The sequence below is a fragment of the Muntiacus reevesi genome, chromosome 10 (genome assembly GCF_963930625.1).
Source record: "Muntiacus reevesi chromosome 10, mMunRee1.1, whole genome shotgun sequence".
In the NCBI taxonomy this organism is placed as follows: domain Eukaryota; kingdom Metazoa; phylum Chordata; class Mammalia; order Artiodactyla; family Cervidae; genus Muntiacus; species Muntiacus reevesi.
In genome coordinates, this window is record NC_089258.1 from 70,033,100 (window position 1) to 70,176,076 (window position 142,977).

Consider the following 142,977-nt stretch of genomic DNA (forward strand, 5'->3'; position numbering starts at 1 on the left):
ACTTGAAAATTCATCTCACAATGAGGGCACAAAAATCATAATTTCAATCTACTTTTGAGCCCAGAATTCATCCTAAAGACCAGCATGTAGTTGTTTGGGAGTCCTCTGGCCAGAGTCATTTGGAAAAGAGGGATTACAGAGGTTGGAGGCCAAGCTAGGCTGATACATCAGAATTCAGAGTGATAAAATTATGCACCTCAAACCTTTTTAAAATTTTTATTGGTTAAAAATTATATATAGAAACTGAATATTGAGGATACATCAATAATGTATCAAGGTTAACTTGGGTGGATGTGGCAGGGAAGACTGGAGGCTGAGAAAGGAAAGCATCCTTATTCAGGATGCTAAAATTAACAGCTTTCTCCGCCACATTGAACATTACTATAGGGCACAGCCAAGTAATTATATATCTTCAGTCGAGCTTACACTTGCCATACATATATAGCGATACTAAAAAAAATTTAAGTTAAGCCTCTGCTATGTGCACTCTCTCTAAAAAAATACTTTGCTGCAACTTAAATAGCTACAAATGGAGTAAGTTCAAAAAGTAAATTAAAATATGTCTCATGAACTCTGATAACAGTTTGAAAATACATTATCCTTTAGGTGATTATGGGTAAAAAAAAAGAATTTTTTTCAGCCAAGTCCCGGTTACAAATAAAGTCAACCAGCTACCTAGCAGAGGGAAGATTTAAGTCCATGGTCACTTAAAGGCATGCTTCCTTCTTTAAGTCACCATGGTTTCAAGCACTTCTACTACTTTCTGATTGCGTATCTATTTTTTAAATTTGTTTATTAGTTTTCTTTTTGGCCGTGCTGGGTCTTTGTTGCTGCGCACGGGCTTTCTTCAGTTGCAGCCAGCTGGGGCTACTCTCTAGTTGCGGCGCACAGGCTCTCATTGCACACCGCGTTTCATTTCAGTGCAGAGTGCTCACTGCAACGGCTTCTCAGAGGTTGTGGCGTGAGGGCTTAGTTGCCACTCACCATGTGGGATCTCCCCAGACCAGGGATCGAACATGTGTTCCTTGAATTGGCAGGTGCATTCTTTTTTTTTTTTTTTTTTTGGGCAGGTGCATTCTTAACCACTGTACCACCAGTTCAGCTCAGTTCAGTCGCTCAGTCGTGTCCGACTCTTTGTGACTCCATGGACTGCAGCGTGCCAGGCCTCCCCGTCCATCACCAACTCTCGGAGTTTACTCAAACTCATGTCCATGAAGTCGGTGATGCCATCCAACCATCTCATCCTCTGTCATCCCCTTCTCCTCTTGCCTTCAATCTTTCCCAGCATCAGGGAACGCCACACTTCTACTATTAAGGGAGGTGTTCAAGACTCAGTTCTCCTGCTTAATCACCAGTCCCCACTCTACATATGATTCATCCTTTTATTTTCAATGCCTTCTCTGTGCCTGAATGGATTAAAAATAGGAAAGGATAGGAGAGTTTTATTCCAAAACTATAACTCTGTGACCACGTGAGCATCACTACTTTGATGTGAGTCTGTTGACCCGGTTCATGACTTGACCTGAATTTTATCTCTGACAAATAGAACCATAGAATGTTTGAGTTTGGCGGCCCGTAGGAGATCCCTCATGTATTGCTGACATGTGGAGAAAAAAACTGCCATACTCAGCACTGTTTGGGTTCCCGTAGAAGACTGGTTGTGTGACTAATCATAAGCTACCTGTTATGGGTTAAATTGTATCTCCCTAAAGTAGATTGATATCTAACTCTCAGGACCTGTGAATGATAAAATTTGGACGAACATGCACCCAGGAAGAGCTCAGGGGAAGATGAAGGCAAACAATAGGGTGATGCTCTACAAGCCAAAGAACACCAAAGACTTCCAGCAAAGCTTGGGGAAGCAGGGAGAGACGCATGGGACAGATTCTCCTGTTCCAAGAAGAAATCAGTCCTGCAACATCTTGATCGGAAGCTTCTAGCCTCCAGACTGTGGGAAAATAAATTCCTGTTATTGAAGCTGCCCAGTCTGTGGTACTTTGTTACAGCAGTCCTAGCAAACTAATGCAATAGCCAAATGTTTTAAGAAAGAATTTTGTTAAAAAAAAAAAAAAAAAGACACAGGATAAAATCTGGAAGAACAACAACAAAATGTGAAGCAAGAAATAAAAAGCAAGAAAAACACTAGAAAAAACACAAAGAATAAAGATATGGAAAAGAATAAACAAATACATCAATAAAAGCAGCCTCTCTGGCCCCCTCACCCATGTCATTTCTTTCTTTGTTACAATAATCCCTCTCCAACAACAAATTCTTCTAATACGAGTTCTAGTGTGTGGGGATTTGCTTCTGCATATTTTTCAGAAACAGCAAAAATGTCAATGTCAGTTTGTCTGTTACTAAAGTGTATGCCATTCTTATTAGGGATAAATAGAAACACAGGGAAGGAGGAGAGCGAACTAAACAAGAGAGGAGAGGAAAAGGGAATCGCAGAAGAGTGATCACATTTACAGTTAAAACATGACAGAGTTAATAAGACAAGACCCCAGATCTGGATGCACACGCTGGAGATAATTCTGGGGATAGGGGGCTCTGAGCAGACTTTATTTTTTTGGGCTCCAAAATCATTGCAGATGGTGATGACAGCCATGAAACTAAAAGACAATTTCTCCTTGAAGAAAAGCTATGACAAACCTAGACAGCATATTAAATAGCAGAAACATGACTTTGCTGACAAAGGTCCATCTAGTCAAAGCTATGGTTTTTCCAGTAGTCATGTATGGATGTGACAGTTGGACCATAAAGAAAGCTGAACGCCGAAGAATTGATGCTTTTGAACTGTGGTGTTGGAGAAGACTCTTGAGAATCCCTTAAGAGAATCTCTGTAAGGAGATCCAACCAGTCCATCCATCCTAAAGTGCTTCATTGGAAGGACGATGCTGAAGCTGAAGCTTCAATACTTGGGCACCTGATGCAAAGAACTGACTCTTTGGAATAAGACCTAATGCTGGGCAAGATTGAAGGTGGGAGGAGAAGGGGATGACAGAGGATGAGATGGTTGGATGGCATCACCGACTTGATGAACATGAGTTTGAACAAGCTCCAGGGAATGCTGATGGACAGGGAAGCCTGGCAAGCTGCAGTCCATGGGGTCGCAAAGAGTCAGACAAGACTGAGTGACTGCACTGAGATGGTCTTAAAAGGAGATAGATGGAGGGCAATAAAGGAGATAGGAGTCCATCTCTCCAGACATAAATTCCTCAAGTATCTGGATAAAGCAGGACATACCTGCGTGCAATCTAACTACTGGAAAGGGACCTTCTAACAGTGCCCAGAGAACAAAGGATGAGAAATGCAAACTAACAGGGACAGTCTTAATATAATAAAGTAAGGGGTGTGAAATACAGTTCATTTTCTTCTTTAAATTCTTGGTAAATAGAATGCCAGTATTTCTCTAGCCCTCAAGGATGAGTACACTCTGTTATATTTCATGAAAGGCAGGTTTGTTTCATTTCTTATAGGTCAGTTTCATGCTTCAGCTGCTTCCCCACAATGCCCTGCTCCCTCCTGAGTCTCCAAGACTGAATGATCATTGACTTTTGTTGACCACAAGCCTCTGGTCACTGGCATGAATGCCTGGACTGCTAACCTCAGGTGCTTCAGCGGGTGATGAATGCAAGCCGGTGATATGTCTTACAGCCCTCTCCTTCTTCTCCCAGGATTACATGTCCCTAGCTCAAGGCTGTTGAGATTTTATGGAATTCAAGGTCACTGAAAAGGATTACTGTAAAAGAGGGAGAGGTTTTAACCTGTGTGCTTTACAGAAAAAGCTCCCCAAAGACAAGCATATGAGACGTGGTTCCTTTGAAGACACAGCTTAGCTCCTAGCCTTGCTTCCCCCTGCCCACGTATGTGCTCTGCTTTTAGCAAACATCTCTCATTTTAAAGCACAATCAAAGTCTCCTACAACAACCCACAGTCAAGACAGAATGCTGTTAAACAGAGCAGGTCTATAACCCTTTATTCTCCCGTGGCTCTCAGGCCGTGCAGAACTTAAGAAAAGCAAAAGAAACGATGCCTGTGTCAAATGTTTTAGCAGGCAACAGGTGGAAACTCAACCCAAACCCAATGCATTGTTTATTTTCATAACTCATTTTCTCATAATACAGAATGCCATGACAGTAGGTTTGATCGGTTCAGTTACTCAACTGTGTCATCAGAGATTCTTTCCCTCCCTCTACTCTGAAGAATAAAGCATCAGCTTTATGGTAGGGCTGGTTCCCTCAAATTCAGCATCTGTGACAGTGACAGATCCCTGCTCATATCCAATGGGAGAAGGATCCCACCTTTTCTTTGCAGAAATTTCAAACAAGTCTATTCTCTACCTTGCCCTATTTGCTACCATATCCTCAGCACCTTCAGCAGAGTTATGAAGACCTGTGTGTCAAGTGAAAGTTATTTGCATGTTCTCATTTTCTGGACAAACTTCCATTTTTCTCCATGATCTTTTAGACATCTTTTTAACACTGATCTTTAAAAGTAAAAAAAGAAGAAAAAAAGTCAATAATTCACAGAGGCCACAACCTTACACATAGGGGATTTTTAGCCACACTTTAGAGATATCTGGCTCTAAAGATATTACCTTCGGTTACCTTCAGTAATAGAAGCTGAATAGGTATTTGTTGTATGAATGAAGAGTAAATACATCACATCAGTCCAAATTGGCTTGAGCCAATTGCTGGCAAGGGAGAGGAAAAGCGATCAGCAGTTTCTCATCCAAGGAGAAGCAACCATAATTTAACTACAATCTCATTATAGAGAGATCTGCCCCCTGAGAGCTGTACCTCAGTTAGGCAAAGACCCAAGCAAAGACTTTGAAATGAAATTGGTTTTTGTTTTCACTCATGTTTTATTTTTCCTACAAAGTCAAAGTTTAGGAAGGTGAACTCTCCTGCAATTTTTGAATACAGGAAGGGGATTTAAAAAAAAAGGGTCTCCATTCCTACTATATACACCATCCCCAAAAGTCAGGGTGAGAGGCAAAGTTTGACCTTCCAGGAAAAAATTGATTCATCCAAGGCTCAGAAGACCAGTCGGGTGTTTTTGATGTGTTCTTGTAGTGAGTATAATTGTTTTTCTCCCCAAAAGATATATTCATGTCCTAACTGCCAGGACCTCTGAATATGACCTGATTTGGAAATAAGGTCTTTGTAGATATAATCAAATGAAGCATGAGGCATACTAGATTAGGGACAGCCCTGATACGATGTTCAGTGTTCTTATCAGAAGCGGGAAGTTTCTGTCCATCCCAAACTCCCATGTACACTCTGCTATATTTAAAATGGATAAACAGCAAGGACTTCCTGTGTAGCTCAGGGAACTCTGCTCAATGTGATGTGGCAGCCTAGATGGGAGGGGAGTTTGGGGGAGAATGGATACATGTATGTGTATGGCTGAGTCTCTTTGCTCTTCACCTGAAACAATCACATCGTTAATTGGCTATACCCCAATACAAAATTAAAAGTTAAAGCAAAAAAGAAGCGGGAAGTTTTAAGACAGACAGAAGACAGACAAGGAGAGCGCCATGTGCTCTCCTTGTGACAACAGAGGCAGAGACTGATCTGTCCACACGCCAAGGAACATCAAGGGTGGCCGGCAACCACTAGAAGCTAAGAAGAGAAAGGATTTCCCTAGATCAGGGGTCCCCAACCTCTGGGATCTAATGCCTGATGATCTGAGATGGAACTGACGTCATACTAATAGAAATAAAGTGCACGATAAAGGTAACGCACTTGAACCATCCCGAAACCTTCCCGACCTTGTCCATGGAAAAATTGTCTTCCACAAAACCAGTCCCTGGCACCAAATATGCCGGGGACCACTGCCCTAGAATATTGAGAAAGGGCATAAGCCTTCCCTACTGTCCACCTTCAGCAGTGACAGGGTGGTTCCACTAACAGTTCCATGGGTTTTTATATTCCAATGAAATTTTTCAAAAATCTCTCCTGGCACCAAAGACCACTCAGATTAAGAAAGCTCCTTTTCCACCCTGATGGCGAGCTCCTCCACAATGGAAAACCTTTATGTTTCATTGTAGACTTCATTTGGTCCAGTTTGTGGCAACCGCTCAGAGCCGTACCTTATATCAGACCTTCATATAGCAATTTCCATCCATTCCCTCCATCTCCTCGAAGTTTCATAAAATTACTGGTCTAGAGATGATCATCGAATTCAACCTCCACCTGATGAGACCTTCGTACTCTCCCATGGTCACAGAGGCATCTGTGCTTCTAGCATCCAGGCAGTGAGACATGTGTCCCTGTCTGCTCCACATCTCACCACTTCCGTGCTGATGTCTCTTCACTCATTCATTCACTCACCCCTTAAAACCGGCTATTAATTAATATCTACGGAGGACCTACTCTATGTCAGGTACACCGTGCAATGAAAGATCCCTCATGATACAACAAAGATTCGACGCAGCCAAATAAATTTAAAAAAATAAAAGCTCATATTGAAATAAAAGGCTACTTGATTGCACAAACTTTACATGTTGTTCTGAGTAGCAATAGGTTTTTCTTTTTTATTTTCTAGGAAAGTGTCATCCCCCCAGTGCCCAAGGTCAATTCCTTTTACTATTTGGGACAGCTTCTTTTCCAGCCTTTGGCCCCTCCCACCATAAACCTCCCTTCTGTTTGGGGTGAAAGATCGCAAGTATTCTGGGGGCCCGCTCTGGCTGTCCCCCCTCTGAATATGGTACCTGGAACTGGTACCCTCTTCTGGGTGAACACAGTAAAACAGGACCATCATCTCCGACAGTTTTTATTCTCTGTACTTTACGACTGACGGAGCAAACAAAACTGTGCTCACTTTTAAAAATAACCATATGGCACTGTAGACTCATACAGAACCGAGAATCAGTAAGACCGTGCTAAGAAATGTTTACATGTCCTAACTCTTCAGCCCCGGGGTCTTCCCACTCTGTGGCGTCTCCTCCCCCTCGATTTTATTGGCTTTGGGAAAAATTAAACCAGTTAGGGCATGAGAACACACAGCACGCGACGACCTCTAGGCATGACTCTCTGCTCCATCTAACGCTGCCCCCTTTATCCTACAGATTTGATTAACACCATCCCAATCCGCAGAGCCTTAAAGTGCTGAGTTATCATCTGCCTATTTTTTTCCCCTCTAATGTTTAAAAAGAAATCAATTGATGGCAGCTTATGTTTCTGTCCTTTGCTTGCCTTGCCAGAGGTGAATCCCACTGTGTCTGAGGGAGAAGGGGCTGGTGCCGGCCCTCCAGCTTCTCTGGCGAGGGTGGGATCGCACAGAAAATTCATGCTCCCTTGTCCCTGCCCTGTTCCCCCTTGTGAAAATGAAGCTGTGTGGTGTGGAGGCTAAACCTTTTCTACATCCAATCTTTTATTGGTTTTCCTGGTGTTCTCTTTTACTCTTTACCTTCCAGAATCAACAGAGACACATCATCAAAAGAGGCACTAAGATATTGTTAATTGTCGATGCCATGAGAGTTGAAATCCACCAATTACTGGCTGTGGAGTCTTGGATAAGTCACTCAACTGGTCTGTGACTCTTTTACCCCTCTGAAAAATGGAATTAATAATAGTAGCTGTGTCCAAGGCACATTGTGAGCATTAAATGAGGTCACGCGTGGAAAACACTTGGGCTCATGGTGACACCATGGAAGGGTTAGCTTCCATTTGGAGTTAAAATTAAATACATAAATTCATAGTTCACTGCCAATTATTTGGAGGCAGATTATCGGCTCTGTGTTTTCCCTGGGAGGGGAGAAAGAGTGTGATATAACAGGTCCTGGAGTCAGACAGACCAAAAATCATATCTGACTTCAATTGCATGACCTCGGGAACATTATTTATCTGAGGCAAGCCTCAATATTCTCACCTGCTAAGTGGTGACAATAACACCTCCTGCACAGAGCTGTTGGGATCCTGGTGATTCTAGTGGTCTCCGTGCTCCATACAACACCTATGGAATTTATAGCTTCAGATGCAATGCACAAAACGCGAAATGTGTCCTTGGTTGCAGAAGATTGTTCTTGGAAGAAAAGAATGTCATCATTTGAACCCCACAAAGAGACCTTAACTCCTGACTTGCCTTTTCTAACAAGGGACCTTTCTTTAGTCCTGGCCATCCATGTATCACCGTAACCAAGGCACAAATGCCTTAGAGCCCCATCTTTCCCTTCCAGCCCCACGAACCTCCCAAAGGCTTAATACTGTGGTATCACTGCTCACGTTGACTCTCTCTCCAATAGCTCCTCCATTATTCAGAACCTTCATCCACATCTGGCACCCATGAAGTAAACCCTTCCCAATGCTTGTGGGCTTATGGGTTAGCCTTCCTGGTTCATTCATAGCAAAGGCTTTCTATGGGCAAGACCAGGAGGAACAGCAAGAGGATGGACACACCAGGTCCTGAGACAGGGTTGGCAAGAGTGGGAAGCATGGTATTTCACAGGCAGCCCACTCAGTCATGAAAGCGGGTGGCCAAAGCCCATGTGACCAGGATGTGCAGAACTCTTTGGCCGCCTCAGAAAAAAATAGTGTTACACCGATACAATATCGTATTTCTGACTGCATCAAATTTTCTCTAGATGACTTGATAATAGACTGCAGCTATACTTGCAAAATGACAAGGTTGGGAATACCTTTGGGATCACTTCTTCCACAAGCCTCATTTTACACATGAATAAACTTAGAAGTGAAGTGACTTGTCCATGGTCATGCAGGTAAGAAATGATAGCATCTGATTTAGCACCCTGGTGCTAAATTTTGATTATGTTTTCCATTGCCTCATATAATTTCAAAATTCCTGCTGAACATTAAATATCTGAACAACAGTGATTCTGATATATTTCTCATTTCTTGACTTTACCCTTTATAATACCCTTAAAAAGAATGTTTGAGAACTCCTCTGAGTAAAACCAAGAGCAAAATGCTTCAGCGAGCAAACCCAGAAGCTAGTCTTGCCTAAGAAGACTGTCAGCCTCTCTACACTGTCAGCCTTGAATCCCTCAAAATGTACTGTGCCCTTGTTCATCTAATTTTCTGAGTAAATATCATCAGTCACATTGAAACAGGTCATTTCCTGCTGATAAATAGTCATTTACAAGGTTGTAAGCAGTCAGGTTTTTAACACCTGGCCATTAATCCCTAGAAATGCCCTCTACCCAAATTCTTAATTGCTTAAACAAAAGGTTTCCATGGGAGATTAACCATCAGAGCCAATCTGCAGCTCGTGCAAAGCAGTTCTTTGTGCCATGATTCCCACACTCCCCTCAACACCAGGGAAAGCTGGATAAGAAGTCAAGAGAACACTGACAATCAGGAAGGGGAGGCCTGGAGGGGAGGGCGACTTATGTTCTCACACCTTCCTCAGATGTCACCCGGAGAGCGGGTGGATCTATGAAACACGGGCACGTAAGAGAGAAAGGTCTGCTGGGGAAACACTTCTGCAGTATCAGTGAGGATTTAAGTGGCGTCTCAGCCGTGGTTTAACAAATGTCTGTTGGGAAGCTTAAAATAGAGGGATTCTACTGACACTATGTATACAGTAGATGACTAATGAGAAGCCAGTTACTGTATAGCACAGGGAACTCGACTCAGAGCTCTGTGGAGACAAAGAGGGGATGTGTGTATAGGTAAAGCGGATTCACTTTGCAGTACAGCGGAAACTCATGTGACATTGTAAAGTGACTGTGCTGTGCTTCGTCGCTCAGCGGTATCTGACTCTTTGCACCCCTATGGATTGTAGCCCGCCAGGCTCCTCTGCCCATGGGATTCTCCAGCTAACGGTGGTCACGTGGAGGCAAGCTACCAAGTATTCTTTATCACCTACCAAAAACCCAGAGTTCTCCTAGGAAAATAGCTCTTCTACCCTTCTGCCATGCCTCAACCCAAATGTCACCTCCTCCAGGCAGTCTTCCTTGATTTCCCAAGAATATGTTAGGGGCCCCTTCTGAATGTTTAATTGTAAGTGCACATATCATAGCAATTGCTACTACTCTTTACTATGATTACTGTGCCCAACTCTACAGCTCCTTGAGTAGCTGCTTCTGAGAATGCCTGTCTCACTCAACCACTGTATCCCCATTACCCAACATAGCACATTGCACATGGTGGACCCTCAATAAATGTTTGGCCAATCATGGAAGCCCAATGGAGTAATCCCTTGGCTTCATGAGTCAGGACTGAATCATTGGTTTTTGTCTCTCTCATCAATTGTTTTCCCCCCAGCTTTTCTTGAGCCATACAGGAGCATCTGTTTTCACGTTAATAATACTATCAAGACTTCTCCTGCACTAATTTTTTCTGCTGCAGCTCCTGTGGGCTGGAGTACTGATTATCATGCACAAGACGAAGTGGGGGTGGGGGTGTAAGCTGCTCTTGAAAATGAGTCTACCGTGATGCACCAGCCAGGAGCTTAATAGGGAGCATGATCTTCAATTTGCTGAGTGTAGCTCGGCAGGGAGCCCTGAGCTGGGCTTGTGACATGCCATTCCTCAGAGGGTTTCAGCTGCTGCTGTGCTGCAGGGAAGAATTGATGACTCTGAAGAGAGATTTGAACACAGTCCTCTTAATAAAACAGAAGGGCTGGGGTCGCTGGGCTAATTGGAATTGCAGGCATATGTATGTGCATGCCATGCAGAATCATGCCTGTATATTAGATGCATAAAATAACAGGGTGGAATATTTGAGGATAAAGCAAAAGCTAAAAGGACAAAGGCAACAGGCAATCTAATCCACTTAATGGGTCAAGGAGTTCGGAGCTGGGCCGCAAATGCATCATTTGATAACGGTAATGAAAAAGACGGCAATCTATATCTACAAATAGCATTACGGCAGATTTGGTTTAGAGGCCAAACTAGGTTGATGTGAAATTTACGAGACTGGCTGTCTCTCGGATATGCCTAAGAGGGAGGAGCACGTTCAATTTCTTTTCTTCCCTGTGGAGCTCAGTGTGAATTGGGTCTTGCTTCCAATGTAGCTTTTCCTGTTATGCGGGACTTTATTTTGTTTAAATGACAGGTAAGTGTTTTGCCACCCAAGTTCATCTTAACACTGAGGATGCCAATTGTACAAGTGGATGAGGTCTATTTAGGGTTCCCTTTGGGCATTTCATTTCTCTGTCCAGTCTCTGTAGGTCTCTTGCTCACACTTACACACACACACACACACACACACACACACACGAGGTTCACATTTGCAGGTGGCCTGAACTGCAGTGTGCAGGAGAGCATGTGCCTGAATCGTGACTTAGCAGCTGATCCTAGAAAATGTAGGAAATATGGGTTCTGGTGATTTGGACAGTATGTTCTGTGTCTGCAAAACCCATTACAACATTCCTGTGCAAAATGCTGTTAGAAAGGTGCTTCGTTTTCAACCAAAGTTCTCATACATCCTCCACAGTAATCACAATACATTGCATTGCAAAATGTGCAGGATGCATTAAGCTTTTTTTTCCTCCTTATGATGCCTCAGTCAATATCAGGTAGCACTTACCGAGGGTAATGAAGTCTGCTTTCAACACAGCAATGCTCCTACAGTTATATGCTGACTGACCTTCACTTTGTGCTGTGCCTGCAAAGAAAGGGGACCCTGACAGACTACAGAGTAGAGCGTGTGCAAGTCAGACGGTTGAAAGGAAGCAACGAGCTTGTTGCTGCAGCATTGTGTGGGACAAGTTTCACCCGAGACTTGCTCCTAGTTCAAGAGTGACAGCAGATGCAATCAAAAGCTGGGGAAGGGATTTGGGGAAGACAGTTTTTTAAAAAAAGAAAAGTCACCCCAGGATTTAGGTTTTCACCCATTTTGTGACAAATTTTAGAATAAAGGAAGTCACTGGATCGAATCTAACCAAATGCTCCCTTGTGAAAGAAATAACAATTCTGCATAAGAGGCAACTACAGAGATAAATTCTCATCCCTCCTTGCTTTTCTTAATGTCTTTTGCAGTTCTCTCTGCTCTGGTTAGGGTAGGTAACGCCTGTAGAGTAGACTCAGAATTACATGATTCAATCACAAGAGACACGTATTCCTTGCTCACTTTAGAGCCCAGTGCAATCTCAAGTCATCCTGGTTGGTGATGAGCGTGTGGAATGCTCTGCTCCACGCACTCACTTAGAGACCCAGGCTGATGGAGGATTTGTCAACTACATATGAGAGTCTCCCTGGAGGTCTCCAGCTCAGTCAGCTGGAAGAGAAAGGAACACAGAAAAGCCCACATGAAAGGCTGCATGGATTATGGCCACATCACTTTGGCTCACACACCCTCCTGGCTAGCAATCCACCACACGTAGCTGCAAGGGAGCCCGGGAGACATGCCCAGGAAGAAGAGACATGGATTACAGTGAGCAGCCAGCCATCCCTGCCATACTCCTCTCCTCCCCGTTCTTTCAGTGGTGGAGTTCCTGGTTTCCCAGGGCCTCTCTCAGTCTTATAGCAGGGCATGCTGCACCCAGACACTTTCAGGATGCAAAGATTACTACCAATGGAATACTCTCAAGTATCCGGCCAAAACTCCCCTCCCAAATTCAAGACTGAAATTTCCAAAAACCTACTGTACATCTGGGCTTCCCAGGTGGCGCTAGTGGTAAAGAACCCACCTGCCACTGCAGGAGATATAAGAGAGACAGGTTCGATCCCGGGGTTGGGAAGATCCTCGGGAGGAGGGCATGGCAACCCACTCCAGGATTCGTGCCTGAAGAATTCCATGGACAGAGGAGCCTGGCAGGCAAAGGCCAGGCTTTTGGCCTTTGGGGTTGCAAAGAGTCAGACACGACTGAAGAGACTTAGCAAGCTCACACATACTATACATCCATCTGTAAGATGGTGATACTTAATAGTATCTATTCTTAAAGCTGTTTTGAGGATGAAGTGAATTAATATGCATAAACCACTCAGAAAAGTGCTGATACCAAGTGGAGACTTTTTTTTTCAGATGTACCACACAGCACATGGGATCTTAGTTCCCTGACCAGGGACTGAACCCACGCTCCCTGCATTGGTGGAGACTTAACCACCCCCTAGACCACCAGGGAAGTCCTGGGGCTTAATAAATGTTGGTCATTATCATTCTTTTGTCTGTCTCCTCCTTCCCCCGCAAAATCTGTTTCCCTTCTCGTGCTTCATAGCACTTATCACCTACTTAGTAGACCAAGCTGGAAGCTGAACTGGACTCTTTCTGACTCAGCTCTTACCACCATCCAGTGACTTTCACTACCTCTCAGAGCCACAGTGATCCTCATCCTCATTGTCATGCTCTGACTCAGAGAGTCATTACTTCTCAACTGAATTGCTGCAAAATCCTGCCCAATGCCCACTCTTCTCTGCTCTCTTCTTCCTCCAACTCTCCCTCTGCCAGAGTAATACCTTTAAAATATTCTAAACTGTGTTCTCAATGGCTTTTCATGGTCAGTAAGTATAAAGACGGCAAACCTTAGAGCTGGAAAAGTGAGTTGAAGCAAGTCGTGCTAAGTCGCTTTAGCCATGTCCGACTCTGTGCAGCTCCATAGACTGTAGCCTGCCAGACTCCTCTGTCCATGGGATTCTCCAAGCAAGAAGACTGGAGTGGGTTGCCATGACCTCTTCTAGGGGATCTTCCCGACCCAGAGAGTGAACCCACATCTCTAGCATCTCCTGCATTAGCAGGCAGGTTCTTTACACCAGCGCCACCTGGGAAGCAAGTTGGGACAGCCTTAAATTCTAACCTCCCTCTCTCCCTTTCTCTGTTCTAATCAGAACCAATTACTCACTGCTTGCTCTCTGTGTCTTATTGATTCTGGTTCTTCTACTGAGAAAGCCCACCCTTTTTTCCTTCTTTCAAATTCCTCCTTTCCAGCTCAGATGTCACCTCTTCAGAGCAGCCGTTCACTTCCAATCAGAATCCATCCAGTCTGCCTCAGCATCCCGCCCCACCAGCATTTTATTTTGCCTCTATCACTTATCAGTTGTATTTGTCCTAAAGTTAATGGAGCCTGTCTGCTCTATTCGACTGAATCCTTGAGTGTTCCCAAGTAGAGTTAGTCTGCCATCATGACACTTTAACTTGGTGTTTAAATTTTCTCAGCTTAGTGGAGTATAAATATGGAACAGGCTGCATTTGGGCTACGTGGATTCCCTCTTCCCCACTGGGCAGTAGCTGCCTTAACAGCACGGAGCAGATTCAGTAGATTTCCAGTACCTTAGATACCAGAAGGCCTTGTTATCTGGCTTGGACACCTTTAGACACCTGCTCCTTCTTCTTTTTCTAGCTTTATGTCCCTCAAGTGCTGGGAAGAGAGAGGGGTGGTGGACCAGAGTCTCCTTGGTCCAAGGAGTTTGGGCCCCTTCCCAAACTCGCTCTCATTCAGTCTAGCTCTGTCCACTGCTGGTGGCTGCCAAGTAGGTGATGGGATTCTGAGAAAAAGATTAGCTTTAACCCAGTACCCTCCACAAACGACGACCTCACCCAGAAGGGTGCCATCATCTCTCTGCTCAGTTGGCAGGCTCACTGCTGCTTCTCAGGTAAACCTGATTACTCTTGATGGAGAGTGGTCGGGACTGCCGGAGTCCTCTCTTCTACACCCTGCAAGGCCAATGAAGACCTGGAATGAGGTGCGAGATGCCCAGTCCTTTCCCCAAACATCTTGTATTAAAACCCATCAAGCCTGCTAGCCTGGCCTCCTCCGACGGGCCTTTCATCCTCAGAAATCTCTAGCTCTGAACTCTGTTGGTCTAAGGACGTCCCCAAATCTGAGACTGAAAAGGACAATGTAAGCTCTGCCCTAGGATTTCAGTCTGCTCCTCCACTAACCCTGAAAACATTCGCTGGGCACAGACAGGAGAATTGGGGTGCCCCTGGAGGCTGACAGCTTGGCACATGCCCGGTCAGGGAGCGAGCTGCCAATCTCCATGTCTTAAAGCTCCCTCCAGTCTTTAAGACAAATTCTCCTAGAAGCCCTCCTGTTTGGCTTTAGGAATGGGTTAGGAATGGGAGGCAATGGTCTCTCACCTGGGATCCTGTGCTGTTCACTCAACGAAGACTCCCCCACCCTCCCCACCCACTCTCATGACAGTGGATGGGGCTGGGGCCCGTGTGGTTCTGGTACCTCCCAGTGAGCCCCAGGCAGGCAGCACTGGCCTCGTGTGCGCAAGACTGTCTTTGTGATGTCATACACACAGGAACTTTCTCCAGCTACAATTCTGGGGCAGAGAAAAACCCACTGGGACACACTGTTAGATGTCTTTTAAGTATATTCAGTTCTGTTGACCTTATCCCTGTTTTTAGAACACATTTTCTAAACGCACATCACCCCACAGACACTGGAAACTCTTTTTTAAAAGCACCTTCTATTTTGTTTTGGGTTATAGCCTATTGAGAATGTTATAGTTTCAGGTGGACAGCGAACAGGACTCAGCCATACATACACACGTGTCCATTCGCAACCAAACTCCCCTCCCATCCAGGCTGCCATATCACACTGAACAGAGTTCCCTGCGTTCTGCAGGAGGTCCTTGCTGGTTAGATACTGAAAACTCTCGAAAAAAACTTCATCGTCAACATTTTGTATCATCAAATGAGCACTTTACAGGTGGGCAATAAATGTCTTACATACTCTGTTCTAATCTCCAAAAAAGAGTTAAAGTACTAGGATCATGAGATGCCAACCTCCTTATTTTGCAGAAGGTGAAACTCAGGTCCTGAAAGATGAGGTCACTGAATCCAAAGACACACGGCTAGTTGGGATCACGTTTCATATACCAATTTCTACACTTAATGGCACAGCAGAAGCAGAAGCCAGCCAAGCAGATCTGATGACCGGCCCTCGGAGAAAAGAAAGTGGGTAATGGAAAACACCGTACAAATTCCAAGAGTTCGTTTTTGCAAATGAAGCAGATTTTTCATTCCCTGGTCTGGTAGGGTTTGCCAGTGTGTGCCGTGACTAATTCCTGTTGGCCCAGCTGAGGCCTCCTGTTTGCAGAGCGGCGTGACAGATTTGTTGGTATAATCTGGCTTTAATTCATTTCAGGCCGATCCTGGAAACCAGAGGCTCTGTCATGTCTTCATGGCAACATTAACTCCATTTTTCTTTCTTCACTCCTTCTATTAATAAGCAGAGGTCACTCAATAGGCCGATCTTAACTGCCCGCTGAAGGTGGCAGCGAGAGGTATAAATAATTCTTCTCATTGACCCTTTCCTTCTTTTCCAGGAAGAGTAGCGGTTTTGTTCTCTTATCTCTCAAGTTGACTCCAAAGTTGACAACTCATTCAATTCAGCTTAAAAGGCTTCTTCTGCACACTTAGTCACTCAGGCATGTCCAACTCTCTGCCATCCCATGGATTCAGCCTGCCAGACTCCTCTGTCCATGGGATTCTGCAAGCAAGAATACTGGAGCAGGTTGCCGTTTCTTCCTCCAGGGGACCTTCCTGACCGGGAGATCGAACATGAGTCTCCTGTGTCTCCTGCATTGCAGACAAATTCTTTACCCACTCAGCCATTGAGGAAAGGTTTCCTGGGAAAATAAAAATTCCAGGGCAGGCTTTGCAAGAAGGGGCCAGTCCTGCAGCACCACCTGACAAACTCTCTGGGACTCAGAGTAGCTATGAGAATTTCTCTAAGCCCCAGTGATGCCCACATTCAACTCCATCTAGAAAAGCGTGGCCTGGTTGGAACCTGAGATATTAGCCAAGGAGGTTTTAACATGGTCCACAAATATAAGAAAGTAGCTGACTTACTGGGAATAGGAGTCGAAAGGAAGAAAGGTAGAAAGCAGACGTCTGCAGCTGTGGCCAGAGTCCGCCACGTGTGGGTGGATCCATAGAGGCCCTTGGGATAGTCTGAGATGAAGGGTGGTCACTGGGCACGGACCCTTTGGCAGGGAGAATACAGGAGTCATCCGATCCTCGGCAGAGGTACCTGTCTGTCTTGCTCATCTTCATGCATTGGGAAAGGCCTCGTCTAAAATCTACCCAGGAAGGAGAGGGTGGGACGAATTGAGAGAGTGGCATTGACATGTATACATATATACACTACACGTGTAAAACAGACAGTAGTGGGAAGCGGCTACAGGACAGCAGGGAGCTCAACTCGGGGCTCTGGGATGACCCAGGCGGGTGTGATGCCGGGAGTGGAAAGGAGGCTGGAGAGGGGGAGGGTATGTGTATACTTAGAGATTCACGCTGTTGTATAGCAGAAACCCACATAACGCTGCAAAGCAATTATCCTCCAATTAGAAAAATAAAGCAGGGCTTCCCTGGTGGCTCAGCGGTAAAGAATCCACCTGCCAATGCAGGAGACACGGGTTCGATCCCTGATCTGGGCAGATCCCACATGCAGTGGAGCAACTCAGCCTGGGAGCCACAACCCCCGAGGCCACCGCCATAAGAATCCAAGCAAAGAAACTAGCGCAGCCCTACCTCGCCCCAGCTAGAGAAAAGCCCGTGTGGCAACAAAGACCCGGTACAGCCAACATAAATAAATAAAATTATAAAAAAAAAAAAAGAGAAAATAAAATCCACCCAAGTCCAGAGCCATCCTTGGCAGAGAAACGGAAGGTAAATACTTTGCTCATTGATGAATCCTGTGCCTCCCCGTGAACTAACCAGCACAGCCAGGGTGATGTGGAACACGTGTGCCCGCACCCAGCTCTGTGAAGGGGAAAGAGCACCCCATGAATGGCAGAGGGGCACCCACGAGATCTGGGGAGCTAGGGAGAGGGTACTCTCCTGAGGAAGAGGTGTGGGTAGACAACTGCACATCAGTGCAAACCCCATACAGTTTTCAATTTATAGTCTTAAACTCACTCACTCATTAACACATCACCTAAGATAACAGTCATACTTCCCTTAACATTTAGGAATTCTATGTAAGGCCTAGTGAATCTACTGGACACAAGAGTAAAATGTAATATTCTCTTCTGAAGACTGTTAGGCTGTGTATGCAACACCCAGAACTGCACACGATGGCCACCTTCTGTGCTTTTCCAGGAGTGCACTGCATGTTAAATTTCCCTGTCAAGTGTCCTACCATTCCCAATCAATTTCTTTCCTTTCCCATCTCTAAGAATCACATGGAACATTTTTAGCAATACGCAAGCATTTCAGAATGGGAAAGATGGAGAAAGATATATTGGTATAGATCTGCCATACTTATCTATGGGAAAATTTGAAATACAGGCCATCTAGAGGGTGTAAGGGTAGTAAGTGATTATTTTCAAGTGTGTTTTCAGAAAGCAAAGCAACAGGAGAGTTTTCTAAGACGAAACCTAATTCTCAAGACTCACAGACTTAGAGAGCAAACTATGGTCACTGGGGGAAGAGAGGTAGGATGGGGCAAATTGGGAGTTTTGGAAGAACAGGTACACACTGTTATATTTAAAACAGATAAGCAACAAGGACCTACTGCATATCACTGGGAACTCTGCTCAATACTCTGTAATAACCTAAATGAGGAAAGGATTTGAAAAAGAATAGATACATGTATATGTCTAACTGAATCCCTTTGCTGTCCGCCTGAAACTAACAGGACACTGTTATACAACCCTGTGTGTGTATGTTAGTAGCTCCGTCATGTCCAACTCTTTGCGACCCCGTGGATCACAGCCCACCAGGCTCCTCCATCCTTGGAATTCTCCAGGCAAGAACACTACTTCAATATAAAAGAACATTTCTAATAAATAAATGAATAGAAAATAAAACAACTTCCCATGGGCATTACTTCCCAGGAGACCCTTAATAAAAGCTTCATAACAATGGCAAAAAAATAATAAGACTAATTCATGCAAGGTGTATCAAAAGAGAGGCTGACGTCTCTACCCACTGTATAGCACAGAGACTTCCACTCAGTGCTCTGTGGGGACCTAAATGGGAAAGAAATCCAAAGAAGAGGGGATATATGCGTACACGTGGCTGATTCACTTTGCTGTTCAGTAGAAATTAACACAACTTTGTAAAGCGACTCTACTCCAATAAAAAGTTTTAAAAAATAATAAACACAACTGGGAGCTCTACAACTTGCTATTTTCGTTGACCCCTTCATCACCAGTATCTTTTTGAAGTCACTTCCTATAGATCTCCCTCATTTATTCAATATAAACAAGTAAAACACAGATTGATAATACTGCATTGTGTGGGAATACTAGAATTTACTTGCCCAGTTCCTCTTTTTCTGTTGCTGTTGTCTGTTTTTTTATTTTTCAACCCACACTACAGGGTATGTGGGATCTTAGTTCCCCTACCAGGGATCGAACGCAAGTCCCCGGCATTGGAAGCATGGAGTCTCAAATCACTGGACCACCAGGGAAATCCCTACTTTCCTAGTTCCTCTTAATGGCTGTTTTTATACTAAATAAAATGTTTTGTTTTTATACTATCTTCTGTTTTCCAAACGTTCTGTTTTTATACTAAATACTTCTGAATCAATATTCTTAATACATAAGCAATTTGAATTTTAAAATAAATAAAAGAGAAGCTGATACCTCTAGGTAGGTTCTAGAAACTTGGATGTTCCCTTTGCCTTGATACTACTCCTTATTCATATTCTGCTACTGGGCCCAGGACCATTACTTCTGTGACACAGCTTCTTGATCTTGCAAAGGTAAAGCTCGGCTGATTACCCCTTTCATCACATGAGTGGCCAGGAGTCCCCACTGCTGCATACAACGCCACAGAGGAGCAAGCGCCAGTTCTTGCCCTTTTCATTTCACTCTTAAGTAAATGTGAGCAGCCAAGAACTGTACTCATCTTGGGCTGTTCTCGTATGGGTTTACTATGTTTCTCATCTGCCATCAGCACAACACTAGGCTTTTGGTATTTCTTATAAACAAATCCTTCTTCTTCAAAGAACTTTTTAGTTGCTCTCTGTCCAAAGATTCACTTACGCAAAAGCATGACCTAAGGGAAAATAAAAGAATAACAATCCTTTTTACTTTCTAAATCTTCTCACCGGGAAATACTCAAGCTTATCTAAAAGGAAGGGATGAGAAGAAGATGCTGGGGTTAGCCATTAGAGGAAACTCTGATCCCTAGTAGAAGGGCATTGCTGTGAGCAAGGCAAGGATGGGAAAAGCGTGAAAGAATGATAACTCCTTACATGGTTGCTTCCTCCCAAGCACTCTCTTAGGTACGAGGTTGACAAAGATGAACAGAAAAAGGTTTCCATCTCTAAGAGAAATCAAAACTCCTAGGGAAGACAGACCGGCACAGTAAGTAGAAAAGTGTTTCATGCATAGACGGAGCCCATTCAACGCTTGTTGGCCTGATGATTTGCCTATGATAAAATTCAAATTCTCACACTGCACCACACCCGGGTCAAACTCTGGCTCCATCACCAACAATCTGAGTGGTGTCACACAGGTCACTCAACGTCCCTGTGTTACTGGGAACTACTGTGCTCAACGCCCAGCAAACAAATGTCCTTGTAGTTGGTATTAGTATCAGTACTGCGGCTGCCTGCCTCACCCTTCACCTCATGCTGCCTCTCCATCCCTGCCTGAAAACCTGCACCCCAGCCATACCAGGCCAGGGGCTGCTTCCTGGACACAGCATATTTCCCATTTCTGAGTTTGAGATTTTTGGTGTCTCTTCTCCATCGAGAGTGGGCTTCCCAAACTGGCTGTGAACCTTTGGGGGAAGGCATTATGCTTTTTCACATTTGTCATTCCAGTGCCTAGCACATTTCCTAGGTAGACACTTAATAAACATTTGTTGAATTAACTATGAAGTGAAAGTGAAAGTCGCTCATTCATTCTTGACTCTGTGACCCCATGGACTATACAGTCCATGGAATTCTCCAGGCTAGAATACTGGAGCGGGTAGCTGCTCCCTTTTTTAGGGGATCTTCCCAACCCAGGAATCGAACTGGGGTCTCCTGCATTGCAGGAGGATTCTTTACCAGCTGAGCCACCAGGGAAGCCCTGAATTAACTATGTGTTAAACAAAATCATGTGAATAAAACTATACATATCAAGGTAGGGAAAGAGTGAAGAATTTTTCATACGGAATAAAATCATGGAGGATTTCCCATAGGAGCAGACAGTTTAACTTGCAAGCTTTGAAGGATAAATGCACCAGGGGCTAAGGGAGCATTGTAGTGTTATAATCAGTATGTGTGTTTAGTCGCTCAGTCATGTCTGACTCTTTGGTGACCCAGGGACTGTAGCCTGCCAGGCTCCTCTGTCCATGGGATTTCCCAGGCAAGAATACTGGAGTGGGTTGCCATTTCCTTCTCCAATTTTAATCGGTATAAGAAAACGCAAGACATGGCACAGAGTGGATGCTCTCTAAGCGGGGAGCTGAATGAAGGAAAGAATGGAGACACACATTTGTTCTCAAAACAACAGCTTTGTTTTTAAGTGCTAAGGAAAAAACCCAACTTGGACGGCTTGGCTTCATTTTAGCCTCTCCCTTGCATCAATAATATTATTTTTGTAAACTCATGAGAAATGAGGAAGGAAAAAGTCCTAGACATTTCTCAGACTTTAATAGATAAACCAAATAATAATAAACAATCCTGACTATGATTCAGTCCCCTCATCGTCCAAGTCTCCTTTGCCCCAGTACATTCCTCCCCAAAGACAAAGGCAACCTCGTCTCCACTCTCTTCATCTGAGCTTGTGGAGCAGCGAACCTCGGGAACCAGACGTTCATGGAGAAAGGAAACTTTGCTCAGAGTCACATCTTTGTAAAGTGCGTACAACACGGATCAACTATTTCCTGTTGATCAGTGGACAGCAAGCAATCCAACAAAAGGCCAATGTGGTGCAAGACCTAAGCCAAGACACATCACCAAACCTCCCACGACGTCGGTCTGCCTCCAGATATTCTGCTAGGGTTCGGCGAAAAGACTTAAAGGTCTGAAGAAAACGAGGAATGGCCACATGGAAGATCAGTGAGGCCCGAGACCTGCGGTGAGAGGTACAGGGGAACCGCAGCGAGAACAAAGGAAGCGGGGAGGCAAGAGTGACAGGAGGTGGTGAAAGCGGGAAGATCAAGGACCAGACCACGCAGGGTGTTGACGGCCATGGCAGAGTCTTCAGACGAACAGAACTGACATACCCGCTTCCTCTACGGACAAATGGTCTACCCGAGAAAATACACATCTATGGAACAGTCATCACAAACATGATTAGCACCATGAAGTAAAAATGCAAGTATTAGAGGGTCATCAAATGGAGCACTTATGTGCATCTAAGGGATTTAGGAGAAAAGGCTTCCCAAGTTATTTAAAGAAAGTATCTGCTGGGAAATAGACGAGAAGGGGTAGCAGGTAGAGCATTCCAGGGAGAGGAAACAGAAGAGACTAAGGCTCGGGAGAGAGAGTAAGAGCGAGCATTTGAGGCCAAAGCACTGAGTCTACGGAGGATGGAGATTCTGAGGAAGAACACACAGCCAGAGAGGGTTGGATCTTGGGAGCCCTTATAAATCACAGCAGAAATTTTGATCTCTATCTGAAGAGCAAGAGGAAGCCACTGCAAGCAGTGGAGAAATAGATCAAATCAGAGTTTTAAGAAGGTCACAGTGGCAGGTAATTTAGTGTGGCTGAAATACAGAGTGCAGAATGGAGCTGGCAAGACATAACACTGGAGAAGTTGGCTGAGGCCAGGTTTCCAGGCCAGGAAATCCAGAAAAGTCTATCTGTCCAAAATTTTTTTAAAAGAAAGAAAACGTATAGGCAACCTAACATGCAAGAAGGAAAATATCAGATGGGAAATGGTGCTCTCCTTCCCACTAACTTTATTCTCTTGACTAATGAGGCTGAAAGTTATTTTCTCCTCTTGTTCTTAGCCTCACAGTAACTGTCAATGTATGAGTCACTTACATGAGTGCTTCTTACACTCACTTGAACATGCATAAAAATCCCCGGTGACATTAGCAAAATGCAGATTCTTGTTCACTAGGTCTAGGGCAGAGTCTGAGATGCTATATTTCAAACATGCTTCCAGGTAACACCTGAGATGCTGGTCAATGAATCATACTCTGAATAGAGCTAAAAGGAAGGTTTTGGGGCTTTCGGAACACACAGGTAATAGCAGGGTTAAAAATGCAAAACAAGCAAGCAAACAGAGCCAGGGGATTATGCCTCTGTTACTGTCCTGCCTTTTTTCAGAGAACCTGGGTGTGAGATATGCTTCTATAAAGAGACTTTAGGAGATGTTTGGTGTGTAACTTAACTGGAAGCAATTCAACTCCAACAATACTCAGGAAGCCCGAAAATGGAGTCCTTCTGACGGTGACCCTGCACCACAGTGACACCTGCTGGTAGACTGCTGGATTACATTGTAAGGCTTTGAGAATAGTTGAGTCAAGTGAAGCAAATTTTTTTTCACACATAACCTTGCTTGAAGTGCAACTTCTGGTGATGAAATCATCCTTTAAAATAAAATGTCAGAAATACCTTGCTTGATAAGAAAAAGGCAATACCTTTATAAGGGTTAAGGTCTTCACTGTATTATACTGATAAAAGCTCCAGGAAAAAATAAGTGAGTGGATACACACATATATAATAAATTTCATTCATACAAAGGACATGCCTCCCATGACTTACCAATAGCAGGTTATGTTGTCAATTCTCTATAGAAATTTATTCCCACAGAATTCTTTCACGTATTTTGCCAAACCCGTATCGGTTGCTAATCTATAATTGCAATTCAACAATGTTTTCACAAAAATAGCCTCTGGAAAAATGATTTGCTGTGTAGTTTAGCAAAACTCAATTCATGTCATTAATGGGATGAATGTAGTTCTGACATAAATATTGGTGGGTATTTTTGTTTATATTAATGAATAAATTACCGAGGCAACAAAAACATATGTTAGGACACCTCTCATTTGCCAGTGACATGACAGTAAACTTTTTGTGGAACTGGATGGTAACTTTGAATGCTGGAAGACTATTTCTTCAATGTGGGGGTTACTTATAATGTAACAGGTTAAGACATAACACAATTTTAAGTTTAATGTGCACTGGTAACATTCTGCCATCATTTTCTTGAATCCAGTTGATCAACAAAACAATACATCCAGCCTTGAATTTGTGAAATTTTTCAGCTTCCACAATAGAAAAGCTCCCACTATGACCAGTTTCAAGTTACATCACTTGAAGTTACATCAAGTGATATAACACAAGTTACATCACTAACTGTGAAGTTGGGAAGATGTGCCTTAGCCCACCTTTCTACGGTATTTCTACCATGCAGATAAGATAGGTGGAAATAACCTCAAGAGTATAGGTAACAGAACACTGCAAAGAAATAATCAGTAAAGTGATAAAAATTTTTGAGCGTTCTGAACATTTGTTTTTAAATGATTTAATTGTTAAGATTACTTAAATAATAAACTGTTAATTGTAAGATTAAATAATAAACTGTTTCCAAAAACCAGCTCACCAAGTTCCTAAAAGTTTGAGCACGGGTTCTCACGAGCCAGTAAGAGCCAGCTCTCACAGCATGGGGTCCTTGGGATGCAAGGTTTGAGGATAACATAGAAAAAGATGCAGGAAGTGTGAAGAATACTCTAGGACTTGAGACCTAAGATTTTTTGTGCCAGGCAAAAAAATAGCAGATGATGTCATGGAAATCACAGTGCAGTTCAGTTCAGTCGCTCAGTTGTGTCCAACTCTTTGAGACCTCATGAACCGCAGCACGCCAGGCCTCCCTGTCCATCATCAACTCCCGGAGTCCACCCAAACCTATGTCCATCGAGTCAGTGATGCCATCCAACCATCTCATCGTCTGTCGTCCCCTTCTCCTCCTGCCCTCAATCTTTCCCAGCATCAGGGGCTTTTCCAATGAGTCAGCTCTTCTCATCAGGTGGCCAAAGTATTGGAGTTTCAGCTTCAACATCAGTCCCTCCAATGAACACCCAGGACTGATTTCCTTTAGGATGGACTGGTCGGATCTCCTTGCAGTCCAAGGGACTCTCAAGAGTCTTCTCCAACACCACAGTTCAAAACCATCAATTCTTCGGCACTCAGCCTTCTTTATAGTCCAGCTCTCACATCCATACATGACCACTGGAAAAACAATAGCCTTAACTAGACAGACCTTTGTTGGTAAAGTAATGTCTCTGCTTTTTAATATGTTGTCTAGGTTGGTCATAACTTTCCTTCCAAGGAGTAAGCGTCTTTTAATTTCATGGCTGCAATCACCATCTTTAAATGTAGACTCACAGTAGAACATAGAATTATTCCTAATGTGAGGAAAGAACTCAGACAAGTCACTCTGCCTAATAGCGGACACAGCAGAGGCCTGGAGGGGGCAAGGCAGGGGCCTGCAGCAGTGACAAGGTTGCCAAAAGGGAAACGAGGCTGGACAGCCCAGACTCTGGTGCATAATCTCATCCAGAAAATAGAAGAGAAGGAAATACTCTCTGATTCATTTTATGAAACAAGTGTTACTCTGATACCAAACCAGACGAAGCACAAAAGAATAAAGAAAAAAGAAAACTGTCTCCAATATCTCTCATGAATGTAAACACAGAATTTCCTTCAATGAAATACTAGCATATAAAATTCATAAATATATTTTAAAATTATATGTTATGACCAAGCAGGCTATGCCCCAGGGATGCAAGAATAATTCAATATTTGAAAAAAATCAATATAATTCATCATAGTATCAGGGTGAAAAAGAAATGACATGATCATAGTGATCAATGCCGAAAAAACATTTGATAAACTTCAAAAGCCATGAACAATTTTTAAAATTTTTAAATTGTTTTTAAATTTAATTTTTTTAAAATAGGAAATAAGGTAAACTTCCTCAACTTGATTAAAGTGCACGTATAGGGCTTCTGGTCCCATCACTTCATGGGAAAAAAATGGGAAAACAGTGGAAACAGTGTCAGACTTTATTTTTTTGGGCTCCAAAATCACTGCAGATGGTAACTGCAGCCATGAAATTAAAAGACGCCTACTCCTTGGAAGGAAAGTTATGACCAACCTAGATAGCATATTAAAAAGCAGAGACATTACTTTAAAAAGCAGAAACATTACTTTGCCAACAAAGGTCTGTCTACTCAAGACTATGGTTTTTCCAGTGGTCATGTATGGATGTGAGAGTTGGACTGTGAAGAAAGCTGAGCGATGAAAACTTGATGCTTTTGAACTGTGGTGTTGGAGAAGACTCTTGAGAGTCCCTTGGACTGCAAGGAGAGCCAGCCAGTCCTTCCTAAAGGAGATCAGTCCTGGGAGTTCATTGGAAGGACTGATGCTGAAGCTGAAGCTCCAATACTTTGGCCACCTCATGCGAAGAGTTGATTCATTGGAAAAGACCCTGATGCTGGGAGGGATTGGGGGCAGGAGGAGAAGGGGACAACAAAGGATGAGATGGCTGGATGGCATCACTGACTCGATGGACATGAGTTTGAGTAAACTCCGGGAGTTGGTGATGGACAGGGAGGCCTGGCGTGCTGCGATTCATTGGGTCCAGAGTCGGACACAACTGAGCAACTGAACTGAACTGAACTGATAGGGCTTCCCTGGTGGCTCAGTGACAAAGGATCCACCTGCCAATGTGGAGGACACGGGTTGGATCCCTGATCTGGGGAGATCCCACATCCTGTGGAGCAACTGAACCACAACTCCTGAAGCCGGTGCGCACAGAGCCCATGCCTCACAAGAGAAGCCGCTGCACGAGAAGCCCTGCTGGCTGCAACCAAAGAAAGTCCACACGCAGCAATAAAGACCCAGCACAGGCAAAAATGAAACTAATTACTTAATTAAAAAACAAAGGCATAAAATGATAAATGCAAAACAAACAAATTTTGCTTTGCAAAAACCCTGTTAAAATAGGATGATTGCAACAAAAAGAATAAAATACTTAGGAGTATATCTACCTAAAGAAACAAAAGACCTATACATAGAAAACTATAAAACACTGATGAAAGAAATCAAAGAGGACACAAACAGATGGAGAAACATACCGTGTTCATGGATTGGAAGAATCAATATTGTCAAAATGGCTATTCTACCCAAAGCAATCTATAGATTCAATGCAATCCCTATCAAGCTACCAACGGTATTTTTCACAGAACTAGAACAAATAATTTCACAATTTGTATGGAAATACAAAAAACCTCGAATAGCCAAAGTAATCTTGAGAAAGAAGAATGGAACTGGAGGAATCAACCTGCCTGACTTCAGACTCTACTACAAAGCCACAGTCATCAAGACAGTATGGTACTGGCACAAAGACAGAAATATAGATCAATGGAACAGAATAGAAAGCCCAGAGATAAATCCACGAACCTATGGACACCTTATCTTTGACAAAGGAGGCAAGGATATACAATGGAAAAAAGACAACCTCTTTAACAAGTGGTGCTGGGAAAACTGGTCAACCACTTGTAAAAGAATGAAAATCGAACACTTTCTAACATCATACACAAAAATAAACTCAAAATGGATTAAAGATCTAAATGTAAGACCAGAAACTATAAAACTCCTAGAGGAGAACATAGGCAAAACACTCTCCGACATAAATCTCAGCAAGATCCTCTATGACCCACCTCCCAGAATATTGGAAATAAAAGCAAAAATAAACAAATGGGACCTAATGAAACTTAAAAGCTTCTGCACTACAAAGGAAACTATAAGTAAGGTGAAAAGACAGCCCTCAGATTGGGAGAAAATAATAGCAAATGAAGAAATAGATAAAGGATTAATCTCAAAAATATACAAGCAACTCCTGCAGCTCAATTCCAGAAAAATAAATGACCCAATCAAAAAATGGGCCAAAGAACTAAACAGACATTTCTCCAAAGAAGACATACAGATGGCTAACAAACACATGAAAAGATGCTCAACATCACTCATTATTAGAGAAATGCAAATCAAAACCACAATGAGGTACCATTACACGCCAGTCAGGATGGCTGCTATCCAAAAGTCTACAAACAATAAATGCTGGAGAGGGTGTGGAGAAAAGGGAACCCTCTTACACTGCTGGTGGGAATGCAAACTAGTACAGCCACTATGGAGAACAGTGTGGAGATTCCTTAAAAAACTGGAAATAGAACTGCCATATGACCCAGCAATACCACTCTTGGGCATACACACCAAGGAAACCAGATCTGAAAGAGACACGTGCACCCCAATGTTCATTGCAGCACTGTTTATAATAGCCAGGACATGGAAGCAACCTAGATGCCCATCAGCAGACGAATGGATAAGGAAGCTGTGGTACATATACACCATGGAATATTACTCAGCCGTTAAAAAGAATTCATTTGAATCAGTTCTAATGAGATGGATGAAACTGAAGCCCATTATACAGAGTGAAGTAAGCCAGAAAGATAAAGAACATTACAGTATACTAACACATATATATGGAATTTAGAAAGATGGTAATGATAACCCTATATGCAAAACAGAAAAAGAGACACAGAAGTACAGAACAGACTTTTGAACTCTGTGGGAGAAGGTGAGGGTTGGATGTTTCGAAAGAACAGCATGTATATTATCTGTGGTGAAACAGATCACTAGCCCAGGTGAGATGCATGAGACGAGTGCTCGGGCCTGGTGCACTGGGAGGACCCAGAGGAATCGGGTGGAGAGGGAGGTGGGAGGGGGGATCGGGATGGGGAATACGTGTAACTCTATGGCTGATTCATGTCAGTGTATGACAAAACCCACTGAAATGTTGTGAAGTGATTGGCCTCCAACTAATAAAAATAAATAAATAAATAAAAATAAATAAACTAAAGCAAAAAAAAAAATAATAAAATAGGATGAAAAGACAAGCTAGAGTGGGAGAAAACTATTCACAAACTCCTTATACAAAAAAGGGACTAGCATCGAGAATATATTTTAAAACTCTCAAAATTCAACAATAAAAAGGAAGCAATCCAATTAGAATAAGGGCTAAAGACACAAAGAGACATTTCACAGCCAATAAATATAGAGAAGGCAAGAAAGCCCGTGGAAAGATGTTCAACATTATTAGCTATTGGGAAATGCAAATTAAGACCACCGTGAGACTTCACTATACAACTATCAGGAGAGTGAAAACTTAAAAAATCAAGAATACGAAATGCTGCTGAAGATGCAGAAAAACTGGATCATTCATAAGTATTTGATGGGAATGTTACAGTCACTCTGAAAGAGTTTGCTAATTTTATTTAAAAACTAAATATGCAACTACTGTATGATCCAACAGTTGCATTTCTGGGCACTTATCCAGAAAAATGAAAATCATTTTCACACAGAAACCTATATCAAATTTTACTTTAAAATATTTAATTTGCCCTCTTGTGGGTTACACGGAAGTATATAAGCGGACACAGGACCAGATTTCTGTCCACTCCTCTGCCTTGTCACTACACCTCTGCTCACGATGTCTGGAAAGGCATGTAAGTTTTGTCTTCATCTGATGGATAGTGGATGCCTGAAATTCTGTGATAACGGGTTTCTGAGGCCTTAGAATTCCAAGGTTGGCAAGAAAAGTTCTCACAGTTAACGACTGGAGTCTGCCATGAATATAACCAGCAAGAAAAGCAATATGCAAGTTTAATATTTGCCATATCTAAATGGACATATGCTGCCTCACCAATCATAGCATACTAAAACCAAAAGAGGTATTAACAATTACCAAGTGCATAACTCTTTTGTTTTACTGATAGAAGAAGTAAGAGACAGCCAGACCCCAAGTTTATTTTCTGACTTCTCCATTTTACAAAGTCCAGCCTTGCTCTCAGTAGTAACTGACCAGGTATTTCAAGTCCATGAGTTTTCTCTTTGTGAGGAAGGGATTTTACCTGTGTGCTTATTTCTCACAAACAGCTTTCTTGATGCTGGAATTGTCCTAGGGAAAACAGGAGCATTCTAGAAAAGAAAATACCCAACTCCAAAAATGTGGAACAGAATCTCTTTCATATTCATCATCTTGCTAGTCAGGCTAAAGTTTTCAGACACTCCCTGGCCTTACAGGTGTTCTTCACTCATATTTCGGGAAGCGGTAGAGTAGAGAGATGTAAAAATGTGACGCTGGTACCTTTCAGTCCTTTGCCTACACAGATCAGATCCGGCCATCGTGTTGTGAATTTACAGAAGTCTTCTGAGGTTTCCAGAAATAACAGGTTCCATCTTCCTTGTTAGTTCTTTTGCCTTGCTAATATTGAAGAGATCACTAGGGACTTCCCTGGTAGTTCAGGGATTGAGAATAAGCCTGCCAATTCAGGGGACACGGGTTCAATCCCTGGTCCAGGAAGATCCCACGTGCCATGAAGCAACTAACCACATGTGGCACAACTACTGAAGCTCACACGCCCTGCAGCCCGTGTTCTGCGGCAAGAAAAGCACCAGAATGAGAAGCCCGCATGCAGCAACAAGGACCTAGTGCAGCCAAAAATAAATAATAAAAATTAAATTAAATTAAACAATAAAATAGGACTTTAGGACAAATAAATGCTCTCAAAAAAAAAAAAAAGCCAGAGATCACTAAACTCCATGAATGGTGGTGGTGGTTTAGTCAGTAAGTTGGGTCTGACTCTTTTGCAACCCCACGGACTGTAGCCCACCAGGCTCCTCTGTCCATGGGGCTTCCCAGCAAGACTACTGGAGTAGGTTGCCATTCCTTTCTTCAGGGGATCTTCATGACCCAGGGATCGAACCCACATTTCTGGCATTGGCAGCTGGATTCTTTATCACTGAACCAAACCGCCAGGGGAGCCTAAACTCCAGGAATAAAAAGAGTCGAATTAAGATTTTCCGTTTTTTGACACTTTTATGTTTTTAAAAGGGAAAGAAGACAGCTGCTGGAAACCCTTTGGCCCTGAGAACACGCTGGGCTAAGACATTTGAACTCATTACTGGCTACTTTGGTTCCATGTGCCTTGAGACTTATAGAAACTCTGTCTGAAGCCTCACTATAACTTCCCTGAGTAGCCACACGGTGACAGTTAATAAGCAAGGATTTGAGGATGGGGTGAGCAAGCCTGACACTTGATCTTTTGAGTGAAACTCATGATAACGGTTCTCAGTGTTCCTCCTGAGAGCTTCCCAGGGTCCTTATCACTGCCAGTCTCCCATCTTATCGGCAGGCACCGAAAGCTTCACATTACAGCAGCTAATCAGATGAAAACCGAAATGCATTCTTCTAATGGAGGGAGAGACGAATGCCCTGATCTTTCCCCTTCACTCGCAGAGGCAAAACAAAAACACAGAGGAAGGTGGTGATGCAGAAAAGCAAATGAGCTCTTCTGCTTCAGAGTCACAAGAGTGGATGTTCCAACTAAAATCAAAGATGTTTCAGAGACTACAGACACACATCAAAAGGACAGAAAACAACCCGAGATAGCAGTTACCAAATTATCCTGGAGACAATCTGCAAACCCCTTGTTCTGTAACAGTGATCAGTACAATTTACTTTCTTATATAGATAAGTTAGCTTGTAGCCAAAGGTAATTTCATTTATGGCCTGTTTTTATGATATTTTTATATCCTTGATATGCTATGTGGTCCCCAGAAATAAACAGAGATGAAAACTAAGAGGATTCAAAATAAATATTTAATGTGAAACTGTCTAAGGCAATTGGTGCTCATAATTTAGCCAAAAAGAGTATCTTTTTCATGAGTATTCTATAGCATCAACAGATTTCTTAGGGACTAATAAAGTTTGTATTAAAAATATATGTGCAGTTGATTCAGGAAAGAAAACTCTTCTGACATTAACCTATTTTATCAAAAGAGGTGCAATATACTGGGTAATTTCATCTTTATATTAAATTACCCTGAAGAAGAGAGCAATCTTACCATAGGGTGATTGAGACACTAAAATTCAAAGAAGCTTGAGCGTGAGATAAATTGGATTTATAGCATTTGAAAAAAATAAGTCTGAGATCAAGGGTCTGGGTAATTTTCTTCTGACAATTAATCACCACGTGTGGTATATTTTAATGCGTTTTATACTCCATTTTCAAGGGATGAAATTTTGAGTGCCTGAAGGAAGTATCAGCCTCATGTCGAGGAGCAGTGGGGAGTGAAAAAAGGAAAGATGATAGTAATCAGGCAATTACAGAACTTGGTGTTTAATTCATTTAAAAATGATTACCCCTTACTCAGTGAGAAGGAAAGAAAAAGATCAAAACTCTGAGAAGAAGAAAAAAAAAAAAAAAAAAAGAAGAAAAAAAAAAAAAAAAACTCTGAGAAGCACTCAGAATGCCTACTAGTGAGCTAAATTTCCTCTCTGGAATACTTACCTTATTGTTTTGAATAAACTTCTAGATCAACAGATGTCCATCATCTTCTGTCATCTGAGAATTTGGTTCCAACAAACCTATCTCTCTTAATCACCAATTAAAAGCAGAGCCTTGGATTATATACTCCATGCATGACCAACATGAAATAGACTTAATATTTAGACAACATGAATACAACAATCCCATGACCCCCAAAATGCTGCCTGTCCATTTTGTCAGCTAAAGGATCTCTAAGTACATCCTCTGGAATAATTCTTTTTCTTTAAAAAGTATACTGCAGAATGATCATGAACTCTGATCTATTAACATATCTGGACTCAGCCACTTAACTTGCTGTGTACCTTTGGAGAAGTTACTCAACATTCTGCATCTGTCTTTCCATCTGCAAAAATCAGAGTAATATTATGTTCACTTTACAAAGTTGTTCTGGGAATCAAATCACATGACAGCCATAGGAAAAATGTTTGGAACATAGATTTATACTGAGCTATAGAGAATGCCAAGACATGAACCCCTAGGGTAAAATAATCTAGTAGATGAGCTACTGTGGGAATATGCTAAGGAAGCATGGGCTTCCCTGGTAGCTCAGATGATAAAGATTCTGCCTGCAATGTGGGAGACCTGGGTTCAATCCCTGGGTTGGGAAGATCCCCTAGAGAAGGGCATGGCAACCCACTCCAGTATTCTTGCCTGGAAAATCCCCACGGACAGAGAAGCCTGGTGGGCTACAGTCCATGGGGTCGCAAAGAGTCGGTCATGACTGGGCGACCAAGCACATCAATAAGGAAACACACAGACAAATATTATATAGAAGCAGAGGACAGACAGCCCATATGAATGCTAGTCACTCTAAGCAAGCAAAGGTCATCATGAGGAACGTTGGTTAGAGAAAAATTCCAAGACATTTTTAAAAATTAATTAATTTATTTTAATTGGAGGCTAATTACTTTACAATACTGCGGTTGTTTTTGCCATACATTGACATGAATCAGCCACGGGTATACATGTGTCCGCCTGTCCTGAACCTCCCTCCCACCCCCCTCCCCACCCCATCCCTCTGGGTTGTCCGAGAGCACTGGTTTTGAGTGCCCTGCTTCATGCGTTGAACTTGCACTGGTCATCTATTTCACATATGGTAATAGACATGTTTCAATGCTATTCTCTCAAATCATCCCACCCTCGCCTTCTCCCAGAGTCCAAAAGTCTGTTCTTTATATCTGTGTCTCTTTTGCTGTCTTGCATACAGGGTCATCATTACCATCTTTATAAATTCCATATATATGCATTAATATACTATATTGGTATTTCTCTTTTTAAAATTTTTTTTCCATTTATTTTTATTCTTTGGAGGCTAATTATTTTACAATATTGTAGTGGTTTTTGCCATACATTGACATGAATTAGCCATGGATTTACATGTGTTCCCCATCCCAATCCCTCCTCCTACCTCCCTCTCCATCCCATCCCTCTGGGTCTTCTCATTGCACCAGCCCTGAGCACCCGTCTCATGCATCCAACCTGGGCTGGTGATCTGTTTCACCCTTGATAGTATACTTGTTTCAATGCTGTTCTCTCTGAACATCCCACCCTCACCTTCTCCCACAGAGTCTAAAAGTCTGTTCTGTACATCGGTGTCTCTTTTTCTGTTTTGCATATAGGGTTATCGTTACCATCTTTTAAAATTCCATATATATGTGTTAGTATACTGTATTGGTCTTTATCTTTCTGGCTTACTTCACTCTGTATAATGGGCTCCAGTTTCATCCATCTCATTAGAACTGATTCAAGTGAATTATTTTTAATGGCTGAGTAATATTCCATGGTGTATATGTACCACAGCTTCCTTATCCATTCGTCTGCTGATGGGCATCTAGGTTGCTTCCATGTCCTGGCTGTTATAAACAGTGCTGCAATGAACATTGGGGTGCACGTGTCTCTTTCAGATCTGGTTTCCTCTGTGTATGCCCAGGAGTGGGATTGCTGGGTCATATGGCAGTTCTATTTCCAGTTTTTTAAGGAATCTCCACACTGTTTTCCATAGTGGCTGTACTAGTTTGCATTCCCACCAGCAGTGTAAGAGGGTTCCCTTTTCTCCACACTCTCTCCAGCATTTATTGCTTGTAGACTTTTGGATAGCAGCCATTCTGACTGGCGTGTAATGGTACCTCATTGAGGTTTTGATTTGCATTTCTCTGATAATGAGTGATGCTGAGCAACTTTTCATGTGTTTGTTAGCCATCTGTATGTCTTCTTTGGAGAAATGTCTGTTTAGTTCTTTGGCCCATTTTTTGATTGGGTCCTTTATTTTTCTGGTATTGAGCTGCATGAACTGCTTGTATATTTTTGAGATTAATTTTTTGTCAGTTGCTCCATTTGCTATTATTTTCTCCCATTCTGAAGGCTGTCTTTTCACCTTGCTTATAATTTCCTTCATTGTGCAAAAGCTTTTAAGTTTAATTAGGTTCCATTTGTTTATTTTTGCTTTTATTTCCATTACTCTGGGAAGTGGGTCAGAGAATCTTACTGTCAAAGATTTATGTCAGAGAGTGTTCTACCTATGTTTTCCTCTAGGAGTTTTATAGTTTCTGGTCTTACATTTAGATCTTTAATCCATTTGAGTTTACTTTTGTGTATGGTGTTACAAAGTGTTCTAGTTTCATTTTTTTTACAGGTGGTTGACCAGTTTTCCCAGCACCACTTGTTAAAGAGATTGTCTTCTCTCCATTGTATATTTTGGCCTCCTTTGTCAAAGATAAGGTGTCCATAGGCATGTGGTTTTATCGCTGGGCTTTCTATTTTGTTCTATTGATCTATATTTCTGCCAAGACATTTTAACCCCTGATAAAGGAGTGCGATCCCTCCATAAAATCTAAAATTACAGTACACTATCTGCATTTAAAAGGCACGTATGTCTTCAAAGGACTTCTTGAATACATTACCCAACTTTCTGACATCTAGTAATACAACTGATTTATCAAACGACAGATGATTTTCAGGTGTCCCTTCCCCTGGACCTGTCACCATCTGTACAGAAACAAGAGGACCCAACCAGGCTTTTCCACCTCGAGAACAAGGTTAATCTCTGCAACCAGCACTCTTAACTGACACCCAGCTCCCTTTTTCAAATGTGCTAAAGAAAACAGTGTAAACTATTTGGTTGCATTTTCTGTGATTGGTTATTCTGTGATTGGTCTTTTATTTTCATGTTCCCTTGATTCTCCAAATATTGCCTACTTCTGTATGTTTTTATATATATGTATATATATATGCTCACCACCAGCAATAAGACTTGGCAGATTAATTATTCAAATTAATTATCTTGGCTTGGCTTTAATTTCTACTTTAAAGGCTAATGCCTTGAACTAGAAGTACATGAAAATATTGCCAACATTTATTGCTAATTTTAAATGGAAGATGTTTTAAATTCAAACATATTTGTAGATGTTCATAATCTAACTCACTCATGAGCAAGTTTTAAATGAAGGAAGAACATGCTACTTATAAATCATTAACTTTGACAATATGTGTGTATAAACAGTATTCAAATTCATATGTGAGATTCATTCATTGAATTTTCTGAGGCATTAGGGATATATACAAAAAGAAAAACACCATTTGATCTCAGAGATACTTAAGTCTGCAGGAGACAAACATGTAAACAGATCACTAAAATGATCATATAGGAAGTCTGTTTATAGACATTGTAGGATAGGTGTTTCCCATCTGACTTTTCGCCTTCTGATGTCAGGTGCGTATCAGAGTAGGATGAGAGAAGGGAACAGGAGGCAGATGGTATTTTAGCAGGAAAATCTACAGAACATGCCTACGGGGTTGCAGATGCTACATAGTCCAGATTATCAGGGAAGCCTCTTTTTCTCCAGCTGGGATGCCATCCAGCCCATGGCTTGGCAGTGCAAGGACACTCACCTGCAGAGAAGATGCAGGACCCTGAGTGCAGAACAAAAGTAAAGATGCTAAGTCTCAGACCAGTTGAGAGAAACCAGAGAGGAAGATGCTAATGAAATGTGGCAGAAGAGACTCCCATAGCTCACCTCCTCACTGAAACTCTTAAGTGAGCTAGAAGGTAGACCCAAAGGTCAAAGACTTTCAGTGTGTCCTTCCTCATCCCCGGCAGGTATGGGGGTGGGCATATATATAGTATGTACACCAGAGCTTAACCTGTCAACTGTTAAGACCATCTGGGGAATGGGTTGTACTGTCACCTCCTTTTCTATATTGGAGGGTAATCTTGGTGATTACAAAGGAGAAATGTACAATGTGTAATGAAAGAAGAGACAATAACCATCATCTTTGAGGGTATTAGGGAGGCTTCATGAGGAAGTAATTTGAGCTGAGTCTTGAAGCATAAGTAGGGATTCATCAAATTGATATTGGAGCACAGGGAACAAAACAGTGTACACAAAGACGCAGAGGTGAAGAAAGCATGGAGCGTTTAGACAACATATAGTTAGTTTGGTACAACAGAGCACACGGCATATTAACAGGTGAGACCTAAGAGGTGAGCTTGGAAAGTCAATAAGGGCTGTATCAGAAGAGTCTGTATCTCAAAGGGAATGAGGGGATATGAAAGGATATTAAGCTACGGAGTGTTTGATTTACAAGAAAAAAAGTTTTTCTTGAGAGAAAGGCCCCAAAGTGAGCAGACTACAAAGTTGACACCATCTAAATAAATTGGGAAAAGGTTATGCAAGTGTCATTTGAGCTTTCCAGATGGAAGGATGTGGGGCATGACCTTGGAAGAGATCCGTGGAGCGCCTGAATTTGGGGGGAGTAGACTGGTTGGTGGGATGCTACACAAAACAGTGGCAGAAGGAAGGGACTGATGTGAATATGACAAAACAACAGATCACGAAGTGGGGTGGGTTACCACGGAGAGAGGGGGCAAGAAAGACGAGAGAGGATGCTCAGATGTGTAGTTTTGGTGATCTGACAGACAGGTTTATGAGGAAAGATCTTGATTTCCATTTCATTAAGACCAAGGGCCCGGAGCCACAGCATGTAGGCAAAAACTGTATTGAAGGAGTAGGAGAGGAAAACTCACAAAGTCATCAAACAGCGTTTAGTGCTCAGCCATGAAACAGAATCATGCCATTTTGAAGCTCTTTGGGGGTTTGTATGTCATCTAGCTTTGCTTCATTTTATCTATGAAGGAACTGGGGTTCGTATAAGGTAAAATGCTTTGCACAGGGTCACAAAGGTAGTTAATAGCAAAGGTAACGCTAGATACAAGCCAGGACCCCTGACCTAGAACAGCTCTGTCCTGGGTTATTCCATCAGTGGGACTCAACTATAAAAGGCCATCCTACACCACAAAAAAAGGAACCCGCTGATGTCCTACCGGAGTGAAGCCATATATGTCTTCCTCTTAGTTACTGTCTTCTTGTGCAGGGCTCATCAAAGAGCCACATGACCCTAAGAGCTTGTAGAAAGCTTTAGAAGTCAAAACCACCTGCCACCCTCTGCGATTTTGGGAGTGAAAGGAATATGCTTAGATCCAGAGGTGCACCACCATGACTGAAAACAGAGGAGGCATTTTTTTTCATCAAGAAGATATATACCTACAAAGTAGGGTATTTTGGTATCTCTGCACACCGCAAAGGCACCTTCTGACAATTCAAATGAATATATCACAAGTCAGTGAAAATTAAGAAAAAGGAGGTATAGAGAAGGTATCAAGCAATTTATCAAGCCACACGCCACTTTTCCATTTTTATTTTCTTCTATATTTCTTGCAAAACAAACTCACGTAAGCATACTTTTATTTATAATGAGAAAAAGAGACCAAATGTTGACTTCCTTGGTGAGTACTGAACAGATGGAACCAGAAGCATCGAGGGGAGAGGAAATGGAGACAAATATGGTTGTCATGGTTTCCTTGAGCTGCAGTAAACACAGGGACCCCAATGGACAATGAAAGCCCCCACTGGGAAAAACCACATGTCGCGCTTTTCTTCCTGAGATAATTGCCAGGCTCACTTGGAAGATCTGAAGTCCACAGGAGATGAGAAAACGAGCAATGCTGTCACTCATCTCTGGCTATTCTCAAATTATATTTACCCTGAAAGCACCCTCCCATCCCATATAACAGGCATCAAACAATTAATGACGATCCATACTAATCAGTCATCCCACTGGGCAATGCCCTGCAGAAATCCGTGACACATTAAACCCAAGACATGAGGGGAGCACTACCCGAGATCATGTTGTCGGTTCCACTGGGAAGCAGTGAAGCCCCAATGCAGAGAACAGCATCGTGAAAGATCTGCAAGTCCTGGTGACACGGTCAAGGTCCCAGGCTCAGTGCCACTTTCCAGTCATCTCCAAATTAACCTAAATCCACCTCCACTGTATTCTAGGTAATGTATGAATCATATGAGAGCTTGATATACCTGCATGGCCCAACTACACCCCCATAGTTTGTTTACAGGGGTGTTGGAAAAGGAGAGAATGGGAGTAGAGAGGGATCCCTTCTCAGCTGCTTTCTTTGAGGTTCAAATCAAGGTCTAGTGCCATGAAGACTGTCTTCACGTGATGGAGAACAGCTAAACGTTGGAAACATTCAAATGTTTGGCTGAACACACGTGTTTTGTCTGGAGGTTCTGATCAAGTTAACACGAGGTCCTTTCCAAGGTCATCGCAGAGGCTGCCAGCGCTGAGGTCAGACTGCTTCAGCCCTGAGTCCTATGGCAGCCCCCCTCCTGAGCCTGCCAAGACAGGCTCTTCCCTGTCCACACGAGATTGGGGGTTGTTTTCTCCTAAAGATGCCCACGAGCGACCCTCCAGTTTGTTCCAGCCTTGTGCAAGGTGCGCAGATTCCCGTGTCGAGGGGACGAACGTGGGCTGTGTAGGGAACAGTGGTTCTGGGGTGATGGGTGCTGAGATGCCAGGCACTCGAGGAAGCTACAGACAGCAGGAGGAAGCGGGGTTCACCTTGGCTCAGCTGCATGTCCTCAGGAGCCAAGAAGAACTGTTTTTAGGCTGCTGAAATTTATCTCTCTCGTGAGTCTGTTCCCAAAGCCCAAAGCCTGCAATATCTCATTTCCTGTTTGGGGATTTCCTGAAATGGAAACGGAGATGCTGGCCTCTGTAAAGAAACCTGTAGAAAGGCTGTTTCTCTGAAACTAGGACCATGTGCGGCAGCTTCACCGCACAATTTGGTCTCACCAGCTTGATGCTCTTTTGCCATCTCTCTGAAAGTGCATGGACCACCTCTCCTTCATTACCCATGCTCTCTGTTCCTGGTCATCTGCATTCCCTTTCACTTTTTGAAAATGTGAAAGCCTCTTATAAAATTTAGTTGGAGGTACTGCTTTTCCAAAAGATGGGGGCAGAATTTGGGGGAAGCCACATTATCCACTATAATTGCAAAACTAAAGGAAATTTTGGATAAGCCTCAAATTAGAAAAAGCACAGCCTTGATGAATGGTACCTTTATTTCTTAGATGGGCGACTTGTATGGGCAGAGTGGAGCTGGGCATAATAAGCAGGACACAGGAAAGGACATCATAAGCTCTTTTCTTTCACCCTTAAAGCTGGTTTTCTATCCCCATGATCATGGTTTACTATGGTGTCATTTACAAGATCCAAACTATTTTGTTCTGAGTTTTTGATGTTTGCGTAAATACATCATCATTTTTGAGAGCTTTGCTCTGTCAGTTCTCACAGGAAAGAGAAAGGACTCATGTTGATAGAGTTGCATGAGCCTCTTCTAACAAATCAGGCACGATACCAGCAAACTGAGGCCTTCCCAAAGATGGGTGTAAGTTTTAAGGCCAACATATGAGCTTTCCTGTGGACTTCCAAGATGACTCAGTGGTAGAGAATCCACCTGCCAATGCAGGAGACGCGGGTTCGATCCCTGGGTCAGAAGATCCCCTAAAGAAAGAAATGGCAGCCCACTCCAGGATTCTTGCCTGGGGAATCCCATGGTCAGAGGAGACTGGTGGGCTACATCCATGGAGTGGCAAAGAGTCGGACACGACTTAGTGTCTGAACAGCGACGCAACAACGAGATTTCCCAAGTGTTTCACTTCCCAATACATACAAACCAAATTACGTATAACTCTAGTATCACAGGAACATTTCTGAAGAAGAAGCAGACCGACTTATAAGAATGACACAAGCTCTCCTCCACTAGTAAAGAATACCTATTTTAAAGGCTGTAAGGATAGAACTAGATTTTTCCATATCAGTGGGATATTTTCTTTTTTCAAAGGCACTGCAAAGAACGGCAGCAACCTCTCTTTCCCGCCATAGGACAAAACAGAGTATGGTAAAAAGTACATGAACAAACAGTCTTGGGTTTGAAGTCTGGATCCGTCACTTACTAGTGACACAGAACTAATAAGCTATGTATATATTACGATGTCCTGCCTCACCATCTTAGGAGAAGTAAAAGCACATTTCTTTTAAAATGAGCTTCTGCCTTCCTTAAAAATGTTTTTTTTTCTCAAGGGAACTCTCCGACATTATTGATGCAGCCACTACTATGGAAAACAGCATTAAGGTTCCTCAAACTAAAAAGAGAGTTGCCATATGATCTTGCAATCCCACTTCTGGAGCTATAGTCAGAAAAAACCCCATAATTTGAAAAGATACAATAGCCTTATGTACATAGCCTTATGTAAATAGCCTTAGCTATTTACAATAGCTAAGACATGGAAACAATCTAAATGTCCATTGACAGCTGAAAGGATAAAGAAAATGGAAGATATTAGACACACACACACACACACACACACACACACACATGGAATATTACTCAGCCATAAAAAAGAATGAAATACTGCCGTTTGCAGGACCATGAATGGACCTAGAGATTATCATATTAAGTGAAGTAAGTCAGAGAAAGACAAGTATTGTACAATATGACTTATACATGGAATTTAAATATGACACAGATGAACTTATTCACAAGACAGAAACAGGCTCACATGCACAGAGAACAGACTGGTGGTTGCCACGAAGAAGGGGATGGAGGAGAGATGGATTCAGAGTTTGGGATAAGCAGATGCAAACTATTATATATAGAATGGATAAACAATAAGGTCCTACTGTATAGCACAAAGAACTGTATTCAGTATCCTGTAATAAACCATAATGGAAAAGAATATGAAAAAGAATATATATGTATAACTGAATCACTTGGTTATATAGCAGAAATTAACATAAATTGTAAACCAATTATAGTTCAATTAAAGAAGAAATATGATCAAAATATATTTTCAATGGCATCCCTAGAGTTACTGCAAAAACAAACAAACATCCAGGGAGCGGGTGTCAGAGAAGACGTGTTTCATTTTCTTCTTTCCACTTCATCACCTCCAGGCTAAAGACATACTGAAGCTGAGAGGTTAGACCATGAAAACAGAAAGTAGAAGATATCTGTGATTATACTATACTACTTAAAGATTTCATCTAAGTGACCTGCATTCTTTCAGACTAGCAGATATTATTATTTCAGTGGTGAAATGAGTCTTCTTATGAATGGTGTATGACTTATATACACGATGACTGAACGCAGCCTGGAAGATAAAACTTTCTCAGGCGCTGCAACTAAGTAAATACTGACTTGCCCCAGCCCCTGTCGTGAAGGTGAACAGATGGAGTTTAGCCACACCGCAGGACTGTTGCCCAGTGAGCTTACTCCTGTTAACTGCCATTCCCACGTCAGTCGTTATTCTTGCCGGAAATCACACAGTGTCAGCAGGACAAATGCCTCTTCTTCTAGGAAACAGGAATAAAACAATGGAGTGAAAAATGAAAAGAACAGAGAAAGGATTTGCTTCTAGACTTCCCAACTCACTCCAAAATCGAACCTTCAGTACTTTGAACTATCTTGTCAATATAGCACATTTAATATACTCCTATCCATATAATCCATTATATCACACCTCATGTTTCAAACAGAGTAGAAGAAATTCAGGAAGTAAACTCCATCTCATGGGACTCTAACAGAATAAAAAAACAAAAACTTCCTGGAAGTGGTTTGTATTTTCTGAAGACATTTCTATTTTTATCCACTAGAATTAGCAGGTAAGCTCTAATTGTAGCAAGGGTTTTATCATTTTCACTCACTGCTGTAGACTCTTGGCCCAGAATAATGTCTGGCACATATTAAGTGCACAATTAAAAAAAATATTGAGAAAAGTAATAAATTCCAGGCAGCCTGACATTCTGAGTGACCCAAATAATGATAATTTCCTCAATATATTTTAAAAATATTTTTTGTTTTTTTGAACTTTTTTCTGGTTTCCCAAGTGAAAAAAACCAAAGGCTTTATTTCCCACATGGAAACCTCTGATTACCTTTTATCTCACCCCAATTTTGAAGTGATCTGTCATTTTCAAAATATCCACTGTAAACTCCATTTTCACTGATGGAACTCTTCGACCAAAGAAAATTATTTAAAATAAATGCCTATCTCTCTAGTATATAATACTATTGCTTCTTTCCTTCGAATCATAAAAGCAAAGAAATAAACTAAAAACATCTTTAAACATCATCATCTCTGTTTCCATTCAATGTCAGAAGTAACATCTGTTAACCTCCTAAACAAAGTCTCAAATATCAGGAAGCTGTCAAATTCAAAGTGATGGAAATTCATTTCCCAAAGTTTTAATGTGGTATATATATGCAAGGGAATATTTCTCAGCCATTAAAAAGAGGGAAATCAAGCCATTTGCAGCACTGAGAAGGGACCTAGAGATGTCAAACTGAGTGAAGCAAATCAGACAGAGAAAGAGAAATATCATATGCTATCTCTTATATGAGGAATCTAAAAAGAAATTATACAAATGCAGGTATTTAATTTGAAAGCTGAAGTTTTACCATTGGCAACAAAGTCTATCAAGCCTCTTAAAGTGACAGGCACACTACACTCCCATGATGATGACCGACAAAAATCCATCACTGAACAACCACAGTTTGCCAGACATTCTTTTAAGCAAAAACGGTTTTCCACACAAAAGTTCAGTTCACAACTCAAACAATCACACAAGTGCTTTTCTTTGCGATTCCTGCTGTGCATTGGTGTACAGCAAACGCGTTTTATACATACGCCCCATTTTGTCACACAGAATATTAAAAAGATGCATACTCAAAGGTCAAGGTTTTATAAAATTAGTCATTTTTATTACTTCATCAAGAACACCATTAAGTAAACTTGCTCTATCGTAGTTTACTCTGTATATATAAGAAGCGATTTATGTGAGGCTCCTGGGATAATGCTCTTGCTTTAAAACCATTAATGTCACTTGCTACCTACATTGATGGTCTCTAAATTCTTTAATTACTTACTCAGTTTTTTTAAAATTAAGGATTTTGTAATAGTAAAGTTCCAAGTATCGTAATGGCCTATCAGGGCTGGCTTATAACCTCCCAAGCTTATTTACTTTATTTATTTACTTGTCTGTTTTACAGTATCTATTTATTTATTTTTACTTTTTGGCTGCATGGCATGTAGGACTAGGGACTGAACCTGCACTCTTTGCATTGGAAGCGCGGAGCTGAACCACTGGACCACCAGGGAAGTTCCATGAACACAAACTTATTTAATTATCACAACAATCGCACAGAGAGCAAACATGACACACGAGCAAACCAAAGCTTTAAAAGACCAAATAACTTGGCCAAGGTAATAAAGATGGTACATTGAAGAGGGGGGGACTATAATCAGGTTTTTCTTACTCTAGAGTCACAGCTCATCATTCCATATTCCCTCTGAGTTTCTCAAGCATTTTCATTTCTGTAATCAGAAGGAACTAAAGATCTATGCTGACATTAGAATTATGTGTTCCTCTTAGGCACAAAAAACGAAGGCCCAGGGAGGTCAAGAGGTTTGTTCAAATTCATATTTACTTAATGGCAGAGCTGGGATGGAAAGAACCCAGTCCTAGGCAAGAAGCCCTGTGACGTTTCTTGCCTCTAAAAGAATGTTTTGGTTTCATCCTTATTTCTCTGGCACAGCCAGAGACAGACCTGCGAAGAGGAGACGCCCTTGGCAGGCACCGAAAGACACCAGCCTGTGATAAATGGACAGCTAGTGTTAAGGGTGCCTTCCCCAGCTTCCTCCTTGTCCCACGGCAGGCACATGAGTACCAGGACCCTTCCTGTCCTCTGGAGCTTACGTCTTTCCGCTACAAAGCCATCACACGGCAAGTGGCAACAGGCTCAAGTGTCATCTAGAAGACGTCCCAGGCTCCCAAGAAAAGAGAATGGGAACTCATGTTTTCTCCCCATCTTTCATGAAGCTCCAGCAGAAGCTCCAGACAAGACAGCTGAAAGTCCTCTGTGACAGGGTCAGAAATGGCGGGGGATGCTCCCAAAATGAAGGGCTGCCCACCACAGGTTGTACATCACCCTAAGACAAGTCAGCTTCCATACCAGGGGAGTTTTGGCAGGCACGTGCCACAATCCAAACACACAGACCATCCAGCCCAGCTCATATGATTCGAGGTACTATTCTGCTCAGTGGAACATGAGACCTCGGAGAACTCATCGCTCAGAATATCCAAAGAGGAGGCATGACATCACAAAAGGAACGGGGGAGGATACAGGGCAAAGCGGAGATAAGAAAGGTGTGAGGGACGCTGAGAGCATGGGGGAGATGGAGACGTGCTACGTACTGTAGACTTCAGGCGACAGCGGATCAACATCACGCAGCCTTCACAACACACTCACGGCCCTGGAAATCAACAGCTGGCACCTCTCACTGCCAAGTTCTAATGCATTTCCTGTTCACGCTCAGCGTCAGGACACCCGGCTTGCAAAATACCAATTGATGCAGACAGCGAGGGGAGTGGAAGAACCCACAGCTATACACCCCTGCCTTCTTTTCAGGACCTCGTTCCTCACAGCAAAGAAAATATTCACTCTGCAGCAGGTGAATTTTCACACAGGACGCCAAGGACATGTGTCCAGACATGCAGTCTGAAGGTGACTAGTATTTGGTAAGAAATGTTAAGCTCATTCAAGTTTTTCCATAAGATGGTATCGAAAAACCTAAACAAACCTTTTGGCCAACCCAATACTTGCTTTTTTTTTAGTATAAAAAATAGAGAAGCGACCTCTAAGGGTAATTCATATCTATCATTGGACAGAGCTCACTTGAGTACTACAGCCATTTATTCTCATCCTAATGGAGCGTCAACAAAGCAGCTATTATATTCCAACAGTAAGGCAACCTAGAGAATAAAACTCTAATACTTTTTGGATATTAGTCCTTGAATACTAGGGCCCAAAACTCTTGAGTTGAAAAGTTTTGATTCCTATCAACCAGCCACCTGAGTGCCCGGGCTTCTCTCTTGGATTGCTGGAAGCTTGGTATCCACATCTCTCGCAAGGAGTGCCGGCGTGGGGCCAGCGGTGAGAAAGCAAACACTGTAGGCTCTGGGCAGCTCAGGTGGGTCACGTCTGCCTGCCACCTTTTGGGTGGTAAGCCCTGCATTGAGAGAAAAAGGGGAGAATGAAAAATACAAGTTAGCACAAGTCTCATGTTCCCTCAGTACCGAAAGCAAGTACTATGGGGTCTCCATAGTAACACTGCTGAAGAGTTAAAAGGAGAAAGAAAGTATCTAACGTTTATTGAGAATACCCTGTGCATTAGATGGGCTTCCCAGGTGGCTCAGTGGTAAAGAATTAGCCAGCCAATGCAGGAGATGCAAGAGGCGTGGGTTTGATCCCTAGCTCGGGAAGATCCCCTGGAGGAAGAAATAGTAACCCACTCCAGTCCTCTTGCCTGAGAAATCCTGTGGACAGAGAGGCCTGGTGGACTACAGTCTACGGGGTCTCAAAGAGTCAGATATGCAATGACGGAGCATTCACAACACACATGGCCCTAGATGCTCTGCTAGGCGGGTTTCACAGGTGGTCTCATTCAGTCCTTCAATCCATTCAGCAACACCCTCAGGACAAAGCACATTTTTATGTAGTTTTACAACACAGATGAAAAGGAAGGGATTCCACAAACTTCCTAAAACGGAAAGATCAACTCAGAAGGCCAGAAGTTAGGATGGTTTTGGATGTCTGGACAGTAACACTAGAAGTTAAAAAGCAGTGGTGAAATTCATCGATGAGGATTAACACTAGTAAGTACAACTTTAAGGAGAAAAAGAAGAGTTGCACAGCCTTGAAACATCTCCCCCCAGATATTTACTAATTATTGTGGTTTCAACATACGTCCAGGGACTTCCCTGGTGGTCCAGCAGCTAAGACTCCATCCTCCCAATGCAAGAGGCCTGGGTTCAACCCCTGGTCAGGAGACTAGATCCCACCTGCCATAACTAAAGATTCTGCATGCTGCAATGAAGATCAAAGACCCCACGTGTGGCAACCCAGTGCAGCCAAATAATTAATTAATTTAAAAAATATAAATATATATATATCCTCAAATTAGTTTATATTCCTCCCCCAAGGAGGTGAAGCTTAATTCCCTTCTCTTTGACTGTGGGCTGGATTTACTGACTCGCTCAGTGTAAAGAGAAAATTAGTGACTTCAGAGAGGAAAAACCCAGCAGACACCACCTTAGGCAGGTGATCAAAGAGAGCATAACCAGTAAAACATCATGTTGATATCACTCATCCTCTGACATGATACAATGAGAAGGGCCTTTTCACCTCTGTCCTCTTATTCCCCCAAATCCAAAACCCAAGTCTCAACATGAGAAAACATCAGAGAAACTCTATAGAGGAACATTCTGCAGAATATACTGACCAGTCTTCTTCAAAAATGTCAGTTATTAAAAAAACAAGGAAAGATGGCACAACTGTCACAAACTGAAGGCGTCTAAGGCAACATGAGGAGTAACTACAATCTGGTATCCTGGATCCGATCCTGGAACAGACAAAGGATGTAAGTGTGGAAGCTGAAGAAATAGGACTCAAGTCTGTACTGCAGTTCATTGTAGTATTAACAGTCGATATTGGTTTCTCAATGTTGACAAATGTGCATGGCTGTGTAAAGTATTAACATTACAAAAAAATTCTGGCACTCTGCACTATCTTTGCAAACCTTCTATCAATCCGTAATCCTTTCAAAAGTTAAAAAAAAATTTAAAGAAAGCCAATAACAAAATGCCTTCAAAATTCTGAAAAAACAAAACTAATGTCCATTTTAGTAGTTTACATTCAGCTAAACTATAGCTTAAATGTTAGAATCGAATAAAGACATTTCAGACATCCCCCATACATCCTTTGTCAAGAAGCTATATGAGGGTCAGTTCAGTTCAGCCGCTCAGTAATGTCTGACTCTTTGTGACCCCATGGACTGCAGCACACCAGGCTTCCCTGTCCATCACCAACTCCCGGAGCTTACTCAAAGTCATGTCCACCAAGTCAGTGATGCCATCCAACCATCTCATCCTCTGTCATCCTCTTCTCCTCCTGCCTTCAATCTTTCCCAGCATCAGGGTCTTTTCAAATGAGTCAGTTCTTCGCATCAGGTGGCCAAAGTATTGCAGTTTCAGCTTCAGCATCAGTCCTTCCAATAAATATTCAGGACTGATTTCCTTTAGAAATGACTGATTCGATCTCCTTGCAGTTCAGGAACTCTCAAGAGTCTTCTCCAACACCACAGTTCAAAAGTATCAATTCTTTGGCGCGCAACTTTTTTAGTCCATCTCTCACATCCATGCATGACTACTTGAAAAACCATAGCTTTGACTAGATGGACCTTTGTTGGCAAAGTAATGTCTCTGCTTTTTAATATGCTGTCTAGGTTGGTCATAGCTTTTCTTCCAAGGAGCAAGCATCTTTTAATTTCATGGCTGCAGTCACCATCTGAAGTGATTCTGGAGCCCCCAAAAATAAAGTCTCTCATTGTTTCCATTGTTCCCCACCTATTTGTCATGATGGGACCAGATGCCATGATCTTTGTTTTTTGAACGTTGACTTGTAAACCAGCTTTTCCACTCTCCTCTTTCACTTTCATCAAGAGGGTCTTTAGTTTATCTTCACTTTCTGCCATAAGGGTGGTGTCATCTGTATATCTGCGGTTATTGATATTTCTCCCAGCAATCTTGATTCCAGCTTGTGCTTCATCCAGCCCAGCATTTCGCATGATGTACTCTGCATTTAAGTTAAATAAGCAGGGTGACAATATACAGCCTTGACATACTCCTTTCCTGATTTGGAACCAGTCTGTTGTTCCATGTCCAGTTCTAACTGTTGCTTCTGGACCTGCATACAGATTTCTCAGGAGGCAGGTCAGGTGGTCTGGTATTCCCATCTCTTTCAGAATTTTCCACAGTTTGTTACAATCCACAAGTCAAAGAGTTTGGCGTAGTCAATAATGCAGAAGTAGATGATTTTCTGGAACTCTCTTGCTTTTTTGATGATCTAACAGATGCTGGCAATTTGATCTCTGGTTCCTCTGCCTTTTTTAAATTCAGCTTGAACACCTGGAAGTTCACAGTTCATGTACTGTTGAAGCCTGGCTTGGAGAATTTTGAGCATTACTTTGCTCATGTGTGAGATGAGTGCAATTGTGTGGTAGTTTGTACATTCTTTGGCATTGCCTTTCTTTGGGATTGAAACGAAAATTGACCTTTTCCAGTCCTGTGGCTACTGCTGAATTTTCCAAATTTGCTGGCATATTGAGTGCAGCATTTTCACAGCATCAGCTTTTAGGATGAGGGTACAATCAACCAAATAAAGAGAAAGAAAGTTAAGAGAAAAGGAGAAAAACATACAAGAAACAGAGGTGTCAACATAAAAGAAAAAGGAAAGGCAATTCCCAAAATACTAGGGAAGGGAGAGCTCAGGGTGGTCTCTACACAGTATAGAGGGCAATCAGATGTACCTAATATATGTCACAAGGCTCCAGGAGAGATTTATTCAACAAGATGAAATGATCTGAATGCCTGGTATAGCTAAACATCTTCAAAGGAGGTTTAAACAATCAACAAGAATTGAATTAGTTATGTAAAAGAATAAAATAAACAAACAAGAAATAAGACAATTATTAACTTGAGGGAAACCAAAAGCTGTACAGGTAAGGGAAGTAAATCATAGTTTACTACATGGTTCATCTCTACATAAGTTACATGATCATATAAACAGTGGATATTTTAGAAAAAAACTGTGTATAAGAGCATGTTATTTAGAAACATTGAGTAATAACCAAAATAAATAGCTAAGTATGGTAGTAAGTGGCTTCCCAGGTGGCGCCAGTGGTAAAGGATCTGCCTGCCAATGCAGAAGACATGGGGTTTGATCCATGAGTTGGGAAGATCCCCTGGAGGAGGGCATGGCAGCCCACTCCAGTATTCCTGCCTGGGAAATCCCATGGACAGAGGAGCCTGGTGGGCTACGGTCCGTGGGGCTCCAGGGAGTAGGACCCGCCTGGGCACAGAACATAGCTGGTGGCAAGTGGCTGCCTTCTAGGGAAGGAGAAAAGGAAAAAGAAGTAGAAGATTGCTTTGTTTTGAACTAACTTTGCAGAACTATCTGATACAAGTACAAGATATACTTGTACCTGTATATCTTTTTCTTAAAAATTTTTTTTATCTTTTGGCCACACCACGTGGCATGTGGGATCTTAGTTCCTCAACCAGGGAAAAAACCCACACCCTCTGCATTGGAAGCACAGTCTTAACCACTGAACCACCTGGGAAGTCCTAAAAAAAATTTTTAATGTGAAGATATTAGAGTCGATAACAGTCAGGTCTGCAACGATTACTCTTCGTCCATACCAAATTTAGAAAGCAGAGCAGAAAAACCAATCTGAAATATACTAGAGATGTTTAGCCTGTAAAAGAGGTGACTCTGAGTGAACATAAAGCTTGTTTTAAAGCATCTAAAGAGATTACAAACGGAAGAGTGAACTAACTTGTTTGGTAGAGCATGAAGGATAGGGTTGCCTAAATTCTCTCTTCTCTTGAAAACTACTCACAGATGGTCATGGAGTTTGGCTTCCAAGAGCCTGGAACAAGAGTAAGGATTCTTTACCAAGACTAAATTGAGCACAGAAAACCAGAACAGGAATCCAAATGACAAACCACAAGAAAATGCTAAGACTTACAATCTGGGGAGTCTAAATACCCATCCAGTGACTTCCCTGATGGTCCAGCGGCTAAGACTCTATGCTCCTGGGTTTGATCCTGGATCAGGAACTAGATGCCACATGCCACAATTAAAGGTCCCACATGCCACAATGAAGGTCCTTCTTGCATGCTGCAACTAAGACCCGGTGTAGCCAAAAAAATACCAACTCAAAGTTCAAAGGATTAGATGCAGGTTCAAACATTGGGTTACTACAACCAGAATTCATGGTTGGGGAGAGACTGTATTTGGAGCAAGACCACAATCAAATAAGGAGGACCCCAATCGACTACTACAAAACAGCTTTGGAAAGGCCATTGCTCATCTTTCCTGACTGATGGTCACAGATGCAAAGCTGTATCTCACTACATTAGAGTCAGACGCGGGAAGCTAAGAAAGAACTATAGAAGGGGAAGTCTTGGTTCAATACAAAGACTGGTATAACTGTAGAAACTTAACAAAAGATAAGATTTGCTGCCCTAAAAAAATGGTGAAATCGCCAGCCCTGGAAATGTAACATAAATTAGCAGATGACTTGGTCGTGACACTTGAAACATCAGTTTCATCTGTGCTGACCATACCACCTTCAGTGGCCTTCCCAGCCCTGACCTTGCATAACTGTCTACAGGAGAAAGTCAGTAGTAGTACTCTTTCCCTGTCTGCCCACTCGAGAGTTCTTCCAATGATCTAGGATCAAGTCCCATTTAAGGTGACATCACAGAGAAAGGAATCTTGTGAAATGGACTCTTTTAACTCTAGTGTTCTTCCAGAAATGTTTCATAGTGTGACCTGAAGAAAGTGTGTCTGATGAAATAGTGATGGCAAGTTTAGTAGTAACTAACTTTCAGCATCCCAAATTGCCTTTCCAGCTGAAGTCCTGGGCAGAAAAACAAGCTGTTTCTAAACTACAATTAATAAATATTTTGCTTCCAAGGAGAACATGGCTCCTATTTTAACAATAAGGAAAAAGTCAGATAATCTACAAATTCGTAACTCTTCTTGAGTTCATCAGGGTACCAAGATCACACAACAACCAAGTGAACTGAATCCCAAAGTGACATGTTTTTCTCAGGAAAGATATACACAGGATCAATTTCACCTTTTGCAGAACACAGGAGAAAGCGGTGGCTACCACAAAGTAGGTAACAAGAAATCAACTAAAATTTTAACAAATCCTTATAGGTATGGGCTACCATGGTAGTTTGGAATAGCTGGGTTACACCAAAATAGAGGTCAAATTACTCAAAAGCTCTTTTCTTTAAAAAAAAAAAAATCAGTATTTATTTGGCAACATTGGGTCTTAGTTGCATGCAGGCTCAGTAACTGGGGCACATGGGCTTGGTTGCTCCATGGAATGTGGGATCTTAGTTCCCAGACCAGGGATCAAACTCACATCCTTGGTACTGCAAGGCAGATTCTTAACCACTGAACCAGCAGGGAGGCCCCAAAAGCTTTTTCCATGTACCTCCATCAGATGCCCAGGAAGAAGACTGGGGCCAGGGCAAAACACTGGAAACAGCCTCCTTCTTTGGCCCAGGACAGGGAGGGAGATGTCAGGAAGCCCCTTCCATCTCCCCAGAACCTTCCCTCACAAAGAGAAAAAGCCTTATGACACTGAGGAAGCAGGAGCTAACCTTTTATCTTCGGATCCAGGGGATGAAAAGCTACCACTCCCCCATACAAAATTCACCTGTCTCGTTCTGGGGGAGGCTGGAAACCAATCTGGACCTAGGATCCCACCATGATACCAGAGGTCACCTACCCCTGAAGGGACACAGAACTCTCTCCCATCCAAACCAACCACAGATGCAAGGCAGAGTCTGGCTTGAAGGAGAGGCAAGAACACTGAGAACGCTTCACTCCTGAGTTCCAGGAATGCAAAAACCTAAGCCTGATGCTGCCGAGAAAACAAAGAACTCACCCTGCCCACGCCACGAGCCAATCGCTGAGCAACAAGCAACAGCAGTTTACTGCTAATGGAGGGGCAAGAGAAGGGAGACCTCCCCTGTGACCCATCCATGTAGGACCTGACAAAAGCTGAGGGTGGGGGGGAAAGGCTGAGAAAAACCACTTAGTGCCAGGTCCCACTGTAAGTACAGGTAATCATCAGAGTTAATAATGATAATATTTAATTATCGATTACTACAATTATAAATACTGGAATAATTTGAAGCTGCAGAGCACTAAACGTAACAGTAACAGCACAGACCTTTCTTTTTCTCTTTTTTGGCCGCACCACGTGGCATGTGGGATCTCAGTTCCCTGGCCAGGGGTGGAACCCTCACCTCTGTAATGGAAGGCAGAGTCTTAGCCACTGGACTACCAGAGAAGTTCTGCAAACCCAAATTTAGGTCAGCTCTCTGCTAGACCCTCAGGTGGCACTAGCGGTAAAGAACCCGCCTGCCAGTGCAGGAGACACGGGTTTGATCTCTGGGTCAGAAAGATCCCCTGGAGGCAGGCATGGCAACCCACTCCAGTAATTTTGCCTGGAGAATGCCATGGACAGAGGAGCCTGGCCTATGGTTCACAGGGTTGCAAAGAGTCAGATACAACTGAAGCGATTTGGCACTTGACTAGACCAACTCAACTGGCATTAGATTCTCATAGGAGCGCGAACCCTACTGCGAACTGCACCTGCGAGGGATCTAGGTTGGGTGCCCCTTGTAAGAATCTAATGCCTGATGATCTGAGGTGGAGCTGAAGCGGTGCTGCTAGCCCTGGGGAGTGGCTGCCACTGTCTCCTGTCACCCTCAGATGTTTTCTAGTTGCAGGAAAACAAGCTCAGGGCTCCCACTGATTCTGAATTATGGTGAGTTGTATGACTATTTCATTATATATTACAATGCAATAATAACTGCAATAAAGTGCACAATAAATATAATGCACTTGAGTCTTCCCAAAACATTCCCCTCGCTGTCCCCTGGTCCATGGAAAAACTGTCTTCCATGAAACTGGTCTCTGGTGCAAAAAGGCTGGGGACCACTGGGTTGAAGGACTGAAAATGTGGATGAGATTCAGAACTTTCCATTTTTTAAACTTTTTTGGCCTTCATGCCTCCCCTGCAGCTTCCATGCATCACTGCCCAGCACCTGTAGTGTGGTATCCTCCAGAAGAAACAATAAAGTAGAATTTAAAGCCTTCAGCATAGACTAGCAAACTTCATGGCACTCCTCAAATAGAAATGAAATATCCATCCTTCCCACAGAACCTGGCCTCTCTGATAAAAGTGAGGACCAGTGATAAGGCAGCTGCAACAGAAGAATGCAGAGCAGCGGAGAACATCAAGACAGCCATCCCGGCACCTCTCTGCCAAACCTGGGCTCACTTACCTTTTCCTGGAGCCTAATGTTATCCCACACCTTGGTGCACACCATACACTCAAATGCGTCGATGTAGTTGTCCTGCTTAACGTCCTGCACCCCCCATTTCCGTTCCCTGAGCGCGGTGAGAAGTCGCTGATTTGAGATCTCACCCTTCAGCTTCCATTCTATGTAGGCCTGGTAGCGTCTGTCATCCTGGTCCAGCGCTCTGATGTAACTTGCCAGTTCTCTAGGGTGAGAAAATTCTGATACCAGGATAGCGCTTCTATTACTTGGAAGCCAGTCTGCGATGCTGGGGGATCCGTAATACACAGGGACGACCCCCAGTTTCAGAGGTCTCCAGAACTTCTCGGTGATGTAATCATCACACACCGCATTCTCAAAAGCAAGGATAAACTTATACTGGGCAAGGATCCTGTAAAAGCCATCTGCGTCCATAGAGGCTGGATTGCTCAACTGTGGAGGGAGAGGTTTGTTTCGCAGACACTCGCCGTAGGAATCGACCTCAATGTATGTCATCAGCTCTCGAACATAACTGTCCCTGTCTGAGGGCGGGTCACAGTCGGACTGTACATACACCAGGGGAGCAAGGATCTTCCGGAGGTTGTTTTTAGACCGCAAGGGGACCAGGTATCGGAGGGACGTCAGGACTTCGGTGCCCTCCAAGTACTGGGTGGTTAGTGGCAGGTGGGAATGCCGGCTGAAGGTGGCGGTGTAGTTGAACAAGGTGATTACTGGCTGGTGAAAGAGCTTATAATTATTTTTTGGAGACTCTTCATGAAAAAGGGCCCAGTCGTGATGGGCTTTCCGAGGCAGAGGTAAGCTATCTATGCTAAAGTCAGTACCTAGGAGAAGAAAAGACAATGTTAGTACATCCAAAAGAACTCTGGTGTTTCAGTTTGAGTTCACCCGGGAAAACTAGTACATAGAGGAGGTTGAGGCTATAAATAAGAAGCCTGTTATAATGCCTGCAAAATGCCTGGTAGTTAAGACTTCCCTGGTGGTGCAGTGGATAAGAATCTGCCTGCCAGTGCAGGGGACATGGGTTCCATTCCTGGTCCTGAAAGATCCCACATGGCATGAAGCATCTAAGCCCAGACGCCACAAATACTGAGCCCGAGCGCTAGAACCCAGGAGCCACAACTCCTGAAGCCCCAGTGCCCCAGAGCCTGTGCACCAGGACAAGAGAAGCCACTGCAGTGAGCAGCCCGCACATCCCAACAGAGAGCAGCCTGTGCTCACTGCAACTAGACAAAAGCCCACACATAGCAGCAAAGACCCAGCGCAGCCAAAAATAAATACATAAATAAATATTTTTTTAAACGCCCAATAGTCAAATCATGAAGCTTTCACCCTAGAAACTGCTTATAAGGAGGGTCATCAAGGAAAGGGACATTCTCTCTCATGTTATAAAAAGAGAAATGGGAGTAAGTGTCTAGCCTGGTTCTTAAGAATTTATTCCGCTGACTCCTGCAACTGGCTTTTTCTTTCCAGAGGCATTATCCAAAGAGGAAAGGAGAAATGAAGAGAGATACAATTCTTAAAAAGGGAAAGAGAAAGGAAGCCAAAAGGGAGAAAGCAAACTAGCTTGGCAGATTGATTAAATGGAAAAAAAAAAAAGGAAATTACGCAAAAGTAGCCAGAACAAATACACGGGATAGATTTTTTTTTTTTAATCCAAAATGATCGATTTTCAACAAAGTGCAGTGAATCAGTCTTAGTCAAAATGGTAGATAAGAGGCTTTTAAAGACTTAAGAGCTGATAATAGCACTATATTACAGATCGCTGAAGGATGGATGTGAAATAACAAGCACATCATGAAATAAAGAAGGCATAACAGGATTATAACTGTGAGTGATTCTAGCTTCCAGAGGATTAATTGGGGAAAACTTCGAAACATGATAATGTGCAGACAGAAATGATGGATGTGGTAAACCATTGTTTCCTGGCTGTGGGTGGAAACCCAATCAGGAAGAAGCAACTTCCATGACTGAGAAAGAAGAATTAAGACAATATCACAATACATAACACAATTTCTAAGGTGTTCCAGACACTGATGATATTTTGGCCCAGTGACTTGATTTTTTTTTTTTTAATGCAAGAAAATGGCATACACACACACACACAAAACCCATCTTCTAGCATCCACTGGGGAAAAGACACACCAAATAAATTCTTCCAGGAAAACGAGACATATTCTCTGGTAGAACTCATAAAAATTAATTATGTAATGCCAGTGCACACTCTCTTAAATAAACACATACTCTTTGGTGCCAACAGTACATCAATGAGAAATCAATTAATCAAGAGAGTCTTTTAAACAACTGAAGACCAAAGAAGTTTATGCTGGAGGACGTATACTGAGCCCAGAGAAACGGCTGAGGATTGTGTATTGCTGTCTTGATAACAGGCTTTTATTCTCAATGAGCAGGAAAGAAAGACTAAGATCTAAAGATGGTCATATCTTGGTTTACTTGGCATTTGCTACGCAAGTCCTTTAGCAGCGAAAAGAATACTCAGGGGACTTCCCTGGTGGCCCACGGGTTAAGAATCCACCTTCCAGGGCAGGTACGCAGGTCCATCCCTGGTTGGGGAAGTAAGATCCCACAGACAGCAGGGCAACTAAGCCCTTGCTGCAACTACTGAGCCCAAGCACCACACCTAGACAGGAGTCCACATGACACAACTAAGACCCGATGCAAATAAATGAATCAAAAGAATACTCGCACATGCCTGAACCGTAATGGCACGCAGAGCTGAATGGTCAGCAATGGTCAACAGACAAACATCGGACATGAAAGAGAGCTGGAGAAGAAAGGCAATTTACCGCATTGAACTGGCAGCTGCTCACAAAGGTTCTACGTTGGTCAAGTGGCCAATGATGGGCACTGAACCCATAAACTTGAGTTAGAACATAAAGCTTCCACAGAAGGCAGAGCAGAGAATCAAGGCCATTTTCCTGGGAGAGGAAGATCCAGAGTCCAATCCATAGGCACAGAGGGCAGGGATGCAGATGTACGATTAGAGGCTGGAGGTGATATGGTTAAGATGAAAGCAGGTCTAGAATTAATGATCAGGCACAAGTGCTCGGAGTGAGGGACTCAGACACCTGGGGCCGTCCGCTGCTGGTACCTGGCACATGGGTGACTCTTAATGGCCTCACCCTGTGGTCACCATGACAAAGATCCAAACTGCAGAGCGAGGAAGCAGAAAGACACAACTAGTGCTTCAGAACAAGGACAGGACCTGACTCTCATCACTGCTCGTCTACATCTGTAAAGTATAAGAGGAAGTAAGCTCGTTGAAACCTCGTCACAGCCAGTATCTAAGTCTGTGTGTTGGTAATCAGAATGACACTTACTCTTGTGAAACTGCAACCAGTTATAATGAGGTTTTCATTCATTTTAGCTAGGAGGTGAGGGCTTCCAGGCTCATTACGCCTTGCATTATACCCCCCCCCCCACACACACACACCACATTGAAATAAGTTGTGGATTTTTTTTAATCAGATTCTTCCTAACTAAAATTCTCTGAGGAAGATTAAAAAATATATGTCATCTTGCCCAGCAGGCTCCTCCCCTAAACTTACAGCTTATCATTGTAAACACTCAAGAATTCTTAAGTTACAACCATAACAAACCTAAAACACTTCTCTGAGGATATTACAACCAATAATGCGAGTGGCGGTATTGAGCAATTTCGCAAAGGTACTTGGATGTGGGTTGGGCTTCCCAGGTGGCGCTAGTGGTAAAGAACCTGCCTGCCAATGCAGGAGACGTAACAGACTCGGGTTCGATCCCTGGGTAGGGAAGATGCCCTGGAGGAGGGCATGGCAACCCACTCCAGTACTCTTTCCTGGAGAATCCCACGGACAGAGAAGCCCGGCAGGCTACAGTCCACGGGGTCACAAGAGTCAGACACGAATGAAGCAACTCAACTTAGCAGGCACACACACACTGGATGTGGGTCAGGAAACAGCCGAGTTATTTAGCTCCCTCTGACTCCAGGGCAACACCCGCTATAACAAGAGTCGGAACCGGGGTATTTAAAGAAGAGAAAATCCACTGAACTATGATAAACCCATACAAATGTGACTAACTTGCATGTGACTGGTTCAGGAGTTTGGTACAGCCACGTGCACTTGCTCTTACAGGTAACAACTTCAGATTCAAGCTCCCATTTCCCTGGGTTATTCTGTGTTTCCTGAATACTGACTAATTCATTCGTTCCTTTATTAGCTGACAAATAGGTCTTCAGCACTTAAGTGCACAATAAAGGAAATCACAACTAGAAGCACAAAAAGAATGCAATTCATGCTGGCAAACGGTGCTTCAGCCTCAGACTGGAAGGGGAGGCGGCCACCCGCCACAGCACGGACAAACCTTGAGGATGCTGTGCTGAGTTCAGTGATGCAAGTCAGTCACCAAAAAGAAAAGAAAAGAAAAATATCATGTGATTCCTCTTATCTGAGGTCCCTAGGATAGTCAAATCCACAGTCAAACCCAAACGGTGCTAGGGTGCTGATGATGGGGACTGAATCTGAAAAGGCAGAGAAGCAGAGTGACCATCCTCTATCTGTTTATGTGCCCTCTTTCTTCTTCAGGGGCATATACTCTTCTTTTATTATTCCCACACAAACTGGGAAAAGCGCGAGGCAACACACATTACTAACCCCACTCTATGAAGAAAGTTTGGCTTGAGTTGTGTATCTGAAGTTAAAGACCCCTGGTGGGGACCAGAATTTTCAGACTGGCTAATGGCAAACAACCAGAGAGCTCCCTGGCCCCACTACAACGCTGACGCTATTGAATAACCAACTCTCGGCAGTCCCAAGACACTCACAGAAATATGACCCAGCTTACACCCAGTCCACTCGGGAAGAGGCATGCCTTAACTCAGAAAAAAGAAACGTTCCCACACGATGTCCCCCAAAGGTCACTTGTTTTTTAAAAAAGGACCTCTACTGTAAAACAGTATGGCCCATAAAATGTGATCCTGCAAAAAGACCCCAACAGAAGGACCTAAAACTTCGGAGGAAAACAATTTAGGCCAAGGGGCTCCCTGATAACATTATCATCTGCATAGTCCATTGTTATTTTTTAAACCATTTCACATGAATTTTCTAGACTTACCCACACAGCCCCATCAGAGTGTTTATTTTCTGTAAGGTTCTGAGGGTTACCTAAAAATACCGCACACACACTTCCGCAGACAGCCTGGCCCTCACCACTTCAGAGGGACTCTGGGAGAGGTCTTGACTTCCAGACCCATATTCTCCCCTCTTCTCCCGCCATCTCTCTTCATGAGTCTGCTTATCTGACCATTATATCAATTCTACGTCATGTAGCCCAGCAGTCCCCAACATTTTAGGCACTGGGCAAAACTGGTTTCCTGGAAGACACAGACCGCTGGGCAGAGACTGGTTTCGTGCAAGACAATCTCTCCATGGATTGGGGGAGGGGGGATGGTTTGGGGATGATCCTGTTCAGGAGTACACGACCTAGGGCCCTCACACACGCAGTTCACGGTAGGATTCAAGTTCCTCTGTGAACTGCGAGAAATGAATGAATGCCGCTGCTGAGCTGACAGGAGGTGACGATGCAAACGATGGGGAGCGGCTGTATATACAGAGGAAGCTTCACTCGCCAGCCTGCTGTCCACCTCCTGCTGCCCAGCCCAGTTCCTAACACGCCCAGGGCTTAGGGACCTCTCTCGACGATACACGTTCAGCTAGGCATCTGTGCATTCTACCCCCCTAAGCATGGAAATCTCTCAGACCACCCTGAACTGAACCCGTGCTCAGGCCAGTCAATAACTTTGCAGTCTCCTTCCTAACAGGGCCAGATGCAAGAGTGCAGACAGAGTCCCACCCGCCATGTGCCTGCATGTTTCAAGGCTATAAATCAACCTAACAGGCTGTTAAATGTTTTGTCTTCTACCTTTACCATACATACACGACTCATGATTTTTTTTTTTAAATCATGCAAAGCAACAGTTCACACCAAACATGGATAACATCTACTCAAAGTTAACATCTTTCTCTACTACAAACCACAGTTCTCTTTGGGGCTTGGCAGGGCACAACAAGAGGAGAAGGTAGAGAATTCGTCCTCACTTGCTGACTCACCCCCACCTAATCGCTCAGACCTTGCCCTCCATTCACTCAGGACACCACAGAGGAAACACCCATCTGCTCTCCCTCCTCGGGGTCTCTCCCTCCTCGGGGTCTCTCCCTCTCTGTCCCCCACTGACCAGCGGCCTCAGGAAGCACCTGAGTGTGTCATCTGTAAGGTTTCTCCCCGGTTGAAAGAGCCCCCACCAAAACACCTCTGCCCCACCTTTCAAGTCCTTCAAAAGAACTTGCAGCCAGAAGGCCAGGTTCAAGCTCAGGACTCTCAGGCTCCTCCGAGTTCCAGGCTGGAGGGCAGTGGTGCTTGGACCCTCCTCCTTCCACCCTGGCTCTGACCTACACTCTGGGGATCTTGCAAACATCGACACTGAAAACTGACCTCAATCTGCAAGGCCAAGTTCCATCACGAGCGCTCTTGTCACCACTCTTCAAGCTTGGCCAGCCGCCCCCCTTGGCCCACAGAGCCCAGTTTCAGCAAAGAATCCTGCTATGTTGGTTTGGTGAGACACACCCCCAACCCCGACCCTCAACCCTCTTGATGTCTCAACAAGCTTCTCAATCCCCACACTCAGTGGCTAAAGTCTGCCTTTAGCAAGAATCCTGTTACGCCAGTTTAGCAAGAATCTTCCTGCCTTTGATGTCCTCTGAGTCACTTTCTCTCCACTGACTCCTCATTCTTGCTGGCTCTCAGTCCCCAGCTGTCTTTGCTGGACTTGGAGTGGAGTTGAGCTCAGTTCTATACCGAAGTCTCTCTCTTCTACTACAGTAACTCCAGTAAAATCTTCCTTTTTTAACTCCAGTAAAATCTTCCTTGCTGTTTTTAACAAGTGTCTAGTGTAGAATTTTTCATTTTTTTTTTTTGGCTGCGCTGTGCAGCATGTGGGATGTTAGTTCCCAAACCTGGGGATCAAACCCTCTGCATTGGAAGCAGGGAGTCTTAACCACTGGACCGCCAGGGAAGTCTCCAAAATTATTCTTTTACGCTCCACACGTTTGCAGTCACCCCAGCTGTCCTTCAAGCCCAGGAGTGCATACTAGCAGCCCAGTTTGACCTTGGGAGGAAAAAGCAGAGAACTGCCCAGTGCAAGGTCTGGAAGTGGGCTCCACCTTGGCCTTGGGGCAAGGAATTCTGGGGTCCTGGTGTGTGGAATGTGATGCCTCCGCCAGGAAGCATGGGCTCTGTGGGCACAGGTGAGCAAGTGACCTTGGTCTGAGGACTCTTCGCCCCACATGAAGGGGAACAGCTGAAGGAAGACCAGATAGACTCTTCCTGAACAAGTACAAACGCTCCATTATCCAAATTCACATTGCGTATGATCCTCTTCAGACACGGTTATTGGGAGGTTGGAATTCATGCTCTGAACTAAACAGGCGCCTGATGTGCGTTTTCTGTTCCTTAAACCAAGAATACAAAGTAAGAGTGAAAGTCGCTCAGTGGTGTCCGACTCTTTGCCACCCCACGGACTATACCGTCCATGGAATCCTCTAGGCCAGAAGTGGGTAGCCTTTCCCTTCTCCAGGGGATCTTCCCAACCCAGGGATCAAACCCAGGTCTCCCGCAAGGATACAAAGTCAGACTTAAAACCTCTGAACAGTAACACCCAATATGGTTGGGGAGGAAGAGGAGTGACTAGGAGGGTGATCACTTCCTTTTAGCCTTTTTCCTTAAAATGACTCCTTTTTCAATGATTTATTCTAAAAGAGGCCTACATAACTGTTGTTCCATCTCCACTGAGGTTTTCAACTAAACCATGTTACTGATGGATCCTAAATTTATACTCTACCCAGACTGTTCCCCTAAGCTTCAACTGGATGTCTAGCAGCATTCAGAGAAATTCTGCTTGCAGAGTCCAGAGACAATCACGAAGTACTGGGCTCTGACTAAATTAGCCATCTTGCTCTGAAACCCGTTCCTTCATGGGTCTTCTTCTCCATCAGTGTCATCACCAAGGTTGGTTTAAAACTCTTAGAGTAAGCCACGTGTTCTACCTTTGAGCATAATGCTTCATTTTTTAAAAATAGATCTCAAGTGCACAGAATTGGAGTTATCATAACCTTTGGCACATGATACACTTTAAAAGGCCTAGTATAAACCTACAGAAATGACATCACAGATATTTGGAATCTTAGCTCCAACACAGGACTCCATAATACCTAGGAGCTGCTGCCCGGGTACAGCCCCAGAGATTCGAGCAGTTCCTAAAGCTTTTACAAGATGGACCAGTAAATAGCTTTTTATGCTCAATTTTCCTTGGAATCCCTATGAAGAACAAAACATCATGCATGTGGAAGATTTTGCCATTTTTTAAAGAATTTCCACCAAAATGGACCCAAGGTTCTCTGCAGTTACACAGGTTACACAGCCTTCCTCTCTCTTCTTGTGCTTTATTGATCCTTCAACCCCTCTGTAATCAGTTCCTGTAATAAATTCCTACCATTTGAAATACCTAGGATAACCTTTATTCCTACCGGACTATGATTAATACAGAAGCCTGTTTCCAAAACCTGAGATTTCTATCTGATCACAACCTTTATTCCAAGTTTTGCTCTGAGTTTTCTCTTTGATTTTTCTAAAAATGCTATCTTTCTTCACAATTCTGCCCCCTTGTAACCATTTCCACTTCCCAGGCTTCCATTTTCCCCTAAGAGAACCACCTTTCTGTTTAATCTCTTATTCCATCCAGTGAGGATGTGGAGGCAGAAAAAAATGCAAGCCTTCTATTTAAGAAGAGAAAATATAAAATCAGAAGATGAGACTCCCTTTAAGAAAAGAACCCTCAAATTACTGGAAATCAAAAGCACATTCTTCATTCAGGTACTATGTTGAAAAGTCTCTGAGTTGCTAATGAAAATATACAGAATACTGATGACCTCAGTTCAGTTCAGTCGCTCATCGTGTCCGACCCTTTGCAACCCCGTGGACGGCAGCACGCCAGGCTTACTGATGACCTAGGCAGTACAAAGAATGATGAGGTAGAAGTGAAGATCTTCCAGGAAACTCTACCTGACCATATTCTAAGTTTTATCACAAATTACAAATCTTCTTTGCTGTATTTTTGGCACAATGTAAAAAGAGATAAAGACTTTCTTGTTGCTCTAATAAAATAAAAAATTTTATTAAAGAGACTTTACCCATCAGAAATGAACACTTCTATGGCCAAAAGATATAAAAGCTAATGAAACAATGAGCAAAATATGGTTATTGTGGGAGACAGCAATAGTTCATAAATCACACCTATTGTTAATCATCTCAGCTGTAGCTAAACTTCCAGTGACCTCACTGAGTTTGTTCTCATTTCCTGCCTTGGATTAAATCATAAAGCTCAAACAACTTTTTAGTTTTTTAGATAAACTATTACAATTGCTACCTCCCTGCCCCAGCTGTCTGCAATAAGCTTAAGAGCAAATTTAAGTACTGGACAGTTTCTTAATCTAAGTGAAAAGAGAAATCCAGTGTCTTTCCCAGTAATAATCAGAAAAAGTGAGGATGAGGTTGCTGTGAAGACCAAGGAGAAGCCAGAGCAGAAGTCACACTGTGCAGTGAGCCAAAGCACCGCCCTCTGCCCGGGGAGACGAGCTGGTGTCACCAGGGCTTGTTAGCACAGCCACTTTGACAAGTTCCAGAAAGTCCTGCTCGACAGGAGACTTTCAAGGCCCTGGTTAGGGTTTGTGGTCTCTCTCAAGGCATGTGAAGAATTTACCCTCTGATATTAAAACCCACATTCAGGTGTTTCCTTGCCCCACAATCTGAATCCTGCTATTGCAGGCAATATACGTGGGGACAGGAGACATCACCACTAACTCAGAGAAACCCAGCCACTCCTAAAAGAGCGACGTTTTACCGAACCCTCCTACGTGGAAAACATTAAGTTGGAAACCCTGTGGCTTCAAACATGAACCAAACAGGTCCCAGGTATCTTATGATTATAAATGTAAATATTAAACCATTAGCTGTAATTCAACATTTCTTGTGGTTGCTCAGTCATTCACTTGTGTCTGACTCTTCTGTGATCCCATGGACTGCAACACACCAGGCTCCTCTGTCCATGGGATTTCCAGGCAAGTACACTGGAGTAAGTTGTCATTTCATACTCCAGGGGACCTTCCTAACCCAGGATTGGCAGATGGGTCTCCTGCATTGGCAGATGGATTCTTTACCACTGAGCCACCAGGGAAGCCATAATTCAACATTAAGTTCAGTTCAATCGTTCAGTCGTGTACGACTCTTTGCCACCGCATGGACTGCAGCATGTCAGACTCCCTGTCCATCACCAACTCCCGTAGCTTGCTCAAACTCATGTCCATTGAGTCAGTGATGCCATCCAAATTCAACATAGAGTAATACAAAGGCAAACAGCTAAGGCAGGAGAAAGAAAGGAATATTTACTTCTGACTGGTCAGACAGCTGAAAACTGAATTTCTGATAATTACATTTTTAAAAAAATCAACTGCAACACGATGGAGATAGAAATGAAGAAAGCAAAGAGGCCAGCAGGAAGAAAAAGCCATCCAGTGAAGAAACAGACTGAAATATCTCTGCAAGATTCTAAACTAGATAACTAGGTTGACATACCTGGTATATAAAGAACATTTGAGAAGTTTGCAATGGTTTTCTTTTGAAATATTTTGACTGCTGGAAGTTTTAAATTTCTATAAGCATAGGTTTTGATGTTTAAAACTTGTTTTGAGGGAGAACTCTCCTTATCTTTGTTTAAAAGTGACTAAACATTGCTAATTGTACTTGTGCAATATTAACAGCTACCTTATATAGTGAATGTGAGGGGAAGTTCAGTTCAGTTCAGTTCAGTTCAGTCGCTCAGTCGTGTCCGACTCTTTGCGACCCCATGAATCGCAGCATGCCAGGCCTCCCTGTCCATCACCAACTCCCGGAGTCTACCCAAAACCATGCCCGTCGAGTCAGTGATGCCATCCAGCCATCTCATCCTCTGTCGTCCCCTTCTCCTCCTGCCCCCAATCCCTCCCAGCATCAGGGTCTTTTCCAATGAGTCAACTCTTCCCATGAGGTGGCCAAAGTATTGGAGTTTCAGCTTCAGCATCAGTCCTTCCAATGAACACCCACGACTGATCTCCTTTAGGATGGACTGGTTGGATCTCCTTGCAGTCCAAGGGACTCTCAAGAGTCTCCTCCAACATCACAGTTCAAAAGTATCAATTTTTCATCGCTCAGTTTTCTTCACAGTCCAACTCTCACGTCCATACATGACCCCTGGAAAAACCATAGACTTGACCAGACGGACCTTTGTTGGCAAAGTAATGTCTCTGCTTTTTAATATGCTATCTAGGTTGGTCATAACTTTCCTTCCAAGGAGTAAGCGTCTTTTAATTTCATGGCTGCAGTCACCATCTACAGTGGTTTTGGAGCCCAAAAAAATAAAGTCTGACACTGTTTCCACTGTCTCCCCATCTACTTCCCATGAGGTGATGGGACCAGATGCCATGATCTTAGTTTTCTGAATGTTAAGCTTTAAGCCAACTTTTTCACTCTCCTCTTTCACTTTCATCATGAGGCTTTTTAGTTCCTCTTCACTTTCTGCCATAAGGGTGGTGTCATCTGCATATCTGAGGTTATTGATATTTCTCCCAGCAATCTTGATTCCAGCTTGTGCTTCCTCCAGCCCAGTGTTTCTCATGATGTACTCTGCATATAAGTTGAATAAGCAGGGTGGCAATATACAGGCTTGACGTACTCCTTTTCCTATTTGGAATCAGTCTGTTGTTCCATGCCCAGTTCTAACTGTTGCTTCCTGACCTGCATACAGGTTTCTCAAGAGGCAGGTCAGGTGGTCTGGTATTCCCATCTCTTTCAGAATTTTCCATAGTTTATTGTGATCCACACAGTCGAAGACTTTGGCATAGTCAATAAAGCGGAAATAGATGTTTTTCTGGAACTCTCTTGCTTTTTTGATGATCCAGCGGATATTGGCAATTTGATCTCTGGTTCCTCTGCCTTGTCTAAATCCAGCTTGAACATCTAGAAGTTCACAGTTCACGTATTGCTGAAGCCTGGCTTGGAGAATTTTGAGCTTTACTTTACTAGCGTGTGAGATGAGTGCAATTGTGCAGTAGTTTGAGCATTCTTTGGGATTGCCTTTCTCAGGGATTGGAATGAAAACTGACCTTTTCCAGTCCTGTGGCCACTGCTGAGTTTTCCAAATTTGCTGGGATATTGAGTGCATCACTTTCACAGCATCATCTTTCAGGATTTGAAAGAGCTCAACTGGAATTCCATCACCTCCACTAGCTTTGTTCGTTAGTAATGCTTTCTAAGGCCCACTTGACTTCACATTCCAGGATGTCTGGCTCTAGGTGAGTGATCACACCATTGTGATTATCTGGGTCGAAGTTCATTTAGGAAATGTTAAACTGCTCTTCAGACATTGGCTGTAGTATATTTTCAGTTAGAGTGTGTAAGTTAATGTGTAATTGATAGTAGAAAAAAGTTACATTTTAAAAACTGCTCCTTGTATAAACCTCTCCTCTTTTCCCAGATACTGTGGGTTTTGTGCATAATTTTTCCAAATCTTTGTTTTACCAGACTGTCTTTTCACTGTTGTGGGTTTTGTAGAAGTTAAGCATTTTTTTTTTGGAAGTTAAGCATTTTTATGGTTGATAAAATGTTACTTCTATCTAAGTACTCACTCCCTCCTTTCATCAAAAGTTGGTTTTAATCCCAGTCTACCTTTTGCTGTATTAGCCTGCTGCTTTGTAACAAGGTGCAGTCTGTATGCCTCTTTGTATGACAACTAGATAACCAACTGACATTGAACTGACAATTCTACGAGGTGCAAAACTCATGTTAACTTCTGAAGGTAATTTAGTTTTGTGGCTGAGAATTCAGTGAAAGTCATACGAGTTTCCTGCAGTAAGCAGTAGTGTATGTAGGAATGAATTTGGCTTTTAGGGTTCAACCATTTAAGATCCTTTACAGGTAGTAGTAGCTGAAACTGAAAACTAAATGATAAAAGTTTATTTTTGAGAACTGTCTCGAGTTTCTGAATTTTTTAAAAAGTCCCACTCATTAAAGAAGTCATTAAGTATTTTTTTAATTGGAAAAAATGCAATCCATAAAGCTTTTTGCCGTAAATAAAAATAAATACTATATAAGGAAACTAACCCATTTGAAAACATGGCTGTATGAGAAGGGAAATTTTATTTCTAATGCATACATGCGACAGGATTGCAAAGAGTTAGTTACTCCGAGGTAGTAGACAAAAGTAAAGAAGTTGTCTGTATATTCATGTATATGGACTAAATGAGAGCGAACCAAGGTTAACACAAAATTTAAGAACAACCTTAATGAACAGCATTTCTAAGGTATTCTGAATACTAGGTCAGTTGGTGGTTTGCAGTAGCTTAAAAGATGCTTCCCTTGGACTGCAAGGAGATCCAACCAGTCCATCCTCAAGAAGATCAGTCCTGGGTAATCATTGGAAGGACTGATGCTGAAGCTGGAACTCCAATACTTTGGCCACCTCAAGAGAAGAGCCAACTCACTGGAAAAGACCCTGATGCTGGGAGGGATTGGGGGCAGGAGGAGAAGGGGATAACGGAGGATGAGATGGCTGGATGGCATCACCGACTTGATGGGCATGAGTTTGAGTAAACTCCGGGAGTTGGTGATGGACAGGGAGGCCTGGAGTGCTGCGATTCATGGGGTCGCAGAGTCGGACACGACTGAGTGACTGAACTGAACTGAAAAGATGCTTCCCATCTTTGAAAACTAGGAATACAGGGAAAAGGCTTAATACTAGTGTTTGCATGTGACATGCATTGTATGCTTTGACCTCTCGGGTAATTGTTTTCATCTTTATGAAAACTTGGAATCATTTCAGTAATTGCAGTTTTGCTTCTGAGAGGCCTTACAATGGAACTAGGACCCACTGTTTTAAGGGAACTCTGGCTATTATATCTGTTTGGTCTTTACACAATTTAAACTTGGACAAATATATTCTAGTTAAGCTATAAGTGTCAGCATGTAAACTTGTTCTGATTAAAGAATTTTTCTATTTAAAAAAATCAAGCAAATTAAAAAAAAAAAATCTAAAAAAAAAATCTATTAACTCAGGGTAAACAATAAAAGTAATCAGTGTATTGATTCATCTATGACTATCATTTGGATGGCCATATAATGATGGTGAATATTGATCTATCAAATACAATAATAAAAGTGGAAGGCACGGAAACTAATAGGGGAGTGTGCATGTGTGTGTTGAGCAGCAGAGGGTAAAAAAATAAATCCTGATCTACCAAGATAGAGTCAGAAGTTAACGCCTAATGTTGAAAAATTATGAAACAGTACTATCCCTGTGTTACGTAGGCTTCTCACTTGGCTCAGTGGTAAAGAATCTGCCTGCCAATGCAGGAGACCCAGGAGATGCAGGCTCCATCCCCTGGCCAGGAAGGTCCCCTGGAGGAGGAAATGGCAACCTACTCCAGTACTGTTGCCTGGAAAATTCCATGGACAGAGGAACACAGGATCGCGAAGAGTCAGACACAACAGTGACTGCGCATACACGCACGATGTTGTAACACTTAAAGATCCGGGGACGGCGACCAAAGGGGTCAGACGGAGGTCGGGAGTGGTAACACCAGGAGAGAGCTACCCGCTGTCTCAATTCGGAGTATGTATGGCTTTCACAAAAATTAAGATGACGTGAACAAAAGATTCTCTAGGAAACAGAATCTTCCTCCTCATCCCTCAGGCACCCAGATCCCTCTCCTGTGTTTCTTTTATGTTCCACATGTTTTAAAAACGGCTTCCCAGGCGGCAGTGGTAGTAAAGAATCCACCTGCCAATGCAGGAGATGTGGGTTTGGTCTGTGTCTCGGGGAGATTCTCTAGAGAAGGAAATGGCAACCCACCCAGTACTCCTGCCTGGAGAATTGCATGGACAGAGGAACATGGCAGGCTATGGTCCATGGGGTCAAAAAGAGTTGGACACAACAGAACACACACACACACACACACACACACACACACGCACGCACGCGCGTGCACACACGTGCATTTTTTTAAAAATGGAAGGATGGATGAGAGGAACCAGGGAAGGAAGGAAGGGAGTCACATTTATTGAATCGAGAAAAAATAAATTATAATATGTACTACTACTTTTTGTGTCACTAAGAAAAATATTTCAGAATTTTCTGCAGGTCCAATGGTTAAGACGCTGCTCTTCCACTGCAGGGAGGCACGGGTTTGATCCCTCATCCAACTGACACAAGGTGTGCCAAAAATAAGGAAAAGAAAAATATTTCCAATTAAACTATTGATACAATGCTTCCACACACTGAGAATTTTTATTTATACTTACTGAAAGAGCTCTTTCAGATCTTCTCATACATTTTTTATCACATCACTCCTGTGAATATTGTGAGAAATATACAGGTGAAAACTTGTTTAAGTATCGAACACACTTTCACAGTCAGAGTCCAGCTCTTCTGAATCACTTTCCAATCTCTGATGTCTGTTTTTGAACACGCTATTTTGTTCTGTGCCATTAAGACTGCTGGCAGTCCTAATACAACACTGTAAGTCAACTACAACTCAATTAAAAAGAAAAAGATTGCTGGCAATACAGACTGCTTAAAAAAGTGCCCCACTATTGTCTCCAAGATTTTTCTCCCAAACCACCGACACCCATTCCCAACTTTTGATGCCGATGCTTTCTCGGTGTGACCAGAAGCCATCAAAGAAAGGTTTCTGACACCACCTTGACTCACATTTTCCTCAAATGACCCTTCATTGGTTTGGGGATGGAAACGTCCACGAGCTGCAGTGGTCCCCTCGTGTCAGACGGAAGGACAGCCCAGTTCATGCCCACACAGACAATCTCAGCTGCATCACTGGTGATGCTCCACGGACACTGATTGAAGGAAGGCTAGAAATGCACATGGCCACCTGATACACAGAGGTGATTCACTGGGAAAGACCCTGATGCTGGGAAAGATTGAAGGCAGGAAGAGAATGGGGTGACAGAGGATGAGATGGTTGGATGGCATCACCGACTCAGTGGACATGAGTTTGAGCAGACTCCGGGAGATGGTGAAGGACAGGGCAACCTGACGTGCTGCAGTCCATGGGGTCACAAAGAGTCGGACACGACTTACCAACTGAACAACAGAAATGCAAAATACATGCTGATTTCAGAGATGTTAAATTTGAAAAAGAACAATGCTCCTTTTGCTTTTTTTCTAAAACAGGCTAAATTGCTACTGCCAGTGGACCTGAGGAGGGGAACACATCCGAAAGATGAGTTTTCCAAACTCCTCATTTCATTGTTCCCTATTCAATTATCTCATGGTCTTCTGTATAGCCCTATAGCATTTCTCACACTCAACTATAATTATGTGAGCACCTCTACAGCCCCCCAGGAGACAGAGGGGCTTTCGAAGACCCATGTCTTATTTCATCTTTGCTGTGGAACCTAACATAGTATCTTGAATATAGCAGGTACTCAAAGATATTTGGGAAATAAATATAAATACATTTTGGTCTTATTTTGCATAAGCTTACTTGGGCAAGAAGAGGTAGTGGAAGAGAAAGCAGTAAAAGTAAAAATGGGGTGTTGGGACTTCCCTGGTGGTTCAGTGGTTAAGAATCTGTTTGCCAGTGCAGGGGACAGGGGTTCGATCCCTGGTCCAGGAAGACCCCACGTGCTGCAAGGCAACTAAGCCCATGCGCCACAACTACTGAAGCCCAAACTTGGGAGCCTGTGCTCTGCAATGAAAGAAGGCACCACTGTGAGAAACCCACATGTTGCAACTATAGAGTAGCCCCGCTCTCTGCAACTAGAGAAAACCCACACTCAGCACAGCCAAAAATAAATAAATAAGTGATTTTTTAAAAAGAGAAACAGGGTGTTAACGACAAGCATGTGTCAAAGGAATAGAGCTCAAATGTGGAACCACTGAGAATTCTAAAAAAGAAATCTTTCATACAAGCGTCATTGGCAAATTATTACTATATCATTCCCATCCCAAGCAAACAAAATTTCAGTTCACAGTCCTAGATGTCTGATTTCATGACCTGCATCTCCACCCAATGAGGTCAGCAGGTTTCTGTAAATATAAATGGATATAGTAAGTTAGGGAGAAAGAGATGAAATGATGAGAAAAATCACTACATCATCTTAGGACTTTTCTCCTGCCTCATTTGCTCTGACAAGTACAGCAATTTTATTTTAATTACTTATGATAATACTTCATGGTAGACTAGTGATACTACCGCTCATTAAAAAAAATAATAATAATGAAGTCTTCGAAACACTTTAGCATCCAGTTATTAACTCTTTGTAAAAAACCAAAAAACTGACAGAGCCAGTGATTTGAGAAAGGATTAGTGAGTTATAAAAATTAAGCATGGAATAGTGGACTTCCCTAGTCTGGTACGGTGGATGGCAGTCTGCCTGCCAGTGCCAGGGACACAGGTTCAATCCCTGGTCCGGGAAGACTCCACTTGCCTCAAGGTAACTAAGCTCGTGCGCCCCAGCTCTAGAGCCCATAAGCTGCAGCTACCTGGTCTGGACGCCTCAAGCCAGCGCTCCACAACAAGAGAAACCACCTCAATTATTAGAGAGTACCCCTGCTCACCGCAGCTAGAGAAAGCCCTCCAAGCAATGAAGACCCAGCACAACCAAAAATAACCATATTTTTTAAATGGGATCGTAAAGAAATACTAAAGAACTAGACTCTTAGCTGAGTTTCCAGGCAGGAGATCTTTCAGGCGGAGGTCGTGCACGCATGCCCAGTGGCTCAGTCGTTGTGACTCTCTGTGACCCTATGGACCGTGGCCCACCAGGCTCCTCCGTCCATGGGATTATCCTGGCAAGCATACTGGAGTGGGTTGCCATTTCCTTTTCCACAAGTAGAGTTCTACAGAATTCCATGTTGACCGCATTTTCATTAGTGCTTATTCTAATGAAACATCTTAGCAGTCAATCATGGAAAATGATTAAAACTCATTCTCATCCTGAGCTCATGCAGAGTTCATGAAATTATAACTGGCAAGTTAAATCAATAAGCCAAGTGTCTAAAGTCTTTTCTGAGCTTTATACAAATCAGATGTATAAACAAGCAATAAATAAGATTTTATTGAAAACAGAGCAAATTCTCAATTTGCTGTTTGAGCTTGCAAAATTTAATTATCCATTTTAATTTTGTTTCAGAATTTTCACATGTTAAAAGAATTTAAACTTTGAGGGGAAATTGGTGCAGCCTTGTTGAGGCCCATTTGGCAGTGGGTACCAAAATTTAATTTAATTTATCCATTGACACAATAACTCCATTATCAAATATCTAGAGAAGTAAGAGTACATATGGGCAAAGACAGATGTATGTTCGTGGTAATGTAACAGAAAAACAGCAACCTAAATAACCATGGACAGGAGAATGGTTAAGTAAATGTAGGTACTGCCATACTACTGAATCAACATAGCTTTAGACATAATGAAGTAAACTGATATAGTCTAATGTGAAAAAAAGTCTTTAAAACACATGTTTAAATGGAAAAAACAATATGTATCTATGGTATGATTCAGTTTAAGAAAAAAAAAACAGACAAAACTACAGGCTGAATTCAATTATACATAAAAATTCTAGAAGGAAAAGTCTAACTGGAGAAGGGATTGGGAAAGTGAAGTTGAACATTTTCATTTGCTATACTTATTGTATAAATTGCATCAGTGATTTGCTCATGCCTTAATTGTGTACATTTTAAAAACCAAAAAAATTAAAGGCAGGACTTTCCCGGTGGTCCAGTGGTTAAGACTCCGAGCTTCAAATGCAGGAACAAGGGTTTGATCCCTGGTCAGGGAACTAAGATCCCACATGCTGCGCAGCAGAGCCAAAGGGGTTCTATTCTTTTTTTTTGTTTTTAAGGGAAAAAATGAGACACCTCTCTGAAGAGAAGCATTAAAAAGCCTCACAAATTCTGTATAGCACATAAAGGCTCCCAAATCACAGCCCAGAACTGCCACCTCACCCCAGTGCTACTTTCGAAAGATTTCCGTTGGAATCCAGCGTGCTTACAAGAGCATTTCATTTCAGAATTTATGTTGGAAATTATGTGACTCAGTCAACTGCCAGGAATTTCATCCGCCCCAAAAGGAAAGCAGGCAGATTACAGCTTCCTTGACCATCAACAAGTGAATGTGTTCAGCTAACATCCAGTGAGTGAATTTCTTCAGATATAGACGAGAGATTGGCACACATCCTCAGGGAAGCCACCTTAGGGCAGAGCCTTGCAATTCAGTCAAAAAAGTGGCTGGATTTTTAAAATTAAACACATCAAAATAACCAAGCTGGAGCCCATCAAACCAAGCACCTTGAAGTAATAATAATAATTATTATTATTTTAATGTTAATCTTTGTGTTTTCAATAGGGCGTCACAATTTTTGATTACATTGAAAAGTATTAAATGCTGGCAGTGCGGGAGCTCTTAAAGGAGTATTCTGGAAAGTAGAAAAGTAATGAAACAGAACACGTCCTTAATAAAATAAGGAACTAAACTATAAAAAATATTTTTTTTACAAAAGTCAGTTGCGTTCAGGGCTCTGTGATGACCCCTAGGTCTAAGGGTGGGATGCGTGTGGGGGGGAGGGAGGCTCGAGGGAGGGGGTATATGTATATACTTACAGCTGATTCTCGCTGTTGTATGGCAGAAACTAACACAACACTAAAGCAATTATCCCCCAATGAAAAATTTTAAAAATAAACAGAATTTTAAAAAATCAGTTGAAACCGGGTAAGTGGCATAAAGCCAGCAAACCCTCCAACTGCAAGGGTCGCAGAGGGGTCTCCTGGAGCCCAGGTCCTTGGAGCTGAGACTGAAGGCGAAGAAACCGAACATGTCCCTTTTTCTTGTCCTTCATCTGTTGTTGAGACACTCACTCCCCTGGCAGCCTAAGGTTCTTCACCGTCTCTAGTACAGAAGCTAGGGCGAGCCACTCATCCGAACTTGCCTGGGGAATCTCCAGTGAAAATCCGGTACCCAAGGAACTACCTAAGCCCCGGGCAACTTGGGACAGTCAGTCACCCCCCCAGGCCACACTCCCACCAAAGAAAACAACGTCCAGGCCCTTGATAGCCGTAGGCAGGAGTCTCATCACCTGTCAGATACGTCTACAGTGTAGGCTACAAATCAGAGTCTCATTGCTTTTTTTCTTCAAGTCTTGACTAAATTTGTTATAAGGCTGCTTCTGTTTCTGTTTTGGTTCTTAGGTGCCAGGCATGTGGGATCTTCACTCTGCGACCAGGGATCGAACCCGCACCCCGTGTGTTAGAAGCCGAAGGTTTTATCAGTGGACTGCCAGGAGGGTTCCAAGTTTCATCTCTTTCTGACTGGAAGCTAGAGGAATCTCAAATATATGCTTTGAGACAGAAGACAGACAAAAGACAGACCACAGTCTCTAAATGAGCAAAACGATAATTGATGATGCTAGAAATCAGACCAGAGGGATAGCAGAGAAGGGGGAGTAGGGCAGACTGGCTTACAGAAGGCACAGGGGAATTTTCTGGAGTGGATAATGCTCTACATCTTAACGAAATAAGTTGCAACCAACTGCTGACTTAAAACCTGCGCATTTGTTATATGTAAACTTTACCTTTCAAGAGTTTGTTTTATTTTATTTCTATTTTATTATTGGATTATAACTGCTATACAATGTTAAGTTTCTACTATACAATCAAGCTAATCAGTTCTGTGTCTACATAAATCCCCGCCCTCTTGGACCTCTCTCCTAACCACCCCCATCCCCCCACCCAGGTCATCACGGAGATATACATAGCAGCTTCCCATCAGCTACTTATTTTACACACATGTAGTGAAGCTGAAACTCCAATACTTTGGCCACCTCATGCAAAGAGTTGACTCATTGGAAAAGACCCTGATGCTGGGAGGGATTGGGGGCAGGAGGAGAAGGGGACAACAGAGGATGAGATGGCTGGATGGCATTGCCAACTCGATGGGCATGAGTCTGAGCAAATTCCGGGAGTTTGTGATGGACAGGGAGGCCTGGCCTGCTGAAGTCCGTGGGGTCACAAAGAGTCGGACACGACTGAGCGACTGAACTGAACTGAACCGAGTGTATACATGACATGAGTTGATTTTAAAAATAAGAGTGAGGGACTTCCCTGGCAGTCTAGCAGTTAAGACCCCATGCTTCCACTGCAGAGGGTGCAAGTACGCTCCCTGGTGGGGGAACTAAGATCCCACATGCTGTGTGGTGGAGACAAAAAAAAAAAAGGAGAGCCAGATCTTCCATCACCCAAAGGATGCAGGACAGGCTGGGGCAACATCTTTTAGGGATGCTGTTGGAGGGCTCCCTGAAGCTTGAGGAAGGTGGAAGATCCATGGTCACTCTCAACTCTACACTTACAGGAATCTAAGGCAGCAGCCCGTTACCCCAGTCCCTACGAAAAATAAATCCGAAATTCACTCAGAGCTTGTGCAGTCCTCCATTACAGGAAATTGTACAGATTCTTTCTCTGGAAACATCGAAAGAAAAGCACAGTCACTGTTCTTCCCTGCTGCAGTGTTCTGTTGTTGTTACAACTATGAACTCATCAAAAGACTAGAAGGCCAGGGGAACAAGAGAAGGGGAGGCGGGGCAGAGTTCAGTGCCTTCTGAACAATGCACTGGGGCAGCCCAACATAAACAGAGATAACCCCGACTACGGGAACCTAATCTAATAAAAACGTGTGAGGTGGCTCTTGTTCAGGAGGTGGTCTCCGTTTTGACCCTGAGGTCTTATCTACTTACTTCGAGGAAACATCTGAGAGTTGGCGAGATACTAGGGAATGGAGGCACAGGCCTTCAGGATGGAGGGATGGGGTACCTCAGAGGGGACCGGAGAAGTCGATGCCCTTCAGCCAATCATGAAGTGACCCGACCCTTCACAGCCTCGAGTATTGGGTTTTTTAGAATATAATCTTGCCCTGCTCCCAGGAAACCATCACTTCTCAGTTCTCCGTCTCTTCCTTGATTCCAACGCTGCCCAGAGGTCTGGGAGGCACTGCAAATTGTTGGCATCCGAGGCTGGAATGGATGGAATCTGCCTTATTGCTGGGCAGCCCCGAGATAGCGGTGAACTTGCAAGGCCCACAGGAGGGGAGGCTCTGCCTCCTGGTGGTGACCAGGGGAGAAGAGAGTAGTCCGGCCAGCTGGAGCTCCCACGAACTTGCACTGGAAACTTCTCAAGCGAAAAGCCAGAAGTTCTCCCATTTGATACATACCTGGCGAGGGATAAGAGACGCCTGAGCCTCGGGTGTGTGCATGCGTGTACACTGCGGTGTGCCAAATGTCTGCTGGTTCCTGCTAGCCAGTAAAGCATCTCCTTGCGCTGCACCCGCAGAGCCAAACGTCTTCCCAGAATTATTTCCCGACTGGGAAATGGAAAGTTACTGGGTTGACTCTCCCATCTGCTGGTATGTAATCAAGTCTGGTCCATAGCTGAGATCCTGGCCCCGGGGAAACAGGAGAGTCAGTCCTGGAGCTGAGCGGGCAGGAAGGGGCCCCAGTGCAGCGTCGTCTGCCCAGGTGGACCCCTCGGGCCAGCTGCCTGGCACTGATGACCACCCCGGACCCCATTTCACTCAGGTTTCCTACTGTAGCCTCAGTCCCCTTCCGTCTAATAACGAGCCGTGGATAGCGGCTGGGTTTTACGGTCCAGGCCATTCAGGTGCCAAGCTTTGAAAATAAATCCTCCCCCAGTACCTCGGAGCTAGTGCTCAGGAAAAATAATGGCACCAGAGAGATATCTTTGAGCTCACTTGAAAGGAGTGAGAGGATTAGAATCGGTGAATGACGTTATGAGAAAAATAGCACTTTCGCTGATCCAAGGTACATAAGAAAATTAAGACGGGATAACACAAAATCAGGATGAAGGAGAGAAACAGGGAAACGCCAAAGTAGTGTCTAATCTACAGCACAGCTGGAACGAAGCCAAGACGAACCTCGGAGTAGTATTTCTACTAATCTGCTCCCTCGCAGATCGTATCCTTCAGATGGGCTGAAGAGGATGCGTTTACCAAATGGCTCTGCCTCAGGATGAAAAACTGCACAGCGCCATTAGTTAATCAGAAAAGGAGTCTTTAGACGATCTTCATTTGGGGTTTAAAGCAATAACAGGCCAAACGAAGGGAGTAATCTAGAGCAGCGGTCCCCAACCTTTTCAGCATCAGGAACCGACTTCATGGAAGACAATTTTTCCACAGATGCGGGGGGATGATTTTGGGGTGATTCAAACACGTTACATTTATTGTGTGCTTTATTTCTATTACTATTACATCAGTTCCACCTCAGATCATCAGGCCTTAGGTCCCAGAGGTTCAGTTCAGTTCAGTTTAGTTGTTCAGTCATGTCCGACTCTGCAACCCCATGGACTTCAGCAGGCCATGCCTCCCTGTCCATCACCAACTCCCAGAGTTTACTCAAACTCACATCCATTGAGTCGGTGATGCCATCCGACCATCTCATCCTCTGTCGTCCCCTTCTCCTCCTGCCTTCAATCTTTCCCAGCATCAGGGTCTTTTCAAATGAGTCAGCTCTTCACATCAGGTGGCCAAAGTACTGGAGTTTCAGCTTCAGCATCATTCCTTCCAATGAATATTCAGGACTAATTTCCTTTAGGATGGACTGGTTGGATCTCCTTGCAGTCCAGGGGATTCTCAAGTGTCTTCTCCAACACCACAGTTCAAAAGCAACAATTCTTCGGCCTTCAGCTTTCTTTACAGTCCAACTCTCACATCCATACATGACTACTGAAGGTAGTCAGACGGTCCCCAGAGGTTGGGGACCCTTTATCTAGAGGACCACGTCATGACCAGCTCTAGATAAAGCATGTGTGCACCTCACTAAGCACATCAGAGAGTCTTGAAACTCAAAACTCATAATTGTAGTTGACCAGCATTTGCCGTTTACAGCTCAGAACAGGCATTTAACTGCTTCCAACCAATTCTGAATGGACATCAGGTCACACCTCCTCGTGGACATTATATAGGCCAAGGGAACCATTTTGACAGTTCACATTCGAGCAATGATTAAATAACAATTGTTGTTTAGTGCTCAGTCATGTCCAACTCTTTTGCACCTCCATGACTGTAGCCCGCCAGCTTCCTCTATCCATGGGATTTCCCAGGCAAGAATGCTGGAGTGGGTTGCCTTTTCCTTCTCCAGGGGATCTTCCCAACCCAGGGATCGAACGAGAGTCTCCTGCATTGGCAGGCGGATTCTTTACCACTGAGCCACCAGTGAAGCCCTAAATGAAAATTTATCGCATTTAAAACCCATCCTTACTGACTACACATTTTCATTATCTTTAAAGACCTTAGACAATAAAATCCTCGACCAACACGGAAACTCTCGACCTTTAAAATCAACATTACCAAACTACTTTCTTGAAGAAGCTGTCAACATATCGTCAAAGACATAGAAAAACCAAGAGAGCAAAAGTGAAGCCCTGGTTATAAAGAGTACACCAGCATGAAGTTTAAAAAGGCCTCAAAAACCCTCAGCAATGACTGTACCACTGGAACGGCAATTTGATCCAGTCAATTCACTCTCCAACCTCAGAGCCACGCAAAGCAAGATAGAAAATACTGGCCAGTCAATCACAGGCCTAAGAGTCCATCCCAATGGGAAAAAAAAAAATCACTATGAATTTTTAGAAAACTGGTTATTTACAAAGGAATGAGAAGAAAAATACCATCAGATACAAAAAGGTAATAACCTAATATGAAGGTGAACCCAATTCCAGAGTGTTCTTAGTACAATACTTATGGTATCTTTCCTTCAAAGACAGAAAACTGTACCAAAATCAGAAATCTAATGTCCCTTAATTAAATGAGCCTGTGTGACTGACTGCTCACAACGTTCACTCACAAAGGAAAAAGAATCAGAAGGACAGTGGACTTCTAGAACCCACTGGTGCAAACCTTCCAAAACTCTGAAGGAGGATAAACCTGCCCTATACAGACCCTTTCCTGTTAACTTTTATTTATGTACCTAAAATTCACTTGTTTTATACATACAAACATTCTACCTACATAGATATATTATATCTATAGATATATATATAGATACTATATATCAAGAACTCAACTACATAGACATATTGATAAATATACATATATACACATATATATATCAATATGTCTATGTAGTTGAGTTCTTGATAGTTGACTTCTATATATCTATGTAGTTGAGACACTTGATATATTGGATGGAAAACTGCTTAAATAAAGTAAATGATAATAAAAATTAAGCAATCATTTGAGGACAATTATGAGCTCTAGGTAAAAATATCCAGGAAATCTACGATGATATAGTGCTTACAAATTATTTAAAATAATTAGGAGGGCAAGGAGGGTTGTGGGGATGGTCAAACACAAATTAGAAAAGATTGATGACTGTTGAAGCCGGATGAAAAGTGCCAAGATGAAAAGTTTAATTTCTAACAATTATATAGTAAACAATGATTTCTGATGTCATTAAAAATAAGCTAAACAACTATCTCAAGAACTATAAGTATGCACATATCATTTAGAAATATGAACACAAATTCCAGGAAAGCTACAGGGAACAGACGTATAGAGGAGAGGGGAAAGAGAACTTTTTCTTAATTAAAAAAAAAAAAAGTTTAGAAGATGTGATGTATGATGGAATATTACTCAGCCATAAAAAGGAATGAAATAATGCCATTTGCAGTAACATGGATGGACCCAGAGACTGTCATACTGAGTGCAATTAATTCAGAGAAAGACAAATATCTCACAATAGCAGTCAATGTGAAGTCTAAACAGGGAACAAATGAACTCATCTCCAAAACAGAAACTGAGTTACAGATGCAGGAAACAAAGTTACGGCACCAGGGGTAAGGCAGGGGAAGGATAAATTGGGAGGTCGGGATTGACATACACGCTAACATACGTAAAATAAGTAACTAATAAGGACCTACTGCATACACGGGCATACACCCTCAGAGTACTGAGGAAATGGCAAACATATAGATCCGCTTCCCCAGTTGAATAAATAGTTGTTAAGAACCCAACTTAATACTCTGTAATGGCCCATATGGAAAAAAAAAAAACCTAAAAAAGAAGGGATATATGTACTTGTATCACTGACTCACTTTGCAGTGTTGTACACCCGAAACTAACAGAACATTGTAAATAAATGACACTCCAATAAAAATTTTTTAAAAATCTTTTAATACTATCTCACTTTTTAAATTGTTTATGCATTACTTTGGTAAAAGGAAATGGCAACCCACTCCAGTACTCTTGCCTAGAAAATTCCATGGCTGGAAGAGCCTGGTGGGCTATAGTCCATGGGGTCGCAAAGAGTCAGACATGACTGAGCGACTTCACTTTCACTTTGGTAAAAACAAAATTCTTTATCCTCATAAGTTATTTCTTGTTATAGTTGTATATGATTTCAATGTCTTCTTCCCATTATTTATGTAATGCAAATTAAAAATTAAGGGGTGACATTTGTACATAAAAAAACATAACTAGAAACGATAAGAATGCAATACCTGGTTCCATTATGAGGTTTGACTGTACATACTGCCCTCTAGTGTCAAGTCATGGGAAATCATCTCAAATTTTATAAACTATCAGTCAGTCAGTTCAGCCTCTCAGGGTCTGACTCTTTGCGACCCCATGGACTGCAGCACGCCAGGCTTCCCTGTCCATCACCAACTCCCGGAGCTTACTCAAACTTGTAACCAAGTCGGTGATGCCATCCAACCATCTCATCCTCTGCTGTCCCCTTCTCCTGCCTTCAATCTTTCCCAGCATGAGGGTCTTTTCCAATGAGTCAGTTCTTTGCATCAGGTGGCCAAAGTATTGGAACTTCAGCTTCAACATCAGTCCTTCCATTCAGGACTGATTTCTTAAATTTACTTAAATCTTCAAATGTCACATGCTCTCTTAATCTTGAATCTTCTATCCTCTCCATGGAATAAGTCTCCTATTTCTAGGACCCAAAAATCGGGTTTGGACTATTAATTTGATGGTCTGGCTTCATTATGGATTCAACAGGTTTTGATACATGGGTCTTGGAACCTAGTCATGATTAACGGGGAAATGTATCTTGAATTCTTAACAACTATTTATTCAACTGGGGAAACGAATCTATATGTTTGCCATTTCCTCAATATTTTGAGGATGTATGCCTACAAAATCAAATATAGTGCTGACAGAAGTCTGACACATAGATGCTCAAAAAGCAATGCATGAGTCCAACAAGTGACTGATTTCAGGACTCATTTTGCTATCTGTGGGCAATTTGGAGAGATGAAGTATCTCATACGAAAGTGTTCACTGTTGCCATTAATAACTGCTTTAAACCAAATATTTAAGGAATATGGACAAGGCAACACAGACAAAATGATCAAAATCATTTCTGGAGAGAAAATGGAGAGATTAAATGATGAAAGGTCCCCCTTGACATCCTCCATCCCCTCTCAAAAGAAAAAAACAAAACCAAAAAACACCCACTTTCACCACACTTTTGCAATGAAAAGAATGCACTTTCTTCCTAAACTTTTATTTACTCCTTGATAAAATCACCCACCTTTCCTTGCCAAAACACTGACACATGTTCAGTTCCAATACGTGTCATGATCTCAACACATGTTCAGTTCCAAGATTTATTCCTCTGCCCTTAGATAAGGGAGGGAGCCCTGTGGTTCTTCAACAGGTTTCTGTTTTCAGAGTGGCTGCCCCCTCCTGTCCCACCCTCGCTCTGCTGATCACAAAAACGTGCACTTAGACCTGAGTGTTCGATCATGCTGTGTCAATACCTACAGCAGCGTGGGCTGGGTTCTCCGGAGAAGCACCCTCTTCCAATTTTCCTCCTCCAACAGTTCTATTCGAGGTCAGAAGTTCTTTACCTAGCTCAAGGTCATTCTGATGTTGGCTCCTAACCCACGAGCAGAGATCCTATTTCCTACATCGGTATTCCCTTTTTGAGGGGGTGAGGGCAGTCAGAGCCACATGCAGGATCTTAGTTCCCTGACCAGGGATCGAACCTGCACCCCTTGCAATAGAAGGGCAGAGTCTCAACCACTGGACCACCGGGGATGTCCCCCATCAGTACTCCCTTGATAAACACTTTGACCAAGAGCACCACCCATGGAAAATTGGGATGATAATCCTTGCAAAACTTCTGGCCCTCGCAAACATGCCACACAGTACTTGGACATTTCAGATTCTGAGTTCTTTGTTGGCAATCATAGATCATAACCTCCAGTTATGATCATAATGTCATAACTGATTATAATGTCAGTTACACTGCAAATTTTTTTGGTTTTTCTTTTTCTTCTTCCAGTTTAATGAGATACGATAGACACACCAGGCTGTATAAGTTTACAGCATAATGATTTGACTTATGTACATCATGGAATGATTATCCCAAGCTGAGTGGAGCTCCATCATTTCACAGAGATTAAATTGCAGTATTTTAAATTTACGGCACACTTGCTTTCCCGAAAGTCAACAAGTTCATAAACAGGGATAATAGTTTCTAGTATAAACACTCACTCTACCAACATGGCACATAATTGAAAAGGCTCTGTCTGCTTCTCTTTAGGCACAATAAGTTTTTTTTCAAAGGCCATTGCCAAAGTCTTTAAGAAAGTCACCAGAGTATCTGAGACAGAATGTGGGTTTCTGAGCCAAAGGAGTTAGGAATTAAAAAAAAACAAAACAAAACTCAGTTTAGCTGTACGAATATGACTTGGAGCATATTATTATAACTCTGAGTCGCAGCACCCTCATCGTTCAAATGAGGACAAGACAGACCTTCCAGGACTGTTTTGTGCCTGTAAGGCAGAGAGTTCTTGGGAAATGTTAGTTTCCTCCCTTTCGTCTTGCCGTGTCCCGGGGCACCCCTAGGTTCCTCCCCCTTCCCCCCAGCCAGTCCCATCTCCCACTCAAGGGACGGAACGACCACCACGCATCACAAGCTTCTGAACAAAGCCACGCCAGCAGGAGGAAACTGGCCTCACCCCTTGCTTTAGGCCCCCACCTGCCTCACCACAGCTTTTTGGTTTCTTGGAGCAGGAATCTTTCCAACCCCAGAGAGGCCTCCTGGGGAGCAATAAGCCACAGGCCTGCCCAAGTCACTGCCCAAGTGGGGAGCTCCCCTCCCCACTCCAGCCCCGGCCCAGGCTCCTCTCCCGGACCCCAGCCACAAGCATCTCCCTGTGGCTCCACTTCTCTTCTGGATAATCTGCTCCTGTTTGCTTCTCCGTTTCCACCCGTGGGTTCCCCGCCTCTCTCCCCCTTTACTCCCGATTAAAACAGCCTGACAAAGGGCATCTTCTAACCTAAAAGACAAACCGGAGGTTGCTCCTCCGGCAGCTCTCTGCTGCCCCCTCTTGTCACAAAACGGAACTGGTCACCACTCCGGCCACAAATAATCTCAAATTTCAGGAATGCTCAACATTAATTGAGGGCCTACTGTATGCGAGGCACTGTGGCCGGTATCGGAGATACGATGATGTGCAAAATCAGAAATGCCTCTGTGTTCCTGGAGCCTACACTATACAGTGGAAGAGGCTGGCATTTACCAGCCCCTCACATAAGTCAATGGAAGACCAGAACTCAACTTGTTATGAAATGCCATGAGAACCCTTAAGAGGGGATTGACCTTCTCAGAGAGGTCCAGGAGGGCTTCCTGGAGGTAGTGACCCAGGCTGAGATGGAAAGATGGGTGGAATAAACAAACGAAGAGGGAGAAGGAACATTCCAGAGGGGAATCGGAACATTCCAGTTCTAAAGGAAGTTAGAACATTCCAGTCAGGTGTTCTAAGGTCTATGGTAAGAGGGATCACAAGAAAAATCGGTGTAGCCAGAGGAGGTGGGGTGGGGAACGCAGCTGGGGGGGTTGGAGGCCACCGTGGCAGGCCAAGTAAGAGTTACGGGGGATTAGGGTAAAACTGTGAAGATGGAACCTGAGAGGATGAAAAGATTCGAGAAAACATTTAGGAACTATTTTCTATGCTTAGGAAATAGAATCAAAAGAATTTTAAGATGGACTGGACTCCCACAGAGGGTTAGGGAAACAGGGCTCCAAGGACCCCTACTTCCCTGACCTGCATAAACGGATGAACACTGCACCCACTATGTGAGTTTGGAGGTGACTCTGTGACCCATAAAGTGGATACAAGCAGACAATCAGCTCTTCACTAACGGAGTCCAGAAGAGGTCTGGAGTGAAGGCGTAAGGGCCTGTGTGCTATCTGAACATGGGCTGCAGACCTGGAGGGGACTGCCCAGGCCAGTCTACTGAGCCTACTGACTCATCTACTGAGCAGGACCCCCAGAGCGGGGTGGGAATTTTCCAGGGAAGGGGAGGTAGGGGCAGGTATCTCACAGTGACTCAGGGGTTGCGAGCTGCCATTCACAGTGGGGGACCTGGGATGCCAGACAACTTACAAAGCTCAGCACAGTTCACCGAGAAGAAAGGTCCTGTGTCCCACGTGCCATGGAAGTTAAAACCCTGTTTTTAATTATGTGAGCCTAGAATCCAATTTTATCTTCCATATACACACCAAAGCTTGTATTTCGTGCCTAGTTTCAATTTACACTGAATTTCCAGGAATGAAAGAACCATGTAAATTAAGGGAAAATCGTACTACTGTTTAGTATTTACCCAGACCTACTCACCATTTCAGAAAACCGCATCACTGCTCGCGGTAACTGCTGCTGCTGCTTCTGCTGCTGCTAAGTCGCGTCAGTCGTGTCCGACTCTGTGCGACCCCATAGACGGCAGCCCACCAGGCTGTCCTGTCCCTGGGATTCTCCAGGCAAGAACACTGGGGTGGGCTGCCATTTCCTTCTCCAATGCAGGAAAGTGAAAGGTGAAAGTGAAGTCGCTCAGTCCTGTCCGACTCTCAGTGACCCCATGGACTGCAGCCCACCAGGCTCCTCCGTCCATGGGATTTTCCAGGCAAGAGTACTGGAGTGGGTGCCACTGCCTTCTCTGCGAGGTAACGGAGAGACAGTTAAACAGCCCTCTGCCCGTCTACAAAGCAGCAACTCCGTAGGGAACACCCATGTTCACGACCGATGACTCTACAGAGAGGCTGAGCACGTGGCTACATCGTGATGCCTTCATATGCCCAAGCACACATACTGAAATACCTATTACATACAAATTTCTTTCCTTTATATGACAGAGAAGCCACGGTATTTTTAAAATTACATACTGTTATAACAAGCAGGCACTTAGGCTGATGGGATTGGGGACCACCAGGCCAGGGAGAAAGTCTACAGCCAGGAACAGAGAGGGCCTCAGATGAGTCTTGATTGTTGTTCAGCTGCTCAGTCATCTCTGACTCTTTGTGACCCCACAGACTGCAGCACAACAGGCTTTCCTGTCCTTCACTATCTCCCAGAGTCTGCTCAAACTCATGTCCACTGATTCAGTGATGCCATCCAACCATCTCATCCTCTGTTATCCCCTTCTCCTCCTGCCTTCAATTTTCCCAGCATCAGGGTCTTCTCCAATCAGTCGGCTCTTGGAGTCACGTGGCCAAAAAGTACTGGAGCTTCATGTTCAGCATCAGTCCTTCCAATAAATATTCAGGACTGATTTCCTTTAGGATTGACTAGTTTGATCTCCTTGCAGTGGAAGGGACTCTCAAGAGTCTTCTCCAGCACCACAATTTGAAAGCATCAATTTCTCAGCTCTCAGCCTTCTTCATGGTCCAACTCTCACATCTGTACATGACTAATGGAAAAACTATAGCTTTGACTATAAGGACCGTTGTCAGCAAAGTGATGACTCTGCTTTTAAATATGCTAAGTTTGTCATTGCTTTTCTTTCAAGGAGCAAGCGTCTTTTCAGTTCATGTCTGCAGTTACTGTTCATAGTGATCTTAAAGCAAAAAAAGCCAAAATCTGGATTCCAACATTTTTTTTTATGATGTCAGTAGCTCTCTTATTATCAAGGTCCAACCTTCACTGATGGATTCTAATGTTTAATGGCTATCTAGAAAAGGGTCTTGCAAGGGCACACAAAGGAGAAAAGAAACAGAAATGCTGGGGTGGAAAAGTACAAGAAAGGATATTTCAAAAAGGAAGACATAGTTAATTACATCCAATGTTGCTGAGAAGTATGACAAGGACTAGAAAAGGCCTCCGTCTTACGTAGCAATCTGGAGGATCTGACAAGAGAAATGTCACTGACAAGTCAGCAAGAGCTGTTTCAGTGGAAAGGAAGTAGTTTATTATTGCATAGAATTCCATTATATTAAATAAAATTCCCTATGCTATTCAGCTGGACCTTGCTGTTTATCCATTCAATATCATTCTTTATGTAATAGTTATGCTCCTGCTAAGTCACTTTAGTCGTGTCTGACTCTGTGCAACCCCATCCCTGGGATTCTTCAGGCAAGAACACTGGAGTGGGTTGCCATTTCCTTCTCCAGTGCATAAAAGTGAAAAGTGAAAGTGAAGTCGCTCAGTCCTGTCCAACTCTTCACGACCCCATGGACTGCAGCCTACCAGGCTCCTCCATCCATGGGATTTTCCAGGCAAGAGTACTGGAGTGGGGTGCCATTGCCTTCTCTGATTATAGTTATAGGACCTTGCTATTTATCCATTCATTATCATTCTTTATATAATAGTTAGGACCTTGCTATTTATCCATTCAATATCATTCTTTATATAACAGTTAGGACCTTGCTATTTATCCATTCAATATCACTCTTTATACAATAGTTAGGATCTTGCTATTTATCCATTCAATATCATTCTTTATATAATAGTTAGGATCTTGCCATTTATCTATTCAACATCATTCTTTACAAAATAGGACCTTGTCATTTATCCGTTCAGTATCATTCCTTATACACTAGCTTGCGTCCGCTAACCCCAAACGCGCAATCCACCCCTCTCTCACCGCCTGCTTGGCAACCACAGCTCTGTTCTCTCTCTGTGAGTCTTTCTGTTTTGTGGATAAGTTCATTTGTGTCATATTTTAGATTCCACATTCAAGTGATATCATATATTTGTCTTTGTCTATCTGATTTCACTTAGTATAAGATTTTCTCTAGGTCCAACCGTGGTGTGCAGATGGCATTATTTCATTCTTCTTTATGACTGAGTAGTACTCCATCGCATATATGTACCACACCTTTATCCATTCCTCCATCGATGGACATTCAGGTTCTTTCCATGTCTTAGCCATTGTGAACAGTGCTGCTGCGGACACGGGGGTGCAAGCTGAAGATCGCTTCCTAAAGGGGCTGCAGATAAAGGTGAACTCCAATCACACAGGAAGCACTGCCGATGTCTGGGGACAGTGTCGAATGAGCATTGAATGGAAAGCAGGGAAAAATGGGAACTGCAGCTCTTCCATTTTGGTGCTAAGTTATTTTTAGGAAACTTCGAGCACTAACTACGAGGCTTACAATGATCTTGTCTAAAGACCGTTAGAGACTCTGGGCAAGAAAACACAGCAAGGATGCAAAGAAGCAGTAGGAAACAGTGATGAACTGTTCAGTGATCAGGATGCAAAATGTGCACACACCCAGCAGTTCAGATGCTGCAGAGGAAACGAAGCAAATCTCCTGGGTAACTAACCCAGGTTTGTGCCTAAATCCCCATCCACTGGGCATAAAGGGAAAAACAGTGGATTCAGTCCAAATGAATGAAGACGCTTAAAACAATGCTCTGAAGTACTACCCATTCCGTCCAGGTAAAAAGGCCTGTTGGATTTCTCAGATTCTACCTCCCTCTTCCCCAGGACTATGTCTGCCAGGGGAAAAGATGCCCTGGAACCTGTGTGGTGTCCTCTGATCTCTCTGACCATGACCTGCTGCTGGGGTGGCTGACCTCGGCACCTGGTGTAGCCCGCGATCTGGTCCTCAGGAGCCCCGCCCAGGCCGGGGATGCTCCGCTGATGACTCGGCCCCTCCTCTCTGCTCTCTGGGGGTACACCTCTCTGAGGATAACCACACCTTTGATGGTACATGTAGGACATTTTTAAACAGAGGACACTGACTGGAGAGGATGCTACAACTACAGATGAGAAAAGGACTGTCCCGGGCAAACTGGGACATCTGGTCACCCTGCACCTGCGTCTCCACTACACATTCTACAGGGCCTTGGCCAAGCATCCACCTTCAGCCTTTCCTGGCATACACATCGCACCTCCCCATCAGGAGACATCCACCACAAGAACACAGAGGCCCCCTGCCTGGCCCAGGGAACGACTCCACATTTTAGCTTGAGACCTGCTGGTCACTGTGGTTTCCTCAACTTATCAAGATTATTTCTAAAGGTTCCTCTTTACGATCTGACCCTAGGATTTGGGGTTGGCAAGGGCAATTTAAACCCTGCCTCCACCTTCCTCCTCTCCTCTCTCTTGGTTCGTTTCCCACCAACCCCCTTCCTCCCATCAAGGAGCAGCAGGACTTGTGAGCAAGCCGTCACAGCTGGAAGGACGATCCTCTTAACAGGGGAAATGTGAGCTGAGTCCTCTAGTCTTAGTTCCTGCTATGTTAAAGCAGGAGCTAAAAACAATTTAGAAAACTGTCCTCAAGAGAGCAGTCTGACCTCAGAAGGCTGTTTACTCTCATACAGAAAATATCCTGTTATGAAAGTCAACACTGAACATGAATGTTGAGCTTTTCTTCTGTATCAGTTCTATTCTCCCCTCAAACAGACAGATGATTTGAACCAGCAAGAGAGACAATGACCTACTTTAAAGAAAAGAAATCGTCTTTACCCTAAAACCTCTATTAGTTTAATTTGTTACAATCCTATTATTATTGCTCTTTAGCTTTATATTTGCTCATCTGAATATAAACATGATGATGATCATAAAAGCGTATACACTTAGCAACAGACCCCCAAACTTGATGAAGCAAAACCTGATAGAACTGCAAGGAGAAATATACAAGTCCACAATTACCCCCTGGAGACTTCAACACCCCTCTGTTGGAAATGGAGAGATCCAGCAGGCAGAAAATCAGTAAAGACGTAGCTGAACAAAGCAATACCATCAGTCAACTGGATATAACTGACATTTACACACTACTTCAGCCAACAACAAGAGAATACACACTCTTCTCAAGGTCACATGGAACATTCATCAAGAAAGACCAGATTCTGGCCACAAAACACATCTTAACAAACTTAAAAGAATAGAAATGATACCATGTCTGCTCTCAGACACAATGGAATTCAACTAGAAGTCAAGCACAGAAAGTAACAAAAATCCTCAAATATGTGGAGATTAAACACCACATTCTAAGTAACACATCAAAGAAGAAACTTTAAAATGAAAAAAAAAATTAAAACACATGAAAGTGAAAACACAACTTACAAAAATTCGTGGTATACAGAGAAAGAAGTGCTTAGAGGTAATTTCATAGCATTAAATGTATGTAACAGAAAAGAAGAAACATCTAAAATCAATAACATTACATCTCCACCCTAAGAAAGTACAAAAAAGAAGAGCAAATTAAATCCAAAGTAAGTAGAAACAAAGATATAATAAAAATTAGAGCAGAAATCAGTGAACTTGAAAACAGAAAATCAATAGAAAAGAATCAATAAAATCAAAAGCCAGATCTCTGAAAAGATCAATAACACCAATAAACCCTAGTCAGGCTAAAAAAAGAGAGGGGATATAAATTAGCAATATCAGGAATGAGAAAAGGAACATCCCCGCAGAAACCATAGATGTCAAAAGGATAATAAAAGAATATTATAAATAAATATTACAGTAACTCTCAGGCTGTATTGATAATTCTGTCATTATTTATTGAGCAACTGCCATGCCCCAGGCAACACGGTGCACAATTTACATGAATTATCTTAAAACTTCACAAAAACCTTAAAGAAATTGGACTTCCTCTCATATTACAAACAAGAAAAGAAGCTTAAAGAGATGGTAACAGCTGTAACATCACAGATCTCACAAGTAGTGGAGAGGAATTCAGCCCAGCTCTTACTGACCATCAAATCCCAGACCATCCATTCCAGCACAGTTTCTCAAGCAATGTGGGGTACATAGCTTGGTTACAGTATAGCTCACCCTACCTCCTCTCTGCCCGGAAAAAAAATGCCACATTATCTCTGCAAAATAAGGAAATATATAAAACTGACCTGCCTTTGGTCAGGAAGACAGAAGTTCTTCCTGTCAGTCTGTGTCTTTAATAATAGTGTGGCTAGTGTAAACTTTCAGCTTCTTTCTCCCAAGGAACAAAGTGATACAAAATAGAGTGTGATGGGGTATCACAAAGAGATTATTTCTATAGTTCATGCCAGAAATGAAGGAAGCAACTGAGGAGGAAGAGGAGACAAGGGCAAAAATGCTGGCCAGTAAATAAGTCAGAAGAGGTGTGAGGGCAGAGGAAAAGAAGGAGAAACCCTTGATCTCCGCTAAAATGAAAGAGATAATCTAGGGACTTGATGGTTCTGTGGTTAAGATGCCACGCTTCCACTGTAGGGGGCAGTTTCCAACCCTGGTTGGGTAACTAAGATCCTGCATGCCACATGGGGTAAAAAATAGAAAGAAAGAATCTAGTTTATATCTAAGCCTAGCAAGTCTTTTCCATGTGCTACCCCCTCTACCACCAGCACCATTACCATCCATCATTTCACATGCTGAAACTGAAACTGAGAAAATCATCTACGTGTGTGGGCACCATGGGGTCTTGGTACCAAATGTCAATTAAGACAGAGCATTGGCTAAAGTGATCAAAGCTGAAGGATAAGTAAAAACCAGGCAGTCACTTGGTTGCCATAAAAAAACAAAATGCTCGATTCTTTATGCTTTCAACTCCTCTCCAGATATTGGCCACCCAACCAGGGAGTGTTTGGAAAACTGAATGTAGAGGCTGAAAGTAGGCGACTTCAGAAATTTGAGTATTCGCCTTCACTTTAAACTACAAGACAATTAGAAAACCTGCAAGCTGCTTGATGCCACGTCTGAAAATAAAAACTAGAGTTTAGTGGACTTGAGAATAAAGAGTATATGGGCCACACTAGTCCCAAGACTTAGTCCCAAGAGTCTCTGAAATTAGGAGCTTTACAGGCATTGATCAATGAAGAATGTAAAGGGATCATTTTAAAGGAACCTAGGAATACATGCACTGCAGTAGACAGCTAAGTCAAATGACCTTGAACACCTGTCCCCTCTTTCCCAGCCAGCCTTACTCAATAGCTTTACAGAAACACACAGAAGCCTCTCCTCTCTCCCTGAGAGGCTGTGCATTCTGAGTCTGTGCACTGTTGGCTGGAGACAATCAAGAAAAACTTCTATCTCAGCCCTCCAGGATGCATGCTTTTCTTCAGCATCAGCTAAATAATAAGAATCAGATTCTAAGCAGAGGCCCCCGGTTCTAACATTTTCAGGCATCATCAGATGCTGTGCTGGTCCAACAACTAAGTGCTTCCAAAAGGCTAAATTGTGCCCATGTGACTAAAAGAATACCCTAATTGCATAATTCCTTTGAAAGAACCATCAAAATCCACATTTTCAATTACAAACGCTTTTCCAGTTTCAACATAAAACATTCTTGAAAACTCTGTCACTAGGCAGATGTCTTTAAAGAGGAGCTTATTTTCCCAAAGGCACGGAGTTATAATTGGATATTCTGTTACCAAAGACTAAGCATCAAATAAATCTTAGGCATACAGAGGTGACAGCGGGATATAAAAGCAAGGACATCTACAAATTCCCATGATGGAACTTAGAGACTTTATATTAAGTCATAAAATGATAGTGGTGGAAGCCACCTAGGAGATCAGCTGTCCCCAGTACCCCTCCACCCAGTCTGGCCCCATCATAACGTCCTGGTAAAGTGGTATAGAGCACAGGTTCCCAGATCTCGTCTCCAGAGACACTGATTTTGATACGCGGTGGAAAACAAAGTGCTGTATTTTCTTCTTAACTCTTCCAGGTGAGTCAAGACACTAGCGAGGGGGGCATGACTCATATAATAACATTACATGTTTTCCTCTACATTTACTGATCAAATGCTAATGGCTTCATCAGTAAACAAATGAGCCTGATGAATGTGTATTCACATTTTTAGATGTTAAAGTTTTTGGCTGTGAATTATATGATGACCCTTGCACAACTTAGATTTTAATCACTGCGTCTCTCATGCAACTGAAATATATAGTCAGTATTGATTTAGCTTCCCTAGTGGCTCAGATAATAAAGACTCTGCCTGCAATGCAGGAGACCTGGGTTCGATCCCTGGGTTGGGAAGATCCCCTGGAGGAGGGCATGGCAACCCATTCCAGTATTCTTGCCTGGAGAATCCCCATGAACAGAGGAGCCTGACGGGCTCCAGTCCATAAGGACACAACTGAGCAACTAAGGACAGAGCAGTGATTTGAATGTCAAATTCAGACGTCTGTACTCAGGAAAGTAAAGTATGCAGATGTCAGTAACCTTAAGGATTAAATATTTACATGCTTATGGAAGCAAAATATTCAGTGATCAATAATTTACTTATTTTTTTCCATCGCATCAGGAAGGAAACGAAGAGCATTTTTTATGCATCACAGTTGTGGTAAGTTGGTAACACAAGATTGAATTAAGCATCTGAGAGGCCAAGGAGTTAAATGAATGTGTACAGTGAATCTTGCTCCTTGGACACCTACATAAATGAAAATTGGTACCACTAAGACATCAGGACGTTGAGTCTATCTTGAAATCGCATCTCAAACCTACCCATTTCTTTCTCCCCTGCCTCCCACCCTAACACAAAGCTGCAGCATTTCCACTTATTTCACAGAAACTGTGTCCTGGCTTCTACTTTCAATTTCCAATCCCTTCTCCAAGGAGAACCCACAGGGCCCTTTTCAAAGCACATATCAGAACAGAGCAAAATAAAAACCAGAGCACAGCTTAAAACCTTAAAAAAACCTTAAAACCTTAAAACCCTGCTTAAAACCTTCTGCTATTTCCCCACTGCCCTTACAACAAATCCAACCCTCTCACCCTGTGTTAGGGAGCCCTTTCACCTGGCCCCCATCTCCCACTCAAATCTCATCTCATGCTATCCTTCTTCACACACACACAGACCCCAACACAGTGACCTTCTTTCTGACCTTCCATTGTATCAAACTCCTTCCCCTCTCATCTGCATCTGCAGTTCCCTATCCCTGAAATGAATTCCCTCCATTTCACAGGACTGATTCCTCTCATCTTTCAAGATTCAACGTCAAATGCTACATCTTCAGAGAGGCGTCCCTGATCACTCAATCTCAAGCCAAAATGCTTATCCCTGCCTGGTAGCATCCTATTTACCAAACTCATAAGCTCCATGAGGCTTCACTCTTGACTCAGTGGTAAAGAATCCATCTGTCAATGCAGGTGACTCGGCTTCAATTCCTGGGTCGAGAAAGATTCCCCTGGAGAAGGAAATGGCAACCCACTCCATATTCTTGCCTGAGAACCTCATGGACATAGGCGCCTGGCGGGCTGCAGTCCATAGGGGTCACAAAGAATCGGACACGACTTAGCGACTAAACTACAGCTACCAGCTATGCCCCATGAGGGCAGAGCCTGCTGCAGACAAGCTTAAAGAACCAGGTCATGGAACCACTATAATCCCAGCACCTAGCACAGTGCCACACACACAAAAATGGTTCTTCCATCCCAGCTGTACATCGGGAGGGAATATATCCTGAGATATTCTCAAATTCTCCCAAATTACATGTAGCACACGATTTCCTCGAAAAATGGAGTGCCGTGGCCTATTCATACACATCCAAACCTTAAGTTAGTCCAGTGTTATACTCCATATCTAAATATCTAACAATTCCATGGACAGTCCATGGGGTTGCAAAGAGTCGGACACGACTGAAGCGACTTAGCACACACGCCTGATGACCGTTGTTTCTTAAAATACATCTCTTTGTCCTCATTTCCATTATCAGCCCTAATGGATTACTTTCTTCCTTCAGAGAGGTAACTTTTTCACTAATAAAGAAAATGTTCAATATTTCAGGAGATTTCCAGCTTACTCAGCAATATAACACAGTCAGCTAAGAGATGGACAGATGCTGGTGGTTCTTTTCTCCTTCTTCCCTTTTCTCCTTTTTAAAAATTTTTATTTTGTTTTGGAGTATATTTGACTTACAATGTTGTGTTAGTTTCAGGTGTACACCAAAGTGATTCAGTTACACATATATCTATTCTTTTTCAGATTCTTTTCCCATATAGGTTATTACAGAATATCAAGTAGAGTTCCCTGTGCTATACGGGAGGTCCCTATTGATGATCTATTTTATATACAGTAGTGGTACATGAATCTCCCCAACAACCCACTTCTCCAAGGCCAGAAAACTCCAATCTGTGCCCTAGAACTTATTGAGATGGGGTGGATCAAACTGTGAATGTAAACTCTGCGACAAGAAATTTTCTGCTGTGCTTCCTTTTCAGCTGAAGCTGTTTTGGGTTTGTCTTTTAGTTTTTAAGAGCAAGAAAACTTATCCATTAAAGCTGCCTGGTTTTATTCTGGGGGCCCCATGAGAGATGTGGCTGCCTGCTCTGAAGAATGAGCTGCCAGCTGGTCTTGCAGGATTTCTAGGTGTCGGAGAATCAGCCCAGAACTGGATGGGCACCAGCATATCCAGTGGCCCAAATTGCTAAAACTGCAGTAATGCAACCTGTCTGCTGCCTCCAGCAAGACAACGCCTGGCTCCTGGTACTTGTCACTTCCATGCTTCCTTTCCAATTTGTAAGTCTAACCTAAGAAGCACTTTCCGATTTTCAGTCACTTCTGTTCTTCCTTTGATCATTATACCATCACACCCTCTCAGAGACCAGACAGGGTCAAAAAGGCTGAGTCAGAAACAAGGGGAAGAGGGCTACCAGTCCTGACCAGACAACTCTTAAAACTAAACATTACGACGCTCACGACAGCCTTTGTCCTTAGACCAGACTAACTCCAGCAAAACTCGGCTGATTTATTTAGCTGGAAAGACTGAAAATCAGATAATACGAAAAGGCAATTTCTTGATGGAAGGAAATGAGTACCTTAGCCGTAAAATATTAATGCCTTTGCATTATGAACACTCTTCCTGAAAGGTATCTAGATAAAGCAAAAAAAGTCTAGGATTTGGATAATTTATTAATAGCTGTTCTTACTATCTTTGTGCTTCACTACCTCCTAGGACAAAATGTCTTTGCTAATTCACTTTTCATTGATATCAAATTAATACCTGCATATAGCTTTCAGTGTGAAATAGTTTTATCAAGATAGTAATACAGGAGAGCAGGGTGCTACCCACCGCTTTCCCTATTTCCACGTGCCAAAAGTCACCACCTCGATTTTTCCAGGTATTTCTTCTGTATTTGCATTTCAAAAATATCTAAACAGCATATTTACTGGGCTATTTTTTGATTTTTCAGTTTTAGATAATACCTATTATCTTGTTACTATGGAAGGTATAGATTTAATTCTCCCATCACCTCACACACACACTTGTCTTCCCTCTTCATCCATTTCTGATTGTCTATCAAGTGCTTTCATTGTTACAACTATAAACACTGTTTACAGCTGCGCCAAATCTGTGCATGACTGCTAAGTTTTCTTTCTTGAAAATCTGTTTTAATTTGTTTTGGTTTCAAAATCTCTGGGCCATCTGTCCCCACACCTTCCAACACCTCCCTACAACCTGCAAAAATCCTTCTCAAGCCAATCTCCCTCATGGACAAGTTGATATATAGCTAACAGATCATGAATCTTAAACACTAGAGATTCTGAGTAAGTCTGCAGTGGGCCCCAGAGACTTAGGGGTTTGTTTGTCTGTTCATCTATGATCTTAGCATGAGCTCAGTTTGGGAACCACTCACCCACAGTAAAACAAGTAAGATCAAAAACACTCAAGCCTTAGAAATTTAAGTGGCAGAGAATTTAATTTTGGATCAGTTCTCCTCCATTCTTGTATCACTTGCAGCAACTTCCTAGAGATAGTAATGAATGTGAAAGAACTACCCACACCTTGTATTACATGAATGATCAATAAAACTTTCACAACTCCTACCCAAAGGGCTGAAGTTTTGGTCAAGGTTTTGGTTTTCTTGCTTTCCAACCATGGACAGTGACACCATAACACTGAGGATTTTATAGCAAGATTGATAACCCATCATTTCTCCCTGATGTGATAAAGGTTACAATAGAGCTGTCGGCAGGGCCTGCAGAGTCACAGGCCATGGTGAGGATCTGGAATTTTAATGAGATGGGAGGTCACTGCAAGTGTCTGAGCAGAGCTCTGAGAATGGGCTTCCCTTCTGTAAAGATTATGCGATAATTATTTGCTCAAGCAAAAATGAAAAGTCAATTATTTTAATTAAGATATAACTGATTTACAATATCATGTTCATTACAGGTATACAACAGAGTGATTCACAAGTTTCATACATTATACTTCATTTATAGTTATTATGAAATATTGGCCTTATTTCCTGTGCTGGACAGTATATCCTTGTAGCTTATATTTTTTATACACAGCAGTTTGGACATGGGGCTTGACTACTGCAAAGATGTACATATGCAGGTAGATACACTTACACATATCTATACATACATCATACATCACATACGATCTATCAGTTATGAACTTCTTTTCCATGTTCGATGTTGCTGCTGTCCACACAGTCCAAAGTAAGTCCATTTCTTCCTCCACCTCCTCGGTAAATATTAATCTGGCAACAGCAGTTACCTATTACCTGCATTCAATAGGCAGGGCCCAGGAAAGTCAGGCGGTGCAGAGGTAAAAATGCAGGAGACCCGGGTTCAATCCCTGGGTAGGGAAGATCCCCTGGAGGAGGAAACAGCAACTCACCAGTATTTTTGCCTGGAGAATCCCATGGACAGAGGAGCCTGGCAGGCTACAGTCCATGGTTGCCAAGTCGGACATGACTGAGCGTGCACGCGCATGCACGCACACACACGCACACACACACACACACACACACAGAGGAAAGTCAACCTCCAGAGAAAAACCACTAATAAGGATTGACTCATAATGGCTGAGATCAGCAGAAATTACCCTGAGTACAGCCTGAGAATGGTTCACGGATACATTACTCATGAAGTCTCAGGGACACTCTACAGTGCAGAAGTCCCCGCTGGCAGAATTCACAGAGGGAATGAAGGAGAGCTTGTTCTACAACTCATGGGTTCCTCCGCGAGGTCAAGAATACAGAAAGGGGTGAAAGGTCAAGAATACAGAAAGGGTGAGGAGATGAATAAAGCGCTTCCCTGGAGAGGGTTATTGCCCTGCTCTGAAAACCCTAGCTCCAACAGAACTACCTAGAGAAATCCGAAACATGTCCTTGAAATTTAGAGACACAGAAGATGAGTGCCTACCTGAGGAGCTCAGGAGGGTGAGGGTCAGGCCTGACCGCCCTCCCCCGATATTCTCACCCGGGAATGGTTATCTGCCTGCATGACAGAGGACAGGGGCGGCTGTGTTGTGGTCTGCCCACACCCCCAAAGCTCCTCCCACTGACACGTGTGAGTGCGTGGGGAGTCTTGGGTCCTCCTAATACAAAGAGCCCTAGGCAGACACAGCTCAGCAGAAAGAAGCTGGATGCGCTGCCGGGACCAGGAGCTAGGAAGCCAGCCCACGTGACTACCCAGAGCAGAGAAGCTACTTCCTGGGAAAGGACACTGGAAAAGCCAGGGTTCCAGCAGGAAAACTCCAAACACCACGAAAACGCCCCAGAATAGAAAAAGTATACTTTAATCATCTGCCAGACCCACTCAAAGCCATCCTCTCTAACCACCTTTTGAGTTCACAGGACATAAAGCCATATGGCCGAGTAAGAAATATCCTGTCTGCTTAATTCTCCTCGTTCTCTTCATGGCATCTCTGCCAGTCTCCAAGAAGCAGGTGGTGCAGGACAGAGGAGGTAAGGAGAGGTAAGAGGGAGGAAAGACCTGCCCTGCAGAAGGAGAAGCATCTCAGGCCTGCGGCAGTGTGAGAGAGGTCCCTTGGCAGTGTGAGAGGGAAAGTCCCTTGGACTGCAAGGAAATCTAACCAGTCCATGCTAAAGGAAATCAGTCCTGAATATTCACTGAAAGGACTGATGCTGAAGCTGAAACTCCAATACTCTGGTCACCTGATGCAAAGAACTAACTCACTGGAAAAGACCCTGATGCTGGGAAAGATTGAAGGCAGGAGAAGAGGATGACAGAGGATGAGATGGTTGGATGGCATCACCGATGCAATGGACATGAGTTTGAGTAAGCTCTGGGAGTTGGTGATGAACAGGGAAGCCTGGCGTGCTGCAGTCCATGTTCGCAAAGAGTGGGACACGACTGAGCCACTGAACTGAACTGAACTGAGAGAGGTCTGAGCTGGGGACGCAAAAATATGTAACCCTAGGCATGGCCATGGGGCTGAACACTCCATTTACTAAGTTTGAAACTGTGTTTGCACCTGAAAGTGACCACACGATTGTCCATTCCCCAAGAGTGAGTACAAAAGTCGAAGCTCTGCCAACAGTTTCCAGTTAGGAGATGGTGAACCCCCTGAACGAGGTCTTAAACGATCAGCAAGAAACATAAAGAATGTGTGCTTCCAAACATAAACTGAAAATGGCTTCAACACTTACATGTAAGACAGGATACTATAAAACTAGAAGAGAGCACAGACAAAACATTCCCTGACATAAATCCTAGGAACGTTTTCTTAGGTCAGTCTCCCAAGACAATAGAAATAAAATCTTTCAAAAAAAAAAAAATTCTGGTTCACAAAATCTTCGAAGTCACAAAATCCTTCGAGTTTCCATTTCCATTAATTAGGTCAGCCTTTGGTACCTGAATCATTTTCCTGCCTTTTCTTCTTCAATCCTGCTGAGCCAGAGTCCCATCTGCAGCTTTCGGTGACCCACTTAATTAGAATTCGGAAGCCTCAGACAGAAAACGTGTCCTGTATTCACTCTGTTTTGCTCAACAGACCTTATTAAAGAACTGAATTTCTAATTCAATCTGATAAACCATCTACTGTAAGCAATTTCAAAATCCAAATACCCAGGTGTTATTATAGTCACGAGTGTACGTTCACATACCGTTTGGGAGACAGAGCACTGGATGGGGTCAGGGCACCTTGGTTCTCCGCCCAGCTCCTCCCGGCTGTTAACCCCTGGGGTCATCTTGACACATCCCTACCCTTCCCGAGCCTCAGTCTCCCCGCCTGTACAAAGAGGAGGCTATACTCCTAGGGCCTTTCGGGCTTTAAGTCTCTGTGACTGTTCCCCGAGTGTCAAATGTGCACAAGGCATTGTGCTTGTACAGAGGGAAGGAGAGACACAAAGATGTGGTGATGCTGGCCTGTCATCATGGAAAAAAAAAAAAGAAAGAAAAGAACTTCACACTCTAACATGCAAGAAAAGATGATATGGGACAGAAGCAAATATCATCGTTACCTTATTTATCTCCTTTATTCCCCATGATTGGTGCGGTGCCCGACATATTGTAGAGATTCAATGAAACAACATAAAAAAAGATACAAAACGCCTATGGACATTTAGAGAAGAGAAGCTACATCTAATTGAGGGGAATTATAAATACAGGTGCTATGTTTGAGTCAGGTTTTTTAAATAATTTTTATTATTTGGGGGGCGCATCGCATAGCATCCAGGATTTTTGTTCCCCAACCAGGGACTAAACCCACACCCCCTGTAATGGAAGCACAGAGTCTTAACCACTGGGCCACCAGGGAAGTCTCCTTGAGCTGGTTTCTAAAAGGCCATTCAATTTCACTGGCTCTGCAACACCGTCCCCTAATTTGACGCAAAATCCTAAGCCAAAGTTCAAGAGGCTCCATGCTCTAGTTCCAATATATCCTTCAATCTTAATCTCTCTCTTACATGAAACTAGGCTATAGCCAACCGATCTCCTTGCTGTAACCTCAGCTATTACCCATAATTTTCTAACTCCATGCCCCCATTCATGCTGATTTTCATACAGAAATGTCCTCCATTTCCATTATAATCCAATTCCATTCTCCTTCAAGTCCCTGTTCAAACTCCCTCTATTTTATGAAGGCGATCTTATGAAGCCTTTCCTGATCCTTCCAATCACACGTGCTCTCTCCCGTCTTTGAAATCCCACAAGACTTGTTGACATTTCTCTTACGATATATACAACGGTGGTTCAGTGGTAAAGAATCTGCCTGCCAATGCAGGAAATGAGCGTTCAATCCCTGGGTGGGGAACTGCCCCGGGAGGAGGAAATGGCAACCCACTCCAGTATTCCTGCCTAGAGAATCCCATCAACAGAGGAGCCTGGTGGGCTACAGTCCATGGGGTCGCAAAGAGTCAGACACGACTGAGCGTGCACGCACGCTAGGCTTCCTGGCAACCGGATACTTGCATGCTCACCTCAACAGAAGGAAATAGACAAACAGCAAAGCAACCACGACTGAATTTCTTAACATGAATGTCTCAGATAGAATGCCAATTACTCAGTAATTTGGTAAAATACTATGCTTTGTGATGATGTTTATGATTTCAACAGAGTAACTCCCCCTTAATTGGTAAACTTTCAGATATTTTCCCCAACAATTCAAATCATCAATTACTGACCTTTTAGAAAGTTTTGTCTGATTTACCTTACATTTCAAGCCTGAACATGTGCCCCCGTAGTGGTTTTCCCTTCATCTACACTTTATCCTGTATTCCAGAATATTCTTTTTATGTAATCTGTCAGCAGAGTCAAGAATGCCAAAGTCTTAATTCCAAGTAGGCTGACCTCTTTTGATTCCCACACACATACACACTTAATGCTATTTTATATTTATATTTTACTTAATTTTAAATAATAAACTTATTTTTGTTAATTTTTCATCTTCTCAAGTGACACTTTAAAGGTTAGTGTAAAAAAAAAAAATCAGTGAAAAAATCATTACTGAATTTCCAAACTGGTAAAAATGTGAAGGTTCTGTATTTTTCCAGAGAAAGGAGAAGGGAACAAAAAAGCACACCACAAAGGATGGGAAAACAAAATAGCTCTGAATTCCTCAGCTGTATCACTAGAAGTCAGAAGACAGGGGGACAATGTCTTAAAAATTCAGAAAGAAAAGAATTTCCAAACTAGAATTCTGTCCTGAGCGAAAGCATCAGTAAAAGTAAAAGTAAAAGAAGCATATGTTCGTACATACAAAGTTCCTAAAATACTTACCTTCCATGAATCCTTCTCAGAACACACTGAAATAAAGACACAGACTGGGACTTCTGGGGGTCCAGGGGCTGTGACTCTGCACTTTTCACTGCAGGGGAGTAGGTTCGATCCCTGTTCTGGCAATTAAGATCCCACATACTGCACGCTGCGTGTGTGTATGCTAAGTCACTTCAGTCGTGTCTGACTCTTTGTGAACCCACGGACTGTAGCTCGGCAGGCTCCTCTGTCCATGGGATTCTCCAGCAAGAATGCTGGAGTGGGTTGCCATGTCCTCCTCCAGGGGATCTTCCCAACCCAGGTCTTCCGCATTGCAGGCAGAGTGCTTACCATCTGAGCCACGACGGAAGACCTCTCTCTTTATACATGGTACTGATAGTGTGTATGTGTCAAGCCCAATCTCCCAGTTTACCCCACCCTCTTTTCCCCCTTGGTAACCATAAATTCGTTCTCTATTTCTGTGTCTCTATTTCCATAAGCAAGTTTTCTTCTAAAACAACTTAAAATGTCTAACAACAAGAAAATAGTTAAAAGAAGTGTGATAAATACAATGGAATTCTATGCAACAGTAAAATGGGTAAACTAGAGCTATAAGGACACATTAATAAGTCTTCAAAAATCATGTAAGAGAAAAAGTAAATTATAGAAAGTTAACTTATCATGCTATGTAGGTAATTTTTAAAACATACAAAATAATACTTTATGTTGTTTAAGCACACACACACACACACACACACACACACGAATTTCAGAATGACGATCCCCTCTGGGATAGGAGGGAAGAGAACATGATGGGGTCAGGAAAAGGCTCATACAGGCTTTCAATTTTACTTGTAATATTTTATTTCTTAAGCTATGTAGTAGGTTTTCTATATACATTACCTATATATTTTTGTGTCTAACTGAAATACGTCTAGGGGCTTCTGGTAAAATTTGGGAAATTAAACTCATACATTTAATGTTGCCTTATCTCAAAACACCATTAGAGGACTATTTGTTGTTTAGTCACTCAGTTGTGTCTGACTCTTTGGTGACCACATGGACTGTCACCCTCCAGGCTCCTCCGTCCACGGGATTTCCCAGGCAAGAATACTGGAGTGGGTTGCCCTGTCCTCCTCCAGGGGATCTTCCCAACCCAGGGATGGAACCAGCATCTCCTGCATCTCCTTCACTGGCAGGCGGGCTCTTTACCGCTGAGCCACCACGGAAGCCCCCCTTGCTCTGGAGCCCTGACCAGCTGTAGGACCCACATACCACCTGATTCCTGCTGAGGCCACTTTCTGCTTTATTTAAGTTGTTGTTAGGGAGGACACTGAGGATGACTCAGCCCTACAGCCGTTTCAGTCCTGCCACTCCAAAGCCAGCACCACAGCACGCGCGCACACACGCGCACACACACACACCACTCTAAAGCAGCTGTCCTTTCAGACTTCCTCATGTAAGTGACTGATCTTGCCTATCTTCCGTCGAGCTTGCTAACCTGTATTCCCCCACACCCCCCAGCCCTCAGCATCCGAGTCCCATATTTCTAACAGCTGCTGGCATCTCACCACCTCCACCCGGCTGGGTCTGGCGGCCCTTCAATCCCAGCAGGACATGCAATCAGCCTGGGGGAGGGATGAATGCCCACTTACTCTCGAAAGCTGATGTGGAACACTCTTTTTATTTCTGACTAATGAAAAGTCAGAATTAGTCTGACTAATAAAAAAAAATGAAATAAAAAATACTGTGCTGAGCGTGTGTCCAGTGACACATCTGTCACAGTAATCAAAATCTCCCGGCCATTATCACAGATGATATTCTGAATTGGTATCAGCAGGACAATCAATACCCAGTTCCTAAATACCAAATCCAGAGAGCGTGGTACCCAACTATGAAAAGGTGAGAAGAAGCAGTTCTTCTCCCCCATAATAAATATCAGGTGGCCCGACCAACCACCCCGCTGCTGGTGCAGCTCACATATTTATCATACTGGCTCAGTGCTCAGGCCTTCTCCGGGGCAAGTGTAGGGGTTCAGCGATGCAAGGAGCTTTCAAGGGGAGCCCCCATGTCCTCCTTGAGAGAAAAGTAGTAACTCAGCTTTGATGGGGGATGTCAGCAAACACGGAGAAAGGCAGAAGCCCAACCTACCGTAGAAGAGAAAAGCTCTGGTCCTGTGATGATGGAGGTAGGTCCGGTTGATGGTGAAGAAGCAAGCATCCGCCCCACACTGGCCGAGCCTTCCGGTTTCCCCGGTCAGTGGGGACCACCAGAGCATGATGGGGAAGCTGTCAGCTGCCAATGTCTTCTTCCTGTTCAGGGTCAGTCCTCCTCTGTTAAAGAACGGATGGAGGTGGAGAGGCTCTGCTTCCATTTCTGCACGTCCATCTTTCAAATGAGAATTTTTAAACTTCTTGCCTTCAAATTTTCCCAGCTCAACCACGACCTACAAGAGATGACGACCTATTACCAGTGTCAGGCTGGTTATAATTTCCTTCTGCATATTTCGAATGCATCATGAGGATTTCGCTTCTTGTGTGCATGCATGCTAAGTCACTTCAGTCATGTCTGACTTTGTGGGACCCCCATGGACTATACCCTAAGAGGCTCCTCTGTCCACGGGATTCTCCAGGCTAAAAATACCGGAGTGGGTTGCCATTTCCTCCTTCAGAGGATCTTCCCAGCCCAGGGATCAAACCTGATTTAGTGTCATATTAGCCTCTTATTGCTACTCTAACAGATTATCACAAGTTGAGCAACTTAGAATGATACAACTTTACTATCACAATACTAAATTGGTTTCTGGAGGTTAGAAGTCTGAAACCGTCTCTCTGGGCTAAAAGGTGTTGGCCACTTCACCGATGAGGACAGGAGACTCCAAGGGCTAGGACTGCACGCTGCACTTAATGGACTGGACTCCTGCCATGGCCGTGGAGGCAGATGTTCAGGGCAAGGCAGGGTGGCGGGCACTCCACTCCCATCTGGAGGGACTTCTTACCCTTGTCTCTGTGCGCCAGCAGCTTCCTGCTCTGCCCCCTAAAGTCTTCCATTCAGTGCATGGAGTCCCCTCAAAAAATAAAGAAAATTAAGGTGTCGGAAGGGTTCCTTTCAGGAAACAGGCGGGAAATTTATTGCTTGGTTTTCTTTCAGTGGCACCCGCAGTTCTTGGCTCATGGCCCCGTTCCTCCACCTTTGGAATCAGAAATGCTGCCTCTTGGGACTTCCCTGGCAGTACACTGGCTGGGACTCTGTGCCTCCCCTGCGGGGAGTATGGGTTTGAGCTCTGGTCGGGGAATAAGGACCCCACATGCCTCACAGCATGGCCAAGATAAATAAGACACTTTTTTAAATTAAAAAAAAAAAAGAAATGCTGCATCTCTCCGACCCTTCTTCTGTCATATCACTCTCTGACCACAGCCGGGAGAGTCTTCTCTGTTAAGGACTCCTGTGGTCCCACCAGGCCTGCACACACGATTCAGGGTTGTCTCCTGACCTCCAGGCGCGCCGCTGTCATCTTATGTACAAGGTCCCTTTTGACAAGTAAAATAACACATCACAGTTTCTGGGGCTGAGGGTAGAGACATAGCCTCCAAACTATCTACCAACAAGGACACGTCTCTCTACTAAACACTTAACAGACACATCTCTCCTCCATTTTGTAGGCATATACAGAATCCAGAAGTGGTTGTGTCTCTTAATGAAACCTGCAAGAGCCAGGGCTATTATCTGGCAAAGGCTGGAGATTACATTTTGGGGAAAGTGAATTATAAAAACCCTATTGGTTTCCTTTCAGTACAATTATAGGTGTCACAGGGCTTCCCTTGTGGTTGAGCTGGTAAAGAATCCGCCTGCAATGCAGGAGACCCTGCTTCGATTCCTGGGTTGGGAAGATCCTCTGGAGAAGGGAAGGGCTACCAACTCCAGAATTATGACCTGGAGAATTCCGGCCTGGAGAATTCCATGGACTGTATAGTTCATGGGGTCCCAAAGAGTTGGATGCAACTGAGCGATTTTCACTTTCACATTTCAAAGGTGTCATAACATGGGTCTTATGTTTGTAAAAATATCCACCATGGCATGGAGATGACCTAAGTACTGGGCTCCTTCTCACTTAAAACTCTGTCCATGGAATTTTCCAGGCAAGAATACTGGAGTGGGTCATCATTTCCTACTCCAGAAAATCTTCCTGACCCACGGATGGAACCCACGTCACTTACATCTCCTGCATCGGCAGACAGATTCTTTACACTACTGCCACCTTGGAAGTCCAATAATATCCACCATGGCATGGAGATGGCATAGTACTTGGCTCCTTCTCACTTAAAACCATGTTTTTTATGTATTTCAAGACAGTCTGGCGACTTCCCTGGTGGTCCAGTGGCTAAGACTCCATGCTCCCAAGGCAAGGGCCCAGGTTCCATCCCTGGTCAGGGAACTAGATCCCACAGACCACAACTAAAGCGCCCACATGCCAAAACAAAGATCGAAGGTCTCATGTGCCACTACTAACAAGACCTGGTACAGCTTCCCTGATGGCCCAGGGGTAAAGGACCCCCCTGCCAATGCAGGAGACATAGGAGATGCAGGTTCGATCCCTGGGTCAGGAAGATCCCCTGGAGAAGGAACTAGAAACCCACTCCAGTATTCTTGCCTGGGAAATTCCATGGCCAGAGAAGCCTGGTGGGCTACAGTCCATGGGGTCGCAAAGAGTCGGACACTACTGAGCACATACATTCACGTTCATAGCCAAATAAGTAAATTTAAAAAAGAGACAAGACAGTCTGGGTTCTGGAGAACAAGGCCATCAATCAAAGTAATCTGGAGGGCAGGGTGGGCAGAGTAAAATCAGAGGCAAAATTACTGCCATTTCATCAAACTTTAAGGTTTGATATTCAGATGGCAAACAAATGTAATACATTACAAAAAGATGTAATGTATTTCTAACATATTACAAAATATGGTAGAAGAGCAGTATAAAAGTAGGGGCTGGTCTGCATCATATATAACAAGACATTAACAATCAGACTGTGCAAAGAATAAAGCAGCTAAAAGAAGACATATTTACATGTATTGACTGTTATGTATTAGTCACTGTATGTATTAACTGTATGTATTAGTCACTGTATGTATTAACTGTTATGTATTAGTCACTGTATGTATTAACTGTATGTATTAGTCACTGTATGTATTAACTGCATGTATTAACATGTATTAACTGTATGTATTAGTCACTGTATGTATTAACTGCATGTGTTAACATGTATTAACTGTATGTATTAGTCACTGTATGTATTAACTGCATGTGTTAACATGTATTAACTGTATGTATTAGTCACTGTATGTATTAACTGCATGTGTTAACATGTATTAACTGTATGTATTAGTCACTGTATGTATTAACTGCATGTGTTAACATGTATTAACTGTATGTATTAGTCACTGTATGTATTAACTGCATGTGTTAACATGTATTAACTGTATGTATTAGTCACTGTATGTATTAACTGCATGTGTTAACATGTATTAACTGTATGTATTAGTCACTGTATGTATTAACTGCATGTATTAACATGTATTCACTGTATGTATTAGTCACTGTATGTATTAACTGCATGTATTAACATGTATTAACTGTTTCACCTGTCAACAGAGGAGACTACCTGTTGGCCCTCAGGCCCCACTCTCAGCAGCCAAGGGCGGTGTCTTCTTTATGCATTTGCTACCTTTGGTGTCAGAAAAGGGCCCCTAACCACAGATGTGATGGAAGGTCTGTAACTCCCTGGGGAGGGTCTGTAATGTTCACTGGATTCTCTGAGGGGTCCAAGGCCAAAAAAACTATTAAGAGCCACTTGGCAAAAAGCCACACAGTATTCCAAAAGGAGGAAAGAATCCTATTAGCCTTGAAGAAAGTATGGATCATTTGTGACACTAAAGTCATGATTAGAACAGTACAACTGTCACTGAAAACTAAAAACCCTTGCCAACAGCGTCCTCAGCACTTTTATGATGACATAATAAGGTGGCTGGGCTTTCCTGCTGGCTCAGATGGTAAGGAATCCGCCTGCAGTGCGGGAGCTCTGGGTTCACTCCCTGGGCTGGGAAGATCCCCTGGAGGAGGGCATGGCAACCCACTCCGGTATTCTTGCCTGGAGAATTCCATGAACAGAGGAGCCTGGTGGGCTACAGTCCACGGGGTCACAAAGAGCCGGACACGACTGAGTGACTCAGCAAAGCACAGCAATGAGACGGCTACTCCCCAGAGCTCGATGGAATGGTGCTGACTTTAGCCACAAATGCTCTACATTTTCACCCAACCTTTCCTTGCAAATGTACAACCAGCGACTTTAAAGAATCACATTGAGAAAGTCATGGGTATAACTTCGAAGATAAATTTTGCTCCACATTTCTGATCAACATCTACTGTGCAAGGCATAAGGTCATATCCAAATAACAGGGATTGTTTTAAGGAGAGATTGTCCTACCAAACAGCTTTTTAAAAAGTGCTTAGCCTCAGACATCAGTAACAGGTGGTAGGAAATACGGGGCACAGAGGAACATATTAAACAAAACCATGAGGAGAAAATCAGCCAAATCCAAAATCTGGGAAATTCAAAATGACAAATGACCTAGTTTCTCCCACAAACCCTTGACATGGAATAAAATGTGGGGCGGAAGAAACTTTTATAGAAAAAAATCCACAAAACTTAAGATAAATTCAAAATGTGGATTTGTTTTATTCCAGATTCAAATCAACCCGTTAAAAGTTTTTTTGAGATAACTGGGGAAAATTTAATATGGCCTGAGACATAGATGGCCCTGAGTAATATTAATTTTGCTGAGTATGACAACAGTCATATGGTTATACTAAATTTAAAGTTCCCATCTGTTAGAGCGGTGGTTCCCCAACCTTTCTGGCACCTGGGACCGATTTCATGGAAGACAATTTTTCCACGGACTGGGGGAAGGAAACCAGGGGGAGGATGGTTTAGGGATGATTCAACCACATTACATTTCGCGTGCACTTTATATCTATTATTATTTCATCAGCTCCACCCCAGATCATCAGGCATTAGATCTTGGACACTGGGGGCCCCTGTGTTAGAGAATCACATTAAAGAAAGTCCAAGTGAAATAATATGTCTTAGATTTGCTGTAAAATGATTTCATCAGTTATTTGTGAAACTGAAAGGTATATAAAATTCAAAAAAAAAAAAAAAAGATACCATACACCCAAAGAATCTACAGATACTATAAACAAAATATAGTTAAATGTGAATCAAAAACAGTGTCTCAGATGACTTCCTCCAGAGAACCAGGATGCTTTAGTTTAACTGTAGGTCAATGAAACATTTTCAAGTTTAGATTATTAATCACGTTATAAGATCTGTTATGGGTTGAACTGTGCCCCCTCCTCCGCCCCCCCTGGCCAAATTCACATGTTGAAACTCTATCCCCTCCCATCTGAGAATGTGACTGAACTAGGAGGCAGGGTCTTTAAAGAGGCAGTTAAGTTAAGAAGAGGTCATCAGAGTGGGCCCTAATCCAATATGACTGGTGTCCTTATAAAAAGAGGAGATGGAGACGCATGGAAGTATAGGAAGAGGACTGTGTGGAGACAGAGGGAGAAGACAGCCATCCACAAGGCCAAGGAGGAAGCCTCAGAGCAACAACCCTGCTTCCTGACACCTTGACCTTGGACTTCTAGCCTCCACAACTGTGAGAAAATAAATTCCTGTTGTGTAATCACCCAACCCAATCTTTGGTATTTTATATACGGCAGCCCTAGCAAACTAATACAGGATTCATGACATGATTTTTTTGTTGTTATTTAGCCTTCCTTTTCCCTACCTACGTGGAAAATTATTTCATCTTGCCTAGCCTACAAGCCAGTGAAAACAGTAACGGTCGTAAACGTGGAGCTCTCTACCGAGGTCACAGGTGTAAAGCCTTGTACCAAGGACAGAGATGTGGACCCCTGCACCAAGGGCATCTCTGGAACTGATTAAGCACCATAGCAATCGTTGCCATGAGCCTCCCTGACCTTATATTAGGTAAAAATACCTACCCTCTAGCATCCTAACCAATCATCTCATGTTACCGTTCCAGCAGGAATTTTCTCTGTCTTGAGGCTACAAAAATTGGCTGTGCTGTGCTATGCTTAGTTGCTCAGTCATGTCCAACTCTTTGCAACCCCAAGGACTGTAGCCTGCCAGGCTCCTCTGCCCATGGAGATTCTCCAGGGAAGAATACCAAAGTGGGTTGCCATGCCCTCCTCCAGGGGATCTTGCCACCCCAGGGATCGAACCCAGGTCTCCCACATTGCAGAGACCACAAAAGGGGTCGGCTCTCCCTTGAACCTGCCCACTGTTCTAACAGCGTCTCCCACCCTAATAAACTCTGTTCTCCTCTCATTCTGCCTCGTGTCTGGAAATTCTTTTCCAACCTGTGCACAGACTATGACACTAAATATACAGGCATTATATTTGTTCATTTTATGGTGTTCAAATAAAAATAGTTTAACAGCAACGCTGAACAATGAAGCACTCAATGTATCCATGAGGACTGGGTAACATCCCAAATCAGACCACCGATGGCAAACTGCGATTAAGATCCAGGCAAAGGTTCAGCTCCAGGAAACACACTACCTCTTCTATTCTGGAAACTTAGAGATAACAGGCCTACCAAAAGCATGGTAATTTATTCTGACATCAAAAGCAAGATTCTTAACTTGTACACTGGCATTCCTCAAGCCTGGAAAAGAGGTCAAATGTCAAGTAAGATCAAAGCTTTCTCATAATTTCCCACAGAATGAAGCAGAAAACTGCAGCCTTTCCAGCTCAAGCAGGTCCTGGATCCTTACCTCCAAGAGAGACACAATGACAGTCAGGGGTCTGCTCTGACCAGAATCTCAACCTGGCAGCGGAAGGTGGTGGAAACCGGACAGACTGCCAAAGTGTTGGTATAAGCATTCGTTCATTCCGTCCTAAGCAAGAAGGGCAATCCTCCAGAATAAAACGTCCGGAGGACACCTTCGTCTCCATAGGGCCTGCATGTGAACCTACTCACATCCGCAGGTAATCTTTAAAAGTCCTTTTGGATTTTGAAACGGACAGCAGGGACGCAAGTGGGGGCTAAAAAATCTGAACTCATATTTATACTTTTACCTTCACTGTGAAATTTTTATTTTACTTTGAAATCAGCAAAGGAAGTTCAGAAGAACCAACTATATGAGATAAACGGGAGGACTGAAGAAGTGCTTCGGTTCACTCACCCTACCACCGACAAATTTACTAACGCCGCTGTCTGTGTTCTGCAGAACAAACTAGCTTGTCCTTGAAATAGTCACTGCTCCTTCAAGACTGGGATCTTTCAGAAGGGGCCATGACTTGGGAGGAAGTCATCCAAGCTAAACCTTCATCTGGATCTTAGTTGCAGTTTGCCATCAGTAGTACAATTTGGGCTGTTACCCAGTCCTCATGGATACACTGAGGGCTTCTTTGTTCAGAGTTGTCTTGAGCCAACAAGACAGACAGGGCTCTACTAGAACCAGGACTCAGGGACTTCCCCCGTGGTCCAGTGGCTAAGATTTCACCTTCCTATGCAGAGGGTGTGGGTTCGATCCCTGGTCAAGAAGCTGAGATCCCACACACCTCGTGGCCAAAAACACAAAACATAAAACAGAAACAATATTGCAACAAATTCAATAAAGACTTTAAAAACGGTCCACATCCAAAAAGTCTTAAAACTAGGATCTTGCGAGAGTCACAAACTGATTTCCCAACTCACTGATCCTGTTTCTACCTACCACATCCACTCACTAAACCTCAATATCATATGTTTAAAAAAAGAAAGTATTTTCCTTGCCTTGGAGAGAACATCCTGACCTTGAGAGATGAAGCAAAAAGTAAAGTCCTTGGCGAGCATGGGATGGGGGTGGGGGCAGGGGCAGAGGCCCAGGAATCAACACTACACGACCCAAGCTCTTGGTACCTGGAGTGTGATGAGCAGAAAGACGGCAGCCATGACGCAGAGGCAAGATGCCAGAAGCTTCCCCCTCTGAATCCGCACCATGCTGCCCTGCCCTGGGTGACTGACAGAGGGCGAGCCTGGTTACCAGGTGTTCCCGAGCCGGCCCGCAGACCAAGACGACTTCACGTGGAGGAACCATCTGCGTGCCAATTTCCCCCACTGCCATTCCTGCTGGGACCCAGGCTCCATGAAGGACTGAGATGTGAGGCTCTGAGGGCGCCTGGCCTGGCATTGAAAGGGAACAGCATGCAGTCTTCTTAAGCTATCATCAGAGCAGCTGGGGATTCTTTAAACCGGAAGGCATCCGAAAAATATCTGTAACAAATGAACAACAGTTTGGCCTTAGCACAGGAGATTTCATTAATGCAGACTTGCAGGGCTGCAGTGTAGAAACGAAAGGCTTTAAAACTAAAGGGAAACTTTGGGATCATGTAGACCTAACACTTCACTCATAGATAAAAACACCAAGACCAGAGAGGTGAAGGGTCTTGCTCGAGGTCATACAGTCCATTAGAGGAGAGTGAGAGATCGACAATCAGGTCCCGAGACTAAAATCATGCTTCCACTTAATTTTCTTTGCCATCAGACTTGAATTTCAAAAGTCACTGACATGTGATCATTTCTTTCCATCTACATTTCAAAAGAACAGAGAAGTGGAGCAGAAATAGCCGGGACTGTCCCCTCAGTCTGTTAAAAATTAGGGAAAGAACAAAAGTTTCAGGCTTTGCTCAGAAATGGCAAATGATTGACTGACCTCAGTCCCCGCCAGGGAAAACCACTTCGGCCACAACATAAGGAATTTAGATTACTGCTTTATTTGCTTAGTCTTTTGCAACAAGTGCACTAAAGCAGTGGACTGTGTGGATTGTGGGTTCTCTAGATGTCTTGAAATAAGGTGTCCATCTATCTGAAATGGATGGTCTTTTGCAAAAACTTTTCAAATGAACTAAATAGTCCCACAGAATGCCTCTTATTCCTGGGGTTCCCTGAAGTCAAACATGCTGAGCAAACCACACTGTGGAGTTCAGAGGAGAGCAAGGATCACCATTTCAGAGGAAGGGGGTGCTCCAAGGGCCTGGTCCTAAGATCTGACTGTACACCTCTCAGATAAGGAACTGGAGATCCAATGAGAAATACAAAAGTGATGCAGAATTCTGCTTTAAAGGTGTGCCCCCTTCTCTTGCATCTACCTTGATCAACTCTTAAGTCCAGGCTATTTCTTCCCCTCAGCAACAAAATGACTCTTGGTCTCAGAGATAGCCAAAAGCTCATTTCTTTTTTTCATCCACGGAAGTCTTACAATCCACAGGGTATAAGAAAACGGATTCTAGTCAGCCTGCCAGGATTCAAATCTCAACTCCTCAGGCTGTCTGTGTTTCCACGATTCAATTTCCAAAATACAGGTCACAGAGGTGCCCAATCAGAGAGTTACTGTGAGAATTCTATGAGATAAAACTGGTAAAACACTTATTTCAGAACCTGACACAAAAGAAGCATCTGATAAACGTTTGCTCTTATTCTCACTCTGGGCTTCCCTGGTGGCTCAGCTAGTAAACCATCCTCCTGCAACGCAGGAGACACGGGTGCCATCCCTGGGTCGGGAAGATCCCATCCCTGGGTCGGAGAGGGAAATGGCAATCCACTGCAGTATTCTTGCCTGGAGAATTCCATGGGACAGAGGAGCCACGGAACACGGGGCTACAGTCCACTGGGGCACAAAAGATTCAGAGAAAAATGAGCAACTAACACTTTCACTTTTTCACAAATTATGCCAGAAGAATTTAAGGTTACAAAAATCCCTTCCATCCAAAGAATCTCAGTAGAGGTCATAGTCCCCAAACCAGGAGTACACAGCACGGTCTCAAGGACTGAGCTGTGGGTAAATGCTCAGCACTAAAGAACAGAATGAGCTGGGGTGGATGGTCTGATGATTTAGAGCAGGCAGCAGCCAACCAGGCCTTGGGGCACATCAATCTAACATACATAGGTACGAGTTACCCGGGAGTTTGTCATCAAATCAGCGGTTTCCCGACGGCAGGGACAGATGGACTTGCAAAGAGCACCCTGAAGGCCGACAAGCTCCAAGACAAAGGGGCCCCAAGAAGAAAGCTCCCTTCTGTTTCCTCATTGCCCTCAGGGTGAATCTCAGACCCTCACTTCTACGAGAGCGCCCCAGAACACCCCTTCCCAGGCTGCGGCAGTGTGTGTTTGCTCAACCAGGTCGATCACAGCCGAAGTGGACTCACTAACCGACCCCCTTGACCCAAGCGCTGAGCCCTGAGATGCATCACTGGGCCGTGCACATGGCCCATCTGCTGCCAGGAGAGGGGTCTGGAGCTGAGAGTCACCACCGCATAATCCTGCAAGGGCTGTCCAGTCAAAAGCAGCAACACTTTCAGTCCAAAATAATTTCCATGGTCTCTGCTTTATGTTAAATTAAAATGGAGAGGAGGGAGACCGGACGTCTTAGTGAATTAGCAGCCTGAGCATGCCAGTTTCCCACATGGCCCCAGCCATGCAGGACCAGTCCCCGGTGTGGGTCAAGGGTCTCAGCCATGGGACCCAGGTGATTTCCACCCTGGGTGGAAGCCAACCCTGGGTGACACCCACCAGAGAGCTCTGAAAGTCTTAGATCCTCTCTCCTCTAGTAACTGGTGAGTCATTTGGGTTCATAGTGGAGTGAAGTCGCCCAGTCGTGTACGACTCTTTGCGATCCCATGGACTGTAGCCCACCAGGCTCCTCTGTCCATGGGATTTTCCAGGCAAGAATGCTGGAGTGGGTTGCCATTTCCTTCTCCAGGGGATCTTCCCGACCCAGGGATCAAACCCAGGTCTCCCACATTGTATTGCAGATGCTTTACCGTCCGAGCCACCAGGGAAGTCATTGGGTTAATAATTGACTCTTAACTGAGTTTGAGGTTATGCCAGGGAGAGTCTTTTGAAGGAATATGTCTAATTACCAGACACGTTATTCACACCAGGGTGTCATTTCTCAAACAAAAACATTCCAAGATGTTTTCATTTCATAATGTATAAAATCCTCGGAGCATCCCTTAAGTAGGGGCTGCTATCCTGGGAAAGACAGATGACATGGCAGGCAGATAGGAAAGTCTAAGAGCCTCTGGACAAATCTCCAGGCAATTTTTAACTAATTGCCTTCGACTCTACTTGACCTTACCAACACTCCGCATCTATTCCCACTTGGTAACTCCAAAAGCCTGATAAGAACTTCCCCAGCACTCCAGTGTTAAGACAGTGTTTCAAGGTCAGGTTCGATCCCTGGTTGGGGAACTAGGATCCCACATGCTTCTCAGTGTGGCAAAAAAAAAAAAAAGAAAAAAAATCAAAAGTCTGATAACTAGGATTTCTGACCTGCTAGCATCCCCCACTCAACTCAGAGATGTTGTTAGAATGTAGCCTGGGTACCTCCCCTCTGATTAGAATCCATCAATGGCTTCCCAAAGAGTTCAAGATAAAGATCACATTCATCAGCTTAGAAAACAAGAGTCTCTGGACTCTGCCCTACTTTTCCACCTTCTACCTGACAAACCCTTTGTTCTAGCTGTTCCTGGAACATACTTTCCTATTCTGTGCTCTGGTCCCCAGCTACAACACCCAAGCCTCTTTCACTACCAGAGTCATTCTGGGCATTCAAGGCTACCTGCTTGGAGAAGCCTTACTCCACCCTAGCACCAGGTCAGAAGATATATGGCCATGCATTATGCTTGTTTCTACATCAGTGGACAAAATGCTGGGGGAGGTTACGAAACTCTTTAAAGCTGTTTTATTGGGTGAATATAAAACAACCATTGAACATTAAAAAGTTGACCAAACAAACAAAAAAGCTGACCAGTGTTGTTAATTTGCAGAAGGACTGTCCCCTTGGGTACCTGATGAGCATGGTGTGGTGGATCCACAGTTTCCCTTTTCATCCCGTTTTCTTTATTAACACTTATTTGTGTTAACATGTTCCTCACTCTTTTTGAATGGACTGCCTACTTTGTTGAGCTTTTCTTTCTTTCTTTCTTTTTTTTTTGGAGTGGTGCTCTGCCTTACAGGTTTCTATCTGGGAAGGTCATCCTCTTGGAGGCACACATTGCAGGAGAGACAGACAGAATCACAAGAGAGAAAGGGATACTGGCAGCTGCTGGAATCAAGACTGGTGATTAGGGGCTTCCCTGGCGGTCCAGGGGCTGAGGTTCCATGCCCTCAACGCAGGGGTGCCAGGCTCAGTTCCTAGTTGGGGAACTAGATCTTGCATGTGGCAACGAAAGAACTCCCATGATCCCGCATGCTGCAACTAAGAGCCAGAGCAATCGAATAAATAAAGAAATACGTTTTTAAAAAATTAAATTAAAAGTCTGTATTAATAAAAAAGAAAGATTAATGGGAGGATAAAAGTGGTAGCATGAGCACCTTCATTCTTCTACTCCTGAAAGTGATGCCATTCTTAAATTCTTAAAATTCCAGACACAAACTGAAGCACTTGAAGTATACAGTATTAACACAATCTCACTTAGTGGGTCTACTTAAACATAGAAACTAGATAAAAACAAACCCACTAAAGAACTAAATAAAAAGACTGACATGAAGACCCAAATAGAAGTGTTCAAAAACAATAGGTTTTTTAAATGCAAGAGGGGGGTCCACTATTGGGAAGATTCTGTATCACACTAAGAGCTGAGCTTCTTTTTCCTTGGAAGGCATTCTTTATAACTGTTCTTTCTCCAGGAAGGGCTTACTGGTTATTCTGTAACAATTTTCCTTCCTGGCAAAGATGGGAACTAAAATCCCTCAGCTGCTTTGATCATTCCTGTAATCATGAGTGAGGAAACAATCAAATAACATGATAAAATCTGACTAATACATCACGGCCTAAAAACAAAGAGCTGGAACAAATGATCTTCTGGGGATCTTCATCCCAAAATTAAGTTCTCTGATCTCCTGAACAGTGCCCAGGAACTCTCCATAGAAGAAAAGTCAATCAAGTAAAGAGACAGTAATTGGGACAAGCTGAGTTATCACAAACTAAAGATTTCTGGAAATATAAAACAAGAAATATTTCTATATGACAATTTAGAAATTGTCATTCTCCTTTTGACTAATTCAGCATTAACTTTTAAAAACTGAAATCTTATTTTCAAGTAAATAAATATCTGAAAAATACTGTAAACAAAGACGAACTTGTTTTTAAATTTTTAAAAACTCATAGTCAAGAACTCTACTACAAATGTTTATTAATAGAATACTAGTATGTGAAATAGGTACTGGATTTCTTACTGAAATCAATTCTTTTAAAAAAATATATAATTGCTTTACAATATTGTGTTAGCTTCTGCTGCACAATGAAGTCAATCAGCCACATGCATGCATACATCTCTGGGATCGCTCTCCCACCTCCACCCTCTCCTACCCATCTAGGTCATCACAGAGCACCTGAAATCAACTTTTTACCTTCCAAATTTAGAAAGTATTTAAATATGGGTTGGAAATGCCTGCAAACTGAGCAACGCTTACACTTACATGAATAACATCATTGTCTGTCCAAACAATATGCTCATTTTCTGTACTTCCTAACTTTAATCCTGGTTTGAAATTTTTTTCAAATATGCTGTTTGTAAGATAAAACTTGAAAAATACATTTTTTTTTAACCGCAGAGTGAAAGATGAGCCGTAAGAACAGTAACAGCTGAGGCTGTGTGTTTAAATTCACTGTTACACACCGCCATCTAGCAGGGAGGCCGCAAACGGAAGTCACCACAGCAAGTCCAAAAAAGGGGCTGACCTAAACGACGCAGCCGTGCCAGGACCCTGCCTCTGGCTTCAGGCAGGAGAGGGAGAAAGCTCTAACACTGAGGCTAGACTGGTGTCTCTGCCACTTTATTGTGCACATACCCGGGGCTGCTTATTCAAGACAGAGAGGCAGGATCCAGGTCCTCCACTAGAGACCACGTGGACCGGCGGGAGAAACAACGCCCCGGTTGTAGAGAGACATCACTAACCCGCCCACGAGTGGCCCCGAGCGGCCGGGGCGGGGAGGGGAGGGATGGGTCTCATCTTCAGTGAACGGAGGACGTAAAAGGAGAACGAGGTCCTGAAGACCAACTTGCCAAATTCAAAACTGCACGTAGCCCTCAACTGAAATAAACAACCCAAGTCCGGACACGCATACTACTCTCTCCGACTATCTTAGACGGCTGTGCGGAAGGGGTGAAGTGGGGTGGGGAAGGGATTCTGTTGGTGGTGTTAGGGGTTTGGAGGGGGCAGCCTGCTGGAGCCATGGCGTTAAGAAAAACCGGCATTTTGCGTGGCACTTGCTATATATTATAGAATCATTAACAGAGTCCCAGAAAACGTCTTAAAATCACGCCAATGTTCTTTCCAGTTTACATAAAATGTGTCCTATTCTGAGGATGCTAATCGGGTACCAAAATACTTAAGAAATGGCTTGCATATCGTGGGCAAAGCCTGCAGTTTCGGGGTTTTCTCAGAGCATCTTCTGCCTTAAATAGGCAACGCTCTCCCCAACTGGACAGTCAGCGTCGCTTCTACTTCAGCACACAATTCTAGCAACAAGTGATGCTCGACTCAAGACAGGGAGAAGGAAGCTGTTCACAGCGCACAGAGGTGGAGTTAGGTTCCGGAGTTAGTGGGGCTGGGAAGATGGTGGCAGACGGGGAGGGATGCGAAACCTTCGGGGCGCGGGGGCGGGAACCCGCTATCACCGAGCCCCTGCACATCACCTCCCTCCCACCTGTGCTTTTCAGCAGCCAGATGGGTTTGCATCTCAGGGAGGGTCCCTGGAAAGCGCTGCCCAAGGCTTCCCAAAGCGGACGCGGACACTTTCTCAGCACACAACTCCGTCTTCCTCTGACACACACTCCCTTCTGGGCACAGAGAGGTTTCCTAGGGCTGTGAGTTCGGCGGGCAATCTCAGCTTCGGCGCGCCTCTGTAAAGTCCTTTTCGGTTCTCCGCACCGACACCCTGCTCCCACCAAGCCATCGCTCAAGCCAGGAAAGACTCTGAGGATGCTACTCACCGCAGCGCGGAAAAGGGGGTGCGCTCTGCCGGGTGCAGCCCCGCGGCTTTTCACTTTCGGTTCGCTTCCCAGCCGCAGCTCGAGCGAAGACTCGGAGAGGAGATTTGGGAGAAGGGATAATACCCCGAGCGCGCCCAGGCCTGGCGATCCTGGATCCGGGTTTTCGCGCGGATGCCGCGTTTAAAAGCCTGCGGGAACCTCCTGGCCGGGAAAACGCCCACCCGCCCCTCCCTTGCCTGTCCCGGGCGCTCCACCCTCTGGAAAGTTCCTGGAAGGCTCCCAAGATCCTCTTCTATAGTAAGTTGTTGTTTTAGTCGCTAAGTCGTGGCCGACTCTTTTGTGACTCCATGGATTGTAGCCCACCAGGCTCCTCTGGCCATGGGATTTCCCGGGAAAGAAGACTGGCGTGGACTGCCATTTCCTTCTCCAGGGAATCTTCCTGACCCAGGGATCGAATCCGGGTCTCCTGCATTGGCGGGAGGGTTCTTCACCACTGAGCCACCAGGGGTTTTTGCTTCTCAAACTCTGAGCGCAGGTCATTCAAAGTCACCTATCCAGGAAAACTGAGAACATTTTAAGCAAAGCAGAGGCCTCGGTACCTTTCATCAGCTGTCAGTGTTTGGTAGACGATCACCTAGCTCTACTTTACTGGAGAAGGAAAACTGATTTTAGTTACTTGACTTCTAAATTCAGAGAATCCAATTAAAATTCTTTTGGCCTAGTCTAGACCAAAGGGATAAACCTAGAGGGGTCTTTTCAGACTTTGGGAGGGCCAGGGCTAGGTGAGTGTCTAGGGATAAAAATTTGAGGAGGGATTAAGAGTCATGCACCTCCTGGGCACATTTGCAGACAGTGACTGCTGTTTGCTGCCCGGGGCCTGCCTCTCTCTCCGCCAGGCCCTGAGAGCACCAGTACCCTGCACCTCTGTTAGCTTCTCTGTAAAATCAGGTTGATGATAATGACATCAACTTTTAGAAAACACCAAACACAAAGGGAAAGACTGATAAACTGGATGTCATGAAAAATAAATTCTGTTCATCAGAAGACACCATGAAGACAAAAACAACCCAGGGAGTAGGTGAAGATATTTGCAATAGATTTATCAAACAAAGAATTCATACTCAGAATATAGCAACAACAGCTACAATGCAATAAGGAAACACAATTCAGTAGAAAAGGGGAGGGAGGGGACCAAAAACACACAGCATTTGACCAAAGTGGGATCCAAAAGCCAATGAGTACAGAAGAAGATAGGGCTTCCCAGGTGGCTCAGTGGTAAAGAACCCACACCACCCTTGTGGCAGAAAGCGAAGAGGAACTAGAGAGCCTCTTGATGAAAGTGAAAGAGGAGAGTGAAAAAGCTGGCTTAAAACTCAACATTCAGAAAACTAAGATCATGGCATCTGGTCCCATGACTTCATGGCAAACAGACGGGGAAACAGTGGAAACAATGACAGACTTTATTTTCTTGGGCTCCAAAATCACTGCAGATGGAGACTGCAGCCATGAAATTTAAAAATGCTTGCTCCTTGGAAGAAAAGCAATGACAAACCTAGACAGCGCATTAAAAAGCAGAGATATTACTTTGCCAACAAAGGTCCGTATGGTCCTTTTGTTGAAAAACTATGGTTTTTCCAGTAGTCATGTATGGATGTGAGAGTTGGACCATAAAGAAAACTGAACACCAGAGAACTGATGCTTTTGAACTGTGGTGTTGGAGAAAACTCTTGAGAGTTCCTTGGACTGCAAGGAGATCAAACCAGTCCATCCTAAAGGAAATCAGTCTTGAATATTCATTGGAAGGACTGATGCTGAAGCTGAAGCTCCAATACCTTGGCCAGCTGAGGCAATGAGCTTTGACTCATTGCAAAAGACCCTGAGGCTGGGAAAGATTGAAGGCAGGAGGAGAAGGGGATGACAGAGGACGAGATGGATCAATGGCATCACCGACTCTATGGACATGTGTTTGAGTAAACTTTGGGAGTTGGTGATAGACAGGGAAGCCTGGCGTGCTGCAGTCCATGGGTCGAAAAGAGTCAGACACGAACGACTAAGTGACTGAACTGAACTGAAGTAAACCGACAGGAAAAGATAGTGCTTCCCAGGTGGCTCAGTGGTAAAGAATCTCCTGCCAGTGCAGGAGACCTTGGTTTGATCCCTGAGTCAGCAAAGATCCCCTGGAGAAGGAAATGGCAACCCACTCTAGGAAATCCATGGACAAGAGGAGCCCGGTGGGCTACAGTCCATGGGGTCACAAAAGAGTGGAACACAACTGAGCATCTGAGCATGAAGTTCATCAGGGAAATGCAAATTAACACTATAATGAGACACTACTACACACCCACCACAGTGGCTACAGAATTTAAAACAAAACAGAGCAAAGGCAAAGCTGTGGAACACATGGAACTCTAGTGCACGCTTGGCGGGGGGAGGGGGGGGGGTGTAATTGTTACAGCCACTTTGGAAAACTTGTCTATCAGTATTCTCTACAGCCAAATATGCACTTATTTTGTGATCCACAATTTTACTTGAAGGTATACATCTAGGAAACATGCATATGTGTATACATCAAAAGACAGGAAACACACCATAACATATTTAAAAGAACAAACATTATACAAAATATGGCTTTTGATCACAGTAGAATGAAACCAATTAAATCAATAACAAATATTCTAAAATACTTGAGGGTATTTTGGAATATCTCCAAATATTTGAAAATTAAAGAACTCATTTCTAAATAACACAAGGGTCAAAGAAAAATTCTCTAGAAAATAAAAATATTTAGGACCAAATGAAAATGAAAATATAACCTATCAAAATTTATGAGATACAGTAGAAGCAATGCTTAGAGGGAAACTGTAACACTGAATTATATTATCGAATGTTAGAAAAGAAGACATCTAAAATCAATATGCTAAAAAAAAATAAAAAAAATAAAATCAATATGCTAAGCTTCCACTGTAGGAAACTAAAGAAAGAGTAGCAAATTAAATTCAAAGTAAGCAGAAGAGATGAAATAATGATAATTAGATCAGGAATCAATGAAATTGAAAGAAAATTAACAGAAAATCAAGGAAATCAAAAGCTGGTTCTTTGAAAAGATCAATAAAATTGACAAATGCTTTTCTAGGATAACCAGTAAAAAGGGGAGAAGACACAAATTACTAACATCAGAAGTAAAAGAAGGGTCATGCCTACTAACCCCGTGAACATTAAAAGATAATAAAGGTCAAGAGAATGAGACAAGTCCAGACCAGGAGAAAATATTTGCAAAAATTATATGTGATCGAGTCTGATTATCCAAAATGTACAAAGAACTCTTAAAATTCAACAATCAGGAAGCAAACAACCCAATTTTTAAAATGGGCAGAAGACCTGGACACATCAAGGAAGATATGGAGATGGCAGACCAGTGTAAGAAAGGATGCTCAACATCATGTCATCGAGACTACTGTAATACCTTCCCAACGTTCCCTGTTTCCACACCTGCCTCCATATGAAGCCAGGGTGATCTTTTCAAGTCACAAATCAGATCAGGCCCATATTCTGCTCAAAAATATGGTCCGGGAAGACTCCACATGTGAGGGACAACTAAGCCCACGCACCACAACTACTGACTTCGAGCTCTAAAGCCCACGAGCCGCAACTACTAAAGCCTGGGTGCTCTAGACCCCTCGTGGGCTGCAACAAGAGAAGCCCCGGCAACGAGAAGCCCATGCACTGTCACTAGAGAGTAGCCCCCACTCCACGTAACTAGAGAAAGTCCTCGAACAGCAACAAAGACCTGGAGCAGCCAAAAATAAATAAGTACTTTTTAAAAAGAAGGGCAATATGTTAACTGACTATGAGAAAATTTAAGGGACAGATGAGACATGTTGAAAAGGTCTAACAGCAATGTCTTAAGTCAATTTTCTTTTTTTTTTTCAATTTTCTATTAATACTAATTGCAATGATAACTCATTCCATAACTTTTTCTTTACACATAGAGCTTTAAGATTATAGGACATTAAAAAAAACTATTTAAATGTATAATAATATTTGTGGTAGGGAATTTGATAGGATAAAGTACCAAAAAGAATAAATACTCAGGAATAAATGTAACCAAGAAAGTAAAAGATCTGTACACCAAAACTGTAAGACACTGGTGAAAGAAACTGAAGAATATGCAAATAAATGGAAAGATATTCTGTGCTTGTGTTTTGAGAGAATTAATATTGGTAAAATGTCCATACTACTTAAAGAAATCTATAGATTCAGTGCAATCCCTATCAAAATTACAATGGGATTTTTCACAGAAATGGAACAATCCTAAAATTTGCATGGAATCCCAAAGACCCCGAATAGTCAAAACAATCTTGAGAAAGAAAAAAGCTTGAGGCATCATACTTCCCAATTTCAAACTATATGACCAAGTTATAGTAATAAAAGACAGTATGTTATTGGCTTGAAAACATACACACAGATCAGTGGGACAGAATAGAAAGCCAAGAAATAATCCACATTTTTACAGTCAATTAATTTACAACAAAGAGCAAAGAACACTGAATGAAAAAAGGACTGTCTCTTCAATAAACAGTGCTGGGAAAACTGGCAGCCACATTCAAAAGAACAAAACCGGACCACTGCCTAACACCATACACAAAAATCAACCCCACATAGATTACAGACTTGAATGTAACACTTGAAAGCGTGAAACTCCTAGAAGAAAACATAGGTAGTAAGCTCCTGTCATCAGTCATGGTGCTGATTTTTTGGATCTGACACCAAAAGCCAAGGCAACAGGAACAAAAACAAACAAGTCCACATTAAATTAAACAGGCTTCTGCATAGCAAAGGAAACCATTAACAAAACGAAAAGGCAACTTACTAAATAGGAGAACATATTTGCAGATCATATGTCTGATAGGGGCTTAAGATCCAAAGTATATTTTTAAAAAGCTCATACAACTCAGTAGCAAACAAAACCCACAGACAACTGGATTAAATGATGGACAGATCTGAACAGATATTTTTTCAAAGACATACAAGATGGCCACAGGTACATGAAAAGATGCTCAATATCACCAGTTGTCAGGGAAATGCAAATCAGAACCACAGTGAGGTATCTTCTCACACCTGTTAGAATGGCTTTTATCAAAAAACAAGAAATAACAAGTGTTGGTGAAAATGTAGAGAAATGCTCAATGTGGAGAAATGTTCAAGAACCCTTGAACACTGCTGATAGGAATGTAAATTGGTGCAGCCACCGTTAACAGTATGGAGGTTCCTCCAAAATTTAAAAATAGAACCACTTATATGATTCAGTAATTCCATTTCTGGGTATTTATCTAAAGAAAATGAAAACATTAACTCAAAAAGATATACTCACTCCCATATTCATTGCAATATTATTTACAATAGCCAAGATATGGAAACAATCATGTCTACTGATGGATGAATTTAAAAAGAAAATGCAGCGTATATGTACATACATAATATATGTACAATGGAGTATTAGTCAGCATAAAAAAGAATGAAACCCTGCCATCTGCAAGAACATGGATACACCTTGAGAGCATAATGCTAAGTGAATTAATCCAGAGAAAGACAAATACCCTATGATCTTACTTACATATGGAATCTAAAAACAAAACAACAGAACTCATAGCTACAAAGAACAGATTAATGGTGGCCAGAGGAGAGGTGTGGGGTGGTGGGGTGGGGACAAAATGCTTGGAGAGGAGATATATATATGTATATATACATATATATTCAGTACGGTATGTATATATAATAAATAGTAAGGTATTGATAATTTATCACACTGCTGCAAATTTGAAAGTTGCTAAAAGAGTAAAAAGGTCATCACAAGAAGAAAATTCATAACTATGTATAGTGATAAATGTTAACTAGACTTAATGTGGTGATCCTTTTGCAACATAAATATCAAATCATTGTTATAGTCCTAAAATTAACATATGCTAATTATACCTCAATTAAAAATATATTCACAGAACTCACCTGGTGATAGTGAGCAGGGACAGAGTGTTATAAGAAACCAAACTGAAAAAAATACACCGTTTCTGATAGCCAAAGACGTATTCTATAGCACATGGAACTCTACACAATGTTACATGCCAGCCTGGATGGGTAGGGGGTTTGGGGAAGAATGAAAGCGAAAGTTAAAGTCGCTCAGTCCTGTCGGACTCTTTGCAACCCCATGGACTATACAGTCCATGGAATTCTCCAGGCTAAAATACTGGAGTGGGTTGCCTATTCCTTCTCCAGCGGATCTTCCCCACCCAGGAATTAAACTGGGATCTCTTGCAATACAAAATAAAAGTTAAAAGTTTGAAAAAAAAAACCCACACGATTTCCCCTACTTAATTCAGAGAGGGTGCTATAGTCCAGGTGGTAAGCGTAATCTAGGTAATACCAGCTTTTCAGTTCTTCCACATTGTTTTATACTTGATTTTACTAACATAAAAGGATACTTGTATTTATAATATGACTTTCCTCTGGTCTCTGAACCAGTCTTGTATAAGGCAGTAGGCTAGTGAGAAAGATCACTGCTTTTTAGGAAGCAATGTAAACCATACTTTTAACATACTCTTACTGAGTCCAAGCTCCTACTGCTGGCTGCAAGACAGGCCAATGAATAAAAAGATTAATTGTTGAAGCAAGGAATAGCAATTTTATTTGGAAAGCCAGACAATGGAGAAGATAGAGGACTCAGGCCTTTTTTTTTATAAAAACGGAAGGTTAGGTTGGTTGTTGCAAACTTCTTAGTGCCAGAATCCTTTGTTCTTACGGCTGTCAAGGTGGGTCAGGTCATGATGTTCCTATGAGTGTCCAACAAGAGAAGTGTTATTCTCTGTTCTGCAACTTTTTCTCTCTATATGAATGGGACAGTGTTACACCTTGAAAGGTCTGATCCTTGAGAATGGGCCAGCCTGTATATTTCAGGCTACAGGTAACATCCCTTTAGTTATTAAGGAGTAGCAAGAGCAATGGAATACAGACGTGGGGGGAAAAAAATCCAATATGAAGTCAGACTTTTCCCTATTGTAAAACCTCTAGACCTTGCATACTCCTAAGTTTGCTAAAGGTTAAGTGACTCTCATCCACATATGCAGTACACTGAAGTCGGTTTTTATACTCTTTTAAGTTTGGCTTCAAAACCCAGTGCTATATTAATGCTTTCTAACAGGGTGGTTCCAATTCCTGGTTTTCATCTGCATGCAACGAAGTTATACTATTTATGACACATTGAATTATTTTATAACATGGTATGCAAATCAAGGACCATCTTTATTCTGAGAGTGTGACTTTCTTACTCTTTTCGTGGCCTTTCTTTTGGAAAACAGTATGAACTAGTGAAGATTTTCTTCTTTCCTTGTCAAAAGAAAGACCGTGGAAAAAACCTGTTGCTCTTGAAATATCCTCTGATGCAATATTTCTAGTCAGGACCCAATTCCACACCAAGCAAATGCGTGTTAAGAGCGGAAGAGAGGGTCTTAGGTCTGAAAAGACCGCGTCTGAGGTCCACAGACCGGGCGAGGAAGCGACAGCCTGGCTTACCGCCCCGCGCGCAGCCCGAGCCCCCGTCCAAGTCCCGGCGGCCCACTCTCCAGAGACCGACAAACCGCGGGCTCGACAGGGGGCGCTCCTGGCGTCCCCGATCTTCTCGCATCGGAATCGGCCGACTCAGGAGCGGCCTCGCCCGGACCGTCAGCGGGGTTGACGAGAACCAGGCGGCACGAGCGTGTGGGGATAGTCCGACGACTCGGCGGCGAGAGCGAAGGTTAGACCGCCAGGGGCCGCTGCTGCAAGGCCGCGAAATCAGAACTCTCGCGATAGGCGAGACTGGGCTTCGCGGAAGTGACTCCCCGGAAGCAGCATGGCTGCTCCGCTCAACTGACCTGGCTCTACCTACCTGGTGAACCGCCGACGAGATGCAGTCGGACGATGTGAGTCCTGATGCTCTGCCACCCAGGTTTTGCACAGGGTGTCTCGCCTGCTTTAGGAGACTCAGGAGCCACCCGTTAGCCTCGCGGGGCTCCGGAAGCGAGGCCTCCAGAGCCCTGATTTCCGAGCGTGGGGCTCTCACGTGTCTACCCGGGTCCTTCGGAGTTAAGGGGACCGCTCACCGCCACCTCAGCCCCCGGGTTCGGTGTAAACGGCCCTTGGTGCCTCGCAAGGGAGGCTTTTGCGTGTGGTCTCGAGATTTGGGAGGCGGCGGGGCGGGGGGTGGGTGCCGGCGTGGGGGACGGTACGGTGAGGTTTAGACACCAAAGTTAAGCGTCCTTTTAATCCACGTGCGCGTAACTCTTCAGCCTGCTTTCCCTGTGTTAGATTTTTCCTTTACCTTTGCTCCACACTCTGCCCGCGTCATAATTTTGAAAGCATCCTAGGTTCATTCATTATTTGTATGAAATATACTCAAGTGCCTACAGCGTGCCCGGCGATGTAGTAATTACTGGCAATTTGGTTGTTATTAAGCCAGGCAAAAGACCTCTGCTTTCCTGGAGCTCTGTGGCGAGGGAGACAGTAAACACGTGAACGAATTAAATACAATGGAAATGTGTAATACTATTATGAAAGAAACACCGGGGTGATAGAGAGTGATGAGAGACCACTTCGGATCAGAGAAGATTTCTCTGAATAGAAGATATCTCAGCCAAGATCTGAAAGATGAGAAGGAACTGCCACTGGGGGCTGAGGGAAAAGCAATCAAGCAATCCAGGCCACAGGAACAGTACAGTACAAAGATCTGGAGGCAAGAAAGAAGGAATGTCGTAAAGGACATCGGTGTAGAGTCTCGAAGGAGGTGTTTTAAAGGTTTTAATGTGAAATGACATCTGACTTACTTTTGTGAACATTTCTGTCGTGTGAAAGGAGAGAAAGAATGAAAGCTAGGAGACTACAGCGTGATGAGAGTAGATTCAACTAAGGTAGTGCTGGTCATGAAAAGAAGTGGATGGATTTGATATCTGTTTTATCATAACTGGCAAGACTTGGTTATGGTGAGATGAGGAGAGGGGAGAAATCAAGTGACTTTTGGATTTGAACAGGCTGTTCAATGGTGATTCTGTTTATGGATGTGGGGAAGACTAGGGAAGGTGTTCTTTTGAGAGGTGTGGAATTGGAAGCTCCATTTGGACCTGCTAATGTGTTTGAGACGTTTCAGACATTCAGGCAGAGATGTCAAGTAGGCAGCTGGATATATATACCAATCTGGTGCTCAGAAGTCTGACTAGGAGATGACAGTTTGGGAGTCATCAACTTTGAGATGATATTTAAAGCCACAAGCCAGAATTCGCTCCTGCTTTTCCAGTTTCATTTCCTCTTACCTGTTTCCTACCATCCCTCACCAAGGAAGCGACAGTGAAGTCGCTCAGTCGCCTCCGACTCTTTGCGACCCCATGGACTGAGGAGCGGCATGGGATTTTGCAGGCAAGAGTACTGGAGTGGATTGTCATTTCCTTCTCCAGGGGATCTTCCCAACCCAGGGATCGAACCCGGGTCTCCCGCACTGTAGCCAGACACTTTACCATCTGAGCTACCAAACAGGTCCCATAAAGTTCCAAAAATGTTTCATTCTTTAACGCCTCTTTGTGTTTTTCCCTTTAGCTTCTCTAGAGCCCTTTCCCAGCTTCTCAGGGCAGCTCGCGCACAGGTTCTCAGCCACTTATACACCTCTGTTGTGGGTATTTCGGAGAAAGCAATGGCACCCCATTCCAGTACTCTTGCCTGGAGAATCCCAGGGACGGGGGAGCCTGGTGGGCTGCCGTTTATGGGGTTGCACAGAGTCGGACACGAGTGAAGTGACTTAGCAGCAGCAGCAGTATTGTGGTATTTAGCAACTACTGCTTCTTTTGTTTTTTTTGTTGTTGTTGTTCTGCTTAGTTTTTTTTTTTTTTTTTTAATGTGGGTGTTGATTTTTTTTATTTTTTAATTTTTTTTATTTATTTTTTTTTTTTTACTAATTACTTCACAACAGTTCAGTGGGTTTTGTCATACACTGATATGGATCAGCCATAGAGTTACACGTATTCCCCATCCCAATCCCCCTTCCCACCTCCCTCTCCACCCGATTCCTCTGGGTCTTCTAGTGCACCAGGCCCGAGCACTTGTCTCATGCATCCCACCTGGGCTGGTGATCTGTTTCACCATAGATAATATACATGCTATTCTTTTGAAACATCCCACCCTCACCTTCTCCCAGAGTTCAAAAGTCTGTTCTGTACTTCTGTGTCTCTTTTTCTGTTTTGCATATAGGGTTATCGTTACCATCTTTCTAAATTCCATATATATGTGTTAGTATGCTGTAATGTTCTTTATCTTTCTGTCTTCACTCTGTATAATGGGCTCCAGTTTCATCCATCTCATTAGAACTGATTCAAATGAATTCTTTTTTTAACAGCTGAGTAATATTCCATGGTGTATATGTACCACAGCTTCCTTATCCATTCATCTGCTGATGGGCATCTAGGTTGCTTCCATGTCCTGGCTATTATAAACAGTGCTGCGATGAACATTGGGGTGCACGTGTCTCTTTCAGATCTGGATTCCTCAGTGTGTTTGCCCAGGAGTGGGATTGCTGGGTCATATGGCAGTTCTATTTCCAGTTTTTTTAAGAAATCTCCACACTGTTTTCCATAGTGGCTGTACTAGTTTGCATTCCCACCAACAGTGTAAGAGGGTTCCCTTTTCTCCACACCCTCTCCAGCATTTATTGCTTGTAGACTTTTGGATAGCAGCCATCCTGACTGGTGTGTAATGGTACCTCATTGTGGTTTTGATTTGCATTTCTCTGATAATGAGTGATGTTGAGCATCTTTTCATGTGTTTGTTAGCCATCTGTATGTCTTCTTTGGAGAAATGTCTGTTTCAACTACTGCTTCTTGATGTTTTGTATCTTTCTAACTAGATAGAGAACACTCTTTAAGGACTGTACCTTCCTTTATTCAGCATGTGTTTGAGTACCTCCTGTGTATCAGGACTTTGAAATGTCAGTGTCTTACATAACTACTAAGTGTACATTAAATGCCAAATGAATATAGAGCACATGAGTTAGTGGAAGATAGTAGATGATTTTCCTTGTCCTCAATGAGATAAAATCATGGAATGTATATCTAAAAACGTAGTACTGTGCCGCCTTTCACAACGGATGATGAACATATTAAGTAAAAAAGGAAAGTTACTATTATATATATAATAAGTTTATATATACATACTACAAACTCATATTGTTCAAAATATCCATGTAGGCATAATAGTTGGTGTAACATACAAATATTTACAAAATACTAATGAAATTATATCTCTGGGCAGTAAGGTTATGGTTATTGTTAATTTGTATTTACTTTTCCTGTAAGAATCTGTTATTTGTGTAAAATAACAAATCAATCAGACTATTTTACAAAGCACTTTGTCCTCAAAAGTCCTTAGAGACTTTTTCTTAGTAAAGCAGGGCATTATTTTCTTGGATTAATGTGGCGTCTCTTAGGTGAGAGCAACTGAAATGGATTTCTACTTTTGTCTTACAGGTTATCTGGGATACACTAGGAAACAGGCAATTTTGTTCCTTCAAAATAAGGTGAGTCTAGATTTTCATCTTGAACAGAGATTCTTTCAGTTGCCCTCTTGGTAACCCATCTTATAATCTTGGTTCTTTCCCTCTTATTCTAGAACCAAGACTCAGAGTTTCTGCAGAAATGAATATAGCCTGACTGGACTATGTAATCGGTCATCCTGTCCCCTGGCAAACAGTCAGTATGCCACTATCAAAGAAGAGAAAGGTAACTCCTCAGGTTTAGCTTCCATGAGAAGTACTCAACAGCTTTTAAAAGGATGTTCTTCAGTCTCTCTGAAAATAATAATAGAAGGATTTACTGTATCCCGCAGGACAGTGCTACTTGTATATGAAGGTTATAGAACGAGCAGCTTTCCCCAGGCGTCTCTGGGAACGGGTAAGACTTGGGGTATTAAATTCTCATGACCACTGATCAACAGCAAGAAGGCCACATGCTTTTTCTGCCTTCCTTGACCACATCTACCATAAACTCCTGGAGTTTAAGGCCTCTAAGAGGCCCCATGGGTGTCACTAACAGTGAAGACCTGATCATTTGTCCTTGTTCATCATGCTTCCGTTAATCTGTTCAACAGGTCCGGCTTCATAAAAACTATGAGAAAGCACTGGAGCAAATAGATGAAAACCTAATTTACTGGCCCCGTTTCATTCGACACAAATGTAAGCAGAGATTCACCAAGATCACTCAGTACCTAATTCGAATTCGAAAACTTACACTTAAGCGACAGTAAGTATTGATCATTCATTTTTAAATGTCTTTGCATGCATCATATTATGAAAGCTGAGAGATGGTGAAACCTCTAGAAATGCTTTTTCTTAAGTTCAGCTTTGGATAATTTTTAATGACTAGCTAAGCAGCAGCAGTTTTACCACAAATTAAAACTGTGCCCTTTGATTTTGCAGGATTTTAAAAGCATATAGTACAACTTGATTATTCCCTTCCTGTCTGCAAATCAGCTTCAGAAAATTGTCTTTATAACCCTGAGGGAATCCTAAAATTAGGGAATTTAAAATGAGTTTAAGAACTTCACTCTGGGTTCACTGAAAGCTAATTTTTAAAGTGATATGAAATCCACAGAATTAATTGCATGCCTTCTTTAAGGAGTGGTAGCCCTAATGCTGATTGTGACCTGCAGAGAAAGCTAGAGATGTCAGTTCTCTAGAAAGTTCTTTTCTCGTAGTTCACAGAAGCGTTAATCTTCAGCATTGTGAATGCCCTCAGAGATCTCAGAATGCCTAAAGAAACAAAAACAGCCATGTATGTGAAACATGTCTGTCAAATCTGTATAAAATTACTTGACTTTATAGTATTATCGAGGATATTTTAGTATATAATCTTGCTGTATTGAGGTGAGCCCTACAAAATCAATTCATCCTTTTTTCTTCTCATTTTTTAAATAAAGGAATGTGTTTTCTGATCATGTGTTTTATTTCCCATAGGAGGAAACTTGTTCCTTTGAGTAAGAAGGTGGAGCGGAGGGAAAAACGAAGAGAGGTAACTTATTGTTCTGATAGTCACGACGTCTCCACGTTCACTGAAGAGTAGGGATGTATAAGCAGGGCTCATGAGCACTATTCAGTGACCACTGTCTGTGAACTGTTCACACCCTAGATAATAGACAACAGTGTTAGTTGCATACGGTATCTGGTATTCTGTATCTGAAGATTATGATTCTCAGGGCCGGATAATATGTGGGTGCTTCAAGGACATTTATAATACGAAACAGGAAAAATAACTTCAACAGAGATCCGCAGCTCCTTGTCTGAAATTTTTGAGTCAGGGTTTTCAGTTTAGAATCCTATGATGTTTTGCTGATCTTCTATTTTACATTTTACTCAACTAATTTTGAGTATTCTAGTCACACACACTAGTAGTTGTACAGTGATATATAACAGTGTTTCACTAGATGAATTTATAGTAGGTAAAATTTTTTGAAAAAAACTTCCTCTGTCCATGGAGATTCTCCAGGCAAGAATACTAGAGTGGGTCGCTGTCTCCTTCTCCAGGGGATCTTCCTAACCCAGGGATCGAACCTAGGTCTCCTGCATTGCAGGCAGATTCTTTGCCGTCTGAGCCACCTGGGAAGCCCAAGAATACTGGAGTGGGTAGCCTATCCCTTCTCCAGGAGAACTTCCCAATCCAGGAATCGAACCAGGGTCTCCCGCATTGTCGGCAGATTCTTTACCACCTGAGCTACCAGAGAAGCCCAAATTGAGCTTTGGGGGTTCTGAAATTGCTGTTAAGGGATTAACATTATTCGTTTCTCTGAACTAGTCAGCTTTGTTACTGAGGTAGTGAAAATGATGGTAATATTGTGCTAACCGTGGCAAATCTAGTCAGGAAATTCCAGCCTTTGTGGAGGAGAGCAGTCTCCCGTCCACTTCATGGGACCTCAATCAGGCTGAACATTCTTATGGTTCTAAGACCCGGAATGAGGTCTTCCTGACAAGTGCACACTTTCAGTCATTTTTAAGTATTTGCTTTGCTTACCGTACATCCACAAACATGTACCTCATCATTTGTCATATCCTGTCAAGAAACAGCTTTAGTAATCTTGATGCTTTTGTTTCCATTAATCACATAGAATTCTGCATTTCAAGCCTGAGTCATTGGTCTCCGAACTTTTTTGATCACTCCATCAATAAAATTTTTGAACATTTCCTCCCCAGTAGATTATTTACAGATGTTATCATACATGTACACTTGTGCTATAGATATATTTAAATAATAGTTTGTGATGTAGGGAAGGTCTGGTTCTCAGCAAAGTAAAATTTGCCTCTAAGGGCTGTCATAGGTGATAGAGCTCAGACAGAGAAAGGAGGGTATTGTTGAGTGCCTGCATTTCATAGTTGCTGTTCATTTTTCCTTCTCCACCACCAGTTATGCAGACACCTTTGTTTAAATCTGGCTAGCGAGTTTTCATCTTCCTTGACTGTCAAAACTTTAAAAACTTCTTCATATTACATACCACCGACAGCCATTTGTTATCTTAGAAAATGTTGACAGATCTGAACGGGGGGTGTGTGTGTGTGAGAAAAATGCATGGTTCTTTAAATTCTGTGACTCAAATGCTAAACCATTAAATAACCAGCATATATAACTACTGCCTATCTTATTGCAAACTATTCATTATCATCTATGGAGCTACGTAACCAAACTTAACCAAATAGCTGTATGCTGCAGGAATCTGAATGAGAGCACCACTTTTATACTCTTTGTGTAGTATTTTAAAGAAAAAGTATTTACAGAAGTTTTGAGCATTTGGTTCCTACATCTCAGTAGATCACCCTTGAGGTGTAAGCACCCACTTTAGAGAAAAATGTAGAACATCACAATAACCTCTTGACTGCTCTGTGAGCCCCCATCTCCTTTGTAACTGATCCTGTGCACGATTCATTCTAACCCAGCTTCAGAGTGTAACACCAACATCCTCTGAGATTTCCACTGTCATATTAATGCAGTCTTTGGGGAAGAAGGTAGATTGAGGCTACATTTTGGTTTTTATGTTTCAGTTTTGTAAAGGTAGAGATACCATGTGTCATCACCTATAAGAAATCACTAAAGGAAGAAATTTATTTTGTTGAAGTATGTTTGATTTATAGTATTGTGTTAATTTCTGCTGTATAGCAGAGTGCTTCAGTTACATATATAATATTTTCTTTATGGTTTATCACAGGATGTTTAATATAGTTCCCTGATTTATACAGTAGGAAAAGGAAGAGATTTTTTAAAATCTTTTCTAACATGTTGTATCTATGGCTTTAGAAAATGTAAAGGAGTGGTCTCTCTTCCTTTTTTGCAGCTTTTATAGAGTCTTGCTTCAGGATTGCTAATTTTCTGAAATATTTAAGTGTTCGTATACCAATTTGTTTTATCAGACTCTTAGAATTTAATTTAGAAATCTATTCATAAAACCATAGGAATTTTTTTAAGTCGAAAGATTTCCAGGGTTTGACAAGGAAAAAATATATCTGGTTAGACAGGCAGAAATTCCTGTTACAGCAAGAGGGAAAAGGCGATCACATCTTTCACGTAAAAGCTTGGTTTCTTCCCTTCTACAGGCTGAACAGTGAGTACTAATGAAGTCAGTGAGTTTGTTCTCTCTCTCTTACAGGAAAAGGCATTAATAGCTGCCCAGCTGGACAACGCCATCGAAAAGGAGCTGCTGGAGAGACTGAAACAGGATACGGTGAGAGAGCTAGAAACTCTGGGGTGCAGATTTTATTTTTTAGGTTGTAGGTAATGTGCCAGGAGACATGGGACTGGTTGGAAATGGGTTTTAAAGATGTTAGAAAGAGCCTTACCTCAATTTTATTCCTGGAATAAAATCAGTATCATGTTAGCTCTGGCTTGTAATGCAGGCATGTAGACTGCTGCAGTTAACCCTTCATACTCCAGTTTGGAGACCTTTCCTTTTTTGCCATTATTCCCAACTCCTCCTCCAAACACAGCAATTCCAGGTCTCTACAAAAGCCACACAGCTTTTATCCTCCTGCTTGTTCATCCTAGTCTTTTAAGGTTCTTTAAAATGGATTTTTATTCTCTTTTGAAAGATGAATGTCATTTAAAGAAACAACATGAATAAAATATGCTTTTTAAGCCCTATTTCCCCTTTGTTGGCAAAACTACATTTGTTTCAATCCGTGGGTTTTATATACTACTGTATTTTAACCGATCTGGTGTCCGTCCTTCATAGGAGTTACAAGTTTGGTATTGCTGATTATTTAAATGTCAAATATGGGTTTTTTAAAGACGCCACTGGCTCTGGGCTTGAACATAATATAGTACTATTACTTGTCAAACTAAATGTTCCTATTTAATCACTGAGGAAAAGAATACGCTGGTCGGACAGTGGACTTTAAGCACAAGGTCAAACGTGGCGAAAGCTGACCCATGTTTCTTTTCTTCAGTACGGTGACATCTACAACTTCCCCATCCACGCCTTCGATAAGGCCCTGGAACAGCAGGAGGCAGAGAGTGACTCTTCAGATGCTGAGGAAAAAGATGATGAAGATGAAGAAGTAAGCTTTGTGTTTTTGCTCTGTCAAGCAGTACTCTGTAGGATTAGATCTATTTTTATGAAACAGAAACAGAGTATCATTTTTAGTTCCCTAACCAAAAATAGTTACCTGGTCACTCATTTCCTATCATTTTTTATTAATTTGGTTCAATAGTGGCTTCTTTGTTCTCCAGGATCAGCCAACAAACCACACATTGACAATTTAATCTTACTCAGTAGCCTTCTAAAATTTTTCCTGCAGGGTGACAAATGAAAGTCCTTATTGCCTAAAGGAACATAACGTTAAGGAACCTACTAAAATTTATCAAGGGTTTAATCTTACTGTTAATATACAGGAAGTACTTAAGTGACAGTATTTTGGGGAAAGGGGCAGATTCAACAAATTGATTCACAGGAGACTCACATAGGTACACAGTTATACTTTTCCTATTAGTAATATAGTTTTTTAATATTTGAAATGAATAGTTTTAGTTGAATGTATAAAGAATTGTTTGTTCCTCTATACTGATTTTAACCGATTAAAATGATATTTTATCTCTGATGATTTAAATCAGGCATGAGAATTGATATCCCTAAAGAAGTAAGTTGATTTGGTTGCCTAGTAACCATTCTCATTGTGTTTTCGTTAGTGATGTACTTATCAAAGAATAATACTAGATGTCTAAACTGAATTCTTATTATGTATCTTGAACCTAACAGTTAAGTTTTATTTTAGGATGTGGGGAAAAGAGAGTTTGTGGAAGACGATGAAGTGGATGAGAGCGACATAAGTGATTTTGAGGTGAGGTTCATGGGTAAACACTGTCCTTTGGCTTCAACCAGAAATGGGGGTTGGGGTTCGGATCACACAGAACAGGTAAAGTCTCTAATTTTAGTTCTAAATAGAACAGAGACGGGAGTTTAGGGAATGAATCTAGTGTCTTCTTTTTTTTCCCTTCATGTGTTAGGATATGGATAAACTGGATGCCAGCAGTGATGAAGATCAGGATGATAAATCCTCCAGTGAAGAAGAAGAAAAAGCCCTTGATGCCAAACACAAAGGCAAAACACCTCTGAAAGGGCCGTTGAGGAAGAAAAGAGCCTACGTAGAGATAGAGTACGAGCAAGAGACAGAGCCCGTGGCCAAGGCCAAAACCACGTGATTTCCCTTCAGACATTTGTAAATAGGACTGAACATCTTCCTTTTTTTACACCTTAAACACATAACACTTCTGGGTTTTGCTCTTCATCTTGTTTTTTAACACAATATTTGTGTTTTTAATATTTATGCTAGTTCTGTGGGGCAAAAAATCTGGGAGTGGAGAAAAGCCTAAATTGTGATTATTTTTATAGCATTGTTACATGACATGTGCTGAAGTAACAGCTTGAGCCCAAGAAGCATAAGGGATGAGTCTGTGGGTATAAATATTTCTAAATTTAAATGTTACCCACTCACCCCTGTTTCCTTGGCATCCTCCCTCTTGCATGCCTCCCCCACCCCTTTATTTAGAAATGTCCAGATTCCATTTTTTCATATTCTCCTTTCCCTATTTCTGTGGGAGTTAAAAAGAAAGAAGGAAAGAGAAAGTTTAAGTTATAATGTTTAGTATAAATATACCTTTTGCCTGAAATAATTCCATTTAAAACAACTGGAAGAGAAAGAAAATCCTTTTCAGGAAAGTAATACAAGTCTTAAGTTGCGTCGCAGGGAGTGCCTTCAGAAAGCTGTTGCACTCTTCGGATGCAGCTCCCCACCTGACTGTCTTCACAGCTGTGGGCGATTTTAGCCAGGAGACCCTGAAACGTGAAACCAAACAGGCTTGTTTTTTTTTTATTGTTACTGCACCTTGGTGGTTTTTTCTTGGTATCAGACTCAAAGAAGGAAAGAACCGATGACACCAGGGCAGTTCACAGAACTGGTGTGACTTTAGGAACTGGAAATGTCCTACTGGCTCACGAAGCAGCAGCTTTCTACCAGCCAGGATGAATCAGATTAGATCTAGGGCTTGAAAACTGATGGAGGTTAAAAAGTCAAGATGAATAAAATATCCTTCAATATTTTCAGGATGTTAATTTCTTTTCATGCTGCCTATAACTTTAAATTGAAGATTTTGAGACAATGATTTATAAATTATGTATACATGGACACACAGCTGTTATATGCAATGGCTTGGAGAAGTAAACTTCTGTGGAATATGAGACCAAAGGAAGAATTACCACATGGATAAATAAAGTATGTGGAGAATATCATTGCCTCTGAAAAACTGGAAACTCTGTTATCTGAATTACTTACTCTACCTAAATTATTCCTTGGTGGATTATAGCCCATTATTTTAACTTTTTCTCTTCATTCAGACCACTAGAACAGAATTTCAATTTTGAAAACTCAATTATGATCCTTTTGCCCATTCTCTGTCCTAGTTCCAGAAGCATCCACTGATCCTCTTGCCTTTTCATCTAAAGAGTTCTGAATAGCTTTAAAGGGAGAATAAGGTAGTGATCAAACTCTGCTGAAGGCTAAAAGACTGAGAGGTAGAGACTGGAACCTTCCACGTCCAATTACAGACTTGGTCAGGCACAAAACTCACAGAGATCGCCCGAGGATGACGAGGCCTAACTGAAACCCAGTGGTAGCTTGTCCCTCACCTTTACCCGTCCTGAGGAGCAGTGGTCCAGGAGAATCAGGCAGTCGGTGGCCTCTTCTAACAAGGCGCTCTTAACACACTCGGGTGTGAGGCTTGAATCCCTTGCTACGTCACATATCAGTTTCAAGAGAGCCTTCAGTAAGACCACAAGTCTACAGGAGACTCTGGAATCAAGAAGAAACATGATAGTCATACTCTGAATCAGGATATTAAAACTGAAAAAGGGATCTGGGATAAAGCCCTCATTTCGTGACGGAACTGAAGTCCAAGTTTAAGACCATAGGGCTGGAAGCAGAACGAGAGACCAGACTCCAGACTTCTGAACTCCAAGCCCGCTGGTTTCTCTACAGCACACTGCCCACAAACCCGGACACGCTGGCATGCCCAAGAGTACCTGGTTGCCCTCCGGAAGTTGGTGGTTTTACTGTTAGGAAACAGCCCTCCTGAAAAGAGAGAACTGGGCCCTCCCTACCAGGGGCCTATACTTTTGGCCAGAGAACAGGAAACGGCCCACAGTTCTTTAGCTTGGATGTGGTCTAGGCCTGGAGGTTAAAGATACAGTAAGGGAAGTAAGCTTGGCTTCTGAGAATTCAGAGTTGATTTAACTTTTCTGTCACTTTAATGCTAGATCCTAGATTACCGCCCTGTCTCTATTTACTTCTGCTTTGCCTTTCTAAAAATTTTTATGATGATTACATAAAATTGTAAATGTGCTTAATGCCACTGAATTATACACTTGAAAATGGTAAATTTTATGTATTTTTTAACCGTAATAAAAAAAAACTAAAAAGCCCTAAGGAGGCTGAAAAATTTAACTTATAGTGTGAAAATACCACACTTCTGGGCAGAAATATGACTGGGAGAAGAAAAGTTTACATCCTTCATCTTGATCTGAAAACCATTAAGCGGTTTCCTATAATGTGGGTGAGGTTCAGCACTTCATCTGTTGTCTTTCAACAGAGTTGGCTCTGCGCTCCACTCCCCAGACCTCACCCCCTCCATACTTCACATTCGTTTTCTGACCTCTCCACATTTTCTTGACTTCTACTTAGTATCAGTATTGATTCCATTTCATTCATCCATCTATTCCAGTCACTTCTGAGATATCTGTGTACTTAGTACTGGGCTTTCCCTGGTGGCTCAGTAGGAAAGAGTCCACCTGTCAATGCAGGAGCCTTGGGTTCAATCCCTGGTTCAGGAGGATTCCCTGGGTTGGGAAGACCCCCTGGAGGAGGAAATGGCAACCCACTCCAGTATTCCTGCCTGGAAAATCCCGTAGACAGAGAAGCCTGGCAGGCTGTAGTCCATGGGGTTGCAAAAGAGTCAGACACCACTTAGTGACTAAACAGCAAAACTTAATACCAGGTTCTGAGTAAATCTGGAGTTCTCGGTATACCAAGGTGATCTTCCATCTTCCTGGAGCTTGGAGTTCAGCAGAGAGAGACAGTAAGTAAATAAATGCAACCTGGGAACAAATGTGATTCTGGGGTACATTATAAGGAGATGAGAGAATACAGTTCAGAACAGACACATACGTGCTGCTAAGACAATGGGACTCGCGCCCAATTAAGTCTTGTTATTTCATTCAGACTCAGTGGAAAAAGCCCCGATACTGGGAAAGACTGAAGGCAAAAGGAGCATAGGGTGGCAGAGAATGAGATGGTTAGATAGCATCACTGACTCAACCTACAAGAGTTTGAGCAAACTATGGGAGAGAGTAAACAACAGGGAAGCCTGGCGTGCTTCAGTCCATGGGGTCTAAAAGAGTTGGACACGACTGAGCAACTGAACATTTCCTGCAAGACAGCCTTTTGCAGACTCAATGTGTTTGGGTTCCAGCTTGCTGTGCATGACGCCTCCCTTGAGCCAGAGTTGGAATGCTAAGCAAATGTGTCCCAAACCAGCATTCTCCTGATCAGACATGTTCAGTGATGTGCTGGGAGTGCTGCACTCTCGATCAGACTTAAGAAACCTAAGGGTGAACAAAGTCAAGGATGTCTACTGTCGCGCTGCTCAACAGCCTGAACATTCTAACAGGCCTTATAGATAGAGATGTCACCTGAAGGAACTAAGTATGTATCTTGTCACTGCCACTTTCACAGTAAAGTCCGACGGTATGGGAAAATGGGACGTATTCCTCTGTACAGCATGTCCTTAATACTTCGTACTGAACATACATCTGGGCAAGTCCTGCAGGGAGTATGGGTGGAGTTTTGCCCCTTAGCACACCTGACTGCTGGCTGTCATACCTGGGCCAAGTATACTGCAGGAGAAGTTTCAGCGTTTCCAGTATCTTCAATCTGGCCTCCTCCTCGGGTCCATCATATACCTCCAAGTAACCAATGATGACTCGCTCCAGCCTTTTCAAGTGCCGGACAGTTAAGATCCCCAACCTAACAACAGAGAAGATGCGATGCAGAGTGAAGCTGAGGAGTATGGCCAGACCCAGCTGCTCAGGGACTCACCTTTTCACAAAAGCTGCCAGGTTTCTCGCGTAAGTCCTGCGTAAGAGAAGGCGGTGCTCGGGCTCCATGTGCGTTAGGATCAGCTGCAGGACCTCGTCACAGTGTGTGGTGGGTCGGGCCCCATCTCCCTTCCAGTGTAGGGCTTTCTCCAGGACGGGGAATAAGTCCAGCAGACACAGGAGCACAGCCTAGGAGAAAGCAGCTGTAGTTCACCAGTTGGTAATCATAACACTCAATGATTTCTCTTGCAACTTCCACTCATCTACCATCCTCAGTGTCCATGTCATAGAATTCTAAAAGATGTGAGTAATAATACATTAAGTGTAATGTATTACTTTATATTTTCAAACTTTTTAAACATTCTTTATTTCCATCAGACAGTCTCAAGTTAAAATCTCCTAGGATAGTTCTTTGCTAACCTATTGAATGGAGCAGAGCTAAGACTTTAATCCAGAATTTAGGAGTCTCAGTCTATTGTCACTGAATACCTAAGTTTAAGTTGATATTTACAAGTATAAATATCTACTATAAGACCTCTCCCCAACAGAATCTAAGATGACTCTATTTGTATCCACTTTTGACCTCCCTATCTGAAGTTTCAATGTCCACGTAATCCCTTTTAGCTCTCCTGGGATCGTTGTTTTTTCTTTTACTTTTTAACTACCATCGTGAGAGTCTTAACCTTACTGGCTTTTAGTATAGCCTAGATTCTCAAAACCTAAAATCATATTTTAAAAAGAAAGGGGCAGGCTGAGGTAGGAGGAGGGAGAATATCTGGCCTAAAATAAGAAACAAGGTTATTTCTACCTCTAATTTTATGTAACTTGTTTCTTAACTTCAGAATGGTCTTGGCGCCCCTCCCCCCACACTAGTCCCCAGAAATTCTCATTCTTTATAAGCAAATATCACCTCCTTACCAGATCCTCTTAAAACACCCCAATACTACCAAACCTTGTTAGCTGCCTATTGTTAAACACCTACTGCATTTTATACAAACCTCTTTTAATAGATATATTACTCTGTACTGTATTTATATTTACAGCATATATATATTTACATAAACGTGTCTGCAAAGGATTTCTTAAAGCCAGAAAATTTGCCTGACTCATTCAGTCTTGGAACCTACAGTGGTGACTGGCACACAAGAGATACTCAGTGTCTACTGGAGGAAACAGCAAATGACGCTTACCCAACATACAAAGAGGTCCCCATGTCTGTGTTGATATAGAAGCAGCCCAGAAGGAAGGACGCTTAATAAAAATAGAACTCAATTGGGAGTTCCCTGCCTGGTGGACCAGTGGTTAGGACTCTGCACTTCCACTGCTGGGGCCAGGGTTTGAGCCCTGGCTGGGGAACTAAGATCCTAAAAGCCATGTGGCTAAAAAGAAAAAAAAAAAAGGAGGTGGGGGTGGGGGGACAGTGGGAAGAAAGAACCCATCTTTCTCTCTTGTTCACAAATAGGTGAGAGACTACAAAAAGAAAATCTTTTTAAAAACTAGAACTTTTTCAGACATAAAGCTGCCCCCAAGTGATATATAACTGACCCAGATAAAGACAAACACTGGCTTTTCTGTGGAGGCTCAGAAACATGGATACCTCTTTGGTATTGAGACATTTTCACTAGCCATTTGCTATCCCCATTTTTTTTTTTAATGTATTTACTTTTGCCTGTGCTGGGCCTTTGTTGCTGCTCAAGGGCTTTCTCTAGTTGCATACTGCCAAGGCTACTCTTCGCTGCAGTAACCTCACTTCTCAATGCGGTGAGTTCTCTTGTTGCAGAGCATGGGCTCTAGGTGCACTGGCTTCAGCAGTTGCAGCCCAAGGGCTCTAGAGTGCAGGCTCAGTGACTGTGGGGCTCAGCGGCTCTGCAGCGTGTGGGGTCTTCCTGGGCCCGGGATCGAACCTGTGTCCCCTGCACTGGCAGGCAGACTCCTGACCACTGTACCGCCAGGGAAGTCCAGCTATCCCCATATTTTCAACTTGGTAGTGGCTCTCAGTTATCATCCCCACCTTTCAAGAAGAGAAAAATGCTACCAACCATCCTTATTCACATAATGCCACCGTCTACTCAAATCTGAAAGCTAAGGCTTAGAGTTATGAGCAAATCTTACAATCACCTGAACGAGGTGGTGCTCCCGTGTGTACAGGTGGTTGAAAAGGGCGTGGTAGACGACCTGGGCCCTGTTGTACTGCAACAAATCAGCAGCTGGCTGCAACGAGACAAATCACCCAATTAAAGCTCCCCAACGTGGGCAGAATGTTGACAAATTTTGAGACCAAACATGGTACATGGGATTTATTACACTACTCTTTCTGTGTATATTTCAAAAGCTCCATAATACACACAAGAAAACAAGTTTCCTTGAGTAATAGCTTACACATTTGGGTATAATCCCTTTCAGCTTCTAAATTTTTTGTTCCTTGAAAGTCAGCTGTTAATTAGTCAAAGTTTGCTTCTTCAGTCTGACAATGGTCTGTGTTTCTTACATGTATCACCTCTGAGATACGAGCTGCTTGTATTGTTGCCTGGGAAATACCATGGACAGAGGAGCCTGGAAAGCTACAGTCCATGGGGTCGCAAAGAGTCGGACACAACTGAGAGACTTTCACTTCACCTCACAAGCTAGTAGATTGTTTGAGGAAAATATAGGAAAAAATATAAATTACTGAATTGAGGTACATAACAGCATTAATAGTTAATAAAACATATATATACAAACAATAAAATGGTGATACTGTGAATGAGGAATGGCCACGAAGACTCAGTCTGTGCCATCAATACACATACCAGAGAGCGGAGGTCACTCACCACATTAAGCACAATGTGATGGAGGCAGTGGACACCCAGGATTTTGTTTTCAGTCTGATAGTCATCTGAGATGAGCAATGATGGAGGAAGTATTCTCTCCAGATGTTGGCTCAGCCAGGGTCGAGTGACCTTTTGCAAAGTCCATGAGAAAACGTATTTGGTGGCTGGGTTATTCTTCCAGGAGTCCCTAAATGGAAATGTGAAACCACATTAAGTGACATGGTGTCCTGCTGAAGCTCAACGGATTTTCTTGGACTTGAAAAAAAAAAATGTCCCGCATAAGATAACTCTTGATGTTATACATTTTTAAGATTTAGATAAAAATAACTTACTAAAATTACACTAAATACATTTATTACCCAGGGCTTTGAGCCTAAAGCATATCCAAGGAGAAGTAGCCAGTTACAGCCACTGCTATGTAAAGAATCTGTGGCAATGGTAGTGGTGGTGGTTACAGGGAGAAAGTCTTGAGAAGGGAGAGAGGAGGAAAGGAAATGCCTTCAGTAACGTTATTACTATATGGGAGCAAATGATTCAACATTCAAACAGCAATTT

At 42.9% G+C, this 142,977-nt stretch overlaps 3 protein-coding genes across 9 annotated transcripts in view; 1 reads left to right on the forward strand and 2 right to left on the reverse strand.

Annotated features, from left to right (window-relative positions):
• Window positions 1–43,297: 43,297 nt before the first annotated feature.
• On the reverse strand, window positions 43,298–118,075 carry FUT10 (fucosyltransferase 10). Of its 4 annotated transcripts, none has more exons than XM_065947237.1 (5): window positions 117,926–118,075; window positions 110,971–111,200; window positions 103,008–103,302; window positions 53,561–54,396; window positions 43,298–45,633 (listed from the first exon to the last, which is right to left on the reverse strand). In XM_065947237.1, exons 2-5 carry the CDS (start codon window positions 111,115–111,117, stop codon window positions 45,409–45,411), a joined length of 1,503 nt encoding a protein of 500 aa, XP_065803309.1. In that variant the 5' UTR covers window positions 111,118–111,200; window positions 117,926–118,075; the 3' UTR covers window positions 43,298–45,408. The 4 variants fall into 4 exon arrangements, with proteins under 4 accessions (XP_065803309.1, XP_065803312.1, XP_065803310.1 ...); XM_065947240.1 differs by having other exon boundaries at window positions 110,847–111,200; XM_065947238.1 differs by lacking the exon at window positions 117,926–118,075 and adding an exon at window positions 117,640–117,794.
• Window positions 118,076–125,783: 7,708 nt separating this feature from the next.
• MAK16 (MAK16 homolog) lies at window positions 125,784–136,750 on the forward strand. The gene is made up of 10 exons (XM_065946590.1): window positions 125,784–125,877; window positions 129,460–129,509; window positions 129,602–129,711; window positions 129,818–129,882; window positions 130,079–130,230; window positions 130,944–130,998; window positions 133,619–133,693; window positions 134,415–134,525; window positions 135,240–135,305; window positions 135,472–136,750. Exons 1-10 carry the CDS (start codon window positions 125,863–125,865, stop codon window positions 135,664–135,666), a joined length of 894 nt encoding a protein of 297 aa, XP_065802662.1. The 5' UTR covers window positions 125,784–125,862; the 3' UTR covers window positions 135,667–136,750.
• The window catches only part of TTI2 (TELO2 interacting protein 2), a 10,733-nt gene continuing 1,779 nt past the window's right edge, over window positions 134,024–142,977 (reverse strand). The window contains exons 2-9 of one of the 4 annotated variants that reach the window (XR_010664578.1): window positions 142,402–142,609; window positions 141,731–141,823; window positions 139,614–139,801; window positions 139,398–139,541; window positions 137,150–137,312; window positions 136,122–136,300; window positions 134,634–134,759; window positions 134,024–134,496 (exon numbers count right to left, since the gene is read on the reverse strand). Coding sequence is in view for 2 of the 4 variants with exons in the window: in XM_065946588.1 (XP_065802660.1) it covers window positions 136,196–136,300; window positions 137,150–137,312; window positions 139,398–139,541; window positions 139,614–139,801; window positions 141,731–141,823; window positions 142,402–142,609 (901 nt within the window). In the remaining 2 variants the exon portion in view is untranslated. Of the gene's footprint in view, window positions 134,497–134,633; window positions 134,760–136,091; window positions 136,301–137,149; window positions 137,313–139,397; window positions 139,542–139,613; window positions 139,802–141,730; window positions 141,824–142,401; window positions 142,610–142,977 lie in introns of those variants that run through there. The other 3 variants (XR_010664577.1, XM_065946588.1, XM_065946589.1) reach the window with 3 other exon arrangements.

Coding starts and splice junctions, on each gene's coding strand:
- FUT10 (XM_065947237.1), bottom strand. CDS start 111,117: ATGCCAGGCCAGGCGCCCTCAGAGCCTCACATCTCAGTCCTTCATGGA. Junction 103,303..110,970: donor GGCCGGCTCGGGAACACCTG/GTAACCAGGCTC, acceptor CATCTCTTGTAG/GTCGTGGTTGAGCTGGGAAA. Junction 45,634..53,560: donor ACATTAGGCTCCAGGAAAAG/GTAAGTGAGCCC, acceptor CTCTCAATGCAG/GGCTTACCACCCAAAAGGTG.
- MAK16 (XM_065946590.1), top strand. Junction 130,999..133,618: donor GGAGGGAAAAACGAAGAGAG/GTAACTTATTGT, acceptor TCTCTCTTACAG/GAAAAGGCATTAATAGCTGC. Junction 133,694..134,414: donor AGAGACTGAAACAGGATACG/GTGAGAGAGCTA, acceptor TCTTTTCTTCAG/TACGGTGACATCTACAACTT.